Source organism: Triticum urartu, chromosome 1A (genome assembly GCF_056163025.1).
Source record: "Triticum urartu cultivar PI428250 chromosome 1A, HENAU_Tu73, whole genome shotgun sequence".
NCBI lineage: Eukaryota > Viridiplantae > Streptophyta > Magnoliopsida > Poales > Poaceae > Triticum > Triticum urartu.
The window spans coordinates 543,898,484-544,014,842 of record NC_141873.1 but is presented as its reverse complement, the minus strand read 5'-3'; the positions used below and the strand labels follow the sequence as shown (position 1 = coordinate 544,014,842).

The following is a 116,359-nucleotide window of genomic DNA, read 5'->3' as shown; positions in this document are numbered from 1 at the left end:
GGGGAGCCGATGTGGTTAGCATTCCCTATATAGGACACCATCACTACTGATGATTGGTCATGGTCGTTGGGCTATTAGTTAAAGGACTGACCAGTCGCAAGTCATCTGCAAACTTGAATTAGGCCGATCGGTTTGCCAGGATCAATTTGAGTTGTTAGATAAAAAATGAACGGTTCAGGGTCTTCTTCCTCCTATCGTTCTTCTTCCCGAGAAAATAGATCCATGCTCATTCTTCATCCCACCGCCTGTTGGCTCCACCCCGCCCTCCTCTCAGCCCCCCTCCCCCCACCGTCCCTGGTCATCCCTCTAAACCTCGCCAGCCTTCAGTTCAAGTGCCGGCAGCAACTGCACCCCTAAGATAGACATTGAGACATTCAATTCAGATTTTCAGGCGACTTATATTAAATTAAACTGATTAATTAAACGGAACCAGTCAGCCATTGAAATTCGGGCTACGACGGACGTGGCAACGGTAACGGTGACAACTAATGCTAGCTGAAGTTTGGACACACGCTATGACTACTAGTAATGTAAGCAGCAGTTGATTGATTACTTTGGACTACTTATTAGCTTTTTCACCGACCACACTTAGCTTTTTCACCATACATGACTGCGGTGGCAGGATCTTTGGACGTTGTCTGAAAACCCAAACCATAGTCACTGTATACTAATCAATTTGTTTTTTTAAACACAATACAAACGCAGACGCACGTACGCTCACGCCTATAAATTTCTTTTTCTTTTGAGAAACCGAGATTTTCTTTGATTCGTTTGAGCCGTCGTATTTGCACGCAGGAGTACGTACGTATGCTCTAGCACGTGCGTCCGAAAAGAAACAATACTACTCCCACGTAGAGCATACACACACATATAAAAATAACTACTTGCCCGAATCGACCTGATATAGAAAGTTCTTTTTCAGTCGCCACGGCTCAGCTAGAGAAAATATGGGTCCATGTGGATTGCGGATGCTGGGTGCCGTAAAACGCGGGCACTCGACGGTGGGTACTCCGGCAGATTCCACGCCGCAAAGAGAAAATGAAATGATCCGCCTTGATGGAAACACGACCCAGCGTGTGGTGCGCGGGAGCTGGGCACGCGCGGGGACGAGGACGGCACGAGGCGCTCGTGCGCTTTGCCATACCAGCCGCGCGCACGGCTCACCGTATGCTAAAGGGAGAAAGGGCTTCGAGATTAGGCCACTGTCATATACTCTCTCTGCTTTTAAATATTTGTTTTTCTAAAAAATTTAACAAGTAACTACATACGAAGCAAAATGAGTGAATCTATATTTTAGAATATATTTATATACATCCGTATGTCCATTCGAAATCTTTAAAAAGACAAATATTCAGAAACAAAAGGGGTAGTTAGTTTTCTTTAGACAAACCATCATAGAAGGATGACCTGTTTTCAGGCGAAGCCCTGCAACCTTACCCATTGCAGGCAGAAAGCACGTCATTTCGGCTCTTAATGTTTTTATATAATAGACGGAGGGAGTACTGGCTAGCCCGGCTAGGCTCCACACGCTAGTGCATGCTCTAGGGGTGATCTGTATTTCCGTTATTCCGTACGTTGTAGCTGCATGTGGAGTGGATTTGATAATTAACCTGCGTGGTGGTTAGGTCATGAAATGGACGTATGTGCATGTATTCATGCTGCCCTCAACGTGCTAGCCCTCTAAAGTGCAGCCCAAGATAATCTTTTTAGGTCGGGTGCGTCTTATACTATGTGGAAAGGGCTTCAAGATTAGGCTATTGTTAGTAGTAGTAGTAGTAGTATATTTGACCACTCAAGCTAACTAAGCAAGGCACGCAGCACAGTATGGTCTATCTTCTTGGAGAGGAAGTCTGATATTATTGTACAACACACCCTGTCGTCAATTGACGCTAGTACTAGCTACTAGGTGTACCACATTATAGTTTCCTATAATTTTGGAAGAAATATTTGGCTGTACCGAAAGCTTTCTCGTGCATATCTGTAAGCAAATTACTACTGTATGTGTTAGCAAATGTCGCATAAGGTATGGGCGTATGGCCACGGTTGCTATGGTATTAGTTAAACCGAATCACTCATTTTCAGATGTAACAAATTGGGATTAAGACGAACATGTCAACGGTGACGGTGGCAATGACAATAGTGAGGTAGCTTGCTAGATCTTTGTTCTATAGTACTACGTAGTAATTTAAGGAGCTTCACAATACTCTGGACAAAACTCGGTTCCTTTTCACCATATGCATGGATGACGGCGATAGCAAGATCTTGGATAGCTTATACGTTTGAAAATCTATTGTCAGTCAACGTTCCAAAAAGAAAAACTATGGTCAGTCACGGATACTACTCCAACATGGAGTACTTAATTTATATCGGACTGGCCAGTCAAATTTTCATGCAAATAAATAAAGGGATAAAATATGTCAAATTTTCATGCAAATCAAACGTGTGTACATTTGACCAATATTATAGAATAAAATATTGACATCTATAATACAAAACAAATAAAATATAAAAATACTTTTCGTGATAGATCTAAGGGCATCTCCAACCCTCAATCCGCCCATGTACGTCTGGACCATTGAGCCATCCAACATGGGTATGTATCGGTTCACCGAGTGGTCCGGTGCACTTTTCCCCTCAAAGTGGAAGCAAAGTTTTTTTTTGGGGGGGGGGGGGGGGGGGGTTGCCGGAGTCTGGAGAACAGCTACGTAGGACTCCAACACCCCCGACACACTAAACCCCCCTCCCGGTCCTTTTTTTCAATCTGCCCCTTCTCTCCCCCTTACTTTGCATCCGCACCCTCCTCCTCCTTTGCCGCCGCCGCTGTACCTCTCCACAACCAGCACCGACGCACATGCATTGTCAGACCTCCGTAACCAGCACCGACGCGCCCGCTCGCATTTTACGATGACATCGTCCACCCAGGACCCGTTCATAGGCAGGTACACCCCTCCCTGTTGACGTCGTCCATGGAGGATATCACGTCTGGTAGGTGTTCGATCAAATGCCATTGAGCTTATTTTTGAACGCCATGTCGTCTTTTAGAGTACGGAGGATGGCGGGGTACTCGACCATGGAGGATGAATTGTTGTGTGATGTATGGTTGGCTGTATCCACGAATTTCGCAAGGGGGGCAGGGGAGGCTTCTGCCAGCATGTGCATGATTCGTTTCACGCGCGGAAGTACATTGCACTGTACGACATGCACATCATCCATGATCGCAATGTGAAGTCCTTATCATAACGATGATATGCTATCCAGACCACCGTCACAAGTTTTGTGGCGAGATTGATATGTTGGAGGCAAGACGACCATTGCGCGTGGCGACCGAGAAGATTGTAAGTTTTGCTTCTTCTTGCTCAATTTGTTTATTCATTCAATGTTGCTCTACACATTGTGTAGCCCGTACGCGCTGTCGTGATGTACCACAAGATAGAGGGCGACCATTTTGAAGGGATAGTATGTGTCGGATGACATGATCTGTTCATGAAGAACTTGTTGAACATCCGGTTAATCTTATTGAATTTGAACTATTGTTGTACTAGACTTATTTGCATGCTATGTATGGATGATTTGTGCTATTTTTTATCCAAGCCTTGATGAAATCCGTCGTGTTTGCATGAATTTTGTGAAATCTGGTTTGAAATGTATGCAGACAATGTTGCATGACCGCCTCCCGCATGCGTGTCCGCAGACTGGTCCCTTATCTGCGGATGGATATTGAAGCAAATTTGCGGGTCATCGTTGGAGGTGTCTTAAACAAATTTGGTACTTTAGATATCGCTATTTTTTCTTCTAAAATCGTGATCAAACATGACTTAAAAAGGCCCTAACACATCTTTCATTTTGAAACGGATGGACAACTCTGCACGCTGCAGCTGAGGCCAAATTAAAAGAAACAGTATTCCCTTACATGGAGCACACACGCTTCCCTGAATAGACCTTACGTGGAAGGTCCGTGTCGAGTGTGACTGAATACTCACGGCTCAATCCTGGGCCAGCAAAAGAACAAAAAGTCCGCGTGGACGTGGCTGCTCGGTTCCACAAACGACAACGGTGGGTACCAGCATTTGACTTGAGGACATGAAACATGAATACCTGATGACCTGTTTAGGCGCCTGATTTTTTAAGATCTGTTCTAGGCGGAGCCCTGAGTCATGCAGCCCATTGGTGCGCGCGCTCCAGGAGGAAACTCTCGAAAGAGCTGGTGATAATACAAGTGGAAGTGGAACAATCTCTGCACAAGCTGGCTTGTGGATGATGGGTAAGATTTGTGGATTCATCTGCACGCGTGTGAGGTAATGCCGCGTGCCGCTGCGAGCTGGTGATCGGTCAACCAATTTACTACCGGTTAATCAGTCATTTTTAGATGTAGGAAATCCGGGCAAAGACGAACATGGCAACGGTGACGGTGACAGCTAAGCTAGATTTCATCGATCGAGTTAGCTGAAGTTTGGACACACGCCACGACTTACTAGTGATGTATAAACAACAGTTGATTGATTACTTTGTACTAAGACCACACTTTTCTGTTCAGTACACATCATGCATGCCTGCGACATAGTCACTCTTTTCATTTTTTTGCATCGAATTTAGGACTTTATTCAGAATAACAAAAGTCGGTTACAGTCTGCTCATAGGCTAGCACGTAGGAAATCTAGGCTAACATCTAGCCAACTATCTGTCCCATCAAGCGTAGGGGCACGCTGAGCACAGAGATGGGCCGGCACATTCAAGTTCCTACCGACATGTCGAACCGAAAAGGAAATAAAGTGTGGTACAATGTCCAATAATTCTCTAAAGATAGGCGATGCAATCGATCTAGAATTGCCTCGTGAGTTCCAGAGATCAACCAAGTGAAGACAGTCAACCTCCATTATCACATGCGAGTAACCTCGGAGCTAAGCAAAGATTACCCCCTCCCTGAAAGCCAATAGCTCGGCGATGAAAGGGTCCGAGACGCCCGGCAGAGGCTTGCACCAAGCGCCTTGGAAAGCCAGATGGGAACGTGCAACTCCCCCCGCCCCTCCGTTGGCCCGGTCGTCGAACACTGACCCGTCAGTGTTAATGGTGATCCATCCCGCTTCGGGGGGGGGGGGGGGGCCAGAGCACTGGCCAGCCGTCCGAGCATGTCGGCCTGGTATGTCAAGAATAGACAGCGTCTCCTGCACCCACTTCATGGCCATCGTAGGATCGAACCCCTGTTGTTCATGTGTCCACTTGTTCCTCGAAGTCCAAATGGAGTGCATGATGGTAATAATCTTGCACCGTGCATCATCAGAGAGCATCTTATCTAGTGTGATGTCGTGAGCCCAAGTGTCTTGGTGCAGCCGCGGTAGCTGTAAGTCGAAGCGGTCTCTAGCTGCCGCCCAGAACATGCTTGCATGCGTGCAAGTCATCAATGCATGCTTCAGATGTCACAACGGCCCGTCGTTTTGATGTGCTGATGATGTAGAGTCGCAGAGTCTGGTAGGATCCCGCGTAGAGCTCTCCACCAGAACACTCTGATCTTTGGTAGCACATTGAGCTTCCAAAGTGCAGTCCACAACTGTTTGTTGTTCGGTGATGCCTCTGTTACCGTCCCTTTCTCTAAAGAACTAAGCTCGTTACGAGTCATGAGAGATCGATACGCCGATTTGACAGGATAGTGTCCTGACCTTTCCAAAGCCCATGCCAAAGTGTCCTCACCGCCCGCCACCCGAGAAACCCAGATTTTTCTTTGATTCGTTTGACCGGTCGTATTTGTACGCAGGAGTACGTACGTATGCTCTAGCACCTTCATCCCGAAAGAAACAATATTCCTCTCACGTAGAGCATACACATATACTCCTACAGTATGTATTAAAAGAAAACCTTGCCCGAGTCGACCTGATATAGAAAGGTCCTTTTTCAGGTGCCACGGCTCAGCTAGAGAGAGTGTGGGTCCATGTGGCCGCTGGGTCGCGTAAAAGCCGACGGGCGGTGCTCCGGCAGATTCGACGCCGCAAAGAGGGAATGAAATGATCCGCCTTGATGGAAACGCGACCCGGCGTGTGGTGCGCGGGGACGAGGCCGGCACGAGGCGCTCGTGTGCGCGCGCTTTGCCATGCCAGCCGCGCGCACGGCGCACCGTCCGTATGCTAAAGGGAGAAAGCCAGAAAGGGCTTCAAGATTGGGCCACGACCATAGTAAGAGTCTCGCTAAATGCCAACTGATCACCGAAGTTGGCACGGCAAAGCAGACGGCCGGTACCGCCGCCGGCGCTGATTCGAGAATGATGGCCTGTTTTCGCGCGAAATCTTGGAGCCACCCAGCGCGCACGCTCCACGGGGAAGATTTTTCTTCCTTTCCTTGAACACATTACGGTTTTTTTCTGGTTGCGTGGATTCCGGTTGATTCCACGTCGCAGAAAGGAATCGGGCGTACCCTCAAAAAAAAGAGAAAGGAATCGGGCGCGTGCGGCACGGCCGAGGGGACGGGGGCGGCACGAGGCGCTCGCGCGCGGATCCTGACTCACCGGAACAAGCTTGGCTTGGTGGCACAGTACATTCTTTTTTTGAGAAACTGGTGGTACAATGCGATGGAGGATCTCTATCGAGCCCTCGCCCAGCATTTTCATCCTGGCGCACAGCCAGCTCCAGCCTGGGCCGGCCCATGTAGCGATCCTGTCATGAGCCAGCTTATATTGTAGCAACTCCATGCTGTAGCGGTTCGTTTTTTTCATTATTTTAGAAAAAAAAACCCGAAAAAATGTTCAAGAAATAGTGAACATTTTTGAAAAAACATGCCGATTTATTTACGTGTCTTGAAATGTTAATTGAAAACACGATTTTTTTTTGGAATTTTTGAAGATTAATTTCAAAGCAACCATTTTCAGAAGTTCCGAACAAACTTTTAATTTCTGAAAATTCTTAAAAAATGAAAAAAAAATCCAAATTTTATGATTTAAAAAAATCTAAACAACGTTGAACATTTTTAAAAAGAAAAAAACCGAAAAAACTATGTATAAAGAAAAAATAGGTTAGGAATCTTCTATAAGGTTGACAAAACCTGCGAGGAAATGTTCCAAAAACTGGGTGGTCAGTACATTTGCTCCTGAATGGGCCGCCGCAATAGATTTCACTATGTGAGTCACTATGCGTTTCATCGACAATTCGACGCAGAGAGCGTCAAATAGGAAATCACCCTTAGCTCTTAACACGTCGTTTGGGGAACCAACACTCACACGTATAGCTAGGCGGTCCGTGGATCATTAACTGTTCTCGCTAGCCATTCGACTGGTGCTAGCTCGCTTGCCACCCCAGCAAGTACCGGTTCACAGGAATAAACCAAAAATCAGCTTGGTCTTTGTTTGGATACATGTGTAAATTTTGGACATAGCTTCTTACCAACTCTAGACTTTAATCTAAATCGAAGTTAGAGAACCCATTGGCACATGCAACTTTTGACTAGCTAAAGTTTTAGTAGGGTAATCGCGGGTTCCAACCAAATAGTATGTTCTTGCAATTCCATCCATTGGCTCTTTCTTCTCTTCAAATCGCCTTTCGAGTATGGGCAAGAAGGTCATTTAATGCATGTTGAGTTGAATGAGGCTAGTTTAAGATCAACTACAAACTATATGTGGGATGCCATAAGATTATTCAACCCAATAACATGAAAGATATATTTTGCCCATGAAAGAAATGAACAACCAACACAATAGTTCTAAGAAACCCCCCTTTTGTTTACTTCCACGCAATATTGACAATTATTGATTCTAGAAACCTCGATCAACTAATTTATAGCTCTCTATCATACTAGTATTTAAGAAAACTGAAATCGACAAAAATGCCTAGATATATTTACAATTTATATGTGGCATCAATATCTGTAAATACTTGTAATTTTGTTGCTTTTTCATTTTTCTCTAATCTAGAAATTTTATATTAAACCAAAAAGGTTATGTCTCGAAAAGTAAGCAACTATATGACTCGTATATTATATGTATGATTAAGAAAAATAAAAATTGCATTTCCACAACAAATGTTTGAATTAATTATGTAATAATTATTTCTAGTCGTACCATTACAAAGTTGCTAAATTTAATTAAAAAAATACTAATTAAGACCATATCTCAAGAGCATAAGTTAGGACTAAAACAAGTAAAAGAGTTTAATATAAATAAAAGATTTGCAAACAAAAAAAGACAAAAACCTCAGTAACTTCACACATGCACATGCACAAGATGCATGGAGACACTACAGCAAAATAACGACGTAGAGACGACAAAAAGAGACATAAGTGATCGGTTATCTAATCAATTGAAAGTAATTTTACCCGCAATCATTGCCCCGAACCAAAGTTCTTTCATCTCCAGATCGTTCACGGATAACATTTTGCTGGCCTATGAGGTTACCCATTTCATGCAAAACAAGAGAAGTGGGTCTGTTGGATGTGCAGCGCTGGAATTGGACATGAGCAAAACAAGAGAGTGACAATTTTTGGAAGTGATCATGAGGAAGATGGGTTTGCTGAAAGTTGGGTCAATTCTATCATGAAGTGTGTCACCACGGTCAAGTACATGTTCAAGCTTAATTGTAGATTCACCGTGGTAACTATTTCAGGTAGAGGGCTAAGACAAGGTGATCTGATTTCTCGTTATTTGTTTCTTTATTTGTGTCGAAGACTTTCCGGGTTTGTTGAATAATGCTAAAGCTAGTGGTGATTTGGAGACTTCTTATCCTGTTACATTATGACGTTATTACAACTTTGCTATACCATAGTGCCTTTACCATTGACCTATGCCAAAATCATTTGGATGCATTTTTTCTGTTTCTCTCCTACCTCGGTTGTGAGATAATGTTGTCAGTACTACGACACACTAGCATTTTGTTCATTTTGCCTTTATATAGTTAGATTAATTATGATGCGGTACCTAGCAATTTTTCATAGATTTAGAATTTTTGGGAGAAATATGAGGAAAACTAGTTTTATTTAGTGTTTTTGGTAACATACATTCATGCAATACTTAGTTTGGATCAAGAAACCACATTTGCAAAACTCTGTTTGGGTTAAATCCTTTGAAGAACCACTTTATTAGAGCATCCACAGTGTGATGTTTTGCTGCCTCTAAGGCAGCCTCTAAGACCATAGAGGCAGACGCTATACATTGTGAGAACAGCCTCTAAGCCAAATTTGCTTAGCATCGACGCTATGCTTGGAGGCAGCATCCAATTATGTCCATGCAATAAAATAATTTACTGGCCCCACATGTCATAGAAAAAGAGTATGCATGTGTCATGTCAAGAGGATGAAAAGGAGCTCCTTTGGTAATTAGTATATTATACCTAGTGGGGATACCTTTGAGGCTGGTAACATTTGTTATACACTACGGAATTGTGAGCTGACTATAACAGCAGGATGTGGGTCCCAGCTTGGAGGCAAGCCAGCCTCTAAATGTTGTGGATGCCCTTAGACGCCTGACCCTCACTCAAGGTATGGGCATCGGCATGGTTCTATCTGCCGTGGTCAAGCTGAGTGTCGGGCGCTGCACATCGCCTCCATGTCGTGCAACATAATGTCGCTACAGTTGGTGTTCTGGCTAGTGTCGCGAGCTGTGGCGTTGCACCTCTCGAAGGCATTCAATCAGCTGAGCCAAAAGGTGTTCTGGTACAAATTGTTCCCGTAGAACATGCCCAATGTTGCCGGCTCACTATTGTTCTGCGGCTAGGCGTTGTCAAAACTACGAAAGCGGGCTCCTGTGTACTGGCTTTTTTTGTTTGATGAAACAGAGGCAAAAGCTTTGCCTCATCATATTAATAAAAAGGCAGAAGAGAGTTGCTCGGTTAATAAACGAAAAATCGGACGAAAACTGTCACAAACCGTAGAGCGGCACACACATAATGCCACACACACCTCACATAGAGGGTCTCGTCAACATCACACACCGGTGTCATCGTCATCACTTCTCCCCAACGGGCGTCATTGCCGTCCCTAATCTTAGAGCAAGCGACTCCGACTTCTCCGAAGACAAATGTCGACCCAACTTGCACCGTAGAGGCTGTGTGAAACATAAGAAGCCCCGCGCCAAACTCAGCCACCCGCACCAAGGACATCACAACTCCGACTCTGAAAGATAGCTCCGAAGGAGAACTATGCAAGGTTGGCGCCGCGGAAGACCACCGAACAGGCCACCTGCTGCCTGTCATCGTCGGCATAGGGGCCCCGCCGCCGCAGCTCCGACTTCACCGCAACAAAACAACTCGAGGTAATCCCACGAACACGCCGGAGAAGAGCCGACCATCGCAACCATTGCCGCGTCTCCGACATCGCACACACCCATCATCGTTGCCACAAAAGCCACACAAGAAGTCACGCAAACATCCACATCGCCTGATGAACACCAGCCTACCGCAATCACTACAAGAAATATGTCAACTTGTGACCTTGACTATTGGTCACCGAAAGGTCATTGTTTTTCATTTGCGACCTTTTTGTGACCAAAAACAGAAGGTCAAAAGCTGACGGTCGTAAACTGAAATTAACGACCTTCTCTGTGAGAAGGTCGTAGACGTTTACGACCAAAATATGCCTATTGTTTTGTTTTGGTCACTAGCAGCCTCCCCAGGCCACGTAGGCATCCGACGTGGCAATCTGATGTGGCACAAGAATCAGCCCGGTCCAATTCGATTTTCTACATGGGCCTAGCCCAACAATTCGGCCTTTTAATGTATTTTTTCCTGTGCTTTTATTAGCTACATGGGTCTGACCTAGTAATTCGGCCCATGTATTTTTTTTAGGCAAGCCCTTTTAATATCTGTATTTTATGTTAATTTCAGTTAGCTACATGGGCCTGGCTTACAATTTGGCCTTTTTATTTTCTAGCGCACAACATTTTGCAGTCAATTTATTTTTTATTTCCAGCTTTTTTTCCCAGCTCCAGTTTACAGATGGGTCTGCTACCTCTTGAGCTTGCGTTGGTTTTCCCCGAAGAGAAAGGAATGATGCAGCAAAGTAGCGTAAGTATTTTCCTCAGTTTTTGAGAAACCAAGGTATCAATCCAGTAGGAGGCCATGCTCAAGTCCCTCGTACCTGCACAAAACGATAGCTACTCGCAACCAACGCGATTAGGGGTTGTCAATCCCTTCACGGTCACTTACGAGAGTGAGATCTGATAGATATAATATTTTTGGTATAAAGATGCAAAGTGAAAAGTAAAGGCAAAGTAAAAAAGCAAAACAAGATTAAAGTGATGGAGATTGATATGATGAGAATAGACCCGGGGGCCATAGGTTTCACTAGTGGCTTCTCTCAAGAGCATAAGTATTCTACGGTGGGTGAACAAATTACTGTTGAGCAATTGACAGAATTGAGCATAGTTATGAGAATATCTAGGCATGATCATGTATATAGGCATCACGTCCGTGACAAGTAGACCGAAACGGTTCTGCATCTACTACTATTACTCCACTCATCGACCGCTATCCAGCATGCATCTAGAGTATTAAGTTAAAACAGAGTAACACTTTAAGCAAGATGACCTGATGTAGAGAGATAAATTCATGCAATATGAAATAAACCCCATCTTGTTATCCTCGATGGCAACGATACAATACGTGTCTTGCTGCCCCTTCTGTCACTGGGAAAGGACACCGCATGATCGAACCCAAAGCTAAGCACTTCTCCCATGGCAGGAACTACCAATCTAGTTGGCCAAACCAAACGGATAATTCGAAGAGACTTGCAAAGATAACCAATCATAAATAAAAGAATTCAGAGAAGATTCAATTATTATTCATAGATAGACTTGATCATAAACCCACAATTCATCGGTCTCAACAAACACACCGCAACAAGAAGATTACATCGAATAGATCTCCACAAGAGAGGGGGAGAACTTTGTATTGAAATCCAAAAAGAGAGAAGAAGCCATCTAGCTACTAACTATGGACCCGAAGGTCTGAGGTAAACTACTCACACTTCATCGGAGAGGCTATGATGATGTAGAAGCCCTCCATGATGACGGCCCTCTCCGGCGGAGCTCTGGAACATGCCCCAAGATGGGATCTCGTGGATACAGAAAGTTGTGGCGGTGGAATTAGGTTTTTGGCTCCCTGTTCTGATCGTTTGGGGGTACATATGTATATATAGGAGGAAGAAGTACGTCGGTGGAGCTCCGAGGGGCCCACGAGGCAGGGGGCGTGCCCTAGGAGGGGGGGCGCCCCCACCCTCGTGACCGCCTCTCTGATGCCTTGGCGTAGGGTCCAAGTCTCCTGGATCACGTTCGGTGAGAAAATCACGTTCCCGAAGGTTTCATTCCATTTGGACTCCGTTTGATATTCCGTTTTTTCGAAACACTGAAATAGGCAAAAAACAACAATTCTGGGCTGGGCCTCCGGTTAATAGGTTAGTCCCAAAAATAATATAAAAGTGGAAATTAAAGCCCAATATAGTCCAAAACAGTAGATAATATAGCATGAGCAATAAAAAATTATAGATACGTTGGAGACGTATCAGGCATCCCCAAGCTTAATTCCTACTCGTCCTCGAGTAGGTAAATGATAAAAAAGAATTTTTGATGCGGAGTGCTACTTGGTATAATTTGAATGCAAATCTTCTTAATTGTGATATGAATATTCAGATTCGAAAGATTCAAGACAAAAGTTTATATTGACATAAAAATAATAATACTTCAAGCATACTAACAAAGCAATTATGTCTTCTCAAAATAACATGGCCAAAGAAAGTTATCCCTACAAAATCATATAGTCTGGCTATGCTCTATCTTCACCACACAAAGTATTTAAATCATGCACAACCCAGATGACAAGCCAAGCAATTGTTTCATACTCTAACTTTTTCAAACCTTTTTCAATCTTCACGCAATACATGAGCGTGAGCCATGGATATAGCACTATAGGTGGAATAGAATGGTGGTTGTGGAGAAGACAAAAATGAGAAGATAGTCTCACATCAACTAGGCGTATCAAAGGGCTATGGAGATGCCCATTAATATATATCAATGTGAGTGAGCAGGGATTACCATGCAACGGATGCACTAGAGCTATACGTATATGAAAGCTCAAAAAGAAACTAAGTGGGTGTGCATCCAACTTGCTTCCTCATGAAGACCTAGGGAAAATTGAGGAAGCCCGTCATTGGAATATACAAGCCAGGTTCTATAATGTAAAATTCCCACTAGTATATGAAAGTGATAACATGAGAGACTCTCTACTATGAAGATCATGGTGCTCTTTGAAGCACAAGTGTGGTAAGAGGATAGTAACATTGTCCCTTCTCTCTTTTTCTCTCATTTTTTTTATTTGGGCCTTTTCTCTTTTTGTTTTTATGGCCTCTTTTTATTTGGGCTTCTTTGGCCTCTTTTTTTATTTATTTTATTTTTCTTCCGGAGTCTCATCCCGACTTATGGGGGAATCATAGTCACCATCATTCTTTCCTCACTTGGGATAATGCTCTAATAATGATGATCATCACACTTTTATTTTTCTTACAACTCAACAATTACAACTCGATACTTAGAACAAAATATGACTCTATATGAATGCCTCCGGCGGTGTACCGGGATATGCAATATGACAATGATGGAGTGTGTCATAATAAACGGAATGGTGGAAAGTTGCATGGCAATATATCTCGGAATGGCTATGGAAATGTCATAATAGGTAGGTATGGTGGATGTTTTGAGGAAGTTATATGGTAGGTGTATGATACCGGCGAAAGGTGCGCGGTATTAGAGAGGCTAGCAAAGGTGGAAGGGTGAGAGTGCGTATAATCCATGGACTCAACATTAGTCCTAAAGAACTCATATACTTATTGCAAAAATCTAGAAGTTACCAAAGCAAAGTATTACGCGCATGCTCCTAGAGGGATAGATTGGTAGGAAAAGACCATCGCTCGTCCCCGACCGCAACTCATAAGGAAGACAATCAATAAATAAATCATGCTCCGATTTCATCACATAACGGTTCACCATACGTGCATGCTACGGGAATCACAAACTTTAACACAAGTATTCTTTAAATTCACAACTACTCAACTAGCATGACTTTAATATTATCACCTACATATCTCAAAACAATTATCATGTTTCAATCTTTTCTTAGTATTCAACACACTCAAAAGAAAGTTTCACAAATCTTGAATACCAAGCATATTATTATTAAGCAAATTACCATGCTATTAAGACTCTCAAAATGATTTAAGTGAAGCATGAGAGATCAATAGTTTCTTTAAAACAAGTCCACCACCGTGCTCTAAAAGATCTAAGTGAAGCACATAGAGCAAAATTATAGCGCTCAAAAGATATAAGTGAAGCACATAGAGCAAAACTACTTAGTTCAAAAGATATAAGTGAAGCACATAGAGTATTCTATCAAATTTTAATTCATGTATGGCTCTCTCAAAAGGTGTGTACAGCAAGGATGATTGTGGCATACTAAAACACAAAGACAAAAATAATACAAGACGCTCCAAGCAAAACACATATCATGTTGGTGAATAAAAATATAGCTCCAAGTAAATTACTGATGGAAGTGGATGAAAGAGGGGATGCCTTCCGTGGCATCCCCAAGCTTTTACTTTTTGGTGTCCTTGGATTATATTGGGGGTACCATGGGCATCCCCAAGCTTAGGCTCTTGCCACTCCTTGTTCCATAATCCATCACAAGAATTCACCCAAAACTTGAAAACTTCACAACACAAAACTTAAAGTAGAAAACTCGTGAGCTCCGTTAGCGAAAGAAAACAAAAGACCACTTCAAGGTACTGTAATGAACTCATTCTTTATTTATATTGGTGTTAAACCTACTGTATTCCAACTTCTATATGGATTATAAACTATTTTACTAACCATAGATTCATCAAAATAAGCAAACAACACACGAAAAACAGAATCTCTCAACAACAGAATAGTCTGTAGTAATCTGTAGCTAGCGCAAGATCTAGAACCCCAAAAATTCTAAAATAAATTGCTGGACTTGAGGAATTTATCTATTAATCATCTTCAAAAATAATTAACTAAATAGCACTCTTCAAATAAAAATTAAAGCAGTTCTTGTGAGCGCTAAAATTTCTGTTTTTTACAGCAAGTTCAACAAGACTTTCCCCAAGTCTTCCCAACGGTTCTACTTGGCACAAACACTAGTTAAACACAAAAAACACAACCAAAACAGAGGCTAAATTATTTATTTATTACTAAGCAGGAGCAAAAAGCAAGGAATAAAAATAAAATTAGGTTGCCTCCCAACAAGCGCTATCGTTTAACGCCCCTAGCTAGGCATAAAAGCGAGGATAGATCTAGGTATTGCCATCTTTGGTAGGAAATCCATAAGTGGCTCTCATGATAGTTTCATATGGTAATTTTATTTTCTTTCTTGGAAAGTGTTCCATGCCCTTTTTTAATGGAAATTGAAATCTAATATTCCCTTCCTTCATATCAATAATCGCACCAACCGTTCTAAGGAAAGGTCTACCAAGAATAATAGGGCAAGAACGATTGCAATCTATATCAAGAACAATGAAATCTACGGGCACATAATTTCTATTTGCAACAATAAGAACATCATTAATCCTTCCCATAGGTTTCTTAATAGTAGAATCCGCGAGATGCAAGTTTAGAGAGCAATCATCAAAATTGCGGAAATCTAGCAAATCACACAAAGTTTTGGGGATAGTGGAGACACTAGCACCCAAATCACACAAAGCATAAAACTCATGATCTTTAATTTTAATTTTAATAGTTCGTTCCCACTCATCATAGAGTTTCCTAGGGATAGAAACTTTCAACTCAAGTTTTTCTTCATAAGATTGCATCATGGCATCAACAATATGTTCGGTGAGGGCTTTATGTTGACTATAAGCATGTGGAGAATTTAGCACGGATTGCAACAAGGAAATACAATCAATTAAAGAGCAACTTTCATAATTAAATTCCTTGAAATCCAATATAGTGGGTTTAGCAACATCTAGATTTTTATTTCTTTCAATCCCACTTTCATCAATTTCATCATAAAGATCTAAATACTCCGAATTTTTGAACGCCTTCTAGGTAAAGGAAGATCATATTCAGTTTCATCAAGATTCATATTGCAAAACAAAGATTTAATAGGGGACACATCAATTACTTTTAGATCTTCATCTTGATTTTCATAGGAATTGGAAGAACACGCTTTAATAAAGGCATCTTTAGAAGCACGCATCCTAGCGGTTCTTTCCTTGCACTCATCAATGGAAATTCTCATTGCTTTGAGAGACTCATTGATATCATGCTTAGGAGGAATAGATCTAATCTTTAAAGAATCAATCTCAAGAGAAATTCTATCAACGTTTCTAGCCAAATCATCAACTTTAAGCAATTTCTCTTCAAGCAAAGCATTAAAATTCTTTTGTGAATTCATAAACTCTTTAACACTATTCTCAAATTCAGAGGGCATCTTATTATAATTTCATAAGAGTTGTTGTAGGAATTCCCATAATTATTAGAAGGATTACTAGGATATGGCCTAGGGTTAAAATTCCCTCTATAAGCGTTGTTACCAAAATTATTCCTACCAACAAAATTCACACCCATAGATTCATTGTTATTCTCAATCAAAGTAGACAAAGGCATATCATTAGGATCAGAAGAAACACTCTTAGTAGCAAATAATTTCATAAGTTCATCCATCTTTCTACTCAAAACATTGATTTCTTCTATCGCATGCACTTTTTTTATTAGAAGATCTTTCAGTATGCCATTGAGTATAATTAACCATAATATTATCTAGGAGTTTAGTAGCATCTCCTAAAGTGATTTCCATAAAAGTGCCTCCCGCGGCCGAATCTAAAAGATTTCTAGAAGCAAAATTCAATTTGGCATAAAATTTTTGTATAATCATCGACAAATTCAAACCATGAGTAGGGCAATTACGTATCATTAATTTCATTCTCTCCCAAGCTTGTGCAACATGTTCATGATCAAGTTGCTTAAAGTTCATAATATCGTTTCTAAGAGAGATGATCTTAGTAGGAGGGAAATACTTAGAGATAAAAGCATCTTTGCACTTGTTCCAAGAATCAATACTATTTTTAGGCAAAGATGAAAACCAAGCTTTAGCACGATCTCTAAGAGAAAAAGGAAATAGCTTCAATTTAACGACATCATTATCGACATCCTTTTGCTTTTGCATATCACATAAATCAACGAAGCTATTCAGATGAGTAGCGGCATCTTCACTAGGAAGGCCAGCGAATTGATCTTTCATAACAAGATTCAACAAAGCAGTATTAATTTCACAAGATTCAGCATCGGTAAGAGGAGCAATTGGAGTGCTAATAAAATCATTGTTGTTGGTATTGGTGAAGTCACACAATTTAGTATTATCTTGAGCCATCGCGACAAACAAGCAAACTAGCACATGAGAAGACAAGGGCAAATGGGCAAAAGAGGCAAATAGAGAGGGAGGATAGAGAGAGAGGGCAAATAAAACGGCAAGGGTGAAGTGGGGGAGAGGAAAACGAGAGGCAAATGACAAATAATGTAATGCGAGAGATAGGGATTGTGATGGGTACTTGGTATGTTGACTTTTTGCGTAGACTCCCCGACAACGGCGCCAGAAATCCTTCTTGCTACCTCTTGAGCTTGCGTTGGTTTTCCCCGAAGAGGAAGGGATGATGCAGCAAAGTAGCGTAAGTATTTCCCTCAGTTTTTGAGAAACCAAGGTATCAATCCAGTAGGAGGCCACGCTCAAGTCCCTCGTACCTGCACAAAACGATAGCTACTCGCAACCAACGCGATTAGGGGTTGTCAATCCCTTCACGGTCACTTACGAGAGTGAGATCTGATAGATATAATATTTTTGGTATTTTTGGTATAAAGATGCAAAGTGAAAAGTAAAGGCAAAGTAAAAAAACAAAACAAGATTAAAGTGATGGAGATTGATATGATGAGAATAGACCCGGGGGCCATAGGTTTCACTAGTGGCTTCTCTCAAGAGCATAAGTATTCTACGGTGGGTGAACAAATTACTGTTGAGCAATTGACAGAATTGAGCATAGTTATGAGAATATCTAGGCATGATCATGTATATAGGCATCACGTCCGTGACAAGTAGACTGAAACGGTTCTGCATCTACTACTATTACTCCACTCATCGACCGCTATCCAGCATGCATCTAGAGTATTAAGTTAAAACAGAGTAACACTTTAAGCAAGATGACATGATGTAGAGAGATAAATTCATGCAATATGAAATAAACCCCATCTTGTTATCCTCGATGGCAACGATACAATATGTGCCTTGCTGCCCCTTCTGTCACTGGGAAAGCACACCGCAAGATCGAACCCAAAGATAAGCACTTCTCCCATGGCAAGAACTACCAATCTAGTTGGCCAAACCAAACGGATAATTCGAAGAGACTTGCAAAGATAACCAATCATAAATAAAAGAATTCAGAGAAGATTCAAATATTATTCATAGATAGACTTGATCATAAACCCACAATTCATCGGTCTTAACAAACACACCGCAAAAAGAAGATTACATCGAATAGATCTCCACAAGAGAGGGGGAGAACTTTGTATGAGATCCAAAAAGAGAGAAGAAGCCATCTAGTTACTAACTATGGACCCAAAGGTCTGAGGTAAACTACTCACACTTCATCGGAGAGGCTATGATGATGTAGAAGCCCTCGTGATGACGGCCCTCTCCGGCGGAGCTCCGGAACAGGCCCCAAGATGGGTTCTCGTGGATACAGAAAGTTGTGGCGGTGGAATTAGGTTTTTGGATCCCTGTTCTGATCGTTTGGGGGTACGTATGTATATATAGGAGGAAGAAGTACGTCGGTGGAGCTCCGAGGGGCCCACGAGGCAGGGGGGCGCGCCCTAGGAGGGTGCGCCCCGACCCTCGTGACCACCTCTCTGATGCCTTGCATAGGGTCCAAGTCTCCTGGATCACGTTCGGTGAGAAAGTCACGTTTCCGAAGGTTTCATTCCGTTTGGACTCCGTTTGATATTCCGTTTCTTTGAAACACTGAAATAGGCAAAAAACAGCAATTCTGGGCTGGGCCTCCGGTTAATAGGTTAGTCCCAAAAATAATATAAAAGTGGAAAATAAAGCCCAATATAGTCCAAAACAGTAGATAACATAGCATGGAGCAATCAAAAATTATAGATACGTTGGAGACGTATCAGGGTCCCAAATGTCAGATTTTTCACAGCTTATTAATAAGCAATATATATGTATATATCAAACAGACAGAAGAGAGAAAGCATATGAAAATCTTCAAATAATAGCTAAAATAAGTTTATTACAATATGCTATACAGAACAGAACACATGAAACTACATACACTCATTCACATCACAACAGCCAGTTTCCATACACTCATTCACATCACATCAACCAGTTTAACCACCGAATCTTGCATACCCAGGAACTTCCGCTTATGTGCAGACCTACAGGTAGGGCATCTCTCCAGCATCATCTCTCTCCAGCATTCACTGCTTCACACTTGGCTTCATGGCTTCACACTCAGAAAAATTAGGACTGGAGCTCCTGTAAAAGAGTGAACATAAAGGACAAAAATTAGGCTTGGAGCTCCTGAAAAAGAGTGAACGCATAAAGGAAAACAAGTAAGAAAACTATACAGGAAAACAAGTAGAGTGTATTGAGCATATATATGTTGTCCCTGGAAGGCGATGAAACCAGATTATCATACGTCACGGTTTAAACATCAAACCAGATTTACAAGTGAGCATGGCTAGAGTTCACATAAACGATCCAAATCCAAAACTTAGGGGTGGCTGGGAGAACAGAGAGGGGATGCACCGCTCTAGCAGAGGGCGGCGCCGAGGACTGAGTCGCCGTCAATGCTTCTGGTGCGCTCCAGTCGCCTACATGTCAGGAGTTTTGTGACTCGTGAAGATACATCTATGCACCAAAGCATCAGTTAATTTACCAAAAGAAAATAACAGTTCAAGCATCATGGTACCAACACCAATTTATCGACAGCTCAACACCAAAAAAAGTTAGTTAAATTGAAAATGCCATACTCTGACCATTTCATCCTCAATACACGTAATGTGTTATGCACTCTACACATAACAAGCAGGCTACTAGAAATTACTACAAGGAGAACACACCTCATATACAGAATTCACACTTGACAATTACAAATAGGCACTGCGCATATATGGAGAGGTGTTTAAAAGTAAAACTCAGGATTTAGGCATGCACTGGGCATGTATGGATACTAATTGCTCAACTACACGAGGGTAGCCAGTTCGCTGTCACATACAGAAAAGCATGATTCAGATCAACACCATAACAGAGATTGCTAAACCTCAACAGTGGCGTACTTATATACAAACAAAGATGATAGCGACACCGTACTACTACTACTTGAAAGATTGGCAGTGAGGCTTACCCACTGGCGAAATAGTCAGATGAGGACAGCTCATTGTATTTCATGAGCATGCCTGGGGGCCAAACAGGAATATCAAAGAAATTGCATCTAGATTCTCTCTTCTGCGAATCACAATAAACTCCAGTCACATTGTGTAGTATCAAATATAAGCAACAATGCAGCAGCTGAAACCACTACCTTACTAATTTGTAGAAAACCTCATGATGTAATCAAATATTTAGTTAAGGACTGGGTTATTGATTACAAGCTAAGTAAAATGCAAACATACTCATATTGTAGTGATGGATCCCAACTCATTTAAATTAGAGTAGTTCGTCATTAGCTCATTCGCATTGTAGAAGTAAAAGCATCTGGCAGACACATGATGAAATGAAATGAAAAAAAGAATGCTTCAGTTTATTTGAAAAAAAATGTGTGTGACACAGTTCTTTTGGGTTGAGCTGACCCAGCAAAAACAAAATTCAATTCTGAAGCTCACTCACCATGTGCACGTGAGGCTTGGCCATGTCAATGTGTGCTCGTGAACATGTGTATGTGAACAGGAACAAGTTAAAAGGGATTCCTTCATATTTTTACCAGGAACAGGATGCGGCAGTGGAGCTTCAAGAAAAATATTTAGGGGCCAAAACTAAGAGGAAAACACCAATTGTTCACATTGAAGATTGAACACATATGTCATTCTGGCATATCCTTGAAGGAACAATTCTCATAACAGGAACACAAGAGAGGGTTGTTGATTTTGATGAGAACTAAATCAGAGCACTACTAATGCTATTCTGTTATAATTCAAATGGTACATAAAACTAACCACCAATCCAGTGCAAAAAATTGCATGTACAGATCCAAAAAAATTGTATCATCTATTCAGCTGTGAATGTACAGGTTTGTGTTTTAAGAAAATAGGTTTGTGTTTTAAGATAATAGTGTATATACAGATCCAACCCAAATAAACTTTAAACAATTTTGTTATTTCCTATGAATTTACAATACTGCCTAGCATGCATCTTTTAGGGATTAAAATGGCAAGATCACGGAATCCTACATCAACCAGATTGAATGACCCAAACTAAACCATCATCAATCTCTCGATGGACACACTACACAAGTCCATATACTTTAGGCATGTTATATATTGCGACTACACTTGGAATTCTATAACATAAATCCTAGTCATTCTCAAGGCGCACGACAAAATGCAACACACATACTAGAGTAAAATCACACAGAGCAAAGCAACAACCTTAAACAAACATCATCAGCGATAGTGCAGCAGATTCTAACTTTAGATGCTGCTCGGGTACATGAACACTCTGACCTTGCGCCCCTGCACACAACGCAAAGCAACAAACAACCTCAGCAAAAAAAGCACCATCAATAAAGCAAGCAGTGGATCAAAAACTAAGGGCGGGCAGGCACTGACCATGGACTCGGCGGGGAGGTTGGACTTGAATTGGGCGCGGACGACGCCGGAGTTACCATGCGAGCGGGTGATCTTGCCCCAGAGGCAGCGGTAGTGGGTGCCGTTGCTCTTTGTCTTGGCCTTGTACACGTACGCCAGGCGCTTCCCGGCGTACCACGCCATGTCCTCCTTGGTGTTCACCCCCTCGACCTGCGCCAGCGACGTGCTCTCGTACTGGTTCGACTTCGACCTGCAGATCAACCCCCACATCGCCATCAGCGCGCCGCCCAATCTCACCATGAAATGAATTGCCAGATCCGGCGAGAGCATGGCCAAGAACGGGTTGCTCACCTCTTGAAGCCGAGGATGGTGCCCCGGACGTAGAGCCTAACGCGCTGCCCCGTGCGTCCCTTCACCATGGCGGCTGCCGCCGCTTAGGGTTTTGATGGGATGGGGACACGGGAGGGGAGGGGAGGGGGGAGAATGTCAGGCGGGGGGGGGGGGTGCGGGAGGCAATGGGCGGTGCGGCGGCGAGGGGAGGCGAGGCGGCGAGGGAAGAGGGAGAGGGAAGGCGAGGCGGGGAGGGGAGAGGGAGAGGGGTGGCGAATCTGGATCTGGAGAGGGGTTGGGAGACGACGCTAGGGTTCACGTGCGGGAGGGAGTTTCCTTTTTTTCAGACAAAGAGGGGGGTGAGGGAGAAAGGGCTGCCGTCGGATCTGGATCTGGAGAGGAGCATCCGACGGCGCTGAAGGCACGATCCGCGATGCTCATGGACCAATCAGAGCCCAGTACACGTTATGACCATCTAAATTGGTCTTAATCAATTAAAAATAAGATGTTGAATCATGTAAACAGATTTATGACATGAGAATTCAAAAAAATAAAAACATTCTCATTGTGTCAGAAAATGTGACCTAGTTTTTTTAGGAAAACTAACAAACTTGAAATTGGAATAAGACAAATATCTTTAAAAAGGTGTTATGAGAAATGAGTTTTTAGGGGAAAAACATTTTCTATTTTCGGAGTGACAAAATTCTTTTTTTGTGAAGAATATACCAAATTTTTCTTTCAAAATGGCACCACACCATTTTCCAAAACTATAAGACAACATTTTATGTACACTTGACCAAATCTTAAAATGTAAAATGCTTTTGATTCACCTCTCATCAAAAAGACAATTTATGTTTCAAAAAGGAATCCCTGAGCATTCTTTTTTTCTACTTTTTCACATGAAAAATTCAAAAAATGATCTCATATTGCGTAAAAGGGTGCATTTGGAATAGCAAACAATGTTGCCTAAGGAAGTTTTCATTTTCTTTGGATGAAAAAATCATTTTCCATTTTTTGAGTGCCCAAAATGAGGTTTTTTTAAGGACCTACCAAATAATTGTTGCAAAATTGGACCAAATCAATTTTATAAAATATTAGGCCATGTTTAATGCACAATTTACCAAATGGTTGGGTGTAAAAAGTTTTGATCCACCTCTGGTGAAAAAGACAAACTTCCACCGATTCAGCTGGAAGTGGGTCAAATTTGAACTGTAGATGCCTTGTAGTTTGCTCTTTATTTTTTCCAAAAATCATTTCTAGGTACATAAGTATCTATTTAATCAGAGAAACACCAAAAAAAAATCCAAGATTCAACCACTAGCTAGGAACGGTCATTCCCGCCGTTTTGACCGCATTTTGAAACGGGCATAAAAATTCAAAAAAAACAAAAAATTGGAAAACCTTCGCATTGTGTCATTATATATGACCAAGTTACCAGGAAAAATAATAAACTTGTAATACGATAATTCTTTTAAAAAAGTGTTATCAGAAATGAGCTATCATGCGTGAAGATTCATGGCTTTCAAGCCAAATGATCAATCCTATGGCCACATTCATGGCATAGTTGGTTCAAATGATCTCATATTGTGCACAAGGGTGCATATTGGAATGGCAAATAATGTTGCCTAAGGAAGTTTTCATTTTCTTTGGACAAAAAAACATTTTCCATTTTTCGAGTGCCCAAAAGGAGGTTTTTTGTGAAGGACCTCCCAAATAATTGTTGCAAAATTGGACCAAATCAATTTTATAAAATACTAGGCCATATTTAACGCATAATTGACCAAATGGTTGGGTGTAAAAAGTTTTGATCCACCTCTGGTGAAAAAGACCATCTTCTGCCGATTCAGTTGGAAGTGGGTTAAATTTGTACTGTAGCTGCCTTGTAGTTTGCTCTTTATTTTTTCTAAAAATCATTTCTAGGTACATAAGTATCTATTCAATCAGAGAAACACCAAAAAAATTCCAAGATTCAACCACTAGCTAGCAACAGTCATTCCCGCTGTTTTGACCGCATTTTGAAACGGGCATAAAAATTCAAAAAAATCAAAAAATTGGAAAACCTTCGCATTGTGTCATTATATATGACCAAGTTACCAGGAAAAATAATAAACTTGTAATACGGCAATTCTTTAAAAAAATGTTATCAGAAATGAGCTATCATGCGTGAAGATTGATGGCTTCAAGCCAAATGATCAATCCTATGACCACATTCATGGCATATTTTGTTCAAATGATCTCATATTGTGCACAAGGGTGCATACTGGAATGGCAAACAATGTTGCCTAAGAAAGTTTTCATTTTTTTTGGACAAAAAAAACGTTTTCCATTTTTCGAGTGCCCAAAATGAGGTTTTTTTGTGAAGGACCTCCCAAATAATTGTTGCAAAATTGGACCAAATCAATTTTATAAAATACTAGGCCATATTTAATGCACAATTGACCAAATGGTAGGGTGTAAAAGGTTTTGATCCACCTCTGGTGAAAAAGACAAACTTCCGCCGATTTAGCTGGAAGTGGGTCAAATTTGAACTGTAGTTGCCTTGTAGTTTGCTCTTTATTTTTTTCGAAAATCATTTATAGGTACATAAGTATCTATTTAATCAGAGAAACACCAAAAAAAATCCAAGATTCAACCACTAGCTAGGAACGGTCATTCCGTCGTTTTGACCGCATTTTGAAACGGGCATAAAAATTTCAAAAAAAACAAAAAAATTGGAAAACCTACGCATTGTGTAATTTTAATCAGAGAAACACCAAAAAAATCCAAGATTCAACCACTAGCTAGGAACGGTCATTCCGTCGTTTTGACCGCATTTTGAAACGGGCATAAAAATTTCAAAAAAAACCAAAAAATTGGAAAACCTACGCATTGTGTCATTATATATGACCAAGTTACCAGGAACAATAATAAACTTGTAATACAGCAATTCTTTTTAAAAAAAGTGTTATCAGAAATGAGTTATCATGCGTGAAGATTCATGGCTTTCAAGCCAAATGATCAATCCTATGGCCACATTCAAGGCATAGTTTGTTCAAATGATCTCATATTGTGCACAAGGGTGCATCTTGGAATGGCAAACAATATTGCATAAGGAAGTTTTCATTTTCTTGAGACGAAAAAACCATTTTCCATTTTTCGAGTGCCCAAAAGGAGGTTTTTTTGTGAAGGACCTCGCAAATAATTGTTGCAAAATTGGACCAAATCAATTTTCTAAAATACTAGGACATATTTAATGCACAATTGATAAAATGGTTGTGTGTAAAAAGTTTTGATCCACCTCTCGTGAAAAAGACAAATTTCCGCCGATTCAGTTGAAAGCGGGTCAAATTTGAACTGCAGCTGCCTCATAGTTTGCTATTTATTTTTTCCAAAAATCATTTCTAGTTACATAATTACCTATTTAATCATAAATACATGGTTTGGTGGCGATACGTCGAGGTTTGGGCGGTGGCCGATGGCCGCAACTCTAGAGCGCGTAAACTCGCATGCCCGCCGCGTGGTCACCGCGTGGCCGTGGCGTTGCCATGTGTTCTGGGCGGCCTAGGCATGTCTAGTGAGTTGGGCACTCCCCAGGTAGGTGCTAGGAAGAAAATTACAACATAAGATTCTCACGAGGAGACCGATCGATGCTCAAACATGAATTAGCAGTCAAGTGTTTGATTAGTGGTACGGGAAATGTACGTGGCTAATGGGCCTGAGTTTTGGCTAAGGATGATCAGTTACTAAGAAGACCGTCTTCACAAATTTTCAGCTCAAAAGGAGGAGCCTAGGTGGTACTTGCTTTGCAAAGTACCACACTGGACATAAATACGAATGTTGAAGCTGGGCTCAAAATAATGAATGGATTGAGCTGGCATTTGGTGTAGGATGGTTATTTGGACATAGGAAAGCACTGTAGAAAATGTATACTATTTGGACATGCCAAAGTGGTACTTTCTTCACAAAGTGCTGCTTTGAACAGAATAGGAAAATGAATATTGTTGAATTATTTTTGAACTAGGAAAGGAAGGTTTTTGACATATTTGATGAAGTTATGATCCAATCAATTTATGAGAATTTTTTGGGAATTTTTGGAATAACAGAAATATAGGTTGCTTCACAACCTAGGGCAAAAATTGACATATGGACATGACACATAGGCAAAACTGATGAGATGGCGCCTAGTCATCGCAACCCACCACAATTTACAAGGCTATGACCATCTATATTGGTCATTAACAACTAGAAATAAGACAGCGGACTAGCACTGTTTGCTTTATGACCATTTCGTGTAAGGAAATTACGACCTTTCTGATCAAAATGGTCGCAATGGTTTAGGGTTTGGAGCCTCCCGAACAGCTTTTGACCAATTGGTCTCAAATGGTCATAGATCTATGACCAATTCTTTTAGGGTCACTGACAGAAGGTCACTAGTTGACATATTTCTTGTAGTGAATGTCGCGAGCGTCCAGCCCATGGAGCACGCAAATGGGATCCAAAACTCTTCAAGGCAACACCCCCAAGGGGGAAGCGACAATGACGAAGCCGTCACCTGACCCAGCCGGGCCTTAGGCTTTCACCCAAAGAGCAAGGTCCGAGGGTGGCGGACACGAGGCTCCACGACGGCGCCTCCAAGAAGGTGAAACGACGCCCACGGACGCCGATGCCGCCGGCCGGCAAGAACCTGGCAAAATTTCGCTTGGAGCACCCATCACCACCGACACCCCCACGCATAGCACCTCCACTGGCTCACCCATCTCCATGAAGATACCACGCCAGCAACATCGTAGAGAAACCACAAACCACTCCTCACCGGCAGCCAGAGCAGCACCGGCAAGCCAGATTTGGCCGCCTGCCAGATCCGAATTCCCCCATCTCAGGCAGCCAAAGGGCAGCAACCAGCATGCAGCTACCACGCAGACGAGAGCACCTCACCCACGAGCAGGGGCAGGACGACCGCCACCCCTCCGCACCCGCGCCGGCCGGATCCGAAAGCGCGAGACTGCGTCGAGAGCCGGCGCCGTTGCACACTGGGAGCTGCCGTCGCTGCACATGGGGCGTCCGCGGAGAAGCCAACCACCGGGACGCCACAGCCGCAGGGCCGCCGGAGCCGTTGGGACATCGAGGCCGCCACGACGCCCACGATCAGGGGTAGGAGGGCCGCCACCCCTCCTCACCCGCCTTGGCCTGCCGGAAGCTTGAGCGTGAGATCCGCGTAGGATGCCGCTGCGGCTGCGCCGCCGAGCCGGGGAAAACGAGAGCCTCCCACCACCGATGAACACGCTGCTGCGCAGCGAAACGCCCCGCCGCCGCCGTCCGCCGCATGGACTTAGTCTGACGACCTCCTCCGGCGACGGCGAGGGGAGGTAGGAGACGGGGGAGGCCTGATGTCAGTTGGATCTAGGGCTCCGCCCGTGTCGCCCCTGGAGGCGATGCGCGGGACGGGTCGAGGAGTTGGGCAAGGAAACTGAAGATGCAATAACCATCTGTGCACTGGCTTGGTTTACTTGTATTTTGGTTTATCTTCTTTTGCTTTGTAGTTCGAACAAAAAACTCTGAATGTATAATTTAACTATGAGAGAGATGAAGGTGGATTATGTGGACCCTAAATAAAAAATCCATTGACAAGGGTCCCAAGATGATATCGTTGGAAGGCGATGCAACCAGAAAACGAGTTCAAAAGCCAGTGGCAATACACAATACACGGACATTTTACTAGTTAGTGTTGGACCTGAGTGCTTAACGAGCCGGGGTGTGCTCAACGTCGTTGGTGTTTAACATTGAAAGGTTTTGAACCTTTAGATTTTGTAATCAGACGGTTCAGGTGATGATTTTGATCTGCCTTGTGCTTTTATAGGGGACAAATGCAAACTGAAACAACACACTAGGACGAGTTACAAGTTTTCGCTCCTAGTATAACACAACCGATATTTCTATTTACATTCATCTTTGCTGAGGAGGGGAGGTGACATTTTGAAGATCCGTCCATACGCGCTACAGGCTAACGCTCGGCGTAGTGCTCATGCTGTCCCAAGGAGCGTGCACGGTGTGAAGCTCCGACCATTGATTCCAACGTACACTACTGGCTGATGCTCGGGGTGGTGCTCATGCTATCCCAAGGAGCGTGCACGGTGTTCGGGGAGCGGGGGATGACGACGACGTCGTATTTCGTCTCCTTGGTGCCGCCCTCTTGTATGCCCCTGAGACCGTCGAGCACCTCCCTGATCGGCGGCCGCATCTCGCTGTTCTGCTGCAGGCACCGGAACGCCAGCTCCGCCACCATCGTCACCGCCCTCGTCGTGGCCTCGTCAGAGCCATACCCAAGCTCGGCGTCCACCAGCTGGTCCAACTCCGACCGCTGGATCATGCCCACGGCCATGGCGGCCAGGTTGATCTCGTCGCGATCCCGGGTGACGTCGACGGCGGGCTTGGACGAGATGAGCTCGGCGAGCACGACGCCGAAGCTGTACACGTCGCTGCGGTCGGTGAGCTGGTAGCACTGGTGGTACTCCGGGTCCACGTACCCCGGGGTGCCCTGCGGCGCCGTGGACACGTGCGTGGCGCCGTCGAGCGGGAAGAGGCGGGAGAGGCCGAAGTCGGCGACCTTGACGTGGAAGTCGGCGTCGAGGAGGATGTTGGTGGTCTTGACGTCGCGGTGCACCACGGGCGGGTCGATGGCGTGGAGGTAGGCGAGCGCGGCGGCGGCCTCGACGGCGACGTTGAGGCGGAGCGGCCACGGCAGCGCCCGTTCCACGGCGCGGTGGCCCTGCAGGTGGTCGGCCACGGTGCCGTTGGGCACGTACTCGTACACCAGCAGCAGCTCCCGGCTGCGGCTGGACGTGCAGCCGTAGAAGGTGACGAGGTTCGGGTGGCGTAGCCGCGACAGGATGGCCGCCTCGTTCAGGAACTGCTCCACGTGCCGGGAGCCGTTGTTGTACAGCCGCTTCACCGCCACCACGCGCCCGTCCCGGAGTTGGCCTTTGTATACGGTGCCGAAGCCGCCGTCGCCGAGCTCGCGGGTGTCGCTGAAGCCGCCGGTGGCCTCCTCCAGCTCCTCGTAGGCGAAGTGGTGCGTCTGCAGGTTGTGGACGCTGCTGGACTCCAAGTCGCTGCCGCCTCTGGAGCGGGGTGTCCCGCCGGAGTTACTGTACTTGAGGAGCCTCGACGACGAGGTCATCTTGTACTGCCTCCTCTTGCGGATGTACAGGAACAACACCACTACCAGAAGCACGAACAGAACGAGAGCTGCTGCGGAGGATCCTGGGGTTGTAATTACAAATGGCGATTAGAACATGTAGATTGATGCTTGAATTTGTAATAACAGACGGAGGAAAAATATTTGAATTGGTCCGTGTGGATGATGGATTTTGGTACTTACCTACTGCTATTATTGTCTTTTTGCTCGCTTTCTTTGGCCCTGCAAGATCAAGAATCAATGTCAAAATTCATTCTATGACGGAAGGAAAGCAAGGAAGAAGGAACAGACTAGTTATAAGTTCTAACTCTAGTCAGGCACGGCTTAGATTTACCTAAATGAAAAGTGTCACACGTGTGTGGCACGAGGTAATCTGGTCCTGACATTTTTACAATTAAAATTGTCACTAAAAAAGTTGAAAGTTGCCATCCGTTTTTTTGTCATTCTTAACAACTAAAGTTGCCATTATCGCGTCAGTGCGTCACTAAATTTGCCATAAAAAATGCTCGGAGTTGCCATGTGTTCGAACCACACATGTGACACTTATGAGGGTCCTAAATTTAAACAACGTGTGGATATTATGAAACCAAATTTTGACGAAACATATGAAGTAGAGAATATGCTAAATGTGGAGGATTTCAGGAAACGGTCTAGTTCATAGTACTACCTCGTTTGTGCCTATGTCATCATCCTACCTACTTCGTCCTGATTTACTATAGTCAAAGATTCATACATACTCCGTACTTGTGGATGAAGTGTCAGCGTCGAAGAAGAGAAGTCTTCCATGACCAGTAAACAGATTAGTCAGGAATTAGGACATCTTACGGTTGCTTAGACTTGCGCAAGTAATCGTAAACCAATACCACATGTCCCTGAATTTGGCTGACCAGAACATTTTGGATGAATAGAAGATCGTTGACCAACCAGTTATACTCCTCAGATCAATCACGAGGTACCTGAACCTGACGAAGGACACGACCCGATAGCCTGACCGCCGGGGCAGAAACACGTGTGATCGTCCTGCGCTCTGCTGTCGTGCCCGCAGCGCCCTCCAGAGGCCTGGCACTCGCCGCACCACCCGGCGCCGGCCTTCCACCGCACCGAGAACCCGCCCTGGACGGCATCCCCGAGGGTAGCGTTCCCGGCGGCCAGCGCATCCGCCATGGCCGAGTCGTACGGGACGACCAAAGTCGAGCTGCACACCACCCCCAGGCTCAGCACGTCCTCCGGCGCCGACGTGCCGTTATCCAGCCTGTAGTACGACCGCCCCCCGGCGACGCAGGCGAAGGCATCGTACACCGGCGGCAACGTCGAGCTTGCGCTGGTGCAGTTCACGTAGGCCGTCAGGAACCGGTCCCGGTCCGTGTACTCGAACATGGCGGCGTCGATTGTCGTGTCGCGGTACACGTGCGGGCACGCCGACTCGTGGGCCAGGCTCTGGTCGATCACGGTGAGCACCTGGTTGCCGAGGTCGATGCCCGTGACCTGGAATGACCCGCCGGAGTTCATGCTGATCGTCAGCGTGCTGTTCACGCACAAGAGGCGGTGGCCCGGGGAGGAGCAGTAGTCCGGCCGGGCCACGCCGTCGACGGCGAATGGGTAGTTGACATCGAACGCGAGTGGCGCGCACTGGTATGGCGTCGGCGTGCAGTTGGTATACCGGAAGTAGGCACCGGGGTCGGGCGGTGGCTGCGGCACGGCTCGCGGCGCCGACGGGAGGATCAGCAGGCCGACGAGGAGCCGCACGGAATGCAGGCAACGCATTTGGTCGACTGCTTCCCGCGCTAGACGCAACATGACGAGCAATGTGTGTGCACAAACGGAATGTAGTATGTGCCAGCAGAGTTTGTAGTGTTCTGGTGCTTAAGATGGCCATGCATTCCTCTGCAACGGTCATGGTCCATTGGTCCATGGTGACAGGTCAAGGGAGGACGGCCGAGTACAGTGACTGGTGTTCTGGAAACAAGGACGTGGCGTTGTCGGGGGTCAGCAGGACGGGGTATTTTACGGGCCGGTTCGTCTTCCTCCCGCCTTGACGGCTCGACCAGACGAAATTCATGGCGGAGCCGAGGTTGAAGTCAAACGTTTCGGGCGCATCTCGTGGAGGCAGCGGACTGGTTCGCCCGGCGTCACCCGTCGGAATCCAGTTTTGGTCCCGTGGCACGCGTCAAGACTGGGTCTAGAAGGGAAAGAAACTGGTGACGGCCACCGCCCGCCAACGATGACCGGCGGTCAGCTCCGCCGCCGGAGGGGTTGTGTTCCATTCCACCAGATAGTACCGAAATGCAAGCAGATTGCTCTGCTGCTGAAAGTAACCATGACTCGTGCAGACCAAAAACACAGAGGGTTCTGAATCTTACCGCAGTCCATGTTGCGCACGCGGCCGTCGGAGCAGAGGCAGCCGAGGAACCCGCCGGGCTGGTCGTAGCTGCACCGCCCACCGGACAGCTCGCACTTGAAGCACGGCCCGGCGCTGGGGTCCCAGCTGAGCCGGAACCCGCGACGCAGCACGTCGCCGTACCCGCCGCTCCCGAGCCGCCCGCGGTACTCCGGGCTCGTCAGCCACTCGCCGGTCTGCACGGGCGCCACGTACACCTCTTTGCACGCCCGTGCCCAGTTCCCGTCCGGCGCGCCGAGCTGCGTGGCGAGGAACGACGACCCGCGCCCTCGCTCGAAGCCGGTACAGTTGATCGGGACGAGCTCAGGCGGCGGCAGAGGGGCGACGGTGACGTTTGTGGTGAAGTTGCAGTCGAGGAAGAAGGAGATGGTGCTGTTGCCGGTGGGCGTGAAGTTGAGCCAGGCCTCGCGAGGGATGTTGACGTTGTGGCGGACCATGGGGCAGACGCCGTTGGAGACGTCGGCGTCGGCGAGCGTGATGGTGTGGTTGTCGTAGTCGATGCCGAGGACGGTGTAGTTGGTGCCTCCGGCGAGCCGGAGCGTGGCGGTGGCGTTGGCGCGGCTGTCGTCGCAGCGCACGGCCATGCCGGGGTAGCCGCAGTAGGACTGGGACACGCCGTCGACGACCATGGACTCGTTGGAGAGGTAAAACGGGTAGTGGATGTTGAGCCCCCCGCACGCGAAGGACCCCTGGCACATGCTTGAGTTGTAGGCGCGGGCGTCGCCGGCGCCGGCCGTCGGGTAGCCGCGGGCGAGCTCGAGCCCGGCGGCCAGTAGCAGGACACAGAGGAGGATGAGGAGCGGCATGGCGATACCGATTGGTCGAGGAAGCTAGCAGCCTAGCAGCACGCTGGCACGGCACGCAGGTAGCGGTAGGTACACGCTCGATCGGCTGGATACATTTGTTCTGCTCTGTCGTTTGGATTGGTGGCGGCCGCTCGCGCGCGCGAGAGAGAGACTTTGACCTGCGGGGACGATGGGCTAGTTCGCCGAAGGTTGGTGGAGGCCGGGAAATGGTGGGCGGGCGCGTACGTGGCGAGGCTTGATTGGTTACATGGGGCGGGTGGGTCTCCGGTAGCCTTTTCTCGTCTAAAGTTGTTACGTATCACATTTTTAACATTGTCGAACACCTTTAATAAGCACGTTTTCCCTGTCTAATAATCAAAGAACAGAATGTTCTTTCTTTGTTCAGGGAGAGAAACAAAAATGAACACGTTGGATCGTCAGTGAAAACAAACAAAAGTTAACGCCATTTCCTTGCACACGTTTACATCCGGCATACGCCATCGCCCACGGATAGACGACGTGAACTTTGGAGTAGCTATTTAGTTAATTATTAAGCTGTCGATTCCACAACCACGAGAGTCCATTGTTAGTGTCTCAGGTTGTGCTCCTAGCTAAGGAAAACACAGGGGTTCGCGAGTTTCGGCCGGTCAAGTCCTAGAGTCCACGTCCTGGAGAAGCGCCAAATGAAACATCAACAAAGTAGGAAATAACCTGCATACTCCACCCTCATTTCTGAAAACTTGCAGGTGGAGTTCATTCACCTCTCTGATCCACACGGGGTGGAAGAAACGATCAACCGACCCATGACGTGAGTATTGTGACTTCACATGCACGCTCGTTGGAGAAAGAATGTGAGAAAAACTATAAATAGTAAAATATGAGAAAATATACGGTGAAAATCATGTTACCATGGTGACCAATGAAAATCAAGTGAAAGAACTGAGCTTAGTTGAGGTGGTTAGGTTTCTTGTGGTGGAACGAGCCCACCAGGGTTCAAGTCTTTTGCACCGGTGCTCGCAATTCTTTAAATTTATTTCAACGTTTTCAGTGATGCTCATTCATTGGGAGAAGACGTTCTCATCGACTATGAAGATGTCTATGGTGGTTTCGTCAATCTCAAGTTATTATGAAAATCATGCTAATATCAAATTTCATCTGCTTATATGACATCACGTTTTATAACAAAACATATTTTTGTGAGAAATTTTTAAAGCTCTTAAACGTGTTTTCCATGAACTTTTCATTATAAGTACTACAATATTTCTGAAGCCGGCGAGGTTTTGGAACCCCGCCTAGGTTGTCTCTGGAGTCTCTTTTCACCTTAACTTTAAGCAGGGTTGACTCTAAGTGTCTAGCTAGCGGTGGGAGTAATTGACGAAAACTATCACATTTCACGTTACCGTCCCGTAGAACTATCACATTTTGAAACTGACCAAAAACTGCAGATTAGTGCTGATTTCGTGACAAAAAACTACCGAATCGAGTTGAAGATAGATTTAACCGGTTTAAACGCCTTTCTGACAGAGCTGGCCCACTGGTCAGGACAGCGGCCGCGCTAACGGCTAACGGCGCTCGCCTGCCGCCCGTTAGCCGTCGGTCGGACCCGGTCGTACAAGTCGGCGGCGCACGCGGCCCGCCGGCTGTGGGGTGGGCGGACGAGTGGGCGCAGGCGTACCAGTACTACGAGGTGCCGCGCTTCGTCGCCGGCGGCGGCGACGGGGCCGTGAACCCGCTCTTCCGCAAGGCGGCGGCCTACGTGGCGTCGCTGCCGTCGCTCGAGGACGCGGACGCCGCCTGCGTGCTCTCCTCCGCCAGCAAGAGCAACGACTTCTCTCTCCAGCTCGGCCCGGGCCACACCACGCACGACGCCTTCCTCGGCGCGCGCCTCGTGTGGACCAACGGCGGGGAGCGCCTGGCCCTCCGTGTGCGCCGCCATGAGCGCACACGCGTGTTGCGCCCCTACCTGCAGCACATCAAGTCCATCGCCGATGAGATGGAGTTGCGCCGCCGCGAGCTGCGGCTCTACGCCAACACCAGCGCCTCGCGCCGCGCTGGCATCGACCCCCTTCACCCACCCGGCCACGCTTGACACGGTCGCCATGGACCCGGAGCTCAAGACCCGCCGACCTGGAGAGCTTCCTCAAGGGTCGCTCCTACTACCACCGCCTGGGCCGTGTCTAGCGCCGGAGCTACCTGCTCTACGGCCCGCCCGGCACGGGCAAGTCCACGTTCGTCGCTGCGATGGCGAGGTTCCTCGGGTACGACGTCTACGACATCGACCTCTCCCACACCGGCACCGACGACCTCCGCGCGCTGCTCCTGGACACCGCCCCGCGGTCGCTAACGGGCGGCAGGCGAGCGCCGTTAGCCGTTAGCGTGGTCGCCGTCCTGACCGGTGGGCCAAATCTGTTAGAATCGCGTTTAAACCGGTTAAATCTGTCTTTAACTCGACCTGGTAGTTTTTTTTTCACAAAATTAGTACTAATTTGGAGTTTTTGGTCAGTTTTCAAAATGTGGTAGTTTTGTGGGACAGTAACGTGAAATGTGGTAGTTTTTTGTCAATTACTCTAGCTGTGGTGAGACGATGACACCATCAACAACAAGGGTCATGTCCTCGTTCCTGGATCCTTTTTGACATTGGCACAAGGTGTGTGGAGGTTCAATTAGGATAAAATCTTGGGCCTCATTTTTGTCTAAGGTGATTGCTATCGCCCTATGGAGGGAATGATGTTGCGGCCTGTTTTTTTTCTTTGATTCCTTCTTCATCCGATGAAGCTCGACCAGATGGGGCTTCATCGGGAAACTTGCGAGGTTTGTGCCCCCGCTTCTGTTTGGCCATAGTTAGGTTTATCTTCTGGCCATCCTCGTTACCAACTCTTTAGGATAGCGATCTTTCTCGATCGTGACTGCCGACATCTTGTGGTCTACATTAACGACTTCTTGGCCACTGCTTTTTCAAGCTTATGGGTTGCAATAAAATTGCTGCGTTGAGATGGAAGCCTATAGACCAAACAAGCTTTACTAACGACGCACCACTAAGGAAAGAATCCCTGTCAGGTAGGCCCACGATGTCATATGACCCAATTAAAGGCCAAAGGTGACGGCTGCCTGTCCATGTCCATTTCCCTTTCGACAGTTGTTGACATCATCGAACGACTTTCATGGAAATACTAAGCACGTTTCCTCGTCTAATCTAAGAAGGGAAGACGATTCTTTTCTTTGCCAAGTGGAGCGGGACATTCAGATCCCCGGATCCTATGTGCAGATGATGCATATGGATCACCAGACTGACTTTGCCACCTATCGACTAGCTACGCCCGCGGATATTCGTCGGTGAACCTCGAGTAATTAAATTCACGAGTCCACGGTAGACCATCATTCTAGTGTTTCAGATCGTGCTCCTAGCTAAGGAAACACTGTAGATTCGCGAGTTTCGTCAGTGTTAAGCCCGAGAGTCCGAGTCTTGGAGAAGCGCCAAAACTAAAGTTCAACAAAGTAGGAGCAGGAAATAACCTGCATGGTTCACCTATACTAGCAGAAACAAGTAAATGCATCTGATTTAATTCTTTGCGACAATTTAACACTCAGTATCAAATGCATGTTCTCAGGAGTCACAAGTAAATGGCACTGCAGTTGAGAAAGGAGACTTCATACTAGTACTAGTTAAGGATATCATATGAATAACTGCATATATACAGCATTGCTCCTGGGCCATGGCAGGCATCACATGGTTCCAACACTAAGTGAGACTTAACTAATCAGGGAGGGAGCATCAGGAGCATGAATTCCATCAGATAACATCTAAACATGCAGGCGCATTCATACTGCTGGAGCGACAGAGCAAGCACTAGTTGTTTCCAATCTCCATGAGCAGCCAATCCTTTCTCATGTCCATCGGGAGTGCCATGAGAGACTCAAATCGGCGATCATCACGGGTAAGAGCACTGTAGGCTCTCAGAATATCGCTACGGGCTAAGTCAGGTATGTTTTTGAGTGCCTCGAAGATTATTTCAGGGGAACTTGAATTTGGCACTTGCACATGCACAGCTGGATTGCTTTCGCCTACTGGTGAGATAGGTGCATCGTTTGTTCTCGGCCTCTTAATGACCTTATTAACTTTCACTTCCAGGCCCAATTGACCGATTTGCGTGTTAGGACTACCTTCACCATCAGTTTCACCAACAACCTCTGCTGATACCTCTTGACAACTCTCACCATCAGTCTTTGCGCCTTCTTTTGTCGCGTTGTCACCGGAGCATGTGATGCTAATTGCATCCGAGTTCTGAACAACTTTAGTCTTGTAGCATGTGGCACCTTTGTTTTGTGGAACCCTGTTTTGGACAGCCCCCTTCATGTCCCTTAGAAGGAATGGGCGCAAAATGGCATGAAGCTTCGAAAGAAGGGCCCTTCTTTCCTCTTCAATTTGTTGTTCCTCACCTTCTTTCCCAGATTTATCAAACCTTTAAAGTAGGTGGTTGTCAGCCGAGGCCAAAAAAAGTAATACACAGAATATTTAACAAGTAGCTTAATTGTTAGAAATATATGAATCTTACTTGATTTGTAAGTATGTTTCTCAGCAAACATAACATAAAAATATATAATACAGTTAAACAAAATACAAAGTATTAAATATATGATAATATTTGATAGACAATTTAGTAGCAGCACTGTAGTTTTTACATACAACTGCAGAAGAATATGTTCCAAGAGTAGTATTTAAATAGAAAAATCACTGAATTATGAGCTTATGGCAGATAACTGATAGTAAGAAAATTTGTTTTCCCCTAGTTTAACAGATACGTTTACAATGTTCTGATGACATTATGTGCTTCTTAGGACCATTCTACCTTTACAAATCCTGATAGATGTTTGGGCTGGAACAACAATCGGCATGTCAATTCTATTAAATTCATATACCAATATAACAGTTATAAGGCCAATGCCATGCGCAGTAAACGATTCTGGAAGATAGGTAACATTCCATCAGAAAATTCAGGTAACTGTAAGTATAATCAAGAAATGCAGTTTAGCATCACAACAGCAATTTGGGCACAGGGAGTGCTTCTAGCTCATGAAGAACATGAATGAGATATAGAATAGCATATATAGACTGTTCATAACTTTGAAGGACTTTGAGTGTTAAATAGCAAATCATACCACGAATCAAATTCCTCACGAGATGAGAATGCATTAAGCAGAGCAAAGTTCAATAGCGACCACAGCTCTGCTAGGTTATTTTGGAAAGGCTCCCTTATCAAAAGGAGCTTATGATCCATTGGCTGGCGCTTTACCGCCTCCAATACTTCGTGTTCTCTTTTCTTGAGTTGATAGCCCTGGAAAAAGAAGCATGGAAATGACATGTAAATACAAAAGGGATAAGGGATAAAATGATTATTATTGATATAAGTGTTTTTCCATCACCTCGTCGACAACAACATATTTCCAGTCATACTGAGCAAGCCATTGCTTTTCTACCATGACCATATTATATGTGGTCAGTATGATCGGGAAATCAGGGCCAACAGCTTTCGCGCAAACTGTTTCCTCATTGTTGCGCGACCCTGTTGGTTTCCAAAGTACAGCAGTTCCTTCATAGATGGAAAAAGCCTGAAACCATGTAATCCCCATGTAAGATATGAACTAACAGTGAAATGCAGTGTAAACTTAGAAACTTTACCTTATCTGTCTCAACCAGTCTCCAATGCCGTTGTCCTTGTCCAGAGAAGAAACTATCAGGTATGGACCATGCTGGCCATTCTCTTTGAGACGGTCAAGAAACACAAGTGTTGGGATTACACCCCCAGCTCCCATTTGATCCCCTAGTATAACATTTAGCCGATGTGGCCACATCGATGTTAGCCACTCGAGACACTCGTCCCATATCTCTTCTTCTGTCAGGGTAGCGTAGTCAGCGGTAGATCTTGTAGGGATTTGCTCTGTCAGTGCCAGGATCCCATCCAACTTTCTGATTAGCCTCTTAGGATCAGAAGCAAGTGCTGCAGATTCTGCCATCTTCACAGACAAAAAGGGGATAAAAATTGTCAGAGGAATTCAAGAAGCTACAAAAATACAACAAATCGCACCAAGAAAAGGCGAAATAACCTCGTCCGTCTAGAGATCTAACCACGGGCCTTTTCCCCCCAATAAATCAGCTCATGAATCAGCGACCATCCCCATACCATACCACAGAAGAACTGAAGAAGGGCTAAAAATTGTATACCCGACGAGCACACTAGCAGATCTGAACACGTTGGGTACAGGAAAGGAAATCTAGCACAAATTGAACTGGATGGGCAAGGATCTACACATGGTTTCTTCAACAAAGATCCCGACGAAATTTCTGGTATCTATTCCGATAAATCCAGGCTGCGAAGACCATACCTTGAATTTTGATGTCCGTTTGCGGTGAGCGAAATAATCGCTGGAGAAACTACGAGACGGAAAAAAGAGGGGCGGCCGATGGGGAATCGGTGGGTGGTCGAAAAAAGAGAGGGAGTTTCAGGCGGGAGAACGAGAGAATTTGCGCGCCTTCCCCCCTCGCTCGCTCTCCAGCCAATGCTTTGGGCCTTTCCCATTAACTGGAGCATAGGCCCGTGCGTACTATAACTGACCCTTAAATTTGAGCCCATGACAGTCCATGAAAAAAACAAGTATTTTTTTTACAAGTCGTCCAGATGTGGTGCTTCAGTTGGACAATTCTATGTTTCCCCCTTAAGGGAGACCGAATTCTGTTTTCCCTTAGACTCTCCGAGTTTGAAGACACCGATCAAGGGAATTCCTCGATAAGAGCAACTCTAGCAGACCCTGTATAATGCCGACCCACATAACGCATTTATAGTTTGAGGAAGATCTATTTTGCGGGGCAAAATCGTGCGCTGCAGAATAGATCCCGTATATGAAATTGTATAATTTTAAAAAAGCTTTCGCGGGAGAAATTGTAACCACATTGATTATTCATAGTTCATCACAACATACTACATAGATCATACATACTACATATATACTACTCCCTCCGTCCCATAATATAAGAGCATTTTGTTTTACACTGGCGTAGTGTAAAAAACGCTGTTATATTGTGGGACAGAGGGAGTACATTCTACTACTAGAAGGGGGGGAGGGGTCTGCGGGCTCGCGGCGGCTACCAAAATGGACAAGCCCGCGGCGACGAGGCCGACGCAGTGGAGGGGCTCAGTCGTCGGCCAGTCCTCCTCGTCGGAGCTGACGAGGTCGATGTACTTCTTCTTCTGCTACTCGTGGCCGCGCCGCCACTCATCGTCCTTATCCTTCGCAAGCGAGCTCAGCTTATAAAATGCAATTTGAAGCGGCCGTGCCAGCTGGTATGAAATCTTTGATCTGGAAGGCTCTTGGGCGCCAGGTAAAATCAAAATTTCCACCTGGCTTTTGCACCATGAGCGGCTATGGTGCAATGACCGGCTTCAGAGGAGAGGTTCGCCCAATGGTTATTTCTGGTCAGCGTGCCTTGGAAACTTCTGAGTGCTCGATGCACTTGCTATGGAGCCATCCCTTCTCCTTGAGGATTTGGCAGGAGGTTGCGACCTGTATTGGCTGCTCTTCTCTGCTCCCATCTGGAAGGGATCACTCTAGCCCCACAAAAGCTTCGATATCCATTGTCAGAAGGGCCTCTCACTCGGACAATAAGGGCATCAGGACCATGATCCTGATGATCGCCTGGGAAATACGGAAGGAAAGAAATGAGTGTGTTTTCAGGGAAAAGATCCCAAACATGTTGGTTGTCATTTCAGCAATTAGAAGAAACATTGAGCAGTGGAAGCTCGCGGGTGCAAAGAACTTAGAGCCCCTTTTTGGGGATCTGCCTACGAGATAGAGGCTTAGTAGTTCCTTTTTTCTTTTCCTCTTTCATTTTTTCCATGTACTATCCATGATCACTTGATCATCACTTGTTTTCGGCATGCTTTCTGCTAAATCAGTGAAACCGGCAAAAGCTAGATCTTTCAAAAAACGACAAATAAAATCAGGTGAAATCCAAGTTACGATGGAGACCAACTAAAATCAAGTGAACAGTATGTTACCAAGAATATTAAAATTTTGGAAAAAAAAATACGGTATGTTGAAGAGATGGTGTTCTACAAACTTGTAAAGTTTCACGTTCAAAATCAAATTCGTTGGGAGGCATAAAAATGCAAATAAATATGGGTCTCAATATCAAATTTCACATATTTTATATAACCTCACGTCTCCAACATAACATATTTTTGTTAGAATTTTGAAAAACCTTCAAATGAGGTTTTCATCCTGTTTCATTAGTGCAGCAACATGCTACAAATTTCGCAAAAAAAGCCACAAGCTACAATATGTCAAAATAGCTCTTGCAAGGAGGGGCGTGTCAGGCGCGCGCGAGGCGCCACCGGCCTGATCTCCTCCCTCCGGCCTCGACTACCTCCATACAGCCTGGATCCGGAAGCCCCGCGGTGTCTTCTCTCCATCCCTCCCAACTGGACTCTCGATCGTTTCGAGTTTCTGCGAGGTTACCTCCGCTCATTCAGCCTCCCACGGCCGATGAGGTCCCCGGCGGTTCCTTGAGCAACCAATAGCAAGAGGATGTCCTCGCGCAGGTAAGCATGAGGCTCTCCTGACCTCGCAAGTGATGCGTGGGCGCTCACCGCCATCGCTCAGCTTCCCCCCCCCCCCATACATTGCTGCCGCCATGCCGGCTGGAATGATCCTGTTGGGGAACGTAGGATGCAATTTCAAAAAATTTCCTAACTTCACACAAGATCTATCTAGGAGATGCATAGCAACGAGAGGGGAGAGTGTGTCCACGTACCCTCGTAGACCGAAAGCGGAAGCGTTAGGTTAACGCGGTTGATGTAGTCGAACGTCTTCATGATCCAACCGATCCAAGTACCGATCGTACGGCACCTCCGTGTTCAACACACCTTCAGCTCGATGACGTCCCTCGAACTCTTGATCCAGCAGAGGGTCGAGGAAGAGTTCCGTCAGCACGACGGCGTGGTGACAGAGTTGGTGATGTGATCCGCGCAGGGCTTCGCCTAAGCACTACGACGCTATGACCGGAGGAGTAAACTGTGGAGGGGGCACCGCACATGGCTAAGAGAACAATTGATGTGCCTTTGGGGTGCCCCCCGCCCCCGTATATAAAGGAGAGGGGGAGGAGGTGGCCAGCCAGGAGGAGGCGCACCAAGGGGGGGGGAGTCCTACTAGGACTCCATTCCTAGTAGGATTCGGCCCCTTCCTTCCAACGGAGAGGGGAAAGGGGAAAGAGGGGAGAGGGAGAAGGAAAGGGGGGCCGTGCCCCCACCCCTTTTCCAATTCGGATTGGGCAGGGGGAGGCATGCGCCACCTATTGTGGCCTTCCTCCGTCTCTCCACTATGGCCCATGAGGCCCATTAACTTTCCCGGGGGGTTCCGGTAACCTCCCGGTACTCCGAAAAATCCTCGAACCTCTTCGGAACCATTCCGGTGTCAGTATATAACCTTCCAATATATCAATCTTTACCTCTCGACCATTTTGAGACTCCTCGTCATGTCCGTGATCTCATCCGGAACTCCGAACAAACTTCAGTCACCAAAACACAACTCATAATACAAATCGTCATCGAACGTTAAGTGTGCGGACCCTACGGGTTTGAGAACTATGTAGACATGACCGAGACACATCTCCGTTCAATAACCAATAGCGGAACCTGGACGCTCATATTGGTTCCTACATATTCTACGAAGATCTTCATCGGTCAAACCGCATAACAACATACGTCATTCCCTTTGTCATCGGTATGTTACTTGCCCGAGATTCGATCGTCGGTATCATCATACCTAGTTCAATCTTGTTACTGGCAAGTCTCTTTACTCGTTCCGTAATGCATCATTCCGCAACTAACTCATTAGTCACATTGCTTGCAAGGCTTATAGTGATGTGCATTACTGAGAGGGCCCAGAGATACCTCTCCGTTACACGGAGTGACAAATCCTAATCTTGATCTATGCCAACTCAACAAACACCTTCAGAGACACGTGTAGAGCATCTTTATAATCACCCAGTTATGTTGTGACGTTTGATAGCACACAAGGTGTTCTTCCAGTATTCGGGAGTTACATAATCTCATAGTCAGAGGAATATGTATAAGTCATGAAGAAAGCAATAGCAATAAAACTAAACGATCATAATGCTAAGCTAACCAATGGGTCTTGTCCATCACATCATTCTCTAATGATGTGATCCCATTCATCAAATGACAACACATGTCTATGGTCAGGAAACTTAACCATCTTTGATTAACGAGCTAGTCAAGTAGAGGCATACTAGGGACACTCAGTTTTGTTTATGTATTCACACATGTACTAAGTTTCCGGTTAATACAATTGTAGCATGAATAATAAACATTTATCATGATATAAGGAAATATAAATAACAATTTTATTATTGCCTCTAGGGCATATTTCCTTCAGATCTTCCCCGCCCCGACATCTCCTGGTCTCCCTAGCTGTTGTCATGGACTCCTCTCCGACTTTGTCATCCCTTAATGTCATAGTTGTTCTTCTTGTCGAAGCCTCCTCAGGCTGGGTCCTCAAGCCGCGAGCATCGTCCGCCCGCGATTTGGCCCCCGTGGTCGTCACCCCGCCTCCCCATGCCCAGATCAGGATGGCGCCGCTTCCCCTTCGTCGATGGCTACCCTTTGGCTTGCGCTCACGGTGGGTCTGGGCTAGGGGCAGGATGAGTCATTGGCTTATGGGCCTCGCTCGCTGCCGACGGCATCAACGATGATGATGAAGTGGTGTTGGCCCCTATGATGCCGATTTTTGCCAAGGACTCGGCCCGGGCCTTCACTCAGCCGGGCATGGGGTGTTTGGCGGCGGCGAGTGGGGGTGGCAAGAGGTGTTGCCCCAGTGGGGTCCATGCCTCTCGACGTGGCTAGCCCCGACGATGGCTCCCTGGTCCCATCCCCTGCTTGGCTACACGGTACATGATGCAGATGCCTCACTCCTGGGCACCATGAGACTTACTAAGAGATTTGCTTCGATGCTCCCGTTGCTTGGAGAATGGTCACCGTGCGTGCGGTTGCCGCAATCCATGGCATCCTCCAAGAGCATTGGCATGCCTTGCCATGCCCGCAATGTCTCGCCTCGGTACCATGCATTATCCTGCTCTAGCTTCATGTGAGGGCCCGATGAAATATGGCGCTTATTGGTGCCTGCAATCCAAACGGGGTTATGTGGCACTTTCGTGGAAGTATCTCAATTAGTTATCGTCCCAACGAAGAGCAGATGAAAGTATTTATAGTGGCGCTTCTGTCATACACAAGGTGTCATAGTTCTTGTGTGAAGTAACTGCTTGAGCTTCTGTAAATATTGTTACTGTCCTAGTTTTTCAATAAAGTGTTACTGTCCTAGTAGACGAATAAACCAGAGTAACAAGGGTAAGAGGTTTACAGTAGCGAAGGTAAAAACTCTTATAAGTAAATGACGTAAACGAAATTGAGAGCGGTGTTTTCTGCAATGAAGAGATTAGGCGCAGAGAGAATTCAGTTCATGGTAAGAATATATCAAGTGTGCCAGTGCGATGGTATACCAGTTACCTTGCATTATACTCATAGTATTTGATATGTGTGTTCTGTAGGCGGATCACCCTAAGGTTATGAAACTCCTCTACGCGGGATTATATTTCATTCTATGGTCCTGCTTCACCGTTGCCACAGAGTGGTCGTTTCCATAATTAAGGTCCTTGGATCGGAACCAAGCATTAGGTGTAACGGATCACCGTCATCTCATATTGTCTTCGGTCCTCATAGATATCTCCACTTGTCACGTCGGAGATCACAGATTTCCCAAACAATATGTGTTACCTGGGCCCTTAAATTGAACACACATATAGGGTTCACCACAGTATAACAACATACTAAACAGATCATACTACTGCAAATACAAATGACGACATATAGAATAGGCATAGATGAATCTTACCACTCACCTACATCTCCCACGTCTATGGGGGATTACTCACGCATCATAAGAGAGAAATCAATCACTCCAGAGATAGAACCCTTGAAATCCATATAGACAATACCGTGAAGATCCACAAGAAAATGAAATGGACAATTCAAATAGTTTTGATATCCAGATGAGATTGAATAGAGTACAATTGTTCTCGCAACTTGAAATTCCTCTTACAAAGGTGAAGGGGGCGATGATGATGAAGATGAAATGATCAAAACTAAGAAGATCTCCGATGGTTCTTTGGATCCCTTCTTCTGTTCTGAACGTGGTGGTGGCTGCTAGGGTTCTCTTCCCCCTGGGTTTCTTCTGTTCTGGCCCGTGTTGCCCACACGAGCGACACGGGAGCATTATATTATCTGACAGCTCGATTTGTTCGTCACTCATTTTCTCCAGATTCATTTTTCATTTTGACGAAAACGACGACGAATGGATCGGCTGCCACCCAGCTTGGCTAAAGTATGCAAGACATTAGAACAGGATATTTATAGCTGGTACAACCATATGGTGCCACACAGAGTACATGATCGTCACACTCACACTGACATAACACAAGTCGAGGCAACTCGGTCCATACCACAGAGAGTACATGACCGATCGATCGATCAGCGTGATTTATTTCCACTCTCTCTTTATACGTAATATAACACTCTCGTACGATTTATTATTACCTCACGCCCTCAAGTGACATCACAAAGCCATGCCATGCCACACTCCCACACCGCACGTAGCGTACGTGCAAAACGAGATGGAGATGGATGCATGGAGCTCACGGGTCGATCGCTCAGCAGCTTGGCAGGCGCAGCTTGCACGCGGCGAAGACCTTCTTGCCGTTGGGGGAGTTGACGTAGCGCTGCAGGTTGGGGTCCTTCTTGTACTTGCACAGGCAGCTCGCCGGGTGCGCCTTGAGCTTCCCGCAGCACGCCGCGCTCGGCGCCGCGTTCCCGATGATGGCCGGCGCGCACGGGGTCAGCTGCGTCGGGCTGCACGTCGCCGCCTCCACCGCGCCCGGCGCCGCCAGCAGCGCTGCCGCGAGGGCCATGACCATGAAGCAGACGAGGGTCGCCTTGGCAGCCATACCTGCTTGGGTTCTTCAGAAGCAAAGAGGAAGCAGCTAGTAGATGACAGACTGAGCTCCTAGGATATGCAAAGTGTTCGTGCGAGTGTGCTGCGGAAAATGGAGAGCGATCGAAGGTGTATATATAGGCCCCGTGCAGCACGTAGTAGGTGAAGCGCGCGACACGGTGTGCGATGCGGGAGCGTCAAGCATGCGTGCTCTACGCCATGCGCGGCGCCGCGGACACACGGTTCCTTCCGGTAGCGATCGATGATCGAGACGGCGGGTGCCGGCCGGCGCATCCAACGGTACGAAAGGGCGACGTGTTGCGATTCGGACGTGTGAACGGGGGACAAGCCTTTTCTTTTTTCAAGATCTCAGTGGGTGATAGTAAGAGAAAGTCTCGGCTATGTGCAGGGATGAGTTACACGTAGTCGGCGCATGCGCGTCGGTGCTCCCGGTGATCATTTGGGGCGGCGATTAACCAGGAAAACTTTGGTGAGTCATGGAGGGTCATAGAGGCAGCATGGCTGGCGTGATATGGGTCATTATCTCTATTTCTAATGGATGAGTTGGTTGAATAGTCCCATCATTTTCGTCTGGTTTTTTTTCGTCTGGCTTTTTTTCGTCCAGTTTTACTTCGTCCCACCTTCTCTCATTGGTTTTTCTTCTTCCCATTAAAAAACCAAACCCCATTAAGGAGAGATCTTGTTTCATGGTTCCTTTGGTAGGTGTTGATTCAATTCAATTATGTAAACAATAAGTAATTCAGAATTCAGAAATTACACCATATATGTGGGATCACCTTCCTAAAATACAGACACGACATTTTCTCGATAATCTTCCATAATAAAATAATATATATTTCTTCATAACAAATCACTAATCACGCGTGCCATGCTTGACAATCACAAGTTTCATATGGAATCACCTTCCTAAAAACCCCACGCTTTGGATCCCCGCCTCCCATCGATCGAATGAAACCCCACCCCTTCGTCCGCCTATCCCGTAAATCTTGCTTCCTTCCTCCGCAGCCTCCTCAAATCCTCCTCGTCTCTCCCCCAAGCTGTTTTGGACGAGGCAGACGCGGCGGCGGCGGAGAATGTGCGCATGGTCGGGTGAGTTTTGAACGTGCACATGGTAGGGCGAGCAGAGCAGAACTTGTTGGTGCACCTACTGCCGGCCACGGGCGCGTAGCGCTGCCTCGTGCAGCCATCGTGGACGCGCCGGATCGCCTTGCCAGCGCGTTCCTTCCATTCGACGGCCGGGTCCGATCGTGACGACACCGTGCCATTCTCGTCGATGCCGGCCACCTCCGACCAGCTACTCGCCAGCCGACAAAACCGCATCCTGGGCGGACGTCTCGTCCCCGCCATGCCCTACCCGGCCGCGCACTACCATGGTCGTCCTCTTCGACGCGACACGAGATCGTAATTTGCCAAGGTGCCATGTGGGACTCGGAGATCAGCTCTGCCGGGGGCAAGCTCCACTGCGCCGCGCGCTGGCACCAACGTTGCCAGTTCACTGGAGCTCGGAGGAGGCTGTCGCGAAGCTGCTGCCAGCCTGCCACCTCGGCAGACTATACCTAGGCAGAACGAAAACGGGGCCGGCCGGTGCTCTGGACTTAGAGGAGGAGGAGGAGCATGGTGGAGGACGCGCAAGGCTTGTGCTTCACCCAGATTGTGTGCCATTGGTATTATTCCAGTCATCTACTTAGTTGAGGAGCATGCGAGCTCTAAAACAACTTTTCTCTTAGGTATTGATTCTCGTTTTTGTACTTAATTAACAAGCTACAGGACTGCAACGTATGGTGGGCATCCTCATGGGAGGGCTGGGAGTGTTGGACTGGAGCCTCGCTCCATGACGTACGCTCTCGCCAGAGTACTCTCCTTGGCCTCTTCTACATACACAGATATACTTGATGAAGCTTTTCGTCAATTGCAAACTATGTGTAGTTCAGTACTCAATAGTGATCACTCTGTATTGTTGATTCTGATTCAGAAAGGTAGGTTTCAGAAAAATAGTGAACACTCTGTATTGTAAGAGCCATGCTAATTCAAGTCAAAGATGTGTTGACAAGTTAATTTTAGCTTGTATAAGATGGAAGTATCTCGAAGATAAATTTCATAGCTGATGTTCCTCTCATACATAGCAGGATGTGGATCCACCTCCTTTGTCAACGACTCCCATTATGTCTAGGCAAGTAGTTATTAGTAAAATTATGGCGCATGTATGTTTGTTACTTTCAGTTGTTATGCATCTACGCTAGATTTAGAGGATACCCTTTTTTAATTAATTTTTTTGGAAGCTTCTATGCTCAATATAGTCCTTGCAACTTATGTCGTTATGGGTACAAAATTATTTTTTTTCTCTGAAACTCAAATATATGCTTCTTTTGTGGGCTTACAACACTAGAGAGAGTTCATGGATTCCAATTCGGTGACAGCACATATGAATTTAATAAGAAGATATGGGATGGTTTCACAGAAAGATTATCCAAGGTGGGTATTTCCATTTGTATGTGGAACAGTGTCGCTCCAGCAAGGTTCTGTTTCACGTAGTCTTCAGAATATTATAAATCACACATCCGTTCTTGAGCAATGTTTTACTTGTTGAACTCTAGCCGCGGTTTTTCTTGATACATAGAGCAAACAAGTTTTTAATCTATTGTCCAGAATTGAATGTATCATTTTTCCTCATTGTGAACTTGTATAGAGGGTGGTCAGAGAATATGTAATTATATTGGGGTGTTTCTTTTTCATCTTAGGTATTGAAGGATACAATGAGTTGACCAGTTATGATTCCCTTCAATCCGTCAAATACATATTTCAATACATCACTATTTTTTTTCTAGAAGAGCCATGGCTTTAATTCTTGATGATGCGTTGGCGGCTTCATTTATAGTTCCGTTCGATAGAGGATCACAACCAGCCAACAAGTTTTTTATTTTGTTTTTGGCCTCTAACAAGTTAGCCTAACCAATCAATCATAAACAACATCCTGCATCCATAGTACATTGTCGCTGTCAAGTTTGTATCTTGCATAGTAACATCACTCTTATTCTTAAGAATTCGTACAGTAGACAATGGCGTTTACAGTTTGCACTTCTCAGATATTAGAATAGCTACAATAAGCTTATATTAAGTTGTCATGTGAGCTTGATTCGTTCATTGGGTGTGCGCTTTAGATTTTCTCTTTGTATAGATTTTTGTTTATTACGTTTTAGCTGGTTTTCCCTGATAACTCCGAACATTTTGAATGTTGTATTTAGCTGACGGGTCCAACTTGTGTTGAAGGGAAACTCAAGGTTCCAACATAATATGCCCTCTCTTTCATTGGATTTATTGGAGCGTAGAATTGGTAAATTTTGTGACATCAAGGCAGTTTTTGGTGTAGGAGATAGAAAGTGAGGGGATTTTTTCTTGCTCTTCTCACGGGTACATAAATTTGTATCACAAATCAGGCATGTGCGCGCGAGGGAGGGAAGAGGAGAGAAACATTGACATTTTTCATGCTTTGGAAGAACATTTCTATTCATAGTTTTCTTTTTCCCTGGCCACACATGAGTGTCGTGCCATCATGGTAGAGCCCGGATGAAGGGTAAGTTCAATATAGAACCAGGAGGTAGTAGCACTAAGACAAGAGGATGATTGCCGCCCTTGTCCCATGTTGCAAGCATGCCACAATGTTGTCGGTCATTGGCTCACTTAGAACATGAGTTAATGTACTTTGTGATAAGAGTGAGGGTTGAGAGTGAGCCGAATGTGGATTGGGATTGGTCGAATCAATTACGACTGTCTAAGTGGAATAATATCCCTACTTTAGAAAATGTGGCAAATTGCATTTCATTAGAGATGCCATATGTAGCAAACTGCATGAGCGGGCGGTTCATATTTTTTCATCAACACGTACAATTGATTGGTTAGGATAGAAGGGTAAATGCATTGGTTTGGTTGCTTCAAGAGTTAATAACGGGCAGGGTATGTATCAATTGCATGCCCAACAACAGACACCATTTTTTTTCGTCGCAATGCATGACATTGTACGTTATGGTACAATGTGACAATGATTCAAGAGATATCAGATCCTTCTTCTTAGCTTGGGGGCGTCATGAGCAGCACCCCCCCCCCTTGATGGCGGTGGTGAATAGACACAAACACATGGAGAGGTGATCATGGTGGAAAGCAAGGCGGTTGGCGGGGGACTCATCATTGGCGTTCCGCGGGTAAGTACGGTTTGAAGGAGAGAAGGCGCCATGGTGAAGATGAGCTGGGTCACATCAGGTTTTAGAGGAGAGGGCTCCAACGAGAAATGCCCCACTGCATCAGGAAATGAGTGAGAAGGGGAGGGTCCGGCAGGAAAAAGGAAAAGTGCGTCATGGGATGGGGTTTTTGTGTTGGGACTACGTGTTCAAGATAACATGACATATAGTCCGCGCAATCACATTTATCCCCATATGGGCTGGATTTGGGGGAACCCGGACTATCCAGTTGGTTATTGAGAGCCTGCATGGCGCCCGTTTAATGCCCGAACACGCCCGGACATTTGAGAGAGAAATGAGCTTCGACCTTGGAGACGACCTTAATTTGTTTTATTTATTTATATGTATTATAGTCCGTAGCAACGTACGGGCATTCTACTAGTTTTTCAATTTCTCGGCATTGTCCATGGATCGGTCGTTCATAATAACAAGCCGCACTCGCTCAAAAAATCAAAATAACAAGTCGTATAAACCATGCACATGCCCACTGAAAAGAGATTTCCAAAAAAGAATAGCTTCGAGACATATTGCGGCCGGTTCGTTGTATTTGTAGCTTTTTTACGCGATATTTTAAGTCTCTTCGGTACAACCCCCTAAACACAGTGACGGACCAAATCTGCCGATATCCCTTTATAAAAAAGATAGAATAGCCCTTTTATAAAATACATCACCCCGACCGTACACAACGCAGTAAATTGGGCCGGCCCATCAACGATCTATCTCTAAAGTGGTTTTGTAGTGAAAGAGTGAAAAATACTACTACAAAAAATTTGCCTACGGCAGGATTTGACCATGGACCTCCAGCAAACAGACAAACGAGCCGAACCACTATGATGAGCTAACTTTCTTGGCTAACTAACTGCGCGGTGTTTTAAGAACTATGTGATTTTATAATTCCAAATTTCTTTTGAAAACACAAACAATTTTGACACTCTGAAGGTTTTTGAAACGCCACCATTTTTTGATATTTTTGAACTTTCTTCAAAAATACGAATAAAAAAATAAATATGTTGAACTTTTTTGAGCTTTGCGATTTTGAAAATGAAAAAAGAACAATTCATGGACCTTCTTAAACGCTCCCAAACTGGTAAAAACCGGCCTGGAACTATCTAGAGGTTCCCAAAACCGGCATCTGCAGAGGCAACAAACAGATTAAAATGGGCTGACCCATGTTCACTCGTAACGATTGCATATGTGGGAAATAATAAGCGTCATAGGGTTTTCCCCCGATTGACACCGTCACCTAGTTAGGCCAACGCCTAAATAGTTTTTCTCTATTTTTATTTTTATTCTCTTTTCTTGATAATTCATTTTTACTTTTCAAACTTTATTGTTATTTTTTAAACTTGTTCTAAAAACTGATTTTTTGGAATACCCTAAATGTTATTGTTTTCAAATATTTTTAGAATTTTAAAGATATTCTGGAATTTCAAAAGAAATCACGTTTTCGAATATATTGTTCATGGATTTAAGAAATATTTGTGCGAAAAGTTGATAATTTCTTAAAATAGTACATTGTTTCCAATTTTTGTTCAAAATTTTCATCAATTGTTGGAAATTTGTTACCAATTTTGGAAAAGGTGTTCAAACTTGTCAAAATTTCATGCGCAATTTATCGGCCTTTTTCACTAAGAAAACAACAGAAAATGCAAAATCTGTCGGAAGCTCAAACAACTTGGCATGGTGCCTTGAATTGACCATATAAGCTCACGGAATAATTTTGGGTCATGTGACAGATGCCGAAAACAATGTGGTCTCAAACAGACCCTTCTCGCCTACCCAAACACTCTCCGTTGAATATGGTCTATTTTTGGACAGGCATAAAATGACCTAACTTTTGCCAGTAGGCGAGCATACCCATGGTAGGCACCCATGCCAAGTTTGAATGAATTCCGACACCGTATGCAAGTTTGTGTCACGTCCGACCATTTTTTCACAGAGAAAACTCTAGAAAATGCAAGAATTGCCGGAAACTCAAACAACTTGGCATGGTACTTTGAATTGGTCATACAAGGCCATGAACAAAGCAGACTCTCAAATAGACCATTTTGGCCTACTCGAACTTCCTCCATTGAACATGGTCTATTTTCTACATGCTTGAACTGACCCTAACTTTTGCAAGCAGGTGGGCATGCCCATGGTGAAGGAAATATGCCCTAGAGGCAATAATAAAGTTATTATTTATTTCCTTATATCATGATAAATGTTTATTATTCATGCTAGAATTGTATTAACCGGAAACATAATACATGTGTGAATACATGGACAAACAGAGTGTCACTAGTATGCCTCTACTTGACTAGCTCGTTGATCAAAGATGGTTATGTTTCCTAGCCATAGACATGAGTTGTCATTTGATTAACGGGATCACATCATTAGTATAATGATGTGATTGACATGACCCATTCCATTAGCTTAGCACCCAATCGTTTAGTATGTTGCTATTGCTTTCTTCATGACTTATACATGTTCCTATGACTATGAGATTATGCAACTCCCATTTACCGGAGGAACACTTTGTGTGCTACCAAACGTCACAACGTAACTGGGTGATTATAAATGTGCTCTACAGGTGTCTCCAAAGGTACATGTTGGGTTGGCGTATTTTGAGATTAGGATTTGTCACTCCGATTGTCGGAGAGGTATCTCTGGGCCCTCTCGGTAATGCACATCACTTAAGCCTTGCAAGCAATGCAACTAATAAGTTAGTTGCAAGATGATGTATTACAGAACGAGTAAAGAGACTTGCCGGTAACGAGATTGAACTAGGTATTGAGATATCGACGATCGAATCTCGGGCAAATAACATAACGATGACAAAGGGAACAAACGTATGTTGTTATGCGGTCTGACCGATAAAGATCTTCGTAGAATATGTAGGAGCCAATATGAGCATCCAGGTTCCGCTATTGGTTATTGACCAGAGACGTGTCTCGGTCATGTCTACATTGTTCTCGAACCCGTAGGGTCCGCACGCTTAACGTTATGATGACAGTTTCATTATGAGTTTATATATTTTGATGTACCGAAGGTTGTTCGGAGTCCTGGATGTGATCATGGACTTGATGAGGAGTCTCGAAATGGTCGAGACATAAAGATCGATATATTGGACGATTATATTTGGACACCGGAAAGGTTCCGGGTGAGATTGGGACAATACCGGATCACCGGGATGTTATCGGAACCCCCCGGGAGGTATATGGGCCTTATTAGGCCTTAGTGGAAAGGAGGGGAAAGGATCAAGGGAGGGGCCCTCCAAGCCCAATCCAAATTGGGAAGGGGGCCGACCCCCCTTTCCTTCCTCCCTCCTTCCTCTTCCTTCCCTCTCCTATTCCTAATAGGAAAAAGGGGAGTCCTACTCCCTGTGGGAGTTGGACTCCCCCCTAGGGCGCGCCACCCTCCTTGGCCGGCCCCTCCTGGGGCACCCCATAGACACAACAGTTGATCATTGATCTCTTAGCCGCGTGCGGTGCCCCCCTCCACCATAGTCCTCGATAATATTGTAGCGGTGCTTAGGCGAAGCCCTGCGACGGTAAAACATCAAGATCGTCACCACGCTGTCGTGCTGACGGAACTCATCCCCGACACTTTGCTGGATCGGAGTCCGGGGATCGTCATCGAGCTGAACGTGTGCTAGAACTCGGAGGTGCCGTAGTTTCGGTGCTTGATCGGTCGGGCCCTGAAGACGTACGACTACATCAACCGCGTTGTGCTAACGCTTCCGCTTCTGGTCTACGAGGGTACGTAGACAACACTCTCCCCTCTCGTTGCTATGCATCACCATGATCTTGCGTGTGCGTAGGAATTTTTTTGAAATTACTACGTTCCCCAACAGTGGCATCCGAGCCTAGGTTTTATGCGTAGATGTCATATGCACGAGTAGAACACAAGTGAGTTGTGGGCGATATAAGTCATATTGCTTACCAGCATGTCATACTTTGGTTCGGCGGTATTGTTGGATGAAGCGGCACGGACCGACATTACGCGTACGCTTACGCGAGACTGGTTTTACCGCCGTGCTATGCACACAGGTGACTAGCGGGTGTGAAAGGACATACGGTGCCCCCATGTGTGGTTTTGGTAATTGATGACATTCTCTATGGACTAATGGTTGCATTGAGTTATATTTGAAGGATTTTTCCATAGGCATTTCTTGAAGTCCATGTGTTGGTTTCAAGGAGTTTATGGGTTGACCAAGGTGCTATTAAGGAATTATCCAAAGATTGGTCATGTGAGTGTTGAGCTTATTGCAAGCATGTCTTGAAGAAGAAGATTGTGTGATCATTCATGTTTACCTTCAAGACATCATCCAGACGAAGAGAGTTGGAAAGATTCAAGGTTGATCAAGACTAAGCCAAGAGTGAATCAAGTTGATCAACTCACAAAGAGTAGAAGATGTACCGAGAGGGATCAAGTGATCCCATGGTATGGTAAGCATTGTCCGTTGCACTTTGTGTACTAACCCATGGTCTATGTGAGAGTCTATGTGGGGTTAGGTACATGTCCATGGGCTTGCGTCAAGAGGATGATATCATACAACCCATGGGAAGGATGACATCAAGTGGTGATCGTCATCAAGATTGTCGTGTGCAAGTTCAAGTGGAGAATCACGAAGAGATCAAGTGCTTGACTCTTGCCATCCATTGTGGTGTCAATGGACTTGTGAAGATGTGCCGAAGAGTGGCTCACCCATAGTGGAGTATGGGGGAGCAATCATCTAGTCTCCATCGACCCAACGCAATCAAGAAAGGTGGTCCATCTTGAGGAGGACAAGATCGTCATCATCTAGCTCAAGTGGATCATGTGCAAGGCAAAGGTTTGCCCTTGATAGGTTTTCTATTTTACCGGTCTCATGGTGGTAGTTGGGAGACCGGGTTATAGGATCGATAGCCGTACTATCAAGGGGGGCTCTCAAGTGAGTAGCTTGATCATATCGTTCGTCGAGAGCTCAAACCATTGCATCCTTGCATCATGTTTCTTGGTTCTTGTTTGGTTCTCTTTGTGAGTCTTAGAGCTTATGGTCATCTTAATTACAAGCTTGAGTTCATCGAAAACGGAGTTTGCATGCGTCTTCTATGATGTTTTCGGTGTTGGAGGTTTTTCCGATCTTTTCCGAGGAAGGGTTCTCACCATTTTCTTTTGGGCCTTTTCTCATTTGCTTCTTACTGGTATTTATATCAAGATTGTGTTAGCCCTTGTCGCTAGCTTTCCAACAAACTTGGTTTCGTCGAATTCGGAGTCCGTTTGCAGAAGTTATGGCTGTTTTTTGTAAAGGCTGCAGCGGTACTACCGTGGCTAGAGCGGATGTAATTTTTTGCTACCGCTCCAGAGCAGTACTACCGCGGCTCCTGAGCGGTAGTACCGCTCCAGAGCAGTACTACCGCGGCTCCTAAGCGGTAGTACCGCTCCGGACCAAAATCTCGTGTTTTGCTCAGCGAAAGTAGGCACGGAAGTATTTTTTTTGTACCGCTCGCAAGCAGTAGTACCGCTACCATTTGCGGTAGTACCGTGAGGTCGAGCGGTAGTACCGTGAGGATGAGCGGTAGTACCGCTCCGGCGGTTCTATTGGCCTTTTGCCTCCTCGCTGTTGTTTTTCAAAGGGGTACTTCCGCCCTAGCGGTAGTACCGCTTTGTGCGGGCTGTGAGCATAACGGTTGGATTTTTCCCCACCTATAAAAGGGGGTCTTCTTCCCCAATGAACCTTATCCTTTGAGCTCGCGTTCTTCCCCCATTGTTGACCTTCTTCGAGCTTGCTAACTCTCAATCCCTCCATGGATTCTTGCTAGTTTTTGAGGGAAAAGAGAGAAGAGATCTAGATCCACGTTTCCACCAATCACTTTCTCCTCTAGGTGAGGGGAACCCCTTGGATCTAGATCTTGGAGTTCTTGGTGTTCTCCTTCTTGTTCTTCCTCTCATTTTCCTCCCTAGCATTAGTTGCTTCGGTGGGATTTGAGAGAGAAGGACTTGGGCACTCTGTGTGCCCTTGCCATTGCATTTGGTGCATCGGTTTGAGTTCTCCATGGTGATACGTGGAAGTGAAGTTTGAGAAGCTTATTTACTCTTGGGTGTTTGGGCACCCTAGAGCTTGTTCCTCTTGGGTGCCTTGGCGCCCTAGACGGTTGGTGTTGTTCGGAGCTCAATCATTGTGGTGTAAAGCTCCGGGCAAGCGTCGGGGTCTCCAATTAGGTTGTGGAGATCGCCCCGAGCAATTTGACGGGTACCGGTGACCGCCCCCAAGGGTTGCCAAAGTGTACGGGTTCGGTGCCGCCCCCAAGGGTTGCCATTTGTACGGGTTCGGTGACCGCCCTCAAGGGTCCCTTAGTGGAATCACGGCATCTTGCATTGTGCAAGGGCGTGAGGAGATTACGGTGGCCCCAGTGGCTTCTTGGGGAGCATTGTGCCTCCACACCGCTCCAAACGGAGATTAGCATCCGCAAGGGTGTGAACTTCGGGATACATCGTCGTCTCCGCGTGCCTCGGTTATCTCTTATCCGAGCTCTTTACTTATGCACTTTACTTTGTGATAGCCATATTGTTTCTTATCATATATATTGCTATCACCTAGTAGTTTATCTTGCTTAGCATAAGTTGTTGGTGCACATAGGTGAGCCTAGTTGTTGTAGGTTTTGTGCTTGACAAATTAACCGCTAGGTTTATTCCGCATTTGCTCAAGCCTAAACCGTAATTATTTTAAAAGCGCCTATTCACCCCCCCTCTCTAGGCGACATCCACGATCTTTCAGGGTGTTAGTTTCTCCAACTTTAGTTGAACCGAGTGTGGCTACGCCCGGTCCTTGCGAAGGTTAAAACAACACCAACTTGAAAAACTATCGTTGTGGTTTTGATGCGTAGGTAAGAACGGTTCTTGCTAAGCCCGTAGCAGCCACGTAAAACTTGTAACAACAAAGTAGAGGACGTCTAACTTGTTTTTGCAGGGCATGTTGTGATGTGATATGGTCAAGACGTGATGAGATATAAGTTGTTGTATGAGATGATCATGTTTTGTTGAAGTTATCGGCAACTGGCAAAAGCCTTATCGCTGTCTCTCTATTGCATAAGATGCAAGCGCCAAATAATTGCTTTACTTTATCGCTATGCGATAGCAATAGTTGGCGAGACGACCATGTGACGACACATTGATATAGATCAAGATGATGGAGATCATGGTGTCATGCCGGTGACGATGGAGATCATGAAGATGCTTTGGACATAGAGATCAAAGGCACAAGATGATGATGGCCATATCATATCACATATTTTGATTGCATGAGATGCTTATCTTTTATACATCTTACTTTGCTTAGTTATGACGGTAGCATTATAAGATGATCTCTCACTAAATTTCAAGATAAAAGTGTTCTCCCTGAGCATGCACCGTTGCCAAAGTTCGTCGTGCCCAGACACCACATGATGATCGGGTGTGATAAGCTCTACGTCCATCTACAACGGGTGCAAGCCAGTTTTGCACACGCAGAATACTCAGGTTAAACTTGACGAGCCTAACATATGCAGATATGGCCTCGGAACACTGAGACCGAAAGGTCGAACGTGAATCATATAGTAGATATGATCAACATAGTGATGTTCACCATTGAAAACTACTCCATTTCACGTGATGATCGGTTATGGTTTAGTTGATTTGGATCACATGATCACTTACAAGATTAGAGGGATGTCTTTCTAAGTGGGAGTTCTTAAGTAATATGATTAATTGAACTTTAACTTATCATGAACTTAGTCCTGATAGTATTTGCATATCTATGTTGTAGATCAATAGCTCGCGTTATTGCTTCCCTATGTTTTATATGTATTCCTAGAGAAAACTAAGTTGAAAGATGATAGTAGCAATGATGCGGACTGGGTCCGAGATCTGAGGTTTATCCTCATTGCTACACAGAAGAATTATGTCCTTGATGCACCGCTAGGTGACTGACCTATTGCAGGAGAAGATGCAGACGTTATGAACGTTTGGCTAGCTCAATATGATGACTACTTGATAGTTTAGTGCACCATGCTTAACAGCTTAGAATCGGGACTTCAAAGACGTTTTGAACGTCATGGACCATATGAGATGTTCCAGGAGTTGAAGTTAATATTTCAAGTAAATACCCGAGTTGAGAGATATGAAGTCTCCAACAAGTTCTATAGCTAAAAGATGGAGGAGAATAGCTCAAGCAGTGAGCATGTGCTCAGATTGTCTGGGTACTACAATCGCTTGAATCAAGTGGGAGTTAATCTTCCAGATAAAATAGTGATTGACAGAATTCTCTAGTCACCATCACCAAGTTAGTAGAACTTCGTGATGAACTATAATATGCAAGGGATAACGGAAACGATTCCCAAGCTCTTCGTGATGAAAAAATCGGCGAAGGTAGAAATCAAGAAAAACATCAAGTGTTGATGGTTGACAAGACCACTAGTTTCAAGAGAAAGGGCAAAGGGAAGAAGGGGAACTTCAAGAAGAACGGCAAACAAGTTGCTGCTCTAATGAAGAAATCCAAGTCTGGACCTAAGCCTGAGACTAAGTGCTTCTACTGTAAAGGGACTGGTCACTAGAAGCGGAACTATCCCAAGTGTTTGGTGGATAAGAAGGATGGCAAAGTGAACAAAGCTATATTTGATATACATGTTATTGATGTGTACTTTACTAGTGTTTATAGCAACCCCTCGGTTTTTTATACTGGTTCAGTTGCTAAGAGTAGTAACTCGAAATGGGAGTTGCAAAATAAACATAGACTAGTTAAGGGTGAAGTGACGATGTGTGTTGGAAGTGGTTCCAAGATTGATATGATCATCATCGCACACTCCCTATACTTTCGGGATTAGTGTTGAACCTAAATAAATGTTATTTGGTGTTTGCGTTGAGCATAAATATGATTGGATCATGTTTATTGCAATACGGTTATTCATGTAAGTTACAGAATAATTGTTGTTCTGTTTACATGAATAAAACCTTCTATGGTCATACACCCAATGAAAATGGTTTGTTGGATCTCGATCGTGGTGATACACATTTTCATAATATTGAAACCAAAAGATGCAAAGTTAATAATGATAGTGCAACTTATTTGTGGCACTGCCGTTTAGGTCATATTGGTGTATAGCGCATGAAGAAAATCCATGTTGATGGGCTTTTGGAATCACTTGATTATGAATCAGTTGATGCTTGCGAACCATGCCTCATGGGCAAGATGACTAAGACTCCGTTCTCCGGAATAATGGAGCGAGCAACAGATTTGTTGGAAATCATACATACTGATGTATGTGGTCCGATGAATATTGAGGCTCACGGCAGGTATCATTATTTTCTGATCTTCACAGATGATTTGAGCAGATATGAGTATATCTACTTGATGAAACACAAGTCTGAAATATTTGAAAAGTTCAAAGAATTTCAGAGTGAAGTGGAGAATCATCGTAACAAAAATAAAAGTTTCTACGATATGATCGCAGAAGTAAAATATTTGAGTTACGAGTTTGGCCTTCAGTTAAAACAATGTGAAATAGTTTCACTACTCATGCCACCTGGAACACCACAGTGTAATGGTGTGTCCGAACGTCGTAACCGTGCTTTATTAGATATGGTGCGATCTATGATGTCTCTTACCGATTACCACTATCGTTTTGGGGTTATGCATTAGAGACAGCTACATTCACATTAAATAGGGCACCATCTAAATCCGTTGACATGACACCGTATGAACTGTGGTTTGGTGAGAAACCTAAGCTGTCGTTTCTTAAAGTTTGGGACTGCGATGCTTATGTGAAAAAGTTTCAACATGATAAGCTCGAACCCAAATCGGAGAAGTAAATCTTCATAGGATACCCAAAAGAAAATGTTGGGTACACCTTCTATCACAGATCCGAAGGCAAGATATTCATTGCTGAGAATGGATCCTTTCTAGAGAAGGAGTTTCTCTCGAAAGAAGTGAGTGGGAGGAAAGTAGAACTTGATGAGGTAACTGTACCTGCTCCCTTATTGGAAAGTAGTTCATCACAGAAATCTGTTCCTGTGACTACTACACCAATTACTGAGGAAGCTAATGATGATGATCATGTAACTTCAGATCAAGTTACTACCGAACCTCGTAGGTAAACCAGAGTGAGATCCGCATCAGAGTGGTACGGTAATCCTATTCTGGAGGTCATGTTACTTGACCATTACTAGCTTACGAACTATGAGGAAGCGATGATGAGCCCAGATTCCGCGAAATGGCTTGAGGCCATAGATGAGATCCATGTATGAGAACAAAGTATGGACTTTGATTGACTTGCCCATTGATCGGCGAGCCATTGAGATTAAATGGATCTTCAAGAGGAAGACAGACGCTGATAGTAGTGTTACTATCTACAAAGCTAGAATTGTCGCAAAAAGGTTTTCGACAAGTTCAAGGTGTTGACTACGATGAGAGTTTCTCACTCGTATCTATGCTTAAGTCTGCCCGAATCATGTTAGCAATTGCCGCATTTTATGAAATATGGCAAATGGATAAACAAAATTGCATTCCTTAATGAATTTATTAAAGAAGAGTTGTATATGATGCAACCAGAAGGTTTTGTCAATCCTAAAGGTACTAACAAAATATGCAAGCTCCAGGGATCCATCTATGGACTGGTGCAAGCATCTCGGAGTTGGAATATACACTTTGATAAGTTGATCAAAGCATATACTTTTATACAGACTTGCGGTGAAGCCTGTATTTACAAGAAAGTGAGTGGGAGCATTACAACATTTCTGATAAGTATATGTGAATGACATATTGTTGATCGGAGATAATGTAGAATTATTCTGCAAAGCATAAAGGAATGTTTGAAAGAAGTTTTTCAAAGAAAGACCTCGGTGAAGCTGCTTACATATTGAGCATCAAGATCTATAGAGATAGATCAAGATGCTTGATAAGTTTTTCAATGAGTACATACCTTGACAAGATTTTGAAGTAGTTCAAAATAGAACAGTCAAAAAGTAGTTCTTGCCTGTGTTACAAGGTGTGAAGTTGAGTAAGACTCAAAACCCGACCATGGCAGAAGATAGAGAGAGAATGAAAGTCATTCCCTATGCCTTAGCCATAGGTTCTATAAAGTATGCCATATTGTGTACCAGACCTATTGTATACCCTGCCCTCAGTTTGGCAAAGGAGTACAATAGTGATCTAGGAGTAGATCACTGGACATTGGTCAAAATTATCCTTAGTGGAATAAGGATATGTTTCTCGATTATGGAGGTGACAAAAGGTTCGTCGTAAAGGGTTACGTTGATGCAAGTTTTGACACTGATCCAGATGACTCTAAGTCTCAATCTGGATACATATTGAAAGTGGGAGCAATTAGCTAGAGTAGCTCCATGCAGAGCATTGTTGACATAGAAATTTGCAAAATACTTACGGATCTGAATGTGGCAGACCCGTTGACTAAACTTCTCTCACAAGCAAAACATGATCACACCTCAGTACTCTTTGGGAGTTAATCACATAGCGATGTGAACTAGATTATTGACTCTAGTAAACCCTTTGGGTGTTGGTCACATGTTGATGTGAACTATGGGTGTTAATCACATGGTGATGTGAACTATTGGTGTTAAATCACATGGCGATGTGAACTAGATTATTGACTCTAGTGCAAGTGGGAGACTGAAGGAAATATGCCCTAGAGGCAATAATAAAGTTATTATTTATTTCCTTATATCATGATAAATGTTTATTATTCATGCTAGAATTGTATTAACCGGAAACATAATACATGTGTGAATACATGGACAAACAGAGTGTCACTAGTATGCCTCTACTTGACTAGCTCGTTGATCAAAGATGGTTATGTTTCCTAGCCATAGACATGAGTTGTCATTTGATTAACAGGATCACATCATTAGAAGAATGATGTGATTGACATGACCCATTCCATTAGCTTAGCACCCGATCGTTTAGTATGTTGCTATTGCTTTCTTCATGACTTATACATGTTCCTATGACTATGAGATTATGCAACTCCCGTTTACCGGAGGAACACTTTGTGTGCTAGCAAACGTCACAACGTAACTGGGTGATTATAAAGGTGCTCTACAGGTGTCTCCAAAGGTACATGCTGGGTTGGCGTATTTCGAGATTAGGATTTGTCACTCCGATTGTCGGAGAGGTATCTCTGGGCCCTCTCGGTAATGCACATCACTTAAGCCTTGCAAGCAATGCAACTAATAAGTTAGTTGCAAGATGATGTATTACAGAACGATAAAGAGACTTGCCAGTAACGAGATTGAACTAGGTATTCAGATCCCGACGATCGAATCTCGGGCAAGTAACATACCGATGACGAAGGGAACAAACGTATGTTGTTATGCGGTCTGACCGATAAAGATCTTCGTAGAATATGTAGGAGCCAATATGAGCATCCAGGTTCCGCTATTGGTTATTGACCGGAGACATGTCTCGGTCATGTCTACATTGTTCTCGAACCCGTAGGGTCCGCACGCTTAACGTTACGATGACAGTTTCATTATGAGTTTATATATTTTGATGTACCGAAGGTTGTTCGGAGTCCTGGATGTGATCATGGACTTGACGAGGAGGCTCGAAATGGTCGACACATAAAGATTGATATATTGGACGATTATATTTGGACACCGGAAAGGTTCCGGGTGAGATTGGAACACTACCGGATCACCGGGATGTTATCGGAACCCTCGGGAGCTATATGGGCCTTATTGGGCCTTAGTGGAAAGGAGGGGAAAGGAGCAAGGGAGAGGGCGCCCCCCCAAGCCCAATCCGAATTGGGAAGGGGGCCGGCCCCCCCTTTCCTTCCTCTTCCTTCCCTCTCCTACTCCTAATAGGAAAAAGGGGAGTCCTACTCCCTGTGGGAGTTGGACTCCCCCCTAGGGCGCGCCACCCTCCTTGGCCGCCCCCCTCCTCCACTCCTTTATATACGGGGGCAGGGGGGCACCCCATAGACACAACAGTTGATCATTGATCTCTTAGCCGTGTGTGGTGCCCCCCTCCACCATAGTCCTCGATAATATTGTAGCGGTGCTTAGGCGAAGCCCTGCGACGGTAAAACATCAAGATCGTCACCACGCCGTCGTGCTGACGGAACTCATCCCCGACACTTTGCTGGATCGGAGTCCGGGGATCGTCAACGAGCTGAACGTGTGCTATAACTCGGAGGTGCCGTAGTTTCAGTGCTTGATCGGTTGGGCCGTGAAGACGTACGACTACATCAACCGCGTTGTGCTAACGCTTCCGCTTCCGGTCTACGAGGGTACGTAGACAACACTCTCCCCTCTCTGCTATGCATCACCATGATCTTGCGTGTGCGTAGGAATTTTTTTGAAATTACTACGTTCCCCAACACATGGTAGTCATCTATGCCAAGTTTGAATGATTTTGGACACCGTATGCAAGTTGCATCACGTCCGGCCATTTATCATCGAAAACTTTGGAAAAATGCAAGAATTGTTGAAAACTAAGAAAAAAATTGGCATGGTGCCTTGAATTGGTCATACAATACCAAGAAAAAAATTGGAGCCATTGTAGAGGTGTTGAGAAACAAAGTGCTACCAAATGGACCCTTCTCGCCTACCATGAACACGGTCAATATTTGACATGCATGAAATGACCCCATTTTTTGCAAGCAAGTGAGATTTCCCATGGTAGGCATCCTTGACAGGTTTGAACGAATTCTGACACCATATGCAAGTTGCGTCACGTCCGACCATTTATTGGCTATTTTCCACAAAACAAACTCTAGAAAATGAAAGAATTGCCTAAAACTCAAAAAACTTGGCATAGTGCCTTGAATTGGTCATGCAGAGCCAGTAAAAAAATTGGGGCCATTTAAGGGATGTTGAATGACGAGCTGCTCCCAAACGGACCCTTCTGGCCTACTCAAACACTCTCCGCTGACCCATGGTATTTTATTGGAAATCTCTGGACGGACCCCAACTTTTGCTAGCAAGTTCGCCATCCTGCATCTGCGTCGTCGGCAGTCATGCTCTCCCGCACAACGACCCAAGGCCCCCTCCCCACGGCAGTGGTTTTTGCCTTCCACAAAGATTGTGGTGACATCTCGTACGCGAGAGGGCGGCGGTGGCAACAAGCAGCCGACATGCTTCATCCCGTTTCCTCCTCCTTCCACCCCGTTGCAGAAGTCTTAATGGTTCCGTCCCTACTTCCTCCACAACATAGACGATCCTACCTCGACAGAAAAGGTAGACATGTCAGAGTGGTTCCACCGCATGATGCAGGAAGCTCATCATGTTTACCGCGCTCTGGTGCCGATGTGGATGGTGGCCATTGGATATGGAGAGGAGGACAAGGGATAGGATGTGCGCAAGTGTGAATGCCACAAAATTATTAGAACATATGACCTTTTGGGAGGGGGTGTGCAAAAATGTTGTCACATCGAAGTAGTCAACCGCCCACCCCGTGTCAAAACTGATGCAGCGTGGATAGGACTGCGAGCAACACACTTGGCAAACTTTTAGGATCCATATATAAATTTCAAAGTATTCGGACTAATATGACACACACCAAATATTTTTGAGACTTATGGTGTATTTTACTCTTAAAAAATGTTGTTGTTTACAAAAAAAATCGCAATTTCAAAAATAATCTAGTTTACAAAAAAATTCACAAATTTAAAAAAGTACACTTTCCCAAAGTTTATTCACATATTCAAACAATGTCCGTGGAGTTTCAAATAACGTTCGCACTTTCAAAATTTGTTTGGAATTTTAAAAATGTTCCTGCTTTCAATTTTTTTTTCAAAAATTCAGAAAAATGTTCGACGAAATTCCATAAACCTTTTTGGTTTCAATTTTTTGTTCGACTTGTTAAAAAATTGTTTGAAAATACCAATTGTTGTTCGTGTTTTCCAAAAATTGCTGGTTTTCAAAATTTTGTTCATACTTTTAAAAAACTGTTCATGTCTTATCATTCTGAACAATGTTTTAAGGACACGAACATTTTTCAAAAATTCATTTTTTCTAAAAATGTGATTTAATTTTTTCAATATATGAACTAAACTGGAAAAAACGAAAATTTCATGAAATTTTGAACAAAACTAAAAGCATTCAATTTTGTTGAGAATAAAAAAACTTCAAATAGGAAAAAAAACAAAGAAAAAAAGAAAAAGAAGCAGGAAAAAATGGTTCGCTACACTAAACGGGTTGCTGTGATCATTCTGCTAGCGTTTCTTTATTGGACAACGAACTCTATCAGGTGTATTGGCTAGCTATCAGCGCTTATCATACTGAGGTGCTTGGTTCGAATCCTTTTGCTGGTCATTTTCTTGTGGTTGTTTATTTTCACAGTTTTCACGCAATAATGGGCCGGCCCACTCGGGAGGCTCTGGGGCATCGAGCGCATGTATAGGTAAGGTGTGAAAAGACTACATTGCCCCTGTATACGTTTTAGGAGGGGGTTGTACCGAAGCGGGACTTTAAGTAAATAAAAACACCCGATGCTAAAAAAAAGTAAATAAAAACACCCATTATACCCAAAAAACACCAATTGTAGATAAAAAAAAATCAAGACTAGCCATGGGTCGTCCAAAAATAATTGTGGGTAAGTAATTGCGAGCAATTTGGCAACTACATACGCCCTCTGTTCCTAAACAGATGACATATGAATCCAGTTAAAAAGTCAGCCATGTATATGTTTGATCAAATACATAGAATAAGCTATTAACAACTACTACAATATTAAATAAATACATTACAAAAATATATCTAATGGCGAGTATATTGATATTGGTTGGGTCTTGCTAATTATCTTCATATCTTTGTTTTTATGCTTGGCCAAACTTGAAAAGCACTGCTTTTTACTCTGTTTATAGGCCATCTATTTGGGGACGGAAGGAGCATCTGAATTGTGGTTCTGAGGGCAATATATGAATGTTGGAAATACCCCTAAAAATGTAAAGAGATTGTTCATATATTGTTCAATTGTAAGGCTGGAGTGGAATTGGTTAATTAGTTTGGTCGAGTCGAGCTCAAGCATTTATCGAACATACTTGTAACGAAAAGTCTACACTAGTTTCATATATATATATATATATATATATATATATATATATATATATATATATATAGGGTAATTGGCTGAGTGAAATTCGGCATGTACTTTTCCTCTTCACAATTCGTCTCTCCAATCCGGCGCAACGAAATCTCTTTTGTAGTATTACCACCGTTTCATATATATATAGTGCTTGGTTCGAATCCTTTTGCTGGTCATTTTCTTGTGGTTGTTTATTTTCACAGTTTTCACGCAATAATGGGCCGGCCCACTCGGGAGGCTCTCCCTCTGCGGATGCACATCAGTCAAACAGAACGCGCCTCGTACTGGGGCATCGAGCGCATGTATAGGTAAGGTGTGAAAAGACTACATTGCCCCTGTATACGTTTTAGGAGGGGGTTGTACCGAAGCGGGACTTTAAGTAAATAAAAACACCCGATGCTAAAAAAAAAGTAAATAAAAACACCCATTATACCCAAAAAACACCAATTGTAGATAAAAAAATCAAGACTAGCCATGGGTCGTCCAAAAATAATTGTGGGTAAGTAGTTGCGAGCAATTTGGCAACTACATACGCCCTCTGTTCCTAAACAGATGACATATGAATCCAGTTAAAAAGTCAGCCATGTATATGTTTGATCAAATACATAGAATAAGCTATTAACAACTACTACAATATTAAATAAATACATTACAAAAATATATCTAATGGCGAGTATATTGATATTGGTTGGGTCTTGCTAATTATCTTCATATCTTTGTTTTTATGCTTGGCCAAACTTGAAAAGCACTGCTTTTTACTCTGTTTATAGGCCATCTATTTGGGGACGGAAGGAGCATCTGAATTGTGGTTCTGAGGGCAATATATGAATGTTGGAAATACCCCTAAAAATGTAAAGAGATTGTTCATATATTGTTCAATTGTAAGGCTGGAGTGGAATTGGTTAATTAGTTTGGTCGAGTCGAGCTCAAGCATTTATCGAACATACTTGTAACGAAAAGTCTACACTAGTTTCATATATATATATATATATATATATATATATATATATATATATATATATATATATATATATATATATATAGGGTAATTGGCTGAGTGAAATTCGGCATGTACTTTTCCTCTTCACAATTCGTCTCTCCAATCCGGCGCAACGAAATCTCTTTTGTAGTATTACCACCGTTTCATATATATATAGTGCTTGGTTCGAATCCTTTTGCTGGTCATTTTCTTGTGGTTGTTTATTTTCACAGTTTTCACGCAATAATGGGCCGGCCCACTCGGGAGGCTCTCCCTCTGCGGATGCACATCAGTCAAACAGAACGCGCCTCGTACTGGGGCATCGAGCGCATGTATAGGTAAGGTGTGAAAAGACTACATTGCCCCTATATACGTTTTAGGAGGGGGTTGTACCGAAGCGGGACTTTAAGTAAATAAAAACACCCGATGCTAAAAAAAAAGTAAATAAAAACACCCATTATACCCAAAAAACACCAATTGTAGATAAAAAAAATCAAGACTAGCCATGGGTCGTCCAAAAATAATTGTGGGTAAGTAGTTGCGAGCAATTTGGCAACTACATACGCCCTCTGTTCCTAAACAGATGACATATGAATCCAGTTAAAAAGTCAGCCATGTATATGTTTGATCAAATACATAGAATAAGCTATTAACAACTACTACAATATTAAATAAATACATTACAAAAATATATCTAATGGCGAGTATATTGATATTGGTTGGGTCTTGCTAATTATCTTCATATCTTTGTTTTTATGCTTGGCCAAACTTGAAAAGCACTGCTTTTTACTCTGTTTATAGGCCATCTATTTGGGGACGGAAGGAGCATCTGAATTGTGGTTCTGAGGGCAATATATGAATGTTGGAAATACCCCTAAAAATGTAAAGAGATTGTTCATATATTGTTCAATTATAAGGCTGGAGTGGAATTGGTTAATTAGTTTGGTCGAGTCGAGCTCAAGCATTTATCAAACATACTTGTAACGAAAAGTCTACACTAGTTTCATATATATATATATATATATATATATATATATATATATATATATATATATAGGGTAATTGGCTGAGTGAAATTCGGCATGTACTTTTCCTCTTCACAATTCGTCTCTCCAATCCGGCGCAACGAAATCTCTTTTGTAGTATTACCACCGTTTCATATATATATAGTGCTTGGTTCGAATCCTTTTGCTGGTCATTTTCTTGTGGTTGTTTATTTTCACAGTTTTCACGCAATAATGGGCCGGCCCACTCGGGAGGCTCTCCCTCTGCGGATGCACATCAGTCAAACAGAACGCGCCTCGTACTGGGGCATCGAGCGCATGTATAGGTAAGGTGTGAAAAGACTACATTGCCCCTATATACGTTTTAGGAGGGGGTTGTACCGAAGCGGGACTTTAAGTAAATAAAAACACCCGATGCTAAAAAAAAAGTAAATAAAAACACCCATTATACCCAAAAAACACCAATTGTAGATAAAAAAAATCAAGACTAGCCATGGGTCGTCCAAAAATAATTGTGGGTAAGTAGTTGCGAGCAATTTGGCAACTACATACGCCCTCTGTTCCTAAACAGATGACATATGAATCCAGTTAAAAAGTCAGCCATGTATATGTTTGATCAAATACATAGAATAAGCTATTAACAACTACTACAATATTAAATAAATACATTACAAAAATATATCTAATGGCGAGTATATTGATATTGGTTGGGTCTTGCTAATTATCTTCATATCTTTGTTTTTATGCTTGGCCAAACTTGAAAAGCACTGCTTTTTACTCTGTTTATAGGCCATCTATTTGGGGACGGAAGGAGCATCTGAATTGTGGTTCTGAGGGCAATATATGAATGTTGGAAATACCCCTAAAAATGTAAAGAGATTGTTCATATATTGTTCAATTATAAGGCTGGAGTGGAATTGGTTAATTAGTTTGGTCGAGTCGAGCTCAAGCATTTATCAAACATACTTGTAACGAAAAGTCTACACTAGTTTCATATATATATATATATATATATATATATATATATATATATATATATATAGGGTAATTGGCTGAGTGAAATTCGGCATGTACTTTTCCTCTTCACAATTCGTCTCTCCAATCCGGCGCAACGAAATCTCTTTTGTAGTATTACCACCGTTTCATATATATATAGTGCTTGGTTCGAATCCTTTTGCTGGTCATTTTCTTGTGGTTGTTTATTTTCACAGTTTTCACGCAATAATGGGCCGGCCCACTCGGGAGGCTCTCCCTCTGCGGATGCACATCAGTCAAACAGAACGCGCCTCGTACTGGGGCATCGAGCGCATGTATAGGTAAGGTGTGAAAAGACTACATTGCCCCTATATACGTTTTAGGAGGGGGTTGTACCGAAGCGGGACTTTAAGTAAATAAAAACACCCGATGCTAAAAAAAAAGTAAATAAAAACACCCATTATACCCAAAAAACACCAATTGTAGATAAAAAAAATCAAGACTAGCCATGGGTCGTCCAAAAATAATTGTGGGTAAGTAGTTGCGAGCAATTTGGCAACTACATACGCCCTCTGTTCCTAAACAGATGACATATGAATCCAGTTAAAAAGTCAGCCATGTATATGTTTGATCAAATACATAGAATAAGCTATTAACAACTACTACAATATTAAATAAATACATTACAAAAATATATCTAATGGCGAGTATATTGATATTGGTTGGGTCTTGCTAATTATCTTCATATCTTTGTTTTTATGCTTGGCCAAACTTGAAAAGCACTGCTTTTTACTCTGTTTATAGGCCATCTATTTGGGGACGGAAGGAGCATCTGAATTGTGGTTCTGAGGGCAATATATGAATGTTGGAAATACCCCTAAAAATGTAAAGAGATTGTTCATATATTGTTCAATTATAAGGCTGGAGTGGAATTGGTTAATTAGTTTGGTCGAGTCGAGCTCAAGCATTTATCAAACATACTTGTAACGAAAAGTCTACACTAGTTTCATATATATATATATATATATATATATATATATATATATATATATATATATATAGGGTAATTGGCTGAGTGAAATTCGGCATGTACTTCTCCTCTTCACAATTCGTCTCTCCAATCCGGCGCAACGAAATCTCTCTTGTAGTATTACCACCGTTGTGTCAGTCCTTAGCATATGTGGGAGGTACATGGGAAAGTTTGAATTTTCTGCCGGTGCCTACCTCGTATCCGTTACAACCACTACTCCTAGCGGCTCCAGATATTATTAACAAACAAACCATCACAACGACACCACCATTGAAGCCCGCCATGGAACCTCATCCTGCAGGATGCCATCCTCGTCATCAGACTTGTCAGTGACACGACACGCGTTGATTCCTTGACCTCTAATTTGTCACTATCATTTCCCGATAAATATTGTAGAGGAGGGACCGTTGGCACCAATGGTGGGGCGACGGAGGATACCATCACTGTTCTCTTTTAAGCCACGTCGACTAATCTTCTAGAGGACGGAGGGCAGTGCTACAGTTGAGCGTTAAGGTGGTCGCATGAGCAAAGCCAACACGTCACTTCTCTGTCAGCTGATGGTAGTGAGGGAGTGATGCGAGGGGGGGGGGGGGGGGGGGGGGGCATGCTGGCGACACTAATGGGGGAGAAATCTATGGAGGTGATGGTGCAAGATGAGCTGGTAGGGCACCTATTTGTGAGTAAATGGGGAGAGGAGGAGCTGGGGCATGGGGAGGAGGTGGTGGATCTGTGGTACAAGATGAGGGAAAGGGGAAGCATGAGACATAGGGCCTAGGAACAATGGGACTAATTAGGATCAAATCAATGCCTGAATAAATAAGGAAAGAAGGCCAAATCATGTGTCACAACCACAAAAATAATATATCTGCCCCAAAATTCAGAGGGAAATATGAAGCTATGATGGTTTAATTAGTATCATAGATGCATATAATCTTATTTATTCGATAATCAAATTGAAACTAAAAATTGATGGTTTTGTTATGCAGAGGAGTTCTCCAACAAAATATGTAAATGAACTTCCAGTTAGACTCTAGAGAAAATAAGTTCGTAAACCACAAATGCTTGATCAAATATGCCACCAACACTATGATTGTGGAAAGATATATGTGGCAATGAACTTTTGGCATAAGTGACCCAAGCTAGTGCTAGTAATTAAGTAAAAAAAAACATTGGCAACCCCTTGAACCGCCCCTGACGCTAGGAGAAAGCTCGGTGACTAGTCGCACCCACAATCGTTGTTACTGCTTCTTTAGCATATTTGGCATTACCGTGGCTTATTTTGTTCATCGGCCACGGTGTTGATATGAGGGGTTCCACAACGACATCATATTGCGTCGAAGTGCTACTATTTGTCCCCCTCAGGTTGGTCATGTACCGCCACCCATGCTGGACTTCGTCCAATGGTGATGGTCAGTTTTAATGTGATGAGCTTCGTGTTCCTAGTGGGGTCTCGGTTGATATGATATGTGCCTTTCAACAAGGTAGGTGAGCGTCCTAATTTTTTTTATGAAGCACAGTATTGTCCCGATGGTGGAGCTATCGAGCTAGTGTTCAAGGTTCGTTTTGTTTGATAGAATGTCAGTTTTGCACCGTCCTTTAATGGTGTTTGCAGATCACCTCGAAGTGATGGGATGAGATAAGCTAGCAAGATTCAGGTTTGCATTGTTATATCGGTGTAATAAGTCCCTTCGGCAATGTCGACAACACTCGTTAATTTGCATCATCTTCCAATGGACCTCTAGTGGATGAACGCTAAGAAAAATGGTAATGTTGTTGTATTATGCAAGTTCTCGATTTGTGAGGCACGTTGATGACGCTAGTGCCACTCCTCAGAGAACTGCTTCTGGTTATCTTTTTGGTAATTGTTTTCATGTCTTGAGCTTACAAAGCTCCTTCAAGTGTACGCTCCAGTCATCGAGGACCTGAAGCTTCAAATGAAGATGTGGTTCTCATTCAGCAAGGTCTGAGGGTGTCGTCGTGAGGCCAATACTGTAGCCCACGAATTAGCTAAGATTGGTCACTGTTGTTTTAATTCTGAATCTCTGTACTGGGAGTCTGATGTTCTGCCCATTGTGGCTGGCTGTGCTATGGGTGATATGCCCACGCACACATAAGCAATAAAACTTTGCTTCGCTTCAAAAAAAGTGTACACATCGCCTTTCTTTCCCTTTTTAGTTTATGCTTTGTTATTTTTAGTACTTTGGTAATCTCTTTATCACTTTATGTATATTCCCGGTAATGTTTTGTAGGAAAGGTTAACTGGCAGTATCCCTGGTCCGTGCACGCCGACGATGTACTACCAAGGTCAAACCGATCGAACGACCAAAGAGGTCAGGCCGACCTGATCGACAAGAGCTTCGTCCACAACAATTGCCCCCTACTTCTACCCCGAGACGCTATACATTTCCCATGTAATTCGTGTCCGCGATCAAATTCACAATTTGATCAAGAAACTAAACAAGGTTCTTAACAGTTGGTATCACTGTTTTATAGACTCATCATTTCCTTCCGACCATTTCATTGTTGTTTTTCTGTGGCTCGCCCTTTTGCTAAAGTACATGTATGAAGCAAGCATGCATCCTCTCTGTTTCAAAAAGTAGAAGTCCACTACATATTTTTCTTGCACATGTAAGTCCTCCATAATATTAAGCAGATACAAGCACTCCACATTTCATTTCTCAACACATGTAAATCCTTCACATCATCAAGCACATGTAAGTCATCCACATTATTATTTTTAATTTTTTAGCCACAAATCATTTTATCGAACCTAGAAGGTGAGACGCTATAACATGTAGCCACAAGTTGCTACCATTGATATATCATAAGAATGTGGAGGGGTATTATTCTCATATATTCTAACTACTAACTAGTATTTTCTTCTCCATTTCAAACAAAAAACATTTTCTTCCTTTTCGGAGCGAAGCAGGGAACAGAACAAAAATTTTTGTTTATTACTCTGACATGTATATGCTGGCATACACAGGACATGAGTATACATGCACATGGACATAACGGGCACCGTACCAAAGTAGTACAGCGCTGTCAATTTATTTCTGTTTAATATATAAAGTATATAGCACTCGCCTCGTTTTATTATTATACCTCACACACTCTCGGTACTCCAGCGTACGTAGTGTACGTGCAACGCGCGAGGGACATGGACGAAGCTCGTGGCACCAATAGCTAGTTCAGCAGCTTGGCAGGCGCAGCTTGCACGCGGCGAAGACCTTCTTGCCGTTGGGGGAGTTGACGTAGCGCTGCAGGTTGGGGTCCTTCTTGTACTTGCACAGGCAGCTCGCCGGGTGCGCCTTGAGCTTCCCGCAGCACGCCGCGCTCGGCGCCGCGTTCCCGATGATGGCCGGCGCGCACGGGGTCAGCTGCGTCGGGCTGCACGTTGCCCCCTCCACCGCGCCCGGCACTGCCAGCAGCGCCGTCGCGAGAGCCATGACCATGAAGCAGACGAGGGTGGCCTTCGCCGCCGCCATGGTTGCTTCTTGGGCTCGTGTGGGAGGGAAGTGGTGGAGCTGCTCTCGTGCGGTGTCTCTGCGACCGTGCGTTCGTGAGGAGCTGGCTGATGCCTATGGGTTGTGGAGAATGGGCGCGGTCGACGGTGCGTTTTATAGGCCGCATGCAGCACGTAGTAGTAGGTGTGGCGCGCGACAGAGTGTACAACGCGGAAGCATCAAGCATGGGTGCACTAGCTACCGACATGCGCGTGGGCACAGAGCTCCACTAGCGGCCGATCCAGACGGCGCGTGGCGCGTCGGACGGTACGGGCCGGGGTGACGTGTTGCGCTTTTTTACTATGTGAACATGGCAGCCTGATGATCTCAGTGGGTCGGTGGAAGTGTGGAATCCATCATGAGCGTGCCGAAACGTTCAAGGAAAGTCTCGGTTTTGGGTGCGCAGCTGAGTTACACGTAGATTAAGGAAGAGATCGATCGAACCTCCTCGTTCATGGAGGGTCGAGGGCTTGAGACTGTATGGCTAGTGTGAGCATGGGTCATCATTTCCACAATTAAACCATCACATTTTGAGTGATTTTAGGTCAAGGAATTGCACATAATTGAAAATTTTAGAAATTTTCTTATAAACATTGTTCCCTTCATACCATTCGATCAAAAAAAAAAACTTATGGTGTGCTTGCTGGGAATTTCGACGAAAAAAATTCATCGAGTCCAACCTACTCAAACATGACAATAAGAGAGAAGTGTCTTTGTTTTTGGGTGTGTGCATAATATGATTGCACTTAAGATCAAGTATAGAATCAAAATTGGATTAATCCCCAAATCAGTACATACCATTACAAGATCTGCAAATGACAAATGCCCAGCACTAAATTTGTATGTGTAGTTACCAACAGAACCTAGTACAGAGTACTAAGAGCATCAAATATAACTCAACACATTCAATAGGGAATACTAGTAATCAAATAACCAATTACCAACTACGATATCCACATGAGAATTGTCAAATACGCCCCATAGCAAACACAAGCACTAGATCATTGGCTCGATGGCTGGAGCAGAGCATAGTATGGCCATAGCTCAAAGGCCATGCCCTAGAGCAAACATAAGAGAAAGGAGAGGCCAGAACATAAATTTACCTCACTGTCTAAATTCTGACGGCACTTACTTCTAGATGGTCAATCATTAGTCCATCCTCCTGGCTTTCTTTCCTGGTTGAAATGTGCAAAACAGATGATTGTGAAAACACGTGAATGTTTAGAAGTGGTTGTTTGATTCACATGAATAGGAAAAATGTAGGTATCCTAGAATACATGGTCAAATTGAGGTTAAACTATATGCAAACATAAGATGTAGCTGACATTACATTACTTATGTCCTTTGTCTCGTTCTTTGTGCATGAGAATGTAAAGCAGAGGTTGCGGTCAATTGTTAAATTTCTTAGATTTTATTATGAAACTCAATCCAAAGGAATCATTCATGTAATTTTTTTATGGTCCATTCATTTGAATCAAACAAATGAATTTTCACCATAGTAAAATTTCCTATTCCTATGATTTTCCTTTTCTTTTCCTATGAATCATACATGCCCTATATGGTACAAACTAGCACAAATGAAAAAAAAAATTTACCTTAGCCTTCTTAGTGTCACCAAGGGTCTTATTGCGATCCATGTAGAAGAATGAGAATCACAGAGATTTGATGGAGACATTTGCTTCAAATAAAAAAGCAAATAAGGAAATGAACAGAATTTACAGGGAGAAGTTGATACACGATCTGAGTAGAAAGGAATGCACAATTATAGAATCAATGAAATATCATAGCATTCTACGTAAAAAAGCACTCTCGCAAAGGAAGAAAGAGAAGAAATGTAGGGCCCTCAAGTACCAGAAAACAAGAGGAGTTGAGCGGAGAATATGCAAGGAGAGAAGAAAGGGAAACAAGGGGCCAGTTGTAGGAGGAGTGGAGTTAGGGTTTAGCATTTAAGGTTTGGGTATTAAAGACCACAAAATTAAGAACAAATGCCTCCTCAGCCAATGGTTGCATAGGCTTGCTTCGGATGAGGGTGTGAGGATTTAGTTATTGCGTAACAAGTATCTTCACTCCAAAGCTTTGTCTCAAGTTATGATTCAGCCAAATTACTCGCGCTTCTGAAAGGGGTTAATGAGGACAAAGAGTGGGTTCTTCAATATAGCATTTTTCAAGTTGCAGACGGTCGTAGCACACGTTTTTGGAAGGATACTTGACTAAAATATACACCTTTGACTCTATGGTACACATCATTTTATAATAGCATGCAATGGAAGGAGATTTTTGTGGGTACAATATTGGGGACTATTCCCTTGAATATCCAGTTCACACGAGCTGCTTGGCTCGATTTAGTGCGTATGTTTTTTTTTGCATGGTAAATTTAGTGCGTAGGTTGATGATGGGTAGTTTAACTAGCGAACACGATTCTTTCCATTGGCGGCTGACCTTTTCTAGGGTTTTTCTTAGTTAAATCGATGTATACGGACCTCATAAATATGAGATTTGTAATTTTTTTTGAGATATACTTGAAAAAACAAAGTGTCATTTAAGATAACATTTTAGTGTGGTTCATGCATATGGAGGGTTATCCTAATGAAGGGTAATTTGGCAAAAATGGAGGTGGTAAGGTAGTGTGGTTCGATTATAGAATATGCGTGTAGATATATTTTCTAATTTTTCGTCGTTTGTGGTAGTATCTACTTTTGGTGTGTACTGAATGATGATACTTATGTTTTAATAAATATAGTTATATGCATTGTAATGATGCAGAGGCTGCGCTTATCCTTTTATATTTATCTTTAAAAAAATGAGCTCATCACATGCCCGTTCGAGAAAAACATATGCCACATATGATGACCGGCCGTTTGAACGAACAGTTCTTTCTCCCATCAACGCCCATCTCTTACCTAGTGGAGCTCACGCAAGCACTGCATTTATTCAGAATTTCAGATACAGATACATCGGGGTTGCTACTCACGACAACCAAACACTCACACATCAACACATGCAGCACATGCAGCGGTGTAGAGAGATGCCACTGGCTGGGCTCTCTCGTCCCGATCATAGACATTGATTTAGCAGGATGGCACGGGCACCTTGCAGGCGGCCAGGACCTTCTTGCCGTTGGGGGAGTTGACGTACTGCTTCAGGTTGGGGTCGCGCGCGTACTGGCACATGCACGGCCTCTGCGCCTCCATCCTGCTGCAGCACACCGCCGTCGGCGCCGCGTTCCCGACGATCGCGCCCGCACACGGGCTGAGCTGCAGCGCGTCGCACGTCGCCGCCTCGGCGCCTGCCGGGGCCACCATCAGCACCACCGCCCAGAAGGCCAGGAGCGCCACCATCAGCTGGGTCAGGTACTTCATGGCGTCTCTGAAACTCTGACGATGAAATGTAGATGCAGTGAGTAGTGGGCTAGTGTCTTGTGCGAAGATGGCTTTGGATGGTGTGGGTTTTGGGGGGTGAGATCAGTGGTATTTATAGTCTTTCGATCAAGAGAGTGGAGACATGGGCCAAATGGCCATGGCTGGTGCAGTACAAGTATGCAATGAAGGTTGCCTGAAGATATGTGCCTTTTCCTCATGGGCACATCACATTGCGTTCATGGAAGACATGATGATGATGGAGCATAAATTAATGGTCCACGCACTACGAAATAAAGGAGAACTGAAAGTGCAGAGGGTTGTCAAGTTTAGTCGACGCACGCACTGAAAGCAACTCAATTACTAGCACAACAAGGCCACGCGCACTGCCTCTGAAGGACTGAAACTACAAGTGTCACAACCCAGAGAAAAAGCAGGTTTGGTGGACTGCATGCCCATGATAAGGTTTGTTAAGCTGTGCTGCATGTCACATTTGTTAACTGGTAATAAGAACAGCGGAAAGGTCGAGCGTAACTAGTCTTTCATTTTATTGACAAAGCCAAGGAAACATAAAACATTAGGTGAAGAGTTGAGTGTTGAGTTAAAAGGTATTCAGGGTTTTTAGTGGTAGCACACCTGTATGTCTAGTTCAGTGTCTATCTTCAGAGCATTTGATCAGACATGGAAACAGAGCTTCCACCCTTTCCTTGACCCATGAATAATGAATCAAATCACTATCATTTACAGTATTATGCCACCTTTAAGACAAAGTATAGAGAAACCCTAGTTACCCTCACCGAGGGGCCACTGCCCAGTGTGTCCTTTCTCACCAGCAAATAGACGTGTTCATATGTGATAATGGAGAGAAATGGTAAAGGGCGACAAAGAGCAATTGCTCCATTTCATTAAGCCAACTACCTGTCGGTTAGTGCCAATGGCACTTCCTCGGAGTATTATTTAGCTACCCACGCATCACATTCAGGGGCACCTAAAGCCAGCCAATTTTTTGACAGGTGCACCTGTTCTCAAACCATTCTTAGTGGGAAATTTTCAAAGACGCATCGGAGGACCCTGCTCCCCCGCTCCCCCGCTCCCCGGCTCCCCCCGCTCCCCCGCTCCCAACCACGGCGACCGTACGCCCCCCGTTTCCGGCCGCCAGATCCACCGCTGACCTTGCCGCGCCAATCAATCGACATGCCTCCCCGGCGAAGAGGGCTGCGGGCGCCGAGCGCGACCAATCCCCCCTCCCCTGCCCAGCTACCTCGCCCTATGCACGATACCTTCCCGGAGATGGTGAGATTGATCTCACCTGTTCAGCAAGGTGTTCTCATGGTAACTGGTGCGCGGGGGTGGAGGGAGAGGGCGATACGGATTCGCGACGCCACCGCGTCCTGGATCTGCCGGGTGCAGGAGTGGAAAGCGGCGGATCGAGCGGCGGCGGCGACGTCAGATCCGAGCATGAGAACTATGGTGTTTCAACATGCGGAGACATGCAGGGGAAGGGCAGATCTAGCACAACGAAGATTGGCGACGGTGATTCACGAGGAAGCTACGATAGAGGAGAGGGCGAGGATGCCCAATTTCCCCCAGTCCCCGCCAGCTTCATTTGTGGTATGGGCTCGAGCCGAGGCGAAATCGGAGGATCCATGGAGGGAGAGGCGTTGGGAATGCATGCTGGGTGTGATACCGGCAGATGCGTCCCTGCAGCGTCCCTCTTCATCGACGGCGTGAGGTCAAGCGTGAGCGAGGAGGATCTGGAGAGGAGAAGATCAACACGCCTCCCAGCTCCCCGATCCAGGTGTTCAAGCGGCCGTATCGAAGAGCCCCGTCGCCGCCGGCGCTGATTGCGTCTTCTCCGGCGAGGATAAAGCGGAGAGGAAGTCATGTCAATGCCAGAAGGGCCCTGCTTGTCAGTGACAGGGAGGAGCCTCGTCGTGAGTTGGAGACAGCTGGAGGGCTATGGCTGGCTGGTGCTCGAAAAGGGAAAACGCCCAAGCAGAAGGCGTTTTCGACAGTGCCTATAAGTAAGAGCGAGGCCTCAACTGCCCCCCAAGTTAGGGTTCGTCAGCTCCGCCGCCGCCGAGCGGCCCCTCCTAGTTCACTAGTGTGGATTAGGAAGGATTTGTTCCAGAGTGGTGAGTCTTGGCCTCAGATTGTCATCCTGTTGGAGCAACTGATCGCCTAATCCGACCAAAATAGTTCAGTTTCTTGAGGGATTGGTGGGCTAGGAAGCACGGGAAGATCCCTTCCGCTGCTGTGGTTAAGATGGCCGGAGCTGGAAGAGATGGATCTCGTGGAGGGGGGCGATATGCAGCAGGGAGAGGGAGAAACGAGACAGGCCGTGGTGTTTCTGCTAACTCCAAATCTGCAGGAGGAGGGGAGGCGCAACACCAGACTGCTCGCCCTCCTGCGCCACAGATCCCTCCAATTACTATCTACTCGAGGCCGCCAATTGTACCTCTACAGCAACCGAATCAGTTTCCACAGGGGCAGATGTATGCAGGCTTCCCTCCAGGAGGTTATCCACAATTCCAGGGGGTGAATCAGTGGCCTATGCAACAGCAACCCATTCCTTTTCAGTTCCCACTGCAGCCTGGTATGATGACATATCAACAGCAAGCTCATTACAACTCTGGGAGTTCATCTGGTGGCAATGGCTCAACTTTTCCTTCTGGAGCCAACAAGAAAAAGAAGAATACCAAAGGAGGAGCTGGGTACAGCAACAGTGAACAGACTCAGAGTGAGAGCGAGGGAGGAGGGAGTACAACTTACAATGTGGATTCGAAGTTCATTGGAGCTATATGTTATAACTGTGGACTGCCTGGTCACTTTGTGGGGATGTGCTCTCTGCCCAAAATATGCTTTATCTGCAAAACTGCTGGCCATCATATGGATGTGTGCCCCACATGGTACAAACCATATCCTGCTGCTCATTACTGGGGGAGTGCTAACACAGGGCTGGGTTTCTTTCATGTGGAGGCTGGAGATGCCAGTGATAATAACTGGATCAATATTGGTAATGTAGGCATAGTGGTTGTGGAGGAAGGGAACATTACTGGGGATGAACTTGGGCAGTGTTTTGCAGAAATGTGGAAAACCAACTGGCCCTGGCAGATAAGGCCATTTGATAAAAACAAATTCCTGGTGAGATTTCCTCCAAACAAGAGAATTGCAGAACTGGCTGAATACCCATCCATGAATTTAAAAAGAAAGAAAGAAACTATATCTTTCATGAAATGGGAAGGTGAAATTCTTGTTTTTGATTCTCTGACTGAAACTTGGATAGTTATGGAAGGACTGCCCCCAAAGTGGATAAGCTGGAGTGTGATAGCTCAAGTGGCTACCATTTTAGGGGTCCTGGTTAATGTGGACTGGCATATGATCTTCAGAAGCTTTTATGAAAAAGTTAGGATTCAGGTTGCAGTCAGAGACCCCAACAAAATCCCCACAGACAAAGTGGTGGAAATCCAATATGAGTTGTTCTTGCTAAGGTTTACAGTGGAGAAAGATGCTGATGGATACAACTCTGACAACCCATCTGACCCTGGGGAGAACAAGGTTGAGGACACCAATGTCAACAGTGATGATGATCTGCTGGGGGAGGAAATGGAGACTGAATTAGAAAAATCTGGGAAGGATAATACCCCAAGACCCTCTGCAGCTCCTAGAGGATCCTACAAAACCCCTGGAGCTGTTATGGAGATGACTTCAGGATCCAAGAATCAGAGAGCACCCATGACTAAAAGTTATCTGGAAGTGGTCCAGAAGAGAGCCAGAGAGGATGGGGGTGAATGCTTACTGCCCAATTTTGAAGCTGTGTGTGACCAAGAAAAAGCCAGGGCTGGTGGTCTAGTGAGGAACAATACTGCTGGGAAATGGGGGCCTATAGAAGCCACCAGAATGAGTGACAGGATTAAGAGAGATGGGAAACCTGCTCTGGCCAAAGCTCAAGAATTAAAGCAGAAGAAAAACCTGGAAATCCCTAAAGGTAACAAAAAGAATCTTAATTCTTTTACCTGCTTAGATATGAGCTTTTAATTAATATTGCAAAATCTTCTGGGGTTAATTTGGGGGATGACTACCTGACAGTTGCTCAAAATGTTGAAGTAATTAAAAACATTGAGCTTGACAGGTTGGCCAAGCTTCAAAAAAGTAACCCAGAAATCTTTCTCCCTCCTGACATTGATATAACAGGGGAGGAGTTTAATTTTGTTGAGCCTGATCCCAGTGGCGAAAACATCAATGAGGATAATGCATGGGATAATGTGCAGGACACCTCTGATGTGCCCTGGATTGAGGTGACTCCCCGTAGGAAGAGTAAAAGTAGAAGAAGATTGAATATTTAGATATGATAGGTATTTTTTGGAATATAAGAGGACTAAATAGGTCCACTAAAAGCTCAAGGGTGCAGGAGCTCATGAGAGCACATCACCCTGATTTTATCTGTCTTTCTGAAACAAAAAAAGAAAATTTTACTAGTTCCCAACTAGAGGCCATAGATAATGGGCTTGAGTTTGTGTGGAACTAGCTTCCAGCAAAAAATACAGCTGGAGGGGTGCTAGTGGGTGTGAAAGAAGATGAGTTTGATATTGTCAATTGTGACATTCATACTTTTAGTGTGGTGCTTGTGCTGAAATCTAAGAAAGATAACATTATGTGGAGATCGATCTCTTTATATGGGTCTGCATATGATGCTTTCAAGTTAGATTTTGTCCAAGAACTCCATAGTGTCTGATATGTGGGCTGGCCCTACTATAATAGGTGGGGATTTTAATTTGGTCAGAGAAGCCTGTGACAAGAATACTGGTGATATAAACCAACATTGGGCAGACCTCTTTAATGATTGGATTAATAAATTCGGTCTCATTGAGCTTAAGAACTCAGGTAGAAAATATACCTGGGGAAACAATCAGGACCATATGATTATGGCCACTCTAGACAGAATTTTCATTACTGTTGACTGGGAGAGGATACATCCTAATGTACAGGTTAAAGCTCTACCCAGATTAGCTAGTGATCACCCCCCCCTGGTGATTGATACCTGTGCCATCAAGATACCTAAGAATAAAATGTTTAGATTTGAAAAGTGGTGTCTGGAGGTAGAGGGTTTCAGGGAGGTGGTGACTAAAGCTTGGAATACCAAGTGCCATCTAACTAAAGCTATTGATATTTGGCAATTCAAAATTAGGAGCACTAGGAGTGCTATTAAAGGGTGGTGCATTAATTATGAGGCTGCACAAAATAGACAGAACCAAGCTCTTATTGCTAAATATAATTGTCTAGATATTATTGCAGAAACACAACCTCTGTCTCCTAACTCCAGGGACAAAATCAAATCCATTTCAGGTGAGTTAAATGGCATCTGGAATATGGAGGAGATCAAGGCCAGGCAGAGGTCCAGGGAGAGAGATATTTTGGAAGGGGAGCATAATACTGGATATTTCAAAGCAATAGACAACCATAAAAGAAGAAAGAAACAAGTGCAGATGCTGGAAGGTGAAGATGGACCTGTGGATGACCCTAAAGGTATGCTAGATGTTGCTGTTAAATTTTATAAGAAGCTTTTTGGTTACCAGGAAAAAATTAACATCACCCTGGAAGATGACTTTTGGGGTGAAGATAATAAAGTTACTAGGGCTCAGAATGATATTCTGAACACCCCTTTTACTGAGCTAGAAATTAGAGAGGCAGTCTTTGGCTCATATGCTGAGGGAGCTCCTGGACCTGATGGGTTCTCTTTTCTATTTTACCAACAATTTTGGGAGGTTATTAAGAATGACCTGTTTGCCTTGTTTAGAGATTGGGAAAGAGGTGAACTAGATCTGTTCAGACTTAATTTCTCCCTACTTACTCTAGTCCCTAAAGAGGTAGATGCTGTCAGGCTTGAAAAATTCAGACCCTTGGCAATGACCAATTGTAGTTTTAATTTTTTTTTCAAAATGTGTTACTAATAAGTTTGGCCCTATCTGCCATGAGCTTATTTCTCCTAACCAAACTGCTTTCATTAAAAGCAGATATATAGTAGAAAGTATTGTGGCAGCTCATGAAATAATTCATGCTGTACATGCTAGGAAGAAATCTGGTTTTGTTTTTAAACTGGACTATGAGAAAGCATATGACATGGTTAATAGGGAATTTCTAGTGGATGTGCTGACCACAAGGGGCTTTAGCCCTAGCTGTATCAATAAAATCAAATCTTTATTGTACAATGGATCTGTTGGTGTCAGATTGAATGACATGAACAGTGATTTTTTCCTAACAGGCAAAGAAGTGAGACAGGGTGACCAGCCTCACCACTGTTGTTCAATATTGTTGCTGATGTCTTTACTAGAATGTTAAATAAAGCATCTTTAAAAAAGTTTATTGAGGGGGTATTCCCCCCCTCAAACCCAGCTGGAGTTATCAGCCTGCAATATGCAGATGATACTCTTTTATTTGTTAGCGATAACTTAGATTAAGCTAAGAATTTTAAATGGTTACTTTCCTGTTTTGAACAGATCTCTGGTTTGAGAATTAACTTTCAAAAAAGTGACTTGGTCCCTATTAATGTTGAACCTGATAGGGCCAACATTTTTTCCCAAGTCATGGGGTGTAAACTTGGGGGTTTCCCTATTAAATACCTGGGAGCTCCCCTTCATTATAATAAGCTTAAAAAAGAAGACCTCCAACCTGTGATTGACAAAATTATTAAAAGAGGGGCAGGCTGGAGGGGCAGACTTTTATCCTTTGGCAAGAGGTTAATCCTAGTGCAATCTTGCCTAGCTAGTATTCTTTCCTATTTGATGGGTGTAATTAAATTCCCTAAGTGGGCTATAACCCTGATTAATTCCCAACTAGCTCATTGCTTTTGGGATGATTATGAGGGCCACTTTAAATACCACCTTGCTAATTGGGGGGCCATAGCCACCAAGAAAAAATATGGTGGCCTAGGTATAACTAATTTGGCAGACTTCAATATGTGCCTCCTTGCCTCCTGGGGCAAGAGATATATGTTAGATGAGGGTAAGATTTGAAAGAATATAGTAGATTATAAGTACAATATTCAGAGTCCTAACATCTTTGCCTGCTCTAGTGTGGGAGCATCACCTTTCTGGAAGGGGATACTTTGGGCTGTTAAGGCTTCTAAATTTGGATATGTATGGAGGGTGGGTAATGGCAGAAATGTTAGGTTTTGGGAAGATTGTTGGTGTGGTGATATTAGTCTTGCTACTAAATACTGGAGACTATACTCCATTGCGGTGGACCAACAAGCTACCATTGAGGAGGCTTGGGATGGAACCACCCTTAAAATCAATTTCAGGAGATGTTTTTCGCCTGATATGATGTTAGAATGGAATAGCCTCTTTGAGGATATTAAGAATCTTATTCTTGCAGACAGACCTGATACTCTCGTATGGAAATACGAGACAAAAGGGCTATATACAGTGAAATCCTTCTACAATATTGTCAATTTCAGAGGGATCCTGCCTGGGGTTAAGCCCGTGGTGTGGAAAACTAAAATTCCCCCTCGTATTCAAACTTTTTGCTGGTTGATAACGAATAACAAACTATTGACTAGAGACAACCTGTGCAAGAGACAACATGTTCCGGATAAAACGTGTCTTTTTTGCTCTGAACATGAGTCCTCTTGTCATCTATTTTTCTCTTGTGTGGTTGCTGCGGAACTTTGGAGAGTTGTCAGGGATGCGACCAATATCAAAGTTTATGAAGATATTCATGAAATGATGATAGCCTGGGCCAGCAAACCTGACACGGCGGCTACGTTTATACAAGCTGCGGCCATGTGGGCTCTCTGGAGGAGCAGAAATGATATATTTTTTAACCAAATGCCTTGGATGGGTATGCAGGTGCTCGTTTGGAAAACTGCGAGAAACTTGTCTTTATGGGAGGTGGTCTGGCCAGATGCTCTCAAATCGGAACTAAAAGAGATCGTGCAAAGGCTGGAACATTGGGCGAGAAGACCCCGCCCCTACTGTGGCCGGATCCAGGCTGATGAGGGGAAGACTCGAGGGAGAGTACACTGGGAGTGAGCTGATCTGGATGTGAGCTGAAGATACGAAGAACTGAAGATCCTGATCTTCTTTATTCGTTTTTGTCTTCTCCCCTGTAGCTTTGCTCTCGTGGGTGCCTATTAGTGGGTTATGTTTCCACCTGGCAGAATTGTTGCTCCGTTGATGTTCCCCTTTAGAGGGTAAGCTTTGTAATGCTTGAATAGATACACATCCTGGATACTGTTTGTGTGGTTTCATTGGTAATGCAATGGAGCCGGGGCTGCGTCCCTCTTTCTCTAATTTTTTTTCAAAGTGGAGGCAAATCCTTTGCCTCATTCTACAGTGTTATAATGACAATAACATTTTTTTCGGGACACACAATGACAATAACCGAAATAAACCATGGCATGAAAACAAAAGCCTGCTCGCTTGCCCAAAACAGCCCGCGCTTGTACAGAACGGGTCATCACTGGCGGCACATCTTTAGGGCATTTCTAACCGATCCCCTATAAAACAGAGGAGTATCCAGCCTAGTAAACATTAGTGAAGTATTTATACTCCACTAAGTTTTGGTCGGATCTAGCCGATCCCCCAAACATAACGAAGTAAAATTCAAATTTGCACAAACTCAATCTAGTTGGAACAGAAATTTGCATAAATTTAAACATAAGTTCAACATAATATTGACAACCGAACATCAAACATAAATTCAAACTTACTAAACTTAAACTATACTGAGCATAAAGCATTAAACATTAAACTTAAACACTACTCAACGGCCATAGTGCAGATCGAGTCAATCCTTCCTCGACAGGCCATCGCCGGTGAGACATGGGTCCGGGCCAGTGCCAGCGTCGTTGCAGTCGGGGAAAATGCCCCACCACTCCCTGACGTCGAACTCCTCCTACTCCTCACCCTCCTTGCCGCCTTGCTCCTCGTTGTCGCAGATGATGATGACCTCGCCGCCATTGTTTGCGAATATTGCCTGCTCCGCCTACACGAGCTCGAGTGCTGGCGGCGGAAGTCCTCCATGTATGCCTCGGCGGCGGCCTCCGACTTGAGGCGCTCCCAAGCCTCTCGGTCCTCCCGCGCCATCGACGCGCTCACCACACCCGACACCGGCGGGTCGAGGTGGACCAGCACCGTCCCAAATGGGAAATTGAGCCGCGTGGCAGAGCCATGGAACCGGATTTGCCACCGGTTGTACTCCATCGCCGCGAGCTCCGTCGTGTGTAAGCTCCCGAGCCACATTCTCCTGTGGGTCTCCTAGTCGGTGACCTCCGCCACCCATGTCCCCCACGACCGCTGCCAGACGCCGAGGTATGTCCTCTGCGGTGCCCATGGCCGACGAAGCTCCGGGAAGTCAGCGAACCGGGCTCGGGTGGGCGGATCTGGCGAGCGATGGCGGCTTGAAGATGCACCGCTCGAGGACGAACCACGGGCATGGCGGCACAGATCTGCGCTATAGATCGGGGGGGGGGGGGGGTGGCCTCTGGCCACCGCATCCGACCATTGGGACGAGAGGGGGTGGTGGGGGACGCGCCGACGACGGGGCGAGGGGGAGGAGAGGAGGCATAGGAAAGGAAGAGTGGGAGAGATTTTTTCACTCGGTTGCCGAGCGGTGGAGTAAATATAGGAAGAAACACCGCGGCTGAGTAGAATTCTTACTCCACTAATGCCGATTGGGGATCGGCTAGGTGTCGGTTAAAGGAGTAAAACCTGGGTTTTACATTTTTACTCCTCTAACCGATTATTGGGGATCGGTTGGAAATGCGCTTAGCGGGCTGGTAGAGATACACTCGTATCTCTGATGGGTCATTCAGAATTGCCTCCATCATCAGGGAGATCAAGGGAGTTAGCGGGATGAGGCCCAGTTTGGCGCTTCAATCGACTGGACGCGCTAGCTCGCCTAGCTAGTAACCGGGAAAAAACCCAGAGCCTGTAAAAAAAACATCAATATGCTGAGATGTAGAAAAAGAACCGACACTTTGGTTTTTTGTATATAAAATAAATTCATAAATTCCTTTTTTTCTAAAAGAATAAAGAAATTCACGGGAACTTAAAAAAATGTTCATGAGTTTGAAATAGTAGTTCACGAATATAAAAAAAGTTCACAAATTTGGAAAAAGATCACATATTTTTTTAAATCATCAAATTTCGAAAAAAGTTCACAAATATGAAAAAAAGTTTATTGATTTTGAAAACATGTTTACAAATTTGAAAAAAATTATCAATTTTGAAAAGAGTTCAATGAATGTGAAAAAAGTTCATAATATTTTTTTAAAATGTACACAAAAAGTTAAAACAATTTATGCAACCTTGGAAATAGTTCACGATTTTTTTAAAAAATCATCAATTTTAAAAAAACCAGATCGTTTGAAAGAAGTTCATCGATTTTGAAAAAGTCCATCAAAATTTAAAAAAATCATCATCATCAATCTTGAAAAAATGTTAACAAAAATGGAAAAAAATAATAATTTGGAAAAAGTTCACCGTTTTGAAAATGTTCACGTATTAGAAAATGGAAAAAGGAAAATATAAAATCAAAAAAAATGAAAATAGAAAGAAAATGATTACATAGAAAACCTAGGTGGAAAACGAATAAAAAGTATATGGGTCGGCCCACTACTAGACCTAGTGTATGGGGGCTGCGCTCCGTACGAAAACGCCTTTAAGCGGCGCCGAATAGGTTTTTCCTGAGATCAATGCCAAAGCTTTGGAGTTTGATGAATGCATCTATGTCCATGTAAGCCCAAACAACTATTAGGAAGCCCATAATTTGGCCGAACATGCTTTATACCTTGATGTGGCTAGTGATGCCGCATGATATTGTAACCATTCCTACATAAAATTGGATTGGTATTTGCTAAAAAAAAATCTAGAATCGCCTGCCACATATGTACCATTGTGGAACAACCATCACGTAGGTCATGTTATTTCTAGCGTTTCAATTATCCTGATCGCCAAAGATGTGCCTAAATTTTTACCCATGGTAGTTCCCATCTGTATCTTTTGTACACACAATCCATCCCATGGAATGTGGCATATGCTTGTTGTTCCCACACTATCTAATAATACTTGCATTCCGAAAGCAAACTGTAATAGTGCACAAAAATAGGGGAGCTCAAAAAATATATATAATAAGTACCTAAACTTTCACATGTTTAATCATTTAGTTCTATATCTAATTGCGTTGTCATCGATCACCAAAAAAGGGGAGATTCAGGATGCATCTTATACCCCTGTTGGGTTGTGGCAATTAATGACAATTCAAATAAGAGGATCCTTCAACTCATAGTTTTCATCTTTATAGGCTTTTGGTGAATCCAAAATTCACCATGAGTTTAAGGACAACCATAAGGCTGGTCATAGTGGGGAGTAACTTATACTAGTGTCATACATATGACACTAGTCTAAGTTACTACCTTTATAATGCACAGTAACATAGTAGTAGTGTCATAGAAGACTTCATTAATTAGTTTGTAGACTCATCTTGTCTTGGAAAGCGCTATGTTACAGTAACATATTATATTACCACTTCTCATCAACTACATGCCACATAAGCAAAATTTTCTTGAAGTGCGCTATGTTACTTGCTAAGTTACTCCCACTATGACTAGCCTAATGTCAAGAGGAGAACAAGGAATGTATCTTGGGTGAACTCCAAATCAAGATCCTCAACCGAAATTCCCAAGTTTTCAACTCCTTCTACTCAAATTCCTCCGTTTTCACCATCCTTGGTAGTTTTGAGTATTTCTACCTGATAATACTGATGATGTGAGGAATGGGTGCACTAGTAGAAAACAGGGCTATGGTCCAGGCCGGCTCAGCCCATTAGTCCCGGTTCAGTGTAGAACCGGGACCAATGTGGGCATTAGTCCCGATTCGTGAGCCCAGGGGGCCGGCCGGGCCACGTGGGCCATTGGTCCCGGTTCGTCTGGACCTTTTGGTCCCGGTTGGTGGGAGGAACCGGGACCAATGGGCCTCGCTCCTGGCCCACCACCATTGGTCCCGGTTGGTGGCTTGAACCGGGACCAAAGGCTCCCCTTTAGTCCCGGTTCATGCCACCAACCGGGACCAATGAGGTGCCTATATATACCCCCTCGCGCAAGAGCAGAGCACAGTGCTCTGTTTTTTCTGGCCGAGGGGGAGAGGGCTTTGTGGTGCTCTAGCTCACCTCCTATGCACATGAGGTGTTCGATGGAATGCCCGAGCCACACTACTTAAGCTTTCTCCTCTCGAAGCTCGACCTCCAAGCTCCATTTTCCTCGAGATTTGTCTAGATTTAGCGGTCCGTCACGCCCCGTCCCCGTCTTCACCGCCGTCGATCACCCGCGCCGATCTCATCACTGACACCACCGTGGTGAGCCTCTTGTTCTTATCTTCTTTCTGAAAGGAAAAATATTCTTACTTGTATGTTTAGATAGATACTTGTATCATTTTCTTACATTTATTATTGCATCTTATATAGTGCGATGGTTTTGGTATCCGCCCCCGTCGGCCCTCGTCCTGTCTATGATTCGGATTTGGTATGTATATTATCTTTATAACTATTGGTTCATTTATTGTTTATGAAAATTATGCCGACCAACGTGACATAGATTTTATTTATCTAGGATGTATGTGAATCGGAAATGCCAACCGACCCTATTGTCGAGAGGTTAAATTTAGTTGAAGAAGAAAACAATTTGTTGAAGGAAAAAATAAAAAAAATTGAGGAGGAGAAGATGATATTGGAGTTGCATGTTGCGGATGTCGTCGATGATCACAAGATCAAGATGGATGCAATGCGCTTGAAGATTAGAAAGATTAGAAAATATGCCATTCATACCGAGGCTTGGTATCATTATGCCGTTGGATCAATTGTTACCTTAGTTGCGATTATGATCGCATTTGTTTTCGCATTGAAATGTTTTACATAGTTTCAATGTATGGTTTAATTAATTAGATGCTCTGGAGAGCTATATGTTGTTAGATGAGAACTATGTATGCACTTTGGTTTTAATGTGATGATGAACTTCTATTAATTTGGACACTTAATTATATATAATGCACGCAGATGAACCGGCAATGGATGTACGGTGACAGACACACCCGCGAGTACATTAAGGGCGTGCATGAGTTTCTCGATGCGGCTGAGGCAAATAAGCAGAATGGTTTTATGTGTTGTCCATGCACTGAATGTGGGAATACGAGGTCTTACTCTAACCGGAAAATCCTTCACTCCCACCTGCTTTACAAGGGTTTCATGCCACACTATAATGTTTGGACGAGGCACGGAGAAATAGGGGTTATGATGGAAGACGGCGAAGAAGAAGAGTACGATGACAACTATGTGCCCCCTGAATACGGTGATGCTGCAACGGGGGGAGCTGGTGAAGATCAAGAGGAACCAGACGATGTGCCCAATGATGCTGCCATGGGTGAAGCTGCTAAAGATCAAGAGGAACCAGACGATGTGCCCGATGATGATGATCTCCGCCGGGTCATTGTCGATGCAAGGACGCAATGCATTAGTCAAAAGGAGAAGCTGAAGTCCGATCGCATGTTAGAGGATCACAAAAAAAGGTTATACCCCAATTGCGAAGATGGCAACACAAAGCTCGGTATCGTACTGGAATTGCTGCAGTGGAAGGCAGAGAATGCTGTGGCTGACAAAGGATTTGAGAATCTACTGAAAATATTGAAGAAGAAGCTTCCAAAGGATAACGAATTGCCCGACAGTACATACGCAGCAAAGAAGGTCGTATGCCTTCTAGGATTGGAGGTGGAGAAGATACATGCATGCCCTAATGATATTCTTCAATAGCAAAAAGAATATATAATTTTTGTGACCTAAAATCAAACTATAAGTATTTAATTGTAAGTATAAATAAAAAATAAATAGCAAAGAAGAAAAAATTTCTAATTTTATAGTAAAGTTATTCATAAACTAGTGATTCACACAAATTTTTAAAAATTCAAATTTAAACTATTTAAAATTTAAAACTAATGGCACTAACAGAAAGTTTATAATTTTTGTGACCTAAAAGCAAAAAGAAATCACTAAAAAACTATAAGTATTTAGTTGTAAGTAGAAATAAAAAATAAATAGAAAAAAATTTCTATTTTTATAGTAAAGTTATTCATAAACTAGTGATTCACACAAATTTTTAAAAATTCAAATTTAAACTATTTAAAATTTAAAACTAATGGCACTAACAGAAAGTTTATAATTTTTGTGACCTAAAAGCAAAAAGAAATCACTAAAAAACTGTAAGTATTTAGTTGTAAGTAGAAATAAAAAATAAATAGAAAAAAAATTCTATTTTTATAGTAAAGTTATTCATAAACTAGTGATTCACACAAATTTTTAAAAATTCAAATTTAAACTATTTAAAATTAAAAACTAATGGCACTAACAGAAAGTTTATAATTTTTGTGACCTAAAAGCAAAAAGAAATTACTAAAAAACTGTAAGTATTTAGTTTTAAGTAGAAATAAAAAAATAAAAAACAAAAAAATATAGAAATAAAAAAGAAAAACCAAAAAAATGCCTCCTACTGGGCCTCCATGGCCTGAATACGACTCGAAACCCTACATGGGCTAGGATTCAGGCCCGCAGAAGGCCCAATAGGCCCACAGGCAGTAGCAAGTTTAGGCCCGAAAGCCTGCATTAGAGAGGAGCTCGAATGGGTAGGAACACTAGCGCTTATAAACCAGTGCCGGCGCCCTTCAGCTAGCGATGTGGGACTAAACTTTTGGGCTCGGGGCAGCAAAGGCCATTGGTCCCGGTTGGTGGCACCAACCGGGACTAAAGGGGGCATTGGTCCCAGTTCGTGGCACCAACAGTGACCAATGCCCCCCTTTAGTCCCGGTTGGTTCCACCAACCGGGACCAAAGGCCGCCGCTTTCCGCCCTTTGGGGTGCTGAAAATTGGCCTTTGGTCCCGGTTCGTGGCACCAACCGGGACTAAAGGGGGCATTAGTCCCGGTTTGTGCCACCAACCGGGACCAATGCTCCGTCTATATAAGCCACACTTGTGAAAATTTTGGTTCAGTTTCTTCGATCCCGCCCCGACGTCGCCGCCAGGCTGCCCCTGTGCTCGCCTCGCCGTCGCCGCCGTTGCCCCTGCCCCGCCCCCGAGCGCGCCCTGCCTCGCCGTCGTTGCCGGCCGCCCGTCCACCGCCCCCGAGCACCCCCTGCGCCGCCGAGCCCATCCGCCGCCCCCGAGCACCCCCTGCGCCCCCGAGCCCGTCCGCCGCCGCCGAGCGCGCCCCGCCGTCGCCCTCGCCCTCGCCGACCCCGAGCCCGTCCTCGTCGCCGTCGCCCCCGACGCCGGCCGCCCGCGTCTCCTCCCCGATCCCTCCGGGAGAGGTAGCTACCGCCCCATCCTCCCCCTTCCTTCCTTCCCTGCTCCTTAATTTGCAAAATATTGATATGATGTAGATGTATGTATGTATGTATGTATGAGTTGGGGAGAAAGTTTATAATTTTTGTTCATATATACTGTACATGTATGTATGATGAATTTTGATATTTTTTTGTTCATATATAATGTAGATGTATATGTATGTATGGAATGATATCGATGGATGTATGTATATAGAACATTCGTAGAAAAAAATGTCCCCCTCCGGTTCACTCGGGAACACTAACTATCTCGGAGAAAAAATTTTTATCGGGGAAAAAAATGTTATCGGGGTCGAGGGTCGTCGAACATGAGAGGAAGAAGAGGATAAAAAAGAAGAGGAAGAAGAGGGTTCTCGACCTCTATTCTTTCTTCTCCTCTTTTTTTTCTTCTTCTTCATCTTTTTTTTATCGGGAGGGGTCGACGGTCTCCTAGGGGTCGAGGGTGGGGGGGGGTCGAGAACGCCGGACATTCATGAGAGAGGCGAGGAAGAAGGGGAAGAAGAGGGAGAAGAAGAGGAGAGGAAGAAGAGGAAGTCTTCTCCTCTATTCTTTCTTCTCTTCTTTTTTCTTCTTCTTCTTCCTCTTTATTTTATCGGGAACGAGGGTCGTCGAGAGGTCGAGGAGCGGTAGAGGAGAAACCCTAAATAGAAAGTATCGTCGGTGTGAGATACATGTACCGTCGGTGTCGGACACTACACCCACATCCCACAAGTGGCGCGGGCTTCGACGCCCACGTCACTTGTGGGACGTGGATGTAGTGTCCGACACCGAAGGCCACATGTATCTCACACCCACGATACTTGCTAGCTATTTAGGGTTTCCTCTATCGAAAAGAAGAGGAGAAATAAATAAGAAGAAGAAAAAAGAAGAAAAAGAAGAGGAGAAGAAGAAAGGAATAGAGGAGAAGAAGAGAAAAATAGAATATATATTCTATTTTTCTCTTCTTCTCCTCTATTCCTTTCTTCTCCTCCTCTTTTTTTCTTCTTTTTTTTCTTCGACACGTGGGGGGGGGGGGTCGAGAACGCCGGACATTCATGAGAGAGGCGAGGAAGAAGGGGAAGAAGAGGGAGAAGAAGAGGAGAGGAAGAAGAGGAAGTCTTCTCCTCTATTCTTTCTTCTCTTTTTTTTTTCTTCTTCTTCCTCTTTATTTTATCGGGAACGAGGGTCGTCGAGAGGTCGAGGAGCGGTAGAGGAGAAACCCTAAATAGAAAGTATCGTCGGTGTGAGATACATGTACCGTCGGTGTCGGACACTACACCTACATCCCACAAGTGGCGCGGGCTTCGACGCCCACGTCACTTGTGGGACGTGGATGTAGTGTCCGACACCGAAGGCCACATGTATCTCACACCCACGATACTTGCTAGCTATTTAGGGTTTCCTCTACCGAAAAGAAGAGGAGAAATAAATAAGAAGAAGAAAAAAGAAGAAAAATTCTATTTTCTCTTTTCTCCACTATTCCTTTCTTCTTCTCCTCTTTTTTTTCTTCTTTTCTTCTTCTTCTTCTTCTTCTTCTTCTTATTCTTATTAGCCGGAAGTAGAGAGAGGTTTCCTAGCACAACATTCACAATTTTATTTTATTACCATCATTTGTGTTGAGTTTCATTCATATATATATATATATATATATATGTATTGACCCCCTTCTTCAAATTAGATGTTTCGGAAGCGGGATGAACTCCTAGCACCAGCTCGCATGCGAGCAATTCAAGAGGAATTGGCGGCATTCTTTCTTGACCACGTGATCCCTAAAGACGGAGAATTCTATGTGGACCCTGAGTCCGTATGATTATATTTGTAAGAGATAATTATTGTATATATGTAGCCGGTACTGTCAGATAGATATACGAGAACTTGTTGTTCGACCAATCTCTCGGAGAAGGAGAGGTGGTCGATATCACTTCTCTCTGTATATATGCATATATGTTCATGACGATCTTCTGTTTCCTTCGTTTGCTTACTAGCTAGCTAGCGTGTCTAGTCCTCTCTATATACGTATGTATAGTACGTAGCGTTGACCAAGCACGGACATAACAGAGGACACTTCTCTCTATTAATTATAACTAGCTAACACAATATATGAAACACCTAAATTAACCCCCCAAAACCCCCAACCCCCCCCCCCCTTTCAAAAAAAAACAAAAACCCCAGCCACAGAAGTGCTGACGCGTGGATGCCTATTGGTCCCGGTTGGTGCCACCAACCGGGACCAAAGGGTCTCCTGACTGGGCTCTGCGCACTGCCCACGTGGAGGGCCTTTAGTCTCGGTTCTGGATTGAACCGGGACTAAAGGGGGGAGGTATTAGTACCGACACTTTAGTCCCGGTTCCGGAACTGGGACTAAAGGCCCTTACGAACCGGGACTATAGACCCTTTTTCTACCAGTGGTGTTTTTTTTGTCTAAGCACACCCTGTTCTTTGTTCACTTCAGAACCACCAATTTTTCTCTCTTGTACCATCGAGTTGTCGTCCTATGAAACCATATTTGTTAGATCACGCACCTCCAAGCATTTTCTCCAGCACTTTCGATCGCCTCTTCGTTTGCTTCAGTTCAGCGTCTCAGTATAAGTCCGGTACTCCAAAGGCAAATCCATCTGATACTTTTTTTTACAAAATACTGTAGAACTCTGTTGCGTGTATTTTTATTAACTATCTATGAAAACAAGAAGACTTTAAATGAAACTAGAAAGTCAAAAGAAGGAAAAAAGTGAATGTGCAAAGAGACTAATGGGTCTCTTTCCATAGAGCTAAGGAAAATCATTAACACATTTTCCCAATTGCACATACTTCTTTCTAGAAGCTCTGTGAATTATTCAACCCAATCCATCTCGCACTTCCCAACAGAGGCTTAATCAATTCCGCACCAATTTCTCATGAGAACTACTATGTCGACCTCGGCACTTCTGACGGTCATTTTCTCCAGGTCTTCCTAGCATGTTCCACCCTTCGCGAAAATGAGCTACTTTTCTTGTCTAGTACCTCAGAGGTTTTTGTTTCCAATGCCTTTGGGTATTTGAATTTCTTAGAAGCTTAGGGTCAGTTCTTTTGTTGGCTTCTAGAATAAGCTAGAAGCTGGGTATTCCAACTTATTCTAGAAGCCCAACCAATTTTTTAGAAGCCTACTAATTAAGACTTGATTAGTAGGCTTCTAATTGTTTTTAGTTTGGCTTCTAGAATAAGCATGGTAGGGGTAGCTTATTTTAGAAGCCAAAAAAACCCATCATTGTCATGGATTTGTCACGGCAGATGTCCTAGTGTGAGGACTTAGTCGTGAGGCCAACACATCTATGTGGTAGCTTGAGAGGGGTTGATCGGGATGAGAGACACGAGGCAGATTAACACATAAGACAAGGATTTAGACACCTTCGGTAATAGCCCTACACGTTGTTTGTTGCTAGGTCTCATTATGCTCATGAGGGAGTCGTCGCATAAGCCGGCTCCCCTTTGTTGTATCTATCCTTAGAGATTATCACTCTAGTTATGTCTAGCCCTAAAGATTATTGAGCTTCTTCCTTGTCCCTCTTGGGGTGCCCCACCCCTCCTTATATAAGTTGAAGGGGCGGGTTACATGTAGAGTCCAACTCGGATCAGGACTTAAACTATTCTGACTTCTCATCACGGGCTTCTTTCCATGGGCTTCTTAACGTCTCGGGCTTATTAACCCCAGGCGACTCTGTCTGCTGGGTTATGACAATCTGCCGGCTTACCATCTGGCTTACAATCTAACTTATAATCTGGCTTATAATCTGTCTGCCGGCTTACAATCTGACTTATAATCTGGCTTAAAATCTGACTTATAACTGTCTGTCGGCTTACAATCTGACTTATAACTGTCTATCGGCTTACAATCTGACTTATAATTGTCTGCCGGCTTACAATCTGTCGGCTTACAATCTGACTTATAACTGTCTGCCGACTTACAATCTGGCTTATAATATGCCTTGTCATCAGCGAAATACCAAGTCCCGGCCAGGTCATATCTCCGGCCGGGTCATACCGCGGGGTATATCCCCGACAACCATCTTAATGGACATCCTGGTACCCTCTGAGTGTTTGACTTCTGATCATTGCAGGAATGCGTGCTTCTGTTATGATGATTTATTTTTGAACGTGTCCGGTAATACCAAGACTACTTACTTTTCCACAATAGCCAAATTTATGCTTTCTCTATAAATAGACCCCACACCTCTTTGGATCGGGACGTCTGAGGTTGTCTCGAGACTTCGTTTGAGTTTTTGGGAAAACCAAGAGAGCGGGTCATTGAGTGTTTTAAAGTCCAAGATCATCCCTTTCTTGAACCCCACATTCGATCTCCATCTCTCTTTATTAAGCCTATCTTTGTGATCAGTGGCGGATCCAGGATTGGAGCAAGCCTCGGCCCCCCCCCCCCCAAAAAAGTTCGTCGCGAGAGAAAAACTTAATGTCCATCAAGCTATAGGTACCTCAAAAGAATACCTCGAATATGATTCAATTTGACCAAAAATTTAGAATTTACTCCATACTTAGAGATACAACAAAATAGATAAAAAAGATGACAAAAACTAGGAACAATACATACGTGAAATTGAATGTTTGACAGCAGCAGCAACCATAAGCATAAGTAGCAAATCCAAACATTATAGCAGATAAAAAATGTTGAATCTTTAAAGTTTCTATCTACAGCAGGTCAGCACTCAGGCTCAGCAGTAGCCATTACCAATTCCCCCCCTGAATCCGGGGCTGCGTGGCGGAGAGCAGGAGAGGCCGGAGCCTGGACGAAGCAGAGCGGGTGAGGGCGTGAGGCGGCGAGCACCGGAGCAGCAGGGGACCGGGGCCAGGCTGGGCGAGCGACGGAGCGCGGGGACGGCCGAGGCGGCGAGCAGCGGAGGCCGGGAGGCGCGTCCGGGCGGCGAAGCAGGGGAGTGCCGGACCGAAGGGCCGGCGGCGGCGGCTGGCTCGCTACCTCGCTCCATAGGGCGTGCGTGTAGAGCGTTGGGGTGTGCTGCGGCTCCTGCTGTCCTCGCTCGGTCGCTCCTGGGCTGTCCGAATGTGGAGATGGAGAAGCTGGCCTGGGCCTTGGCTGTGTGTTGAGCTAAGCCCCGGGCCCGTTCGAAAAAATGGCTATATAATAACTAAAAAAATTTGCCACGCCCCGAGCCTGGGCCCTGGGGGCCTGGGGCCCAGATCCGCCCCTGTTTGTGATCATATGGGTTCTTGAGAGAGATTGACCGAAGGTCTTTTGGGTAGTTCATATCTAAGTGACTATGTTTTGCTTGTTACTCTTGTAGGGTGTGCACCTCCTAGATGGTTAGGACTTTGGAGTCATTTGACAATCTTTAGAATTTGTGAAGAAATCAAGAGTTTGTATGAAGCACGATGATCGCTTTCTTCATGCAAAATCAACCCCAAGTGAGTCTTTAACCTTTGTGGTAGGAAGTCATGGTGGAATATGTTGGCATGCACTTTGTGGGCAACGCTATTGTGGCCTTTGTGTACAATATGATTTTGTATCTGAACCTCCAGTGATGAGTAGTGGAATAGCACCAACTACCGAATCTCGGGAAACCGTCACCATCTTTGCAATCTCTATCCCTAACTCGTACTTTTCTCTAGTTTGGCTTTCGCATTCTTCTTTTATTATATACTAGCAGGTGTAGGTCTTGTGAAGGATATAACTGGAAAAAGGCTAAGATTTTCACATTAAGATTCATAGTAGAATTTTTGCATAGGACTATTCAAGCACCCACCCACCCCAGTCCATGGGATACGATCCTACAATATTGCTTTCTATCCGTTTTTGTCCAGCTTTCATGTTAACTTGTTAATTCTTTTTTCTACTTAATATATGCAAATATAGAGTGCATGTCCATTGCTCAAGAAAGACAAGACAAATGACAATCCTTCCGAAAGATTTCGAAAACAATGTTTTCCTTTCATGAGATTGTTTCTGGTCTATAGCAATTGATGACTAGCTAGCACAAAGAGCCACATGAAAATATGCACACGAGGAAGAACATATAGATTACATACAGCTGGACACATCAGCATAATTGCATATATTGAGAAATTCAGATACACGTCGGCCCACATACATCGTCAGGGTAGCCAGACAGTTAAGAAGCATGGAAACACTGACACATTAACACACATGAAACATGCAGCTAGAGGCCAGAGAGGCGCGCGTGCGCGCTGGGCTCTCTCGTGCGGATCAATAAGATCGACTTAGCAGGAGGGCACGGGCACCTTGCAGGCGGCCATGACCTTCTTGCCGTTGGGGGAGTCGACGTACTGCTTCAGGTTAGGGTCGCGCCCATACTGGCACATGCACAGCCTCTGCTCCCTCATCTTGCTGCAGCACGACGCGGTAGGCGCCGCGTTCCCGATGATGGCCCCCGCGCACGGGGTGAGCTGCAGCGGGTTGCAGGTCGCCGCCTCCGCGCCCGCCGGTGCCACCATCAGCACCACCGCCGAGAAGGCCAGGAGCGCCACCACCAGCTGGGCCAAGTTCTTCATGGCGCCTCCCCCTGAAACCTGGACGAGAGAAACAGAACGATCGACTAGCAGCAGTGGCCTGTGCAAGGATGGCTTTGGATGGTTTGAGTGTTTGTGATGAGGTCAGTGGTATTTATAGGCTCTCGATCAAGACAGTGCAAACATGGGCCAAATGGCCATGGTTAGTGCAGTGTGCAACGTAGAGGTTGCCTGCATTTAATATGTGCCTTCTTCTCAGGAGCACGTTGCGCTCATGGAAGACATGGTGATGAACACAAATAATCCACCTACCGCTACTAGATGGAGAACTAAAAGTGGAGAGCATCTGCAATTTTAGTCGCGCTGAAAGCTGCGCGCACTAGCTCTAAAACTAAGTGTCACAACCCTGTTTATCTAAAAAAAAATAAAAAAATATCAGGGTAGGTAGACTGCGCATGATATGTTCTGACCATATCAACTTTCTTAAATGATTAGTATTAAAGAACATTTGAAGGTCGAGAAACACTAGTTTGGTAAAGAGTCAAGTGTAGAATTAAAAGGTAAATTGATGGTTATTGATACAAGGCTCAAGGTTTGAAAATGGTACACTTGCATGTCTAGTTTCAGTGACTTATCTTTGGAACACTTTTTCGACTAAGGCTAATATAATATTTTAATATCAAAGATGATACCGATACATTCGGCCTCTGTAATAATGCAATATTAATACCAAGTCGAGACAACAAGGATATACAAAACCAAACAGATTTAAAAGAAGCTGCCTTCTTCAGCTATCATCGAGGCTGCCCCAGGAACCCCTCTGATGGAGAAGGGGAAAGCTATGGTGGGCGGGCCGTCGGGCTTGGCTCTGACCGTCATGCCGAATGCCGCCTTTGGGTTCACTGCGGCGGCGGCGCCTCCCCCGCTCCGGAGAAGCGGAAAAAGCAAGGTGACCATGGTCTCGAGGATGGACTACAAGCCGATCGTCATCGACATGGAAGCGGCGCTGCGTGCGGTGGCGGGCAAACTTGCAGTCGCCCGGGTTCTCTCGCCATACCCGGTCGACCCCAAGGCGGTTGTCAATGAGCTTCGGGGGCCATGGCGGCTCCGAGGAGAGGCCGTGGCACAACGCGTCAAGAGCGACGACCGCCGCTTCGTCATCACCTTCGTGGAGGGTGGGTAACGTTCTGCACGCTGGGCCATGGCATTTCAGAAATGATGCTGTCATCCTAGCGGCTTTCGACGGAGACAGCAATCCGGCCGACGTGCGCCTCGATTCCATCAAGCTATGGGCACAAATCTGGGGCCTTCCAGTACCGATCAAGACGGTGGAGATGGGCTATATCTTGGGCGGCAAGCTTGGAAAGGTCCTCGCGGTGGCATACTGAAACAAAAAGATCGTCGACGAGCATCTCCGAGTCCGGGTCGAGCATCTCGTCGAAGAGCCCCTGAGAAAGACCATCGACACGACCCCGGTTGGTAGTAAAGTAGAGATCCTATATGATGTTAAGTATGAAAAATTGCCAAATTTTTGCTTTTGTTGTGGCTTGTTGGGGCATACTACTGCCAGATTTTGTAACATCCCTAAGGAACTTCGGAAGCCTGAGTTCTCCAAAGACATCAAGGCGCCAGCCTTCTGGAGCACCATGCAAGCTTCGGGCGGCCCTGGTCGGCGGCACCTCAGCTTGGGAGGTCGCTGGGATGACCGGGATCTTCAGGACAACAACAACCCAGAGCTGGTCAAGCTGCCGGAAAAGGAAGTCACTGCCGTGGCTACGGCGGTACAGAAGCTGTCGGTGGCGGCCTCTCCCTTGCTGGCTCCGACGACGGAAGACTCCCCTCAAGCGGGTCAAGATGACGAGTGTGTACTGGGGTCAGGGGCCGTCCAGGTGGGGCGGCTCACGTTGACTGATCCCGGTATAGCAGCTGGCAAGATCGCTTCTGCTGGGACGCAGCCGGAAGCGCGTCCGGTTGTGCTGCTGGGCGGAGGTGCTCTACCTCCGGTTGCGGCAAAGGTGTTGCCTGCTGGCAAGGCTGGGAGTGCTTCCCGGCTGGACGTTGATGAAAATGGAGCTGAATCAAAATGGGGCCGCTGGAAAAGATTGTACAGAGAGGAGCAAGTGGAGCGTGCTGCTGTTCATGGTGTGTGTGCCAAGCATGTCCAGTTTGGGGTCCCCACTCCCCCAAATAGTGGCAGCGAGCTATCTAGTCGAAAGGTTGCCTATGCTGCCATTCTAGAGAGTATTGCAGGAAGTAAGAGGTGTCGTTCTGAAGACCAAGGTTTAGTTTTTTTACTATGAATAGCAATAGCTCTGAGAGTTTAGAGTACAAGAGTGAAAATGACATCTTTGTAACTTGTAAAAGAGTGTGTGGTGAGAGGGTTGAGGTTGTAGTAGGTGGAAATGGGGCTATGTTTCATGTAACTAAAGAGATAGAGGGGGAGAGGAAGATCTTCAGGAGAGGAGGAGAGAAGCTGTAGGAGAGGAAAAAGAGGAAGGTGACACTCCTAAGGAAGCAACCGGCCCTGGGGCTGCCGGTCAACTGACGGGCGCGCTTGATGACGCCCGTCAGGAGCCATGAAAATGCTCAGTTGGAACTGTCGAGGGCTGGGACAACCTCGTACGGTTCAGGAGCTTGTGTGTCTAACTAAGACGCACCGTCCCAATGTTATCTTTCTTTCTGAAACTAGGAAAAATAAAGAGTATGTTGAGTTCTTGCGGTACCGGTTGGGTATGACTAATGTGTTTACTGTTTCTGGCCGTGGTAAAGGTGGAGGTTTAGCCGTGTTTTGGGATGGAATATATTCTTGTGATCTGAATAAATATGGTGAACATTTTGTGGACATGTACGTCAACAAGGGTGATGGTACAAAGTGGAGGTGCACTTTTATTTATGGAGAGCCTAAGGCGAGCCAGAGGTATGTTATGTGGGATCTTTTGAGGCAGATTAAACCTCTTGGTGTTGGACCGTGGTTTTTGGTGGGGGATTTTAACGAAGCTATGTGGCAAAATGAACATTTCTCTCGACATAAGTGATCTCCTAGACTCATGGCTGATTTTCGTGAAGTCCTGTCGGAGTGCAATTTATTTGATTTGGGTTTTCATGGTGCTCCGTGGACATATAATAATATGCAGGAAGGCAACAAGAATGTTAAGGTACGTCTTGACCGGGCAGTGGCATGTCCTCTTTGGTCTTCTATTTTCCCTCAATGTAAGGTATCCCATATTATTAGCTCCAGATCTGATCATTGCCTCATTTTAATTGAGTTGTTGGGTAATGCTCGGGAGGGGAGGTTTGCTAGAGAGTTGAAATATGAATCTTACTGGGAGAGGGAAGGTCGTGTTTTGGATGAACAGATTAAGGATTGTTGGAATAGAGGATCAAATATTAAGGATCTTAAAGATGTTGCCAATAATTTAGAAAAATTAATGAAATCTCTTCATGGTTGGAGTAGGGTGCATATTGGGTATCTACTTAAGAAACTTGAATGGGCTCGTAAGAGACTTGGCATTTTGTTAAATAGAACTGATCATTCTGCTGTGTTGGAAAGAAAGAATATTCTAGGGGAGATGGATGAACTTCTTATCAGGGAAGAAATATTGTGGAAGCAGAGATCTCGTCTGGACAAGATTAAAGGGGGAGATCGTAATACAAAATATTTTCAACGAAAAGCTTCCTGGAGAGCAAAAAAAAAATTCTATTTCGGCTCTGAGGAAGGATGATGGTTGTCTCACGGAAAATTTGGAGGAAATGAAAGGTATCACAAACTCGTTTTTTAAACAACTTTATTCTTGTGATGCTTCGGTCGATCCATCCCACATTATTTCATTAGTCAAGCCCCGTGTGACCGATGACATGAATTATGATTTATGCAAACCTTTTACTAAAAAAGAAATAAGTGATGCCCTTTTTCAAATGGGACTGTTAAAAGCGCCAGGGCCAGATGGCTTTCCTGCAAGGTTTTTTCAGCGGAATTGGGGGCTAATCAAAGATGATATTGTCAAGGCTGTGCAACAATTTTTTAATTCTGGAATTATGCCTGATGGTATTAATAATACTACTATTGTTCTCATCCCGAAGATCAAGAATCCTCGAACAATCAAAGATTTCAGGCCGATCAGTTTGTGCAATGTTATCTACAAGATTATCTCCAAGTGTCTTGTTAACAGGTTGCGCCCGCTCCTCGATGGTATGATTTCCCCTACCCAAAGTGCGTTTATTCCGGGAAGGTTAATTTCTGATAATGCTCTTATAGCCTTTGAATGTATGCATTCGTTAAGTACGCTTAAGGATTTAAGAGGGGAATATTGTGCTTATAAGTTGGACCTAGCCAAAGCCTATGACCGTGTGGACTGGCAATTTTTGCAAAGTATGATGGGGGCGTTGGGATTTGCGCCGCAATGGATTAATTGGGTTATGACATGTGTTACTTCAGTGAAATTTGCGGTGTGCTTTAATGGTCAACTGCTGCAGTCATTCTCACCTTCTCAGGGGCTCAGGCAGGAAGATCCTTTATCTCCCTATTTGTTCTTATTTGTGGCAGAGGCGCTTTCTTTGTTTCTCAATGACGCATGTGCCAGGGGAGTTCTTCAGGAATTCAAATTGACTAGACGAGCGCCTGGTATTTCTCACTTGCTTTTTGCAGATGATAGTCTGCTATTTTTCAAGGGTTCTTTTGATCAAGCTTTAGCAATTAAAAATATTCTGACGGTGTATGAGAAAGGAACTGGACAGATGTTAAGCCCTGATAAATGTTCCATAATGTTTGGGAAAAAATGTAGCCTGGAGAAACAAGTGACTATCATGGTTATCTTAAAAATTACTGTGGAGGGGCTCGAGGATAAATATCATGGATTACCAGTACCAGAGGGTAGAATGAAGGCCGGTATGTTTCAGTATACTAAAGATAAGTTTTTGAAAAGGCTTTCTGACTGGATTGAAAAATATGCGTCTTGTGGAGTCAAGGAAGATTTAATCAAAACAATAATTCAGGCTCTTCCTGTGTACGCTATGGAGATATTCAAATTTCCAGTTTCCCTATGTGAGGAGTTATCCCATATTATAAGGAACTTTTGGTGGGGAGACGAAGAAGAAAGAAGAAAAACTCATTGGTTGGCGTGGGACAAACTAACAAGACCTAAAGGTAAGGGGGGAATGGGGTTCCGTGATCTCAGGCTTTTTAATCAAGCTCTTCTGGCTAAACAGGCATGGCGGTTATTGGTTTACCCGGATTCGCTATGTGCGAAATTGATGAAGGCAAAGTATTACCCCCAGGGACATATTCTTGATACGGTGTTTCCGCATGCTAGTTCTGTGACTTGGCAAGGTATTTCACATGGTCTGGAACTTCTTAAGAAGGGGGTCATTTGGCGGGTATGTGATGAATCTAGTATTAATATATGGAGGGATAATTGGATACCTAAGAGGCATGGTCTAAAAATCTCAGCTAGAAGGCATAATACCAGGTTAAAATTGGTTTCTGACTTATTCATGAGCGGGCGTAAGTGTTGGGATGAAAATTTGATCAAGTATCTATTCTATCCACATGATGCGGAGGAAATTCTTAGGATTCGTATTCAGGCTTCTAGGGATGGGGACTTTGTTGCATGGCACCATGAGAAGAATGGTATATTTTCTGTTAAAAGTGCGTACAATTTTGCGCTTAATTTGAAGGATAGCCAGGATCATAGTGGCCAATCTAGTGGCGAACCAGAGGGGGTAAGAGGGATTTGGGACATAATATGGAAGGCTAATATACCTCAAAAAATCAAGATTTTTGCGTGGCGAGCTGCTACCAATAGCTTGGCGGTCCAAATGAATAGAGTTAAGCACCATCAGACTGATTCAGGGATGTGTTCTATTTGTGGGGTTGAAGATGAAGACATCTTTCATGCTCTGGTGAGTTGTTCTAAAGCTCGTGCTCTTCGAATGGCAGTAAGAGAGCGGTGGAATATTCCGGATGAAGAGTTCTTCAAGTTCACGGACCAGATTGGTTATTGATTTTACTGACGCAACTGGGTTTGCGGCAGAGGGAGCAAATCATGTTTCTTTTCTGGCGAGCATGGCATTTGAGAAACGATTTAATTTTTAGGAATGGGAAAGAATCCATTAATGCCTCTGCACATTTTGTGGATAATTTTTGGACCACCTTCACGTCTAGTCATGACACCGCTAAATTGGACGTTACTAACAAAGGCAAGGAGAAGGTGAGTGGAGTGGTAGAGGATTATGCACCGTTAAAAGATCATGTGGTCTGGACTCCTCCCTCTAATGATCATATCAAAATCAATGTTGACGCCAGTTTTGTGGAGAGTACTAATGCAGCCAGTGTGGGGGTCGTAGCTCGTAATTCTTCTGGAGATATTATTGTTTCTTCATGGGACTTTATTGATCGGTGTTTCAGTGTGAATGAAGCTGAGCTCCGTGCCTGCCTCGCAGGACTTTATATAGGTATCACTCTTCCCCAACCTATTATTTTAGAGACTGATTGTGCTTTCGTACATTCGTTTCTTGCAAATGAGAAGATTGACAGGTCCCCCCTGGCTGATCTGATGGATGAGGCTCTGAGTATATCTAGGATGATCCATAATTTTCATATTGTAAAGATAAGTCGGACGGCCAATGGGGTGGCACATGAGATTGCAAAGTTTAGCTTTAGTTCTATGTCTGATGGGTTTCTTTTTAATTCTGTTCCACCATGCGTGGTGTATGCTGTAACGAATGATTGTAAAAACCTTTCGTTGGCTTAATTAATAAATGAGGTGTTAAAAATAACAGATTTAAAAGAAGAAGAAAAAAATAAACAAAGAGAGCCGAAGCAGCCAACGACTTGAAATAGATAAGCAGCAACACGATCCACCATTCTTCACAACACACGGACTACGATAGAAGTATTACGAAAGCAGCTCCTCTAAAAAAAAACGATGCACAAACGTCGCTAGATCCAACCACTGAGGGTCAGATCTTGAGGTCTAACCCCAAAGAGCACCTTCCAAGCATATTTCAAAACAATGCCTTCAACAACGACACAGTATAAACACTGTCATTGCCAGGTGTAGCAATCAAATTAAGGTCAGATGTATAGCTTTTAGCCTGGAGCTTGAGACTTGGTGTTCGTAGAGCACCACCAAGACGAAGTAAGCATATGTGTCACCACCCCCGGCCTTGAAGAAGACAAGTTGCATGCATGGAGGAGCACACACACCATGGTCACGATAAATTGAGACCGACCAGTTCATGGCATACATGCCCGGAGGCGGCCGCTGGCATGCATATTCCTGTCATGGATATCACCATGCACCCAAATCCATGCTTGCGAGCACTGAACTATCGCGGAACATTAAGAGTCAAACATCATCCGCAGCATCAACTCACGCGCGGATGCTCCAGAGCACTATGCCTGAGATCGACGGTGACAATGTCGTTGTGACACGACATAAACTTTCTGGCTATAGCAGGTCTCGTAGCCGCACCACCCTCGCCCCATAGCTTCACCACTTTATGTCCCGCCATTGCTGCTCCATTGCCGCTGCCACTACCGACTAGGCCGCCAACCAGCCCCCGAGGCTCCACTAACGGCCAACGGCTACATCCGGGCATCGGTGGCCAACCACGACAACCGCTGTTGCTCAAGTAGAAAAACTCCTAGAGTTTCTACGGTTACCGCCCCGATATCCAAGCTCCATCGCTACTCCGTGACGAACCCTAGCCATTGCCCCGCCGCCTCCTGTCTTCTCCCCACCACACTACAGTAGGAGGATGTCAACGTCGGCGGTGGGGCTGCCTTCTCACGCGGCAACTTCTCTTGCACGGGGAGCGCTCCATGATCTTCAAAACATTTGATTAGATATGAAAACATACCTTTGCCCATTTTCCGTGACTCGTGTATTAACTCCGCATACAAATCCCCTTTTGTTTATGGTATATATAATAGTGCATTTAAAGTTGGAGATGGTCGAACCACACGCTTTTGGAAGGATACTTGGCTAGTGGATGCGCCTTATAGTATTTATCTCTTTACAATATTGTGCAACACAATGATGGTTTTGTGAGCACAATATTCGGGACTTCCCCCCTTAAATATCCAGACCAGGAGACATCTAATCGAGGATAAATGGCCCGACTAAACCCTAACCGACGAGTCATACTTTTCATTGGAGGTTGACATCGTCTAGAACATACCCAATTAAATCTATGTATATGGACTTAATTAATTCAGGCTGATTTTTCATTCAAAGCATATCTAGAAACTAAAGTGCCACTAAAGATTAAAATATTCATGTAGCTTATGCATAGTGAGTTATTCTCGCTATGAACAACTAGACAAAGTGAAGGGACAAGTTAGTTAACAATGTTATTTCTGCGATTAAGAGGAACAATGCATTATTTGTTTATCTCCTACCCGTTTGCGATTTTAACACGACACACAATTCATGTAGCATTTAACATGTCTCCATCTACTAGTATTTCAAATATGTTTGGCAACTGGTTGGGTGGGGTTGATCCTAATGTTAAGATATTTATCCGTGTGGAGGTTTGTGCCTTGCCCTGGGCCTGATGGAATTGTCAAAATGGTTGTGTTTTTTAATAAAGTAAAAATACAAAAAAAATTGCAGATTATCTTCCGAGCCATAGGATGGATCCATACATGGTACTTACTACACCATGCAGGAGCGTGGGAGCTTATGGTATCTGGATGCGATCATCAGAAGATGGTAGCACGGAATACATACAACCAGTTTGAACAACGGTTCAGTAGTCGGCTATGTGTGCGCATATTTACCGATTTTCTCGAGCCATGGCTTGTTTCTGTGTTTTATCTTTTCTTCGGTACTGGATCTTGTTACTCAACAACAACAACAACAACAAAGCCTTTAGTCCCAAACAAGTTGGGGTAGGCTAGAGGTGAAACCCATAAGATCTTGCAACCAACTTATGACTCTGGCACATGAATAGCAAGCTTCCACGCACCCCTGTCCATAGCTAGCTCTTTGGTGATACTCCAATCCTTCAGGTCTCTTTTAACGGACTCCTCCCATGTCAAATTCGGTCTACCCCGCCCTCTCTTGACATTCTCCGCACGCTTTAGTCGTCCACTATGCACCGGAGCTTCTGGAAGCCTGCACTGAATATGCCCAAACCATCTCAGACGATGTTGGACAAGCTTCTCTTCAATTGGTGCTACCCCAACTTTATCTCGTATATCATCATTCCGGACTCGATCCTTCCTCGTGTGGCCACACATCCATCTCAACATACGCATCTCCGCCACACCTAACTGTTGAATATGTCACCTTTTAGTCGGCCAACACTCAGCGCCATACAACATTGCGGGTCGAACCGCCGTCCTGTAGAACTTGCCTTTTAGCTTTTGTGGCACTCTCTTGTCACAGAGAATGCCAGAAGCTTGGCGCCACTTCATCCATCCGGCTTTGATTCGATGGTTCACATCATCATCAATACCCCCATCCTCCTGCAGCATTGACCCCAAATATCGAAAGGTGTCCTTCTGAGGTACCATCTGGCCATCAAGGCTAACCTCCTCCTCACACCTAATAGTACTGAAAATCTTGTTACTCAAACTTCCATAAATATATGGTTGTGGGCATAGCAATGATGCATACACCAGGGCTATCCTCATTTTCTAAATAAAGAAATAGAGAAACCGTACTCACACAAAAAAAACAAGAAAGAGAAGTGTTTCAACAAGCAAAGATCAAACTCTAGCAGACTCACCATAAAGGCAGACCCAAAACTGGCTTTAGTGCAGGGACAACCCTACAAAAAAAAAGGATTACACAGCCAGAAGCAAACTCCTACTCTTGGCCATGTTTATCCTCTATTATTAGTGTTCTTTGATCCCAGAATCGAAGATCAGGCATGTTGCCATAATCCGCTGAAGTATCCTTTGATCTCAAGAGATGAAAAACAAGATTGCGATTCCATAGCAGATTCCTCTATTATCACACACGTGCATTCTCAAAATTATTATGCTATGCATGAACGCGCTTCGGCTTGTTGTTGTAACCCTCTATTTTATAGGAACCTGCTACGGAAAGCAACTCAACTAGCTGTATACGTCGACACCTGCCATTTGCAGTACAGTATATTGCTAAGTTTAAGAGTAGTATAGAGAAACTGTACCCATAGTTTATCCTTTCTCACCAACAAAATAAACGTGTTCACGGGTTATAGAAAGGAAATTAAAAGGTTGGCGAATCAAGTGCTCCGTTCGATTAAGCATCAACCTGTCGGTGGTTAGTAATGTCACTCCCTCAGCTCCTTTTATTTAGCTACACGAACGTGCATCACATTCAGGACACCTAAGCCAAGCAATATTCTCTCAACCAATATTCTCACATTCATCATATTCAGGACATCTAACCCAACGCAATGCATGGAACCGCCTCGTCTACGCGAAATAGAAATGCTTTGACACAGCTGCACGGACGGATGCCGAAATCCACAAGATGCCATGGCAACAATCATACTATCTGCTGTTTCAAAAAGGAAATTTGTGAGCGTGCGAGTGTGGCTTGCAGGCTCTGGCAAGGATCCGTAGCTTGGTTCCTAAGAAATGAATCCTCCCGCATTCCTACAATTTTGATTCGAACCAAAGAAGCCATAAATTCGCAGGGGGGACGCAAGTGCGGGGGCACTCACCTGCCAAGCCCTGCGGCCCGCTCGATTTGCCTCGCGATACATGAAGTAGCTGAATCGGCATGGTAAAAAAGAAAATCCGTCAAAAAGTTTTAAGTTTCAATGATGCGGCTTACGGTTTTTTCATCTAAAAATGCCTAATTTCAACAAGTTTCAGAGATATAAATTTAAGCAATTATTTTTGCCGGTTGTAGACACAAAATAATTAATTTTTATCGGTCGCTCGTACTAAGTTTTAACATCGAAATTTAACATATTTTTTTAAAAGTCGCTAAAATATATCTAAAATGGATCTTATTTCAAAGCGCTGCTCACGAGAAATACGAATATGAAAACAAAACTTAATTTGAAATTATTGTTTAAAAGATATAGAACTTTAAAAATCGGAAGCCAAAATAAAAAGACAGCACCGGGGACCTGAGTGCCCCCCTTGCGTGCTATAAATCCTCGTCCCAAAAGAAGCTCTAACTCACACAGCTGACCCTTCCATTTACAACATTGAGTTATGCTAGCCCAAAGACAAGCATATCAAAATTAATTTGAGCCCCGCTTCGCTACATCCCCCCCCCCCCCCCCCTCCCTCCCTCCCTCCACCCCACTAAACTTATAAAGGGTACTATGCACCTTTGGCAAATCATACCCACTTTAGTACGTATCGGGCTGGCCCGTCAGTCCACATACTCCGTCGATGTTCGGCTCCATACCAGCCGCTACCTCAAACAAAAAACATCGCACACGACCCCCGCCCCCGCCCCCGATCCATAACCCTAATTATCTGTCGCCGCTGTCGTGACTCTCGCGGGCAGCCATTTCCAGTCACACGATGCCTTCAAGGCCTGCCTCGTCACACACTGCGCCGTGGTCGCCGCCCTCCTCGGTGCCCCTGGTGGTAGGTGCCATTGAGCACTTCCGCCTCTCCCACGCTGTCAACCAAGTCGAGGACGACGTTAACACCCGGCCTGTGTTGAATCGACAACAGGTTTGCGGATTTGCACTTTATTTCATCACCTTTGTAATTCCGTACACAAATGGAGTAAAAAAAATCAGGCCTTACCTGAACAATTTGACCGTGGCTTTGTGAACATCTTAATGATTCCGAATAAATTCGTACGAACCACCATGTTATCATGTACTTTGTTGTCGCACATGGCTTTTTTTTTGTTCACCACACATTATCGTCTTGCAATTGAACTGATTATGTCTATGATGATGTTGTGCAGTGTTCGTTAATTGGGCACATCATTTGAAGGTGTATCGATGGAGCATGAAACCGGATATGCCGGCGATGATTCAGGTAGCGAAAATGGATCCCCATCATCAAGTGTGAACTTACCTCCCGAGGACAATTATATCAGTGAGAATGAATCATACAGTGGTAATGTAAGTGACGTGTACGTTGACATAAAATGCTATGGGAAACAACGGCATTGGCACTTATATGTCTTTCTTTAAATCTGTACAGGTGCATGTCGATGATGACAATGAGCACAATGATCTAGATGAATCTTGTCCAGAAAGCGCATGACAAGTACGTTGAAAAATATGTAGGGCAAGAAATGATATAACAACAACATTAGCACTTACATGTCTTACATTTCTGTATAGGTAGATGTCGAGGGTGACAATGAGCAGAATGATGTCGATGATGACAATGGGGAGAATGACGTCGGTGAATCATATGCTGAAAGCGAGAGCCAAGTACGTTGAATAATATGTAGGGCAAGGAAGGATACAAGAATTGAGTGACTTACATGGTTCTTTGTCTAATTTTGCTAGGGGGTGTCGGTAGTCCTAGCAGGCACGATGACCATGACAATGATGTTGAATTTGAACTGGACATTGGATATGATGAATAGTCTCTGGATAGGCATTGGAAGGTAATGGCGGACGTTCAGCTCACAAGGGGAGGCGTACGTATTCTACAACAAGTAGGCGAAGGAACATGGGTTCAGCATTAGGAGGGACTTGCTGAAATGAGGAAAAGGTCCTACCGAAAGTATCCAATTGAGGAGGTATCTTTGTTACAGGGCTGGAAAACAGCAGAGCAAGTTTTGTACCATGGAAGGACGGATCTGAAGGCGTAGACTGGAGACTCGGTTCCACTGCGAAGCCCATTTAATGGTGAAGTTTGATAAAACTCGTGTAGTTGGTATCTTGGCAGTTTCGTCGATGATCACAACCATGTTCTTGCTAGACGACTGGAGTCCGTTTCTTCTGTCTCATAAACAGATCAAGGAATTCTAGAGAGCAAAGATCTAGCTATGGGAACAGCTGGGACCAGAAAACACCTAATTGCAGACAAAGTCATCAGCAGGTATGGCTCGTATGCTAAGGAAGAGTTTGAGAGGAAGGACCAGTATAATCTATCCTTCAGGGAGAAGATGAAGGGTGATGCTGTCACTGCCATTGTAATCATGATAAGGATCCAATTTTTTTCTTTGAATAAACTATTAGTGCTGAAAGAAGGCTCAAAACATGTTTTGGTGTGATTCGTTGTCACGTCGGGACTATCTGGACTACGGTGATGTGACCATCTTTGATGGTATGTGAAAGATGAATAGGTATAGAATGCCATACATCCCTTTCATTAGTCTGAACAACCACCCTTGCACTACGGTATTCGGCTGTGCTATCGTGTCAGATGAGACAGAAGGTATGTATGTTTGGCTGCTTGAGGCATTCATCAGAGCTATGTGTCAGCAGAAGACGAAGTCCATAATTACCGATGGAGATGAAGCGATGATAAGGGCCATTGAGAAGGTCCTTCCTGGCATGTGGCGCCGTCTTTGTGCATGGCATATTGAAAAGAATATGCAGGGTCAACTTACCATAAGTCGTTGAAGTAGCCCATATCACTTTTGTATTGTGCCACTACACCCACCGTCTTTGTGGAGAGATAGTTGACAGAGAAAACCCAATAATGCATGGTTTAGGAGAATGTATAGGAAGAAGAGACTTTGGTCCACCTCATATCTGCCTGGTGGTTTATTTCTTGGTATGTTGAGTAACCAGAGGAGTGAGAGTCTGAACTCATGCTTTCACCTTCATCTCGACTTCGGTATGACCATTCTTGACATGATTGTGCACTACGAGAACTGCATCGTTCGCCTTCATGAAAACGAGGCGAACGACGATTGCACGGCCTCACATTCTGTACCAGTGGCAGTTACTAATTGTAAGGAGATTGAGTTGGCCGCTGTCCGTGCATTCACTCCGACGAACTTTTATATTTTGCAGCAAGATCTGAGGAAGATTGTAGAATTTGAGGTCCTTGAAAGATTGGTAGGAACGGACTTTCACAGATTTATTGCGGCATGGAGGAATAACAAGGAACACATATTCACTGTGGACTATACGCCTGGTAACTCTGAAGAAACGGTAAAGTGTAATTGTCAAAAGTATGAAATGGGAAGGTCTCCCTTGTAAACATATTCTCCATGTTTTGAAGCAACTTAACTTATCGGACATACCTAAGTGTTGTGTCTTTCGAAGTTTCTTCAAAGTTGCTAGAGATGGATTACCCGTAAAACGCATGAGCTATCTATTTGGCTGAGATTGGTCAGAGAGGCTGGGGAGAGAGCTAGGTACTATGAGTTGAGGCTGTTGAGCATCTTAGGTGCAGTATTTTGATTGTTGTTTGATTTTGTTCTGCTAGCATTTTGATTGTTGTTTGATTTTGCATGCTAGCATTTTTATTGTTGATTTGATTTTGTTCTGCTACCAATTTTGCTGCATTGGCAGTAAGAACACCTTCGCTAAAATGGAAGAGAATATGAAAGTTGTCCAAGTTGTTGCTACGATAAACACAACAAAAGTTACATAATAATCGCGAAGCAACCTGCGGTTGGATGGTTAGAGGGACAGTGGTATCCCTAGTCCACCAGGGTTTAAGTCCTGGTGCTCGCATTATTTCTAAATTTATTTCAGGATTTCCGGCGATACGTTTTTAGTGGGAGGAGACGTACCCCTCGACGACAAGGCGTCTATGGTGACTTCGTAAAATCTCAAGATGATATGCCGGCTTAGTCTCTTAAAGATGCTCATAAAGGTAGGATGTGCATGTATGCGTTTATAAGGGTGAGTGTATGTGCGTATATATGAGCGCTTGCGTCTGTACTGCGTTAAAAAAAGTAACATAATAATCCGCACACATCATTATTACTGCATTTATTCAGAATTTCAGATACAGATACATGGGGGATTCGGGGTAGCCACATACGGCAACCAAAAAAAACACTTACACATCAACACATGCAGCCTGCAGCGAGATGCCACTGGCTGGGCTCTCGTTCTCGTCTCGATCATAGACGTCGATTTAGCAGGATGGCACGGGCACCTTGCAGGTGGCCAGGACCTTCTTGCCGTTGGGGGAGTTGACGTACTGCTTCAGGTTGGGGTCACGCGCATACTGGCACATGCACGGCCTCTGCGCCTTCATCCTGCTGCAGCACACTGCCGTCGGCGCCGCGTTCCCAACGATCGCGCCCGCACACGGGCTCAGCTGCAGCGCGTTACACGTCGCCGCGTCCACGCCAGCCGGCGCCATCATCAGCACCACCGCCGAGAAGGCCAGGAGCGCCACCACCAGCTGCCCCATGTACTTCATGGCGTCTCTGAAACTCTGACGAAGAAATGTAGATCGACTGGTAGTGAGTAGTGAGCTAGTGGCTTGTGCAAAGATGGCTTTGGATGGTGTGAGTGTCTGGGGGTGAGATCAGTGGTATTTATAGGCTTTCGAATTTCGATCAAGAGAGTTCAGGCACGGGCCAAATGGCCACGGCTACTGCAGTACAAGTGTGCAACGATGTGCCTTTTCCTCAGCGGCACATCACATTGCGTTCATGGAAGACATGATGACGATGAAGCAGAAATTAATGGTCCACGCACTACGAAAAAAGGAGATCTGAAAGTGCATAGGATTGGCAAGTTTAGTCGGCGCACGCACTGAAAAGCAACTCAATTACTAGCACAACAAAGCCACGCGCACTGCCTCTGAAACTACAAGTGTCACAACCCAGAGAAAAAAGCAGGGTTGGTGGACTGCATGCCCGGCCATGATAAGGTTTGTTAAGCTGTGCTGCATGTCACATTTGTTAACTGGTTAAAGAACAGCAAAAAAGTTGAGCATAACTAGTTTTTCCATTTTATTGACGAAGCCAAAGAAACATAAAACATTTCGTAAAGAGTTGAATGTAGATTTAAAAGGTATTCAGGTTTTGACTGGAGTGGTACACCTGTATGTCTAGTTCAGTATCTATCTTCAGAGCATTTGATCAGACCTGAAAGCAGACCTTCGACCCTTTTCCTTGACCTATGAGTTAACTCACTGTACACTACACACCCCATCCATTTACGGTATTATGCCACCTTTAAGACGAAGTATAGAGAAACTCTACTCACCATCACCGACGGGCTAGTGCCCACCGTGTTCATATGTGATAATAGAGAGAAAGTGTAAAGGGCGACGTAGATCAATTGCTCCATTCCATTTAGCCAACGACCTTTCGGTTAGTGGCAATGGCACTTCCTCGGTTCCTATTATTTAGCTACCCACGCATCACATTTGGGGCCACCTTAAGCCAGGCAATGTGTTGACAGGTGCTCATGTTCTCAAACTATCCAGTCTTGGTGGAAAATTTTCAAGTTGGAGGCAAAACCTTTGCCTCATTCTAGAGTGTTACAATGACAATAACTGAAACAAGCCATGGCACAAAAACAAGGGCCCACTCTCTCGCCCAAATCAGGCCTCACTTGTACAGAATGGGTCATCATTGGCGGCACGTCTTTAGCGGGCCGGTAGAAATACACTCCCATCTCAGAAGGGCCATCTAGAATCACCTCCATCATCAGGGAGATCAAATCCAAAGCTTTGGAGTTTGATGAATGCAGCTATGTCCATAGAAGCCGGAACAACAATGACAAAGCCCATAATTTGGCAAAACATGCTTTGCCCCTTGGTGTAGGCTAGTGACCCCGCATGATATTGTAACCATTCCTATGAAAATTACCATTTCTTAATAAAATGGGATTGATATTTGCTAAAAAATAATCTAGAATCGCCCGCCATAGATCACAGATGTACCGTTGTGGAACAACCATCACTTAGGTCGTGTCATTTCTGGCGTTTCAATTGTCCTAACCGCGAAAGATGTGCCAAATTTTTTACCCATGGTCTTTCCCATCTTTATCATTCGTACACACAATGCATCCCATGGAATGTGTCATATACTTGTTGTTCCCACACTATCTAATAATGTGTAACAGCACTTGCATTCCAAAAGCAAAATTTAATAGTGCACACAAATAGGGGAGCTCAAAACTTATAATAAGTACATGAACTTTCACATGCTTAATCATTTCATTCTATATCTGATTGTGTTGTCCTCGATCAACAAATAGGGGGAGATTCAAAGTGCATCTTATACCCTTGTTGGGTTGTGGCAATTAATGGCAATTCGATCCTTCACCTCGTAGTTTGCATCTTTATAGGCGTTAGGTGAATCCAACATTCACCATGAGTTTAAGGACAATCATAATGTCAATGGGGGACCAAGGAAAATATCTTGGGTGAACTCCAAATCAAGATCCTCAACCAAGTTTTCAACTCCTTCCACTCAAATTCCTCTCTTTTCACCACCCTTGGTAATTTTGAGTATTTCTACCAGGTACTACCGATCATGTGAGGAATGGGTGTTTTGTCTAAGCGCACCCTGTTCTTTGTTCGCTTCCGAACCGCCGAGTTTTTTCTCTTGTACCACCGAATTGTCATCCTATGAAACCATCTTTGTTAGATCCGCACCTCCAATCATTTTCTCCAGCATTTCTGATCACCTCTTGGTTTGCTTCAGTTTAGCGTCTCATTCTAGGTCCAATACTCTGAAACCAAATCCATCTGATACTTTTTTTACAAGAAACAGCATGATTATGTTGCGTATATTTTTATTAATTTTCAATAATGTAGTACAAGGTATAAACAAGAAAGCAAAAAATAACTATACGTGGAAACTATCTATGAAAACAAAAAGACCACATACAAATGAAACTACAAAGGCAAAAAAAAAGGGAAAGGGGGGGGGGGATGTACAAAGAGACTAATGAGTATCTTTCCATAGAGCTAATGAAAATCATTAACACATTTTTCCAATTGCGCATACTTCTTTCTAGAAGCTCTATTAACTATCCAACCGAATCCATCTGGTAC

General features: G+C 44.4%; 5 protein-coding genes and 4 pseudogenes across 7 annotated transcripts; 1 reads left to right on the top strand and 8 right to left on the bottom strand.

Moving 5' to 3' along the window:
* Nucleotides 1–21,661: 21,661 nt before the first annotated feature.
* On the bottom strand, nt 21,662–22,197 carry LOC125533079 (large ribosomal subunit protein eL33w-like). Its single transcript, XM_048696861.1, has 3 exons — nt 22,130–22,197; nt 21,800–22,028; nt 21,662–21,703 (listed from the first exon to the last, which is right to left on the bottom strand). The coding sequence occupies exons 1-3, from the start codon at nt 22,195–22,197 to the stop codon at nt 21,662–21,664; spliced, it is 339 nt and encodes a 112-aa protein (XP_048552818.1).
* A 5,806-nt stretch (nt 22,198–28,003) lies between these two features.
* Nucleotides 28,004–32,644, bottom strand: LOC125527738 (LEAF RUST 10 DISEASE-RESISTANCE LOCUS RECEPTOR-LIKE PROTEIN KINASE-like 1.2). Of its 2 annotated transcripts, none has more exons than XM_048692254.2 (3): nt 31,643–32,644; nt 29,466–29,504; nt 28,004–29,347 (listed from the first exon to the last, which is right to left on the bottom strand). In XM_048692254.2, exons 1-3 carry the CDS (start codon nt 32,484–32,486, stop codon nt 28,167–28,169), a joined length of 2,064 nt encoding a protein of 687 aa, XP_048548211.1. In that variant the 5' UTR covers nt 32,487–32,644; the 3' UTR covers nt 28,004–28,166. The 2 variants fall into 2 exon arrangements, with proteins under 2 accessions (XP_048548211.1, XP_048548219.2); XM_048692262.2 differs by lacking the exon at nt 31,643–32,644 and adding an exon at nt 30,239–31,636.
* A 3,370-nt stretch (nt 32,645–36,014) lies between these two features.
* LOC125538182 (chromatin remodeling protein DDM1-like) lies at nt 36,015–39,019 on the bottom strand (annotated as a pseudogene). Its single transcript, XR_015609258.1, has 5 exons — nt 38,847–39,019; nt 38,143–38,477; nt 37,887–38,072; nt 37,623–37,798; nt 36,015–36,925 (listed from the first exon to the last, which is right to left on the bottom strand). The product of XR_015609258.1 is annotated as a chromatin remodeling protein DDM1-like (transcript).
* Nucleotides 39,020–44,916: 5,897 nt separating this feature from the next.
* LOC125538173 (non-specific lipid-transfer protein 2 pseudogene) lies at nt 44,917–45,766 on the bottom strand (annotated as a pseudogene).
* Nucleotides 45,767–72,739: 26,973 nt separating this feature from the next.
* Nucleotides 72,740–73,395, bottom strand: LOC125538162 (non-specific lipid-transfer protein 2 pseudogene; annotated as a pseudogene).
* A 2,819-nt stretch (nt 73,396–76,214) lies between these two features.
* Nucleotides 76,215–76,773, bottom strand: LOC125538151 (non-specific lipid-transfer protein 2). The gene has a single exon (XM_048701449.2). The coding sequence runs from the start codon at nt 76,667–76,669 to the stop codon at nt 76,379–76,381; it is 291 nt and encodes a 96-aa protein (XP_048557406.1). The 5' UTR covers nt 76,670–76,773; the 3' UTR covers nt 76,215–76,378.
* Nucleotides 76,774–78,211: 1,438 nt separating this feature from the next.
* Nucleotides 78,212–84,930, top strand: LOC147992440 (uncharacterized). Its single transcript, XM_087540522.1, has 3 exons — nt 78,212–80,654; nt 82,013–82,192; nt 84,514–84,930. Exons 1-3 carry the CDS (start codon nt 78,932–78,934, stop codon nt 84,657–84,659), a joined length of 2,049 nt encoding a protein of 682 aa, XP_087396648.1. The 5' UTR covers nt 78,212–78,931; the 3' UTR covers nt 84,660–84,930.
* Nucleotides 84,931–98,069: 13,139 nt separating this feature from the next.
* Nucleotides 98,070–98,653, bottom strand: LOC125538141 (non-specific lipid-transfer protein 2 pseudogene; annotated as a pseudogene).
* A 14,644-nt stretch (nt 98,654–113,297) lies between these two features.
* On the bottom strand, nt 113,298–113,872 carry LOC125538132 (non-specific lipid-transfer protein 2). The gene has a single exon (XM_048701433.2). The coding sequence runs from the start codon at nt 113,762–113,764 to the stop codon at nt 113,474–113,476; it is 291 nt and encodes a 96-aa protein (XP_048557390.1). The 5' UTR covers nt 113,765–113,872; the 3' UTR covers nt 113,298–113,473.
* Between the last annotated feature and the right edge of the window lie 2,487 nt (nt 113,873–116,359).

What these genes read in the sequence shown, in the direction of transcription:
- LOC125527738 (XM_048692254.2), bottom strand. Translation starts at nt 32,486, where the DNA reads ATGCCGCTCCTCATCCTCCTCTGTGTCCTGCTACTGGCCGCCGGGCTC. An exon ending in CGTGCGCAACATGGACTGCG is followed by an intron (nt 29,505 to 31,642) that starts GTAAGATTCAGA and finishes TTGATCTTGCAG; the next exon opens with GGCCAAAGAAAGCGAGCAAA. An exon ending in AAAGACAATAATAGCAGTAG is followed by an intron (nt 29,348 to 29,465) that starts GTAAGTACCAAA and finishes TTACAACCCCAG; the next exon opens with GATCCTCCGCAGCAGCTCTC.
- LOC125538132 (XM_048701433.2), bottom strand. Translation starts at nt 113,764, where the DNA reads ATGAAGTACATGGGGCAGCTGGTGGTGGCGCTCCTGGCCTTCTCGGCG.
- LOC147992440 (XM_087540522.1), top strand. Translation starts at nt 78,932, where the DNA reads ATGGCCGGAGCTGGAAGAGATGGATCTCGTGGAGGGGGGCGATATGCA. An exon ending in AAACCTGGAAATCCCTAAAG is followed by an intron (nt 80,655 to 82,012) that starts GTAACAAAAAGA and finishes AATCCATTTCAG; the next exon opens with GTGAGTTAAATGGCATCTGG. An exon ending in ACCTGTGGATGACCCTAAAG is followed by an intron (nt 82,193 to 84,513) that starts GTATGCTAGATG and finishes ATGGGTATGCAG; the next exon opens with GTGCTCGTTTGGAAAACTGC.
- LOC125538151 (XM_048701449.2), bottom strand. Translation starts at nt 76,669, where the DNA reads ATGAAGTACCTGACCCAGCTGATGGTGGCGCTCCTGGCCTTCTGGGCG.
- LOC125533079 (XM_048696861.1), bottom strand. Translation starts at nt 22,197, where the DNA reads ATGGTGAAGGGACGCACGGGGCAGCGCGTTAGGCTCTACGTCCGGGGC. An exon ending in ACCATCCTCGGCTTCAAGAG is followed by an intron (nt 22,029 to 22,129) that starts GTGAGCAACCCG and finishes GTTGATCTGCAG; the next exon opens with GTCGAAGTCGAACCAGTACG. An exon ending in ACCTCCCCGCCGAGTCCATG is followed by an intron (nt 21,704 to 21,799) that starts GTCAGTGCCTGC and finishes CGTTGTGTGCAG; the next exon opens with GGGCGCAAGGTCAGAGTGTT.